At 44.1% G+C, this 131,561-nt stretch overlaps 76 non-coding genes and 10 pseudogenes across 76 annotated transcripts; 34 read left to right on the top strand and 52 right to left on the bottom strand.

Moving 5' to 3' along the window:
- Nucleotides 1-1,180: 1,180 nt before the first annotated feature.
- TRNAN-AUU (transfer RNA asparagine (anticodon AUU)) lies at nucleotides 1,181-1,254 on the bottom strand. Its single transcript has one exon. It is a non-coding gene; the product is annotated as a tRNA-Asn (tRNA).
- Nucleotides 1,255-2,557: 1,303 nt separating this feature from the next.
- Nucleotides 2,558-2,721, top strand: LOC134998761 (U1 spliceosomal RNA). The gene has a single exon (XR_010200930.1). It is a non-coding gene; the product is annotated as a U1 spliceosomal RNA (small nuclear RNA).
- A 152-nt stretch (nucleotides 2,722-2,873) lies between these two features.
- On the top strand, nucleotides 2,874-3,015 carry LOC134999223 (U1 spliceosomal RNA; annotated as a pseudogene).
- Nucleotides 3,016-3,706: 691 nt separating this feature from the next.
- Nucleotides 3,707-3,869, top strand: LOC134998417 (U1 spliceosomal RNA). The gene has a single exon (XR_010200681.1). It is a non-coding gene; the product is annotated as a U1 spliceosomal RNA (small nuclear RNA).
- A 674-nt stretch (nucleotides 3,870-4,543) lies between these two features.
- On the top strand, nucleotides 4,544-4,707 carry LOC134999005 (U1 spliceosomal RNA). The gene has a single exon (XR_010201166.1). It is a non-coding gene; the product is annotated as a U1 spliceosomal RNA (small nuclear RNA).
- A 152-nt stretch (nucleotides 4,708-4,859) lies between these two features.
- Nucleotides 4,860-5,022, top strand: LOC134999118 (U1 spliceosomal RNA). The gene has a single exon (XR_010201280.1). It is a non-coding gene; the product is annotated as a U1 spliceosomal RNA (small nuclear RNA).
- A 654-nt stretch (nucleotides 5,023-5,676) lies between these two features.
- LOC134998884 (U1 spliceosomal RNA) lies at nucleotides 5,677-5,840 on the top strand. Its single transcript, XR_010201048.1, has one exon. It is a non-coding gene; the product is annotated as a U1 spliceosomal RNA (small nuclear RNA).
- A 9,900-nt stretch (nucleotides 5,841-15,740) lies between these two features.
- On the bottom strand, nucleotides 15,741-15,903 carry LOC134998300 (U1 spliceosomal RNA). Its single transcript, XR_010200584.1, has one exon. It is a non-coding gene; the product is annotated as a U1 spliceosomal RNA (small nuclear RNA).
- A 152-nt stretch (nucleotides 15,904-16,055) lies between these two features.
- LOC134998629 (U1 spliceosomal RNA) lies at nucleotides 16,056-16,204 on the bottom strand (annotated as a pseudogene).
- A 5,872-nt stretch (nucleotides 16,205-22,076) lies between these two features.
- Nucleotides 22,077-22,150, bottom strand: TRNAN-AUU (transfer RNA asparagine (anticodon AUU)). The gene has a single exon. It is a non-coding gene; the product is annotated as a tRNA-Asn (tRNA).
- A 4,110-nt stretch (nucleotides 22,151-26,260) lies between these two features.
- Nucleotides 26,261-26,334, top strand: TRNAN-AUU (transfer RNA asparagine (anticodon AUU)). The gene has a single exon. It is a non-coding gene; the product is annotated as a tRNA-Asn (tRNA).
- A 5,382-nt stretch (nucleotides 26,335-31,716) lies between these two features.
- LOC134998740 (U5 spliceosomal RNA) lies at nucleotides 31,717-31,832 on the bottom strand. The gene has a single exon (XR_010200911.1). It is a non-coding gene; the product is annotated as a U5 spliceosomal RNA (small nuclear RNA).
- Nucleotides 31,833-32,107: 275 nt separating this feature from the next.
- Nucleotides 32,108-32,223, bottom strand: LOC134998691 (U5 spliceosomal RNA). The gene has a single exon (XR_010200861.1). It is a non-coding gene; the product is annotated as a U5 spliceosomal RNA (small nuclear RNA).
- A 274-nt stretch (nucleotides 32,224-32,497) lies between these two features.
- Nucleotides 32,498-32,614, bottom strand: LOC134998742 (U5 spliceosomal RNA). The gene has a single exon (XR_010200913.1). It is a non-coding gene; the product is annotated as a U5 spliceosomal RNA (small nuclear RNA).
- Nucleotides 32,615-32,673: 59 nt separating this feature from the next.
- Nucleotides 32,674-32,837, bottom strand: LOC134999064 (U1 spliceosomal RNA). Its single transcript, XR_010201224.1, has one exon. It is a non-coding gene; the product is annotated as a U1 spliceosomal RNA (small nuclear RNA).
- Nucleotides 32,838-62,108: 29,271 nt separating this feature from the next.
- Nucleotides 62,109-62,272, top strand: LOC134998816 (U1 spliceosomal RNA). The gene has a single exon (XR_010200984.1). It is a non-coding gene; the product is annotated as a U1 spliceosomal RNA (small nuclear RNA).
- A 152-nt stretch (nucleotides 62,273-62,424) lies between these two features.
- LOC134999117 (U1 spliceosomal RNA) lies at nucleotides 62,425-62,587 on the top strand. Its single transcript, XR_010201279.1, has one exon. It is a non-coding gene; the product is annotated as a U1 spliceosomal RNA (small nuclear RNA).
- Nucleotides 62,588-63,261: 674 nt separating this feature from the next.
- Nucleotides 63,262-63,425, top strand: LOC134998920 (U1 spliceosomal RNA). The gene has a single exon (XR_010201083.1). It is a non-coding gene; the product is annotated as a U1 spliceosomal RNA (small nuclear RNA).
- Nucleotides 63,426-63,577: 152 nt separating this feature from the next.
- LOC134999171 (U1 spliceosomal RNA) lies at nucleotides 63,578-63,740 on the top strand. Its single transcript, XR_010201332.1, has one exon. It is a non-coding gene; the product is annotated as a U1 spliceosomal RNA (small nuclear RNA).
- A 674-nt stretch (nucleotides 63,741-64,414) lies between these two features.
- LOC134998815 (U1 spliceosomal RNA) lies at nucleotides 64,415-64,578 on the top strand. The gene has a single exon (XR_010200983.1). It is a non-coding gene; the product is annotated as a U1 spliceosomal RNA (small nuclear RNA).
- Nucleotides 64,579-64,730: 152 nt separating this feature from the next.
- Nucleotides 64,731-64,893, top strand: LOC134999116 (U1 spliceosomal RNA). The gene has a single exon (XR_010201278.1). It is a non-coding gene; the product is annotated as a U1 spliceosomal RNA (small nuclear RNA).
- A 674-nt stretch (nucleotides 64,894-65,567) lies between these two features.
- LOC134998919 (U1 spliceosomal RNA) lies at nucleotides 65,568-65,731 on the top strand. Its single transcript, XR_010201082.1, has one exon. It is a non-coding gene; the product is annotated as a U1 spliceosomal RNA (small nuclear RNA).
- Nucleotides 65,732-65,883: 152 nt separating this feature from the next.
- LOC134999170 (U1 spliceosomal RNA) lies at nucleotides 65,884-66,046 on the top strand. Its single transcript, XR_010201331.1, has one exon. It is a non-coding gene; the product is annotated as a U1 spliceosomal RNA (small nuclear RNA).
- A 674-nt stretch (nucleotides 66,047-66,720) lies between these two features.
- LOC134998429 (U1 spliceosomal RNA) lies at nucleotides 66,721-66,884 on the top strand. The gene has a single exon (XR_010200692.1). It is a non-coding gene; the product is annotated as a U1 spliceosomal RNA (small nuclear RNA).
- Nucleotides 66,885-67,036: 152 nt separating this feature from the next.
- Nucleotides 67,037-67,172, top strand: LOC134998441 (U1 spliceosomal RNA; annotated as a pseudogene).
- An 835-nt stretch (nucleotides 67,173-68,007) lies between these two features.
- LOC134998427 (U1 spliceosomal RNA) lies at nucleotides 68,008-68,171 on the top strand. Its single transcript, XR_010200690.1, has one exon. It is a non-coding gene; the product is annotated as a U1 spliceosomal RNA (small nuclear RNA).
- A 670-nt stretch (nucleotides 68,172-68,841) lies between these two features.
- On the top strand, nucleotides 68,842-69,005 carry LOC134999041 (U1 spliceosomal RNA). Its single transcript, XR_010201200.1, has one exon. It is a non-coding gene; the product is annotated as a U1 spliceosomal RNA (small nuclear RNA).
- A 152-nt stretch (nucleotides 69,006-69,157) lies between these two features.
- LOC134998614 (U1 spliceosomal RNA) lies at nucleotides 69,158-69,321 on the top strand. Its single transcript, XR_010200795.1, has one exon. It is a non-coding gene; the product is annotated as a U1 spliceosomal RNA (small nuclear RNA).
- Nucleotides 69,322-71,745: 2,424 nt separating this feature from the next.
- On the top strand, nucleotides 71,746-71,909 carry LOC134998418 (U1 spliceosomal RNA). The gene has a single exon (XR_010200682.1). It is a non-coding gene; the product is annotated as a U1 spliceosomal RNA (small nuclear RNA).
- Nucleotides 71,910-72,061: 152 nt separating this feature from the next.
- LOC134999115 (U1 spliceosomal RNA) lies at nucleotides 72,062-72,224 on the top strand. Its single transcript, XR_010201277.1, has one exon. It is a non-coding gene; the product is annotated as a U1 spliceosomal RNA (small nuclear RNA).
- A 674-nt stretch (nucleotides 72,225-72,898) lies between these two features.
- On the top strand, nucleotides 72,899-73,062 carry LOC134998837 (U1 spliceosomal RNA). The gene has a single exon (XR_010201004.1). It is a non-coding gene; the product is annotated as a U1 spliceosomal RNA (small nuclear RNA).
- A 152-nt stretch (nucleotides 73,063-73,214) lies between these two features.
- Nucleotides 73,215-73,377, top strand: LOC134999114 (U1 spliceosomal RNA). The gene has a single exon (XR_010201276.1). It is a non-coding gene; the product is annotated as a U1 spliceosomal RNA (small nuclear RNA).
- A 674-nt stretch (nucleotides 73,378-74,051) lies between these two features.
- Nucleotides 74,052-74,215, top strand: LOC134998846 (U1 spliceosomal RNA). The gene has a single exon (XR_010201012.1). It is a non-coding gene; the product is annotated as a U1 spliceosomal RNA (small nuclear RNA).
- Nucleotides 74,216-74,367: 152 nt separating this feature from the next.
- On the top strand, nucleotides 74,368-74,503 carry LOC134998473 (U1 spliceosomal RNA; annotated as a pseudogene).
- Nucleotides 74,504-75,358: 855 nt separating this feature from the next.
- LOC134999077 (U1 spliceosomal RNA) lies at nucleotides 75,359-75,521 on the bottom strand. Its single transcript, XR_010201240.1, has one exon. It is a non-coding gene; the product is annotated as a U1 spliceosomal RNA (small nuclear RNA).
- Nucleotides 75,522-75,989: 468 nt separating this feature from the next.
- LOC134998307 (U1 spliceosomal RNA) lies at nucleotides 75,990-76,152 on the top strand. Its single transcript, XR_010200590.1, has one exon. It is a non-coding gene; the product is annotated as a U1 spliceosomal RNA (small nuclear RNA).
- Nucleotides 76,153-76,980: 828 nt separating this feature from the next.
- LOC134999204 (U1 spliceosomal RNA) lies at nucleotides 76,981-77,143 on the bottom strand. Its single transcript, XR_010201364.1, has one exon. It is a non-coding gene; the product is annotated as a U1 spliceosomal RNA (small nuclear RNA).
- A 152-nt stretch (nucleotides 77,144-77,295) lies between these two features.
- On the bottom strand, nucleotides 77,296-77,459 carry LOC134998834 (U1 spliceosomal RNA). Its single transcript, XR_010201001.1, has one exon. It is a non-coding gene; the product is annotated as a U1 spliceosomal RNA (small nuclear RNA).
- A 674-nt stretch (nucleotides 77,460-78,133) lies between these two features.
- LOC134999113 (U1 spliceosomal RNA) lies at nucleotides 78,134-78,296 on the bottom strand. Its single transcript, XR_010201275.1, has one exon. It is a non-coding gene; the product is annotated as a U1 spliceosomal RNA (small nuclear RNA).
- Nucleotides 78,297-78,438: 142 nt separating this feature from the next.
- On the bottom strand, nucleotides 78,439-78,602 carry LOC134998976 (U1 spliceosomal RNA). The gene has a single exon (XR_010201137.1). It is a non-coding gene; the product is annotated as a U1 spliceosomal RNA (small nuclear RNA).
- A 674-nt stretch (nucleotides 78,603-79,276) lies between these two features.
- Nucleotides 79,277-79,439, bottom strand: LOC134998317 (U1 spliceosomal RNA). Its single transcript, XR_010200601.1, has one exon. It is a non-coding gene; the product is annotated as a U1 spliceosomal RNA (small nuclear RNA).
- Nucleotides 79,440-79,591: 152 nt separating this feature from the next.
- On the bottom strand, nucleotides 79,592-79,755 carry LOC134999026 (U1 spliceosomal RNA). Its single transcript, XR_010201186.1, has one exon. It is a non-coding gene; the product is annotated as a U1 spliceosomal RNA (small nuclear RNA).
- Nucleotides 79,756-80,429: 674 nt separating this feature from the next.
- LOC134999111 (U1 spliceosomal RNA) lies at nucleotides 80,430-80,592 on the bottom strand. Its single transcript, XR_010201274.1, has one exon. It is a non-coding gene; the product is annotated as a U1 spliceosomal RNA (small nuclear RNA).
- A 152-nt stretch (nucleotides 80,593-80,744) lies between these two features.
- Nucleotides 80,745-80,908, bottom strand: LOC134998993 (U1 spliceosomal RNA). The gene has a single exon (XR_010201154.1). It is a non-coding gene; the product is annotated as a U1 spliceosomal RNA (small nuclear RNA).
- Nucleotides 80,909-81,928: 1,020 nt separating this feature from the next.
- Nucleotides 81,929-82,064, bottom strand: LOC134998547 (U1 spliceosomal RNA; annotated as a pseudogene).
- A 152-nt stretch (nucleotides 82,065-82,216) lies between these two features.
- LOC134999025 (U1 spliceosomal RNA) lies at nucleotides 82,217-82,380 on the bottom strand. Its single transcript, XR_010201185.1, has one exon. It is a non-coding gene; the product is annotated as a U1 spliceosomal RNA (small nuclear RNA).
- Nucleotides 82,381-83,054: 674 nt separating this feature from the next.
- LOC134998411 (U1 spliceosomal RNA) lies at nucleotides 83,055-83,217 on the bottom strand. The gene has a single exon (XR_010200675.1). It is a non-coding gene; the product is annotated as a U1 spliceosomal RNA (small nuclear RNA).
- Nucleotides 83,218-83,369: 152 nt separating this feature from the next.
- Nucleotides 83,370-83,533, bottom strand: LOC134998681 (U1 spliceosomal RNA). The gene has a single exon (XR_010200851.1). It is a non-coding gene; the product is annotated as a U1 spliceosomal RNA (small nuclear RNA).
- A 674-nt stretch (nucleotides 83,534-84,207) lies between these two features.
- Nucleotides 84,208-84,370, bottom strand: LOC134999210 (U1 spliceosomal RNA). The gene has a single exon (XR_010201370.1). It is a non-coding gene; the product is annotated as a U1 spliceosomal RNA (small nuclear RNA).
- A 152-nt stretch (nucleotides 84,371-84,522) lies between these two features.
- LOC134998883 (U1 spliceosomal RNA) lies at nucleotides 84,523-84,686 on the bottom strand. The gene has a single exon (XR_010201047.1). It is a non-coding gene; the product is annotated as a U1 spliceosomal RNA (small nuclear RNA).
- Nucleotides 84,687-85,384: 698 nt separating this feature from the next.
- On the bottom strand, nucleotides 85,385-85,520 carry LOC134998439 (U1 spliceosomal RNA; annotated as a pseudogene).
- Nucleotides 85,521-85,672: 152 nt separating this feature from the next.
- Nucleotides 85,673-85,836, bottom strand: LOC134998355 (U1 spliceosomal RNA). The gene has a single exon (XR_010200637.1). It is a non-coding gene; the product is annotated as a U1 spliceosomal RNA (small nuclear RNA).
- A 670-nt stretch (nucleotides 85,837-86,506) lies between these two features.
- On the bottom strand, nucleotides 86,507-86,669 carry LOC134999109 (U1 spliceosomal RNA). The gene has a single exon (XR_010201272.1). It is a non-coding gene; the product is annotated as a U1 spliceosomal RNA (small nuclear RNA).
- Nucleotides 86,670-86,811: 142 nt separating this feature from the next.
- Nucleotides 86,812-86,975, bottom strand: LOC134998975 (U1 spliceosomal RNA). Its single transcript, XR_010201136.1, has one exon. It is a non-coding gene; the product is annotated as a U1 spliceosomal RNA (small nuclear RNA).
- Nucleotides 86,976-87,649: 674 nt separating this feature from the next.
- Nucleotides 87,650-87,812, bottom strand: LOC134998316 (U1 spliceosomal RNA). Its single transcript, XR_010200600.1, has one exon. It is a non-coding gene; the product is annotated as a U1 spliceosomal RNA (small nuclear RNA).
- A 152-nt stretch (nucleotides 87,813-87,964) lies between these two features.
- LOC134999024 (U1 spliceosomal RNA) lies at nucleotides 87,965-88,128 on the bottom strand. Its single transcript, XR_010201184.1, has one exon. It is a non-coding gene; the product is annotated as a U1 spliceosomal RNA (small nuclear RNA).
- Nucleotides 88,129-88,802: 674 nt separating this feature from the next.
- Nucleotides 88,803-88,965, bottom strand: LOC134998354 (U1 spliceosomal RNA). Its single transcript, XR_010200636.1, has one exon. It is a non-coding gene; the product is annotated as a U1 spliceosomal RNA (small nuclear RNA).
- A 152-nt stretch (nucleotides 88,966-89,117) lies between these two features.
- On the bottom strand, nucleotides 89,118-89,281 carry LOC134999060 (U1 spliceosomal RNA). The gene has a single exon (XR_010201220.1). It is a non-coding gene; the product is annotated as a U1 spliceosomal RNA (small nuclear RNA).
- Nucleotides 89,282-89,979: 698 nt separating this feature from the next.
- On the bottom strand, nucleotides 89,980-90,116 carry LOC134998511 (U1 spliceosomal RNA; annotated as a pseudogene).
- A 152-nt stretch (nucleotides 90,117-90,268) lies between these two features.
- On the bottom strand, nucleotides 90,269-90,432 carry LOC134999023 (U1 spliceosomal RNA). The gene has a single exon (XR_010201183.1). It is a non-coding gene; the product is annotated as a U1 spliceosomal RNA (small nuclear RNA).
- Nucleotides 90,433-91,106: 674 nt separating this feature from the next.
- Nucleotides 91,107-91,269, bottom strand: LOC134998410 (U1 spliceosomal RNA). The gene has a single exon (XR_010200674.1). It is a non-coding gene; the product is annotated as a U1 spliceosomal RNA (small nuclear RNA).
- A 152-nt stretch (nucleotides 91,270-91,421) lies between these two features.
- Nucleotides 91,422-91,585, bottom strand: LOC134998811 (U1 spliceosomal RNA). The gene has a single exon (XR_010200979.1). It is a non-coding gene; the product is annotated as a U1 spliceosomal RNA (small nuclear RNA).
- Nucleotides 91,586-92,259: 674 nt separating this feature from the next.
- On the bottom strand, nucleotides 92,260-92,422 carry LOC134999209 (U1 spliceosomal RNA). Its single transcript, XR_010201368.1, has one exon. It is a non-coding gene; the product is annotated as a U1 spliceosomal RNA (small nuclear RNA).
- A 152-nt stretch (nucleotides 92,423-92,574) lies between these two features.
- LOC134998882 (U1 spliceosomal RNA) lies at nucleotides 92,575-92,738 on the bottom strand. Its single transcript, XR_010201046.1, has one exon. It is a non-coding gene; the product is annotated as a U1 spliceosomal RNA (small nuclear RNA).
- Nucleotides 92,739-93,437: 699 nt separating this feature from the next.
- Nucleotides 93,438-93,572, bottom strand: LOC134998518 (U1 spliceosomal RNA; annotated as a pseudogene).
- A 152-nt stretch (nucleotides 93,573-93,724) lies between these two features.
- On the bottom strand, nucleotides 93,725-93,888 carry LOC134998407 (U1 spliceosomal RNA). The gene has a single exon (XR_010200671.1). It is a non-coding gene; the product is annotated as a U1 spliceosomal RNA (small nuclear RNA).
- Nucleotides 93,889-97,128: 3,240 nt separating this feature from the next.
- Nucleotides 97,129-97,292, bottom strand: LOC134999173 (U1 spliceosomal RNA). Its single transcript, XR_010201334.1, has one exon. It is a non-coding gene; the product is annotated as a U1 spliceosomal RNA (small nuclear RNA).
- A 671-nt stretch (nucleotides 97,293-97,963) lies between these two features.
- On the bottom strand, nucleotides 97,964-98,126 carry LOC134998534 (U1 spliceosomal RNA). Its single transcript, XR_010200748.1, has one exon. It is a non-coding gene; the product is annotated as a U1 spliceosomal RNA (small nuclear RNA).
- A 152-nt stretch (nucleotides 98,127-98,278) lies between these two features.
- On the bottom strand, nucleotides 98,279-98,442 carry LOC134998789 (U1 spliceosomal RNA). Its single transcript, XR_010200958.1, has one exon. It is a non-coding gene; the product is annotated as a U1 spliceosomal RNA (small nuclear RNA).
- Nucleotides 98,443-99,113: 671 nt separating this feature from the next.
- Nucleotides 99,114-99,276, bottom strand: LOC134998494 (U1 spliceosomal RNA). Its single transcript, XR_010200727.1, has one exon. It is a non-coding gene; the product is annotated as a U1 spliceosomal RNA (small nuclear RNA).
- Nucleotides 99,277-99,428: 152 nt separating this feature from the next.
- LOC134998880 (U1 spliceosomal RNA) lies at nucleotides 99,429-99,592 on the bottom strand. The gene has a single exon (XR_010201044.1). It is a non-coding gene; the product is annotated as a U1 spliceosomal RNA (small nuclear RNA).
- A 671-nt stretch (nucleotides 99,593-100,263) lies between these two features.
- LOC134998335 (U1 spliceosomal RNA) lies at nucleotides 100,264-100,426 on the bottom strand. Its single transcript, XR_010200619.1, has one exon. It is a non-coding gene; the product is annotated as a U1 spliceosomal RNA (small nuclear RNA).
- A 144-nt stretch (nucleotides 100,427-100,570) lies between these two features.
- LOC134998652 (U5 spliceosomal RNA) lies at nucleotides 100,571-100,686 on the top strand. The gene has a single exon (XR_010200822.1). It is a non-coding gene; the product is annotated as a U5 spliceosomal RNA (small nuclear RNA).
- Nucleotides 100,687-100,956: 270 nt separating this feature from the next.
- Nucleotides 100,957-101,072, top strand: LOC134998677 (U5 spliceosomal RNA). The gene has a single exon (XR_010200847.1). It is a non-coding gene; the product is annotated as a U5 spliceosomal RNA (small nuclear RNA).
- A 286-nt stretch (nucleotides 101,073-101,358) lies between these two features.
- LOC134998671 (U5 spliceosomal RNA) lies at nucleotides 101,359-101,474 on the top strand. The gene has a single exon (XR_010200840.1). It is a non-coding gene; the product is annotated as a U5 spliceosomal RNA (small nuclear RNA).
- A 274-nt stretch (nucleotides 101,475-101,748) lies between these two features.
- LOC134998690 (U5 spliceosomal RNA) lies at nucleotides 101,749-101,864 on the top strand. The gene has a single exon (XR_010200860.1). It is a non-coding gene; the product is annotated as a U5 spliceosomal RNA (small nuclear RNA).
- Nucleotides 101,865-102,139: 275 nt separating this feature from the next.
- LOC134998713 (U5 spliceosomal RNA) lies at nucleotides 102,140-102,255 on the top strand. The gene has a single exon (XR_010200884.1). It is a non-coding gene; the product is annotated as a U5 spliceosomal RNA (small nuclear RNA).
- A 4,977-nt stretch (nucleotides 102,256-107,232) lies between these two features.
- On the bottom strand, nucleotides 107,233-107,396 carry LOC134998538 (U1 spliceosomal RNA). Its single transcript, XR_010200752.1, has one exon. It is a non-coding gene; the product is annotated as a U1 spliceosomal RNA (small nuclear RNA).
- Nucleotides 107,397-107,547: 151 nt separating this feature from the next.
- LOC134998962 (U1 spliceosomal RNA) lies at nucleotides 107,548-107,711 on the bottom strand. The gene has a single exon (XR_010201123.1). It is a non-coding gene; the product is annotated as a U1 spliceosomal RNA (small nuclear RNA).
- Nucleotides 107,712-108,375: 664 nt separating this feature from the next.
- LOC134998399 (U1 spliceosomal RNA) lies at nucleotides 108,376-108,539 on the bottom strand. Its single transcript, XR_010200663.1, has one exon. It is a non-coding gene; the product is annotated as a U1 spliceosomal RNA (small nuclear RNA).
- A 152-nt stretch (nucleotides 108,540-108,691) lies between these two features.
- Nucleotides 108,692-108,855, bottom strand: LOC134998959 (U1 spliceosomal RNA). The gene has a single exon (XR_010201120.1). It is a non-coding gene; the product is annotated as a U1 spliceosomal RNA (small nuclear RNA).
- Nucleotides 108,856-109,526: 671 nt separating this feature from the next.
- Nucleotides 109,527-109,689, bottom strand: LOC134998364 (U1 spliceosomal RNA). The gene has a single exon (XR_010200645.1). It is a non-coding gene; the product is annotated as a U1 spliceosomal RNA (small nuclear RNA).
- Nucleotides 109,690-109,841: 152 nt separating this feature from the next.
- LOC134998928 (U1 spliceosomal RNA) lies at nucleotides 109,842-110,005 on the bottom strand. The gene has a single exon (XR_010201090.1). It is a non-coding gene; the product is annotated as a U1 spliceosomal RNA (small nuclear RNA).
- A 3,761-nt stretch (nucleotides 110,006-113,766) lies between these two features.
- Nucleotides 113,767-113,945, top strand: LOC134998599 (U1 spliceosomal RNA; annotated as a pseudogene).
- A 10,563-nt stretch (nucleotides 113,946-124,508) lies between these two features.
- Nucleotides 124,509-124,671, top strand: LOC134999182 (U1 spliceosomal RNA). Its single transcript, XR_010201343.1, has one exon. It is a non-coding gene; the product is annotated as a U1 spliceosomal RNA (small nuclear RNA).
- Nucleotides 124,672-126,754: 2,083 nt separating this feature from the next.
- LOC134998582 (U1 spliceosomal RNA) lies at nucleotides 126,755-126,933 on the bottom strand (annotated as a pseudogene).
- Nucleotides 126,934-131,561: the final 4,628 nt, after the last annotated feature.

Genomic DNA, 131,561 nt, shown 5'->3' with positions numbered 1-131,561 from the left:
ATCCTGATTGCCCTAACAGTGAAGAAACCTTTCCTCCATTGCGTTCTGAACTTTCCTCCAGTCGCAGCGAGTGACCACGTGTTCTTTTAATAAATAATTCCTCTGATAACTCTTTGTTATGTATCTTTACATATTTGAAGATATTAATAATATCTCCTCTTAGGCACCTCTTTTCTAGTGTATAAATATTCAGCCTAGTAAGTCTTTCCTTATAGTCCAGTACTTTTAGGCCTTTAATCAATTTAGTCTTCAGGATCTCTTACACTTCCATGAGCAGCAGAGTAGTGCAATGGAAGCATGCTGGGCCCATAACCCAGAGGTCGATTGATCGAAACTATCCACTGCTATGTGCATTTTTTTTTTTATAATTAAAGTAATCAAAAACTGGGATTGATATTTTGGCTATTTTATTTTTACTTAAAGTACAATAACTTTTATCATTTTAATTTGTTTTAATAGTATATTGACAGCATTGTTTTCTTTAAAAAATCCACTTAATTTTCTTTACCCTATTACTGAAATGGTAATTGACAAAAACAAACTACATTGTCACCAGAAGAGCAATGCAAAATGTACAAGTGATATATGAAAATCATCTTCCATCTTGAATTTCAATGATGCATTGGGACAACAATTTGTGAGAAACATCTTCACCCATAAAGAAAGATTTTCTTAATTCCTTACCTGTGTGCTGATTAGATATCACCTTGTTTTCACATTAAACAGACTTCCCCGTGAGGAAGCAGCAAGGATGCAGTGACGTTTCCTGGTGTCAACCTGTATTATTTCAGTAGACATTGAAATGAGGATGCATCTTTGATGCCTTTCCAATGAAGCAAGTTTATTTCAGTAATAGGTGAAAAACCATTCCTACAAAGGTGTTAATCAGAGACTTGGCTTTGTGGACACTTTTCAGAGAGCAAATTTGTTAGCATAAACATAAAATCAGAAAATGAAGAGCTGTTTAATCACTCAATTGGACTTTTCTGCCAGCATATTTTTTTTTCTCTGCAACCCACTGCTAAATTGTGCTTCCTAGCTGTTTTTTTATAAAATCACTTAATCAAATCTAACTCTGATTACATCAGAGAAGGCCAGGTACCCTACACCATAAGGGGGGTTTTTGAAATTTTGACTTGTCTACTTAAAGATCACCAAAATCTGATTACAAGGTCAATTACATCCCTGGGTGGGATTGAACCACCAACCTTTTGGTTAATAGCCAAACATGCTAACCGATTGCGCCACAGAGACACCTTGCAAAAGTCAATACTGACAAAGGCTAATAATCATTCATCTAGAACGTTTCCTAGAAAAACTTTAAAAAGTCAATAATCTGGAGAATTTTTGTAAGAAACACATTGGTACTTTCCCATGATGAGTGAGTGCTTCAGGATTTCTTGCACTTACATGGGCTATTAACCAAAAGGTTGGTGGTTCAATCCCACCCAGGGATGTAATTGACCTTGTCATCAGATTTTGGTGATCTTTAAGTAGACAAGTCAAAATTTCAAACCCCCTCTTATGGTGTAGGGTACCTGGCCTTCTCTGACGTAATCAGAGTTAGATTTAATTAAGTGATTTTATAAAAAACAGCTAGGAAGCACAATTTAGCAGTGGGTTGCAGAGAAAAAAATAACATTTTAAACCTACCGGTAATTTTTTTTTCTCGTAGTCCGTAGAGGATGATGGGGACTCCGTAAGGACCATGGGGGATAGACGGGCTCCGCAGCAGACATGGGCACTTTAAGAAAGACTTTAGATCTGGGTGTGCACTGGCTCCTCCCTCTATGCCCCTCCTCCATACCTCAGTTAGAGAAACTGTGCCCAGAGGAGACGGACAGTACGAGGAAAGGATTTTTGTTAATCCAAGGTCAAGATTCATACCAGCCACACCAATCACACCGTATAACTTGTGATATACTACCCAGTTAACAGTATGAAAACAACATAGCATCAGTCCAAGACCGATGAAAACTAACATATAACCCTTATGTAAGCAATAACTATATACAAGTCTTGCAGAAGTAGACCGCACTTGGGACGGGCACCCAGCATCCTCTACGGACTACGAGAAAAAGATTTACCGGTAGGTTTAAAATCTTATCTTCTCTTACGTCCTAGAGGATGCTGGGGACTCCGTAAGGACCATGGGGATTATACCAAAGCTCCCAAACGGGCAGGAGAGTGCGGATGACTCTGCAGCACCGATTGAGCAAACAGGAGGTCCTCCTCAGCCAGGGTATCAAACTTATAGAACTTTGCAAAGGTGTTTGAACCAACTTTGACCCACTGCTTGGATGACATCACCATATGCAAATCCATCTGCGGCAGGCCTTCCCCCAGGAATGCTTGCACTAGTTGTTGCATTTGGTTTGTTGTTTGGGGGTGCTTCAGTATTAGGCAGCCTTCTGCCCTCCCATGTTCATCTGAAAATATGTGTTCTCCCTGCAGTTGTTGTCCCCAGATGAGAGATCCTTGTGCTGCCTCAGTTGAATCTCCTTTACTTGACAGAGATGTGCCTGAGCAGCGGCCCTCCCCAGCCCTATCCCAAATCATACTTATTTTGCATAGGAGATACCATGGTCATGAAGATTGTTCTCCCAGGGTTAGGTTCATTCATTGCATTCTGGGTATGCTGACCCCTGTGATTTCCCCAAATGTGGGAAACTCAACTGCATTATTTGTGGTAGTGGGGGACTGTGTTTGTGCTTTCCTCTGGTCAGCTCTGGTAAAAGTCAGATTTCTTTGTCTCAGATCTTCCTCTAGCCTTGTTCTTCTTTCGAGAGTTCCCTTGTGCTGCCTCAGTTGGATCTCCTTCACTTGACAGGGGGGTGCCCGAGCAGCGACCCTCCCCAGCTCTAGCCCAACTCCTACTTACCTGCCAGGTGAGATACTATGATCATGAAGATGCTTCTCCCAGGGCAAGGCTCACCCATTGCACTCTGGGTGTGCTGCCCCTGCGATTTCCCCAAATGTGGGAAACTTGACTGCATAATTTGTGTTTCCCCTGGTCGGCTCTCATATAATTCAGATCTCTTTGTCTCAGGTCGCTCTCCAGCCTAGTTTGCTGTCTGTTTCCACTACTTTTTCTTGAGCCCCTCCCTTCTATACCCTTGTGCACTATCCTGACTTCTCCCGTCTGCTTACTTTGTGCCTTCCAACGCACAATGCAAACTACAGGTAGTGCTGCAGGGCCCACACCCTTTTACTTGCTTTACAGAGCAGCTCTGGAGCTGTTACAGTGCCCAGCTGCTGCAAGAAATCAGCTTGAATGCTCCAGGGGCTGGGGCATAGCCAACATGAGCCCCACACCGAAGGAGGGTGGAGGTGTTTAATGCGAACTAGGGGTCATCCAAGCGCCGCAAAAGGCCGCCATGCCCTGCACACCCCTTTATTCTTTTCATATGCAGACGAGGGTTGAAGCCAACTTTGACCCACTGCTTGGATGACATCACCATATTCAAATCCATCTGCTGCAGGCCTTCCCCCAGGAATGCTTGCACTAGTTGTTGCATTTGGTTTGTTGTTTGGGGGTGCTTCAGTATTAGGCAGCCTTCTGCCCTCCCATGTTCATCTGAAAATATGTGTTCTCCCTGCAGTTGTTGTCCCCAGATGAGAGTTCCCTTGTGCTGCCTCAGTTGAATCTCCTTTACTTGACAGGGGGATGCTCGAGCAGCGACCCTCCCCAGCTCTAGCCCAACTCCTACTTACCTGCCAGGTGAGATACTATGATCATGAAGGTGCTTTTCCCAGGGCAAGGCTCACCCATTGCACTCTGGGTGTGCTGCTCCTGCGATTTCCCCAAATGTGGGAAACTTGACTGCAGAATTTGTGTTTCCCCTGGTCGGCTCTCGTATAATTCAGATCTCTTTGTCTCAGGTCTCTCTACAGCCTAGTTTGCTGTCTGTTTCCACTTCTTTTTTCTTGAGCCCCTCCCTTTTATACCCTTGTGCACTATCCTGACTTCTCCTCCTCTCTGCTTACTTTGTGCCTTCCAATGCACAATGCAAACTACAGGTAGTGCTGCAGGGCCCACACCCTTTTACTTGCCTTACAGAGCAGCTCTGGAGCTGTTACAGTGCCAAGCTGCTGCAAGAAATCAGCTTGAATGCTTCAGGGGCTGGGGCATGGCCAACATGAGACCAACACCGAAGGAGGGTGGGGGTGTTTAATGCAAACTAAGGGTCATCCAAGCGCCGCAAAAGGCCGCCATGCCCTGCACGCCCCTTTTCTCTTTTCATATCCAGACGAGGGTTGAAGCCAACTTTGACCCACTGCTTGGATGACATCACCATATGCAAATCCATCTGCGGCAGGCCTTCCCCCAGGAATGCTTGCACTAGTTGTTGCATTTGGTTTGTTGTTTGGGGGTGCTTCAGTATTAGGCAGCCTTCTGCCCTCCCATGTTCATCTGAAAATATGTGTTCTCCCTGCAGTTGTTGTCCCCAGATGAGAGTTCCCTTGTGCTGCCTCAGTTGAATCTCCTTTACTTGACAGAGATGTGCCTGAGCAGCGGCCCTCCCCAGCCCTATCCCAAATCATATTTATTTTGCATAGGAGATACCATGGTCATGAAGATTATTCTCCCAGGGTGAGGTTCATTCATTGCATTCTGGGTATGCTGACCCCTGCGATTTCCCCAAATGTGGGTAACTCGACTGCATTATTTGTGGTAGTGGGGGACTGTGTTTGTGTTTTCCTCTGGTCAGCTCTGGTAAAAGTCAGATTTCTTTGTTTCAGATCTTCCTCTAGCCTTGTTCTTCTTTCGAGAGTTCCCTTGTGCTGCCTCAGTTGGATCTCCTTCACTTGACAGGGGGGTGCCCGAGCAGCGACCCTCCCCAGCTCAAGCCCAACACCTACTTACCTGCCAGGTGAGATACTATGATCATGAAGGTGCTTCTCCCAGGGCAAGGCTCACCCATTGCACTCTGGGTGTGCTGCCCCTGCGATTTCCCCAAATGTGGGAAACTTGACTGCATAATTTGTGTTTCCCCTGGTCGGCTCTCGTATAATTCAGATCTCTTTGTCTCAGGTCTCTCTCCAGCCTAGTTTGCTGTCTGTTTCCACTTCTTTTTTCTTGAGCCCCTCCCTTTTATACCCTTGTGTACTATCCTGACTTCTCCTCCTGTCTGCTTACTTTGTGCCTTCCAATGCACAATGCAAACTACACACCCTTTTACTTGCCTTACAGAGCAGCTCTGGAGCTGTTACAGTGCCAAGCTGCTGTAAGAAATCAGCTTGAATGCTTCAGGGGCTGGGGCATTGTCAACATGAGCCCCACACCGTAGGAGGGTGGGGGTGTTTAATGCGAACTAAGGGTCATCCAAGCGCCGCAAAAGGCCGCCATGCCCTGCATACCCCTTTTCTCTTTTCATATGCAGATGAGGGTTCCAGCCAACTTTGGCCCACTGCTTGGATGACATCACCGTATGCAAATCCGTCTTCTGCAGAACTTCCCCCAGGAATGCTTGTACTAGTTGTTGCATTTGGTTTGTTGTTTGGGGTGCTTCAGTATTAGGCAGCCTTCTGCCCTCCCATGTTCATCTGAAAATATGTGTTCTCCCTGCAGTTGTTGTCCCCAGATGAGAGTTCCCTTGTGCTGCCTCAGTTGAATCTCCTATACTTGACAGAGATGTGCCTGAGCAGCTGCCCTCCCCAGCCCTATCCCAAATCATACTTATTTTGCATAGGCGATACCATGGTCATGAAGATTGTTCTCCCAGGGTGAGGTTCATTCATTGCATTCTGGGTATGCTGACCCCTGTGATTTCCCCAAATGTGGGAAACTCGACTGCATTATTTGTGGTAGTGGGGGACTGTGTTTGTGCTTTCCTCTGGTCAGCTCTGGTAAAAGTCAGATTTCTTTGTCTCAGATCTTCCTCTAGCCTTGTTCTTCTTTCGAGAGTTCCCTTGTGCTGCCTCAGTTGGATCTCCTTCACTTGACAGGGGGTGCCCGAGCAGCAATCCTCCACAGCTCTGGCCCAACTCCTACTTACCTGCCAGGTGAGATACTATGATCTTCACTGTTAGGGCAATCAGGATGTGGAATTCCCTGCCAGGGAAGGTGGTAATGGCGGACTCTGTAATTGGATTTAAAAAAGGAATGGATACATTTCTGAATGAAAAAGCTATCCAAGGTTATAATACTTAAAATATCAACATGGTTAATCCGGGGGTAACATGAGTTGTAGTAGCTAACTTGTCATAAAACATTATTCAGCAAGTATGTAGAATCATCACAACTTAAAACAGGTTGAACACGATGGGCAATTTGCCTCTATTCAACCTCAAAAACTATGTTACTATATGTTACTATATTACTATGTTACTGTAGTATACAGAACACCACAATGCAATGAGCAGTGATAGTGAGCACTGATGAGGATACTAGAACTGACACTGAGCAGCAAGATGCAGCACTGGACTATTAGTAATGTACTGTAGTATGCTGAGCACAACAATGCAGCACAAGACAATGAGCAGTGATACTGAGCACTGATGAGGATACTACTGAGAACTGACACTGAGCAGGAGAGACACACTACTAGTATTACTGAGCAGCAATAAGTATCCACTGATACTGAGCACTGATATTGAGATTTCCACTGAGAGAACATAGCCACGTCCTCTCCGCTCTCTCTTCAATGCACGAGTAAAAATGGCGGCAACGCGCAGCTCTTTATATGGAATCCGAATCTCGCGAGAATCCGACAGCGGGATGATGACATTTTCCCTTGTTCAGGTTTTCCGAGTCAGACGGGAACAACCGAGCCTGCCTCGGACCAGTGTAAACCACGTGGAGTTCGTGGGGAATTCGGTTCTCGGAGAACCGAACCCGCTCCTCTCTACCTTATACCCATCAATTTTTTTTATTTTCAATCTAAGCCCCTGCAGTTTTCTGTAAGCATCTGCTTTGCTATGATGATCAACAAGTCACAAGGGCAAACACTCAGGGCTTGAGGCGTAGATCTTAGGACCAGCTGCTACAAGCATGGCAGAGGTGTCACTATCACTGGTGACACCCAGAGAGGTGGCGAGGGAGATTGTAATGCAGTGCGCGCAGATAAGCAGCGCAATGGTAAAAAGGAGGCATGGTTTCATAGGTAGGGGCGTGGCCTGGTGGCCTGAATCTACATTTTGTTGCTCCGGGTGTCCCGGGGGTTGGGGGCTGCACCGGGGACTAGTGTGTGAGCGGTGCTGGCTCCTGCACAGTGACAGGGCATGGCCACTAGAGATGTGCACCAGAAATTTTTCGGGTTTTGTGTTTTGGTTTTGGGTTCGGTTCCGCGGCCGTGTTTTGGGTTCGAACGCGTTTTGGCTAAACCTCACCGAATTTTTATTGTCGGATTCGGGTGTGTTTTGGATTCGGGTGTTTTTTTCAAAAAAACCCTAAAAAACAGCTTAAATCATAGAATTTGGGAGTCATTTTGATCCCAAAGTATTATTAACCTCAATAACCATAATTTCCACTCATTTTCAGTCTATTCTTAACACCTCACACCTCACAATATTATTTTTAGTCCTAAAATTTGCACCGAGGTCGCTGGATGACTAAGCTCAGCGACCCAAGTGGTCGATACAAACACCTGGCCCATCTAGGAGTGGCACTGCAGTGTCACGCAGGATGGCCCTTCCAAAAAACACTCCCCAAACAGCACATGACGCAAAGAAAAAAAGAGGCGCAATGAGGTAGCTGTGTGACTAAGCTCAGCGACCCAAGTGGCCAACACAAACACCTGGCCCATCTAGGAGTGGCACTGCAGTGTCACGCAGGATGGCCCTTCCAAAAACACTCCCCAAACAGCACATGACGCAAAGAAAAAAAGAGGCGCAATGAGGTAGCTGTGTGACTAAGCTCAGCGACCCAAGTGGCCGACACAAACACCTTGCCCATCTAGGAGTGGCACTGCAGTGTCACGCAGGATGGCCCTTCCAAAAAACACTCCCCAAACAGCACATGACGCAAAGAAAAAAAGAGGCGCAATGAGGTAGCTGTGTGACTAAGCTCAGCGACCCAAGTGGCCGACACAAACACCTGGCCCATCTAGGAGTGTCACTGCAGTGTCACGCAGGATGGCCCTTCCAAAAAACACTCCCCAAACAGCACATGACGCAAAGAAAAAAAGAGGCGCAATGAGGTAGCTGCGTGACTAAGCTCAGCGACCCAAGTGGCCGACACAAACACCTGGCCCATCTAGGAGTGGCACTGCAGTGTCACGCAGGATGGCCCTTCCAAAAAACACTCCCCAAACAGCACATGACGCAAAGAAAAATGAAAGAAAAAAGAGGTGCAAGATGGAATTGTCCTTGGGCCCTCCCACCCACCCTTATGTTGTATAAACAGGACATGCACACTTTAACCAACCCATCATTTCAGTGACAGGGTCTGCCACACGACTGTGACTGATATGACGGGTTGGTTTGGACCCCCACCAAAAAAGAAGCAATTAATCTCTCCTTGCACAAACTGGCTCTACAGAGGCAAGATGTCCACCTCATCATCATCCTCCGATTCATCACCGTGTACATCCCCCTCCTCACAGATTATCAATTCGTCCCCACTGGAATCCACCATCTCAGCTCCCTGTGTACTTTGTGGAGGCAATTGCTGCTGGTCAATGTCTCCACGGAGCAATTGATTATAATTCATTTTAATGAACATCATCTTCTCCACATTTTCTGGAAGTAACCTCGTACGCCGATTGCTGACAAGGTGAGCGGCGGCACTAAACACTCTTTCGGAGTACACACTTGTGGGAGGGCAATTTAGGTAGAATAAAGCCAGTTTGTGCAAGGGCCTCCAAATTGCCTCTTTTTCCTGCCAGTATACGTACTGACTGTCTGACGTGCCTACTTGGATGCGGTCACTCATATAATCCTCCACCATTCTTTCAATGGTGAGAGAATCATATGCAGTGACAGTAGACGACATGTCCGTAATCGTTGGCAGGTCCTTCAGTCCGGACCAGATGTCAGCATCAGCAGTCGCTCCAGACTGCCCTGCATCACCGCCAGCGGGTGGGCTCGGAATTCTGAGCCTTTTCCTCGCACCCCCAATTGCGGGAGAATGTGAAGGAGGAGCTGTTGACCGATCAAGTTCCACTTGACTTGATAATTTTCTCACCAGCAGGTCTTTGAACCCCTGCAGACTTGTGTCTGCCGGAAAGAGAGATACAACGTAGGTTTTAAATCTAGGATCGAGCACGGTGGCCAAAATGTAGTGCTCTGATTTCAACAGATTGACCACCCGTGAATCCTGGTTAAGCGAATGAAGGGCTCCATCCACAAGTCCCACATGCCTAGCGGAATCGCTCTGTCTTAGCTCCTCCTTCAATGTCTCCAGCTTCTTCTGCAAAAGCCTGATGACGGGAATGACCTGACTCAGGCTGGCAGTGTCTGAACTGACTTCACGTGTGGCAAGTTCAAAAGGTTTCAGAACCTTGCACAACGTTGAAATCATTCTCCACTGCGCTTGAGACAGGTGCATTCTACCTCCTATATCGTGGTCAGATGTATAGGCTTGAATGGCCTTTTGCTGCTCCTCCATCCTCTGAAGCATATAGAGGGTTGAATTCCACCTCGTTACCACTTCTTGCTTCAGATGATGGCAGGGCAGGTTCAGGCGTTTTTGGTGTTGCTCCAGTCTTCTGTACGTGGTGCCTGTACGCAGAAAGTGTCCCGCAATTCTTCTGGCCACCGACAGCATCTCTTGCACGCCCCTGTCATTTTTTAAATAATTCTGCACCACCAAATTCAAGGTATGTGCAAAACATGGGACGTGCTGGAATTTGCCCAGATATAATGCACGCACAATATTGCTGGCGTTGTCCGATGCCACAAATCCACAGGAGAGTCCAATTGGGGTAAGCCATTCTGCGATGATCTTCCTCAGTTGCCGTAAGAGGTTTTCAGCTGTGTGCGTATTCTGGAAAGCGGTGATACAAAGCGTAGCCTGCCTAGGAAAGAGTTGGCGTTTGCGAGATGCTGCTACTGGTGCCGCCGCTGCTGTTCTTGCGGCGGGAGTCAATACATCTACCCAGTGGGCTGTCACAGTCATATAGTCCTGAGTCTGCCCTGCCCCACTTGTCCACATGTCCGTGGTTAAGTGGACATTGGGTACAACTGCATTTTTTAGGACACTGGTGAGTCTTTTTCTGAGGTCTGTGTACATTTTCGGTATCGCCTGCCTAGAGAAATGGAACCTAGATGGTATTTGGTACCGGGGACACAGTACCTCAATCAAGTCTATAGTTGGCTCTGAAGTAATGATGGATACCGGAACCACGTTTCTCACCGCCCAGGATGCCAAGGCCTCAGTTATCTGGGATGACCATCGACTCCCAGCAGCAACAACAGCAGCGCCAGCTGCAGTAGGCGTTACACTCAAGGATGCATCGGAGGAATCCCAGGCAGGAGAGAACTCGTCAGAATTGCCAGTGACATGGCCTGCAGGACTATTGGCATTCCTGGGGAAGGAGGAAATTGACACTGAGGGAGTTGGTGGGGTGGTTTGCGTGAGCTTGGTTACAAGAGGAAGGGATTTACTGGTTAGTGGACTGCTTCCGCTGTCACCCAAAGTTTTTGAACTTGTCACTGACTTATGATGAATGCGCTGCAGGTGACGTATAAGGGAGGATGTTCCCGAGGTGGTTAACGTCCTTACCCCTACTTATTACAGCTTGACAAAGGCAACACACGGCTTGACACCTGTTGTTCGCATTTCTGTTGAAATACTTCCACACCGAAGAGCTGATTTTTTTGGTATTTTCACCAGGCATGTCAATGGCCATATTCCTCCCACGGACAACAGGTGTCTCTCCGGGTGCCTGACTTAAACAAACCACCTCACCATCAGAATCCTCCTTGTCAATTTCCTCCCCAGCGCCAGCAACACCCATATCCTCCTCATCCTGGTGTACTTCAACACTGACATCTTCAATCTGACTATCAGGAACTGGACTGTGGGTGCTCCTTCCAGCACTTGCAGGGGGTGTGCAAATGGTGGAAGGTGCATGCTCTTCACGTCCAGTGTTGGGAAGGTCAGGCATCGCAACCGACACAATTGGACTCTCCTTGTGGATTTGTGATTTTGAAGAACGCACAGTTCTTTGCTGTGCTTTTGCCAGCTTAAGTCTTTTAATTTTTCTAGCGAGAGGCTGAGTGCTTCCATCCTCATGTGAAGCTGAACCACTAGCCATGAACATAGGCCAGGGCCTCAGCCGTTCCTTGCCACTCCGTGTGGTAAACGGCATATTGGCAAGTTTACGCTTCTCCTCCGACGATTTTTATTTAGATTTTTGAGTCCTTTTTTTACTGATCTTTTGTGTTTTGGATTTTACATGCTCTGTACTATGACATTGGGCATCGGCCTTGGCAGACGACGTTGATGGAATTTCATCTTCTCGGCCATGACTAGTGGCAGCAGCTTCAGCACGAGGTGGAAGTGGATCTTGATCTTTCCCTATTTTTGGAACCTCAACATTTTTGTTCTCCATATTTTAATAGGCACAACTAAAAGGCACCTCAGGTAAACAATGGAGATGGATGGATACTAGTATACTTATGGATGACGAGTGACTGACGACACAGAGGTAGCTACAGCCGTGGACTACCGTACTGCGTCTGCTAGTATAGAGATGATAATTAATGATATAAAAAAAAAATATATATAACTACTGTAGGTATATATAATATAATGACGGACCTGGTGGACACTGTCAGCAGACTGCTAAACTACTAGTATGAAGAAGATAGAAAAAAACCCCACCACAGGTAGGTAGGTATACAATTATGGACGAGCACTGACGACACAGAGATAGCCACAGCCGTGGCCTACCATACTGCGTCTGCTAGTATAGAGATGATAATTAATGATATAAAAAAAAATATATAACTACTGTAGGTATATATAATATAATGACGGACCTGGTGGACACTGTCAGCAGACTGCTAAACTACTAGTATGAAGAAGATAGAAAAAAAACTCCACCACAGGTAGGTATACAATTATGGACGAGTGACGACACAGAGGTAGGTACAGCCGTGGACTACCGTACTGCGTCTGCTAGTATAGATAATATACTAAATATATTACTACTGTAGGTATATAATATAATGACGGACCTGGTGGACACTGTCAGCAGACTCCTAAACTACTAGTATGAAGAAGATAGAAAAAAAAACCCCACCACAGGTAGGTAGGTATACAATTATGGACGAGCACTGACGACACAGAGATAGCCACAGCCGTGGCCTACCGTACTGCGTCTGCTAGCATAGATAATATACTAAATATATTACTACTGTAGGTATATAATATAATGACGGACCTGGTGGACACTGTCAGCAGACTCCTAAACTACTAGTATGAAGAAGATAGAAAAAAAAAACCCCACCACAGGTTGGTATACAATTATGGACGAGTGACGACACAGAGGTAGGTACAGCCGTGGACTACCGTACTGCGTCTGCTAGTATAGATAATATACTAAATATATTACTACTGTAGGTATATAATATAATTACGGACCTGGTGGACACTGTCAGCAGACTCCTAAACTACTAGTATGAAGAAGATAGAAAAAAAAACCCACCACAGTTAGGTATACAATTATGGACGAGTGACGACACAGAGGTAGGTACAGCCATGGACTACCGTACTGCGTCTGCTAGTATAGATAATATACTAAATATATTACTACTGTAGGTATATAATATAATGACGGACCTGGTGGACACTGTCAGCAGACTCCTAAACTACTAGTATGAAGAAGATAGAAAAAAAAACCCACCACAGGTAGGTATACAATTATGGACGAGCACTGACGACACAGAGATAGCCACAGCCGTGGACTACCGTACTGCGTCTGCTAGTATAGATAATATAATAAATATATTACTACTGTAGGTATATAATATAATGATGGACCTGGTGGACACTGTCAGCAGACTCCTAAACTACTAGTATGAAGAAGATAGAAAAAAAAAACCCACCACAGGTAGGTAGGTATACAATTATGGACGAGCACTGACGACACAGAGATAGCCACAGCCGTGGACTACCGTACTGCGTCTGCTAATATAGAGATGATAAAGATGATAGAGATGAAAAAAAAAATATAACACTACTGCAGGTAAATATTTATATAATATAATGTATGACGGACCTGCTGGACACTGTCAGCAGAATGCGTTTATAGAATAAAAAAAAAAACACCACAGGAGTGTTTAACTTTTTCAGGCAGACAATATACTGGTGGTCACACTGGCAGCAAAAGTGTGCACTGTACTCCTGCTATAACTGCTCCCCAGTCTCCCCCACAATTAAGCTGTGTGAGCAGTGAGCACTCAGCACAGTCAGATATACATAGATGATATATCATGCAGCACACTGAGGCTGAGCACAGATATGGTATGTGTATCGTTTTTTTTCAGGCAGAGAACGGATTATAAATAATAAAACTGGTGGTCACTATCAGCAAAACTCTGCACTACTGAGTACTCCTGACAAGTTCAACTGCTCCCCAAATTAGTAGTAAATCAAATGTCACTCGTCTCTATCTTCTAATCTAAACGGAGAGGACCCCAGCCACGTCCTCTCCCTATCAATCTCAATGCACGTGTGAAAATGGCGGCAACGCGCGGCTCCTTATATAGAATCCGAGTCTCGTGAGAATCCGACAGCGGGATGATGACGTTCGGGCGCGCTCGGGTTAACCGAGCAAGGCGGGAGGATCCGAGTCTGCTCGGACCCGTGCAAAAAAGGGTGAAGTTCGGGCGGGTTCGGATTCCGAGGAACCGAACCCGCTCATCTCTAATGGCCACCCAGCATGACGCCTCCCTTCTTGACCATGCTGTAATTGCAGTCGCACTGCAGTTCAGCGTGATCATAAAAAATGGTGTAGCCTCCTGCTGGTACAGACTGTATGTGCGCGCAGGAAGCCGCCACCATTTTTGTGATCACAGCGGCTGAATGTGATGTCATACAGCTGCTGTGACCACGCCCCCTGTGTCTCCTCCATTGCAGACCCCATTTTGAAGCCTTGCCCCCGCACCGCTCCATCCCTGACTTGGAAATGGAGTGTTGCTGACCCCCCTCTCCCCCCCCCCTGCCCCGATTGACAGGCAGAGGCGATCGCATTCTCTGCGGGGTGCCGCAGAAAATGCAGGCACATGCGTATGCTCTTAGCAATTTTTGCAGTTGGATCGCTTATTGTGATTGCAATCCAAACTGAATCAGGCCCCATTACCTATCACAATGTGCTGCGGGCAGTACAAAATTGGTTTAATATAGGAGAAAAACCCCCAGACCTGTGCTCCTTAACTGTACCTGGTGGCTAGTGGAGCGGCTGCCCAGTAATCAGTGTCCACACCAGTGCGCACACGGTCCACCCCCTACGGCCATGCTCCCCTTCATCAGCGGCCTCGTGATCCGGAAGGGCGGTGTGTGTGTGACTGACCTTAGGAAGAAACCGGAGCCTCCGCTGCAGTGACCCAGCAACCAGGGCACGGGAGTATACAGCGCCGCTGGGAGTGATGAAGCTGCAGTAAAGATGTCTATTAGACCTAGCCTGCTGCAGCCCTTGTAGATTCTCATAAAACAAGTTCTTCTTTTCTTGTCAAAATTAATAGCTAAGAATAGGCTGCCTGAGGCAGGCCCCTGTTAAGAGGCCTGCTACTGAAGGCACCAACTACAAACTGAGCTCCCTGTTCATGGAAGCGGGGTTATAGAGGAGGATGCGCTGAGCATCTTGGGAACAGTCAAAAGCTTTGAGCCGGTTGGTGCCTCAGATCAAGATCCTACTCTACACCCCAATGTGAATCCTTGTGGGGTCCAGTGTACCCCACAGAAGAAATTAATGTGTCACACCCATTGGCAGCAACCTTAGAATAGCTGCTGACGGGCACAATTGAGAAAGGAAGGGGGGGGGACATTTGAATCCAGCACATAGATGCAATTCAAATATGTAATTTGTACCTTCCTATTTTAAAATATAATGGATGAACCTCACCCTGTGAGAACAATCTTCATGATCAAGAGATCTCATATGCAAAATAAGTATGAGTTGGGATAGGGCTGGGGAGGGTGGCTGCTCGGGCAGCCCCTCCCCCGTCAAGTTAAGGAGATTCAACTGAGGAAGCACAAGGGAACACTCGTCTGGGGACAACAACTGCAGGGAGACCACATCTTTTCAGATGAACATGGGAGGGCGGAAGGCTGCCTAATACTGAAGCACCATCAAATACCAAACCATATGCAACAACTAGTACAAGCATTCCTGGGGGAAGGTCTGCAGCAGACGGATTTGCATACGGTGATGTCATCCAAGCAGTGGGCCAAAGTTGGCTGGAACCCTCATCTGCATATGAAAAGAGAAAAGGGGCATGCAGGGCATGGCGACCTTTTGCGGTGCTTGGATGACCCCTAGTTCGCATTAAACAACCCCACCCTCCTTTGGTGTGGGGCTCATGTTGGCTATGCCCCAGCCCCTGAAGCATTCAAGCTGATTTCTTGCAGCAGCTGGGCACTGTAACAGCTCCAGAGCTGCTCTGTAAGGCAACTAAAAGGGTGTGGGCCCTGCAGCACTACCTGTAGTTCGCATTGTGCGTTGGAAGTCACAAAGTAAGCAGACGGGAGAAGTCAGGATAGTGCGCAAGGGCATAGAAGGGAGCGGCTCCAGAAAAGAGAAGTGGAAACAGACAGCAAACTAGGCTGGAGAGAGACCTGAGACAAAGAGATCTGAATTATACGAGAGCCGACCAGGGGAAACACAAATTATGCAATCAAGTTTCCCACATTTGGGGAAATTGCAGGAGCAGCACACCCAGAGTGCAATGGGTGAGCCTTGCCCTGGGAGAAGCACCTTCATGATCATAGTATCTCACCTGGCAGGTAAGTAGGAGTTGGGCTAGAGCTGGGGAGGGTCACTGCTCGGGCACCCCCCTGTCAAGTGAAGGAGATCCAACTGAGGCAGCACAAGGGAACTCTCGAAAGAAGAACAAGGCTAGAGGAATATCTGAGACAAAGAAATCTGACTTTTACCAGAGCTGACCAGAGGAAAGCACAGACAGTCCCCCACTACCACAAATAATGCAGTCGAGTTTCCCACATTTGGGGAAATCACAGGGGTCAGCATACCCAGAATGCAATGAATGAACCTCACCCTGGGAGAACAATCTTCATGACCATGGTAATAAGTATGATTTGGGAGAGGGCTGGGGAGGGCCGCTGCTCAGGCACATCTCTGTCAAGTAAAGGAGATTCAACTGAGGCAGCACAAGGGAACTCTCATCTGGGGACAACAACTGCAGGGAGAACACATATTTTCAGATGAACATGGGAGGGCAGAAGGCTGCCTAATACTGAAGCACCCCCAAACAACAAACCAAATGCAACAACTAGTAAAAGCATTCCTGGGTGAAGGTCTGCAGAAGACGGATTTGCATACGGTGATGTCATCCAAGCAGTGGGCCAAAGTTGGCTGGAACCCTCATCTGCATATGAAAAGAGAAAAGGGTTATGCAGGGCATGGCGGCCTTTTGCGGTGCTTGGATGACCCCTAGTTCACATTAAACACCTCCACCCTCCTTCGGTGTGGGGCTCATGTTGGCTATGCCCCAGCCCCTGAAGCATTCAAGCTGATTTCTTGCCGCAGCTGGGCACTGTAACAGCTCCAGAGTTGCTCTGTAAGGCATGTAAAACACAGTCCCCCACTACAACCAGGAAACATTAACGCCACTGCATCCTTGCTGCTTTCTCATGTGGAAGTCTATTTAATGTGAAAACAAGGTGATATCTAATTAGCACACAGAAAAGAAAATTAAGTGAATTTTTGAAAGAAAACAATACTGTTAATATACTATTAAAACAAATTAAAATGGTAAAAGTTATTGTACTTTAAGTAAAAATAAAAGAGCAAATATATCAATCCCAGTTTTGGATTACTTTAATTAACAAAAAAAATGCATATAGCAGAGGATAGTTTCAATCTGTCTACCTCTGGGTTATGGGCCCAGCATGCTTCCATTGCAGTACTCTGCTGCACATGTAAGTGCAAGAGATCCTGAAGCACTCACTCATCATGGGAAAGTACCAATGTGTTTCTTCATTGGTTGATGGCAGAAACATCTTACAAAAACACTCCAGATTATTGACTTTTTAAAGTTTTTCTAGGAAACGTTCTAGATGATTGTTTATTAGCCTTTGTCTGGATTTTTCTGCCAGCATATTTCTTTTTCTCTGCAACCCACTGCTAAATTGTGCTTCCTAGCTGTTTTTATAAAATCACTGAATCAAATTTAACTCTGATTACATCAGAGAAGGCCAGGTACCCTACACCATAACAGGGGGTTTGAAATTTTGACTTGTCTACTTAAAGATCACCAAAATCTGATAACAAGGTCAATTAAGTCCCTGGGTGGGATTGAACCACCAACCTTTTGGTTAATAGCCTTACACACTAACTGATTGCGCCACAGCGACACTTTGCAAAAGTACATACTGACAAAGGCTAATAAGCATTCATCTAGAACGATTCCTAGAAACATTTTAAAAAGTCAATAATGTGGAGAGTTTTTGTAAGATGTTTCTTCCATCAACCAATGAAGAAACACATTGGTACTTTCCCATGATGAGTGAGTGCTTCAGGATCTTTTGCACTTACATGTGCAGCAGAGTACTGTAATGGAAGCATGCTGGGTCCATAACCCAGAGGTAGGCAGATTGAAACTATCCTCTGCTATATGCATTTTTTTTTTGTTAATTAAAGTAATCCAAAACTGGGATTGATATTTTTGCTCTTTTATTTTTACTTAAAGTACAATAACTTTTACCATTTTAATTTGTTTTAATAGTATATTGACAGTATTGTTTTCTTTCAAAAATCCAATTAATTTTCTTTACCCGATTATTAAAATGGTAATTGACAAAAACAAACTACATTGTCACCAGAAGAGCAATACAAAATGTACAAGTGATATATTAAAATCATCTTTCCAGCTTGAATTTCAATGATGCATTGGGGCAACGATTCACCCTTAAATAAAGATTTTCTTAATTCCTTACCTGTGTGCTAATTAGATATCACCTTGTTTTCACATTAAACAGACTTCCACATGAGAAAACAGCAAAGATGCAGTGGCGTTAATGTTTCCTGGTGTCAACCTGTATTATTTCCGTAGATAATGAAATGAGGATGCATCTTGCTGCCTTTCCAATGAAGCAAGTTTAATTTAGTAATAGGTGAAAAACCATCCCTACAAAGATGTTAATCAGATACTTGGCTTTGTGGACACTTTTCAGAGAACAAATTTGTAATCATAAAAATAAAGCCAGAAAATGAAGAGCTGTTTAATCACTCAATTGGATTTTTCTGCCAACATTTTTCTTTTTCTCTGCAACCCACTGCTAAATTGTGCTTCCAAGCTGTTTTTTTATAAAATCACTTAATCAAATCTAACTCTGATTACATCAGAGAAGGCCAGGTACCCTACACCATAAGAGGGGGTTTGCAATTTTGACTTGTCTACTTAAATATCACCAACATCTGATCACAAGGTCAATTACGTCCCTGGGTGGGATTGAACCACCAACCTTTTGATAAATAGCTGAACACACTAACCGATTGTGCCACAGAGACACTTTGCAAAAAGCACATACTGACAAAGACTAATAAGCATTCATCTAGAACGTTTCCTAGAAAAACTTTAAAAAGTCAATAATCTGGAGAGTTTATGTAAGATGTTTCTTCCAGCAACCAATGAAGAAACACATTGGTACTTTCGCATGATGAGTGAGTGCTTCAGGATCTCTTGCACTTACATGTGCAGCAGAGTACTGCAATGGAAGCATGCTGGGCCCATAACCCAGAGGTAGGCAGATTGAAACTATCCTTTGCTATATGAATTTTTTTTTTTGTTCATTAAAGTAATCCAAAACTGGGATTGATATTTTAGCTTTTATTTTTACTTAAAGTACAATAACTTTTACCATTTTAATTTGTTTTAATAGTATATTGACAGTATTGTTTTCTTTCAAAAATCCACTTAATTTTCTTTACCCTATTATTAAAATGGTAATTGACAAAAACAAACTACATTGTCACCATAAGAGCAATACAAAATGTACAAGTGATATATTAAAATCATCTTTCCAGCTTGAATTTCAATGATGCATTGGGGCAACGATTTTGTGAGAAACATCTTCACCCTTAAATAAAGATTTTCTTAATTCCTTACCTGTGTGCTAATTAGATATCACCTTGTTTTCACATTAAACAGACTTCCACATGAGAAAGCAGCAAGGATGCAGTGGCGTTAATGTTTCCTGGTGTCAACCTGTATTATTTCAGTAGATATTGAAATGAGGATGCATCTTGCTGCCTTTCCAATGAAGGAAGTTTAATTTAGTAATAGGTGAAAAACCATCCCTACAAATATGTTAATCAGATACTTGGCTTTGTGGACACTTTTCAGAGAACAAATTAGTTAGCATAAAAATAAAGCCAGAAAATGAACAGCTGTTTAATCACTCAATTGGATTTTTCTGCCAGCATATTTCTTTCTCTCTGCAACCCACTGCCAAATTGTGCTTCCTAGCTGTTTTTATAAAATAACTGAATCAAATCTAACTCTGATTACATCAGAGAAGGCCAGGTACCCTACACCATAACAGGGGGTTTGAAATTTTGACTTGTCTACTTAAAGATCACCAAAATCTGATAACAAGGTCAATTAAGTCCCTGGGTGGGATTGAACAACCAACCTTTTGGTTAATAGCCTTACACACTAACTGATTGCGCCACAGCTACACTTTGCAAAAGTACATACTGACAAAGGCTAATAAGCATTCATCTAGAACGATTCCTAGAAACATTTTAAAAAGTCAATAATGTGGAGAGTTTTTGTAAGATGTTTCTTCCATCAACCAATGAAGAAACACATTGGTACTTTCCCATGATAAGTGAGTGCTTCAGTACCTCTTGCACTTACATGTGCAGCAGAGTACTGTAATGGAAGCATGCTGGGTCCATAACCCAGAGGTAGGCAGATTGAAACTATCCTCTGCTATATGCATTTTTTTTTTTGTTAATTAAAGTAATCCAAAACTGGGATTGATATTTTTGCTCTTTTATTTTTACTTAAAGTACAATAACTTTTACCATTTTAATTTGTTTTAATAGTATATTGACAGTATTGTTTTCTTTCAAAAATCCACTTAATTTTCTTTACCCGATTATTAAAATGGTAATTGACAAAAACAAACTACATTGTCACCAGAAGAGCAATACAAAATGTACAAGTGATATATTAAAATCATCTTTCCAGCTTGAATTTCAATGATGCATTGGGGCAACGATTTTGTGAGAAACATCTTCACCCTTAAATAAAGATTTTCTTAATTCCTTACCTGTGTGCTAATTAGATATCACCTTGTTTTCACATTAAACAGACTTCCACATGCGAAAGCAGCAAGGATGCAGTGGCGTTAATGTTTCCTGGTGTCAACCTGTATTATTTCAGTAGACATTGAAATGAAGATGCATCTTGCTGCCTTTCCAATGAAGCAAGTTTAATTTAGTAATAGGTGAAAAACCATCCCTACAAAGGTGTTAATCAGAGACTTGGCTTTGTGGACACTTTTCAGAGAACAAATTTGTTAGTATAAAAGTAAAGCCAGAAAATGAAGAGCTGTTTAATCACTCAATTGGATTTTTCTGCCAGCATATTTCTTTTTCTCTGCAACCCACTGCTAAATTGTTCTTCCTAGCTGTTTTAATAAAATCACTGAATCAAATCTAACTCTGATTACATTAGAGAAGGCCAGGTACCCTACACCATAACAGGGGGTTTGAAATTTTGACTTGTCTACTTAAAGATCACCAAAATCTGATAACAAGGTCAATTAAGTCCCTGGGTGGGATTGAACCACCAACCTTTTGGTTAATAGCCTTACACACTAACTGATTGCGCCACAGCGACACTTTGCAAAAGTACTTACTGACAAAGGCTAATAAGCATTCATCTAGAATGATTCCTAGAAACATTTTAAAAAGTCAATAATGTGGAGAGTTTTTGTAAGATGTTTCTTCCATCAACCAATGAAGAAACACATTGGTACTTTCCCATGATGAGTGAGTGCTTCAGGATCTCTTGCACTTACATGTGCAGCAGAGTACTGTAATGGAAGCATGCTGGGTCCATAACCCAGAGGTAGGCAGATTGAAACTATCCTCTGCTATATGCATTTTTTTTGTTAATTAAAGTAATCCAAAACTGGGATTGATATTTTTGCTCTTTTATTTTTACTTAAAGTACAATAACTTTTACCATTTTAATTTGTTTTAATAGTATATTGACAGTATTGTTTTCTTTCAAAAATCCAATTAATTTTCTTTACCCGATTATTAAAATGGTAATTGACAAAAACAAACTACATTGTCACCAGAAGAGCAATACAAAATGTACAAGTGATATATTAAAATCATCTTTCCAGCTTGAATTTCAATGATGCATTGGGGCAACGATTTTGTGAGAAACATCTTCACCCTTAAATAAAGATTTTTTTAATTCCTTACCTGTGTGCTAATTAGATATCACCTTGTTTTCACATTAAACAGGCTTCCACATGAGAAAGCAGCAAGGATGCAGTGGCGTTAATGTTTCCTGGTGTCAACCTGTATTATTTCAGTAGATATTGAAATGAGGATGCATCTTGCTGCCTTTCCAATGAAGCAAGTTTAATTTAGTAATAGGTGAAAAACCATCCCTACAAATATGTTAATCAGATACTTGGCTTTGTGGACACTTTTCAGAGAACAAATTCGTTAGCATAAAAATAAAGCCAGAAAATGAAGAGCTGTTTAATCACTCAATTGGATTTTTCTGCCAGCATATTTCTTTTTCTCTGCAACCCACTGCTAAATTGTGCTTCCTAGCTGTTTTTATAAAATCACTGAATCAAATCTAACTCTGATTACATCAGAGAAGGCCAGGTACGCTACACCATAACAGGGGGTTTGAAATTTTGACTTGTCTACTTAAAGATCACCAAAATCTGATAACAAGGTCAATTATGTCCCTGGGTGGGATTGAACCACCAACCCTTTGGTTAATAACCAAACACACTAACCGATTGCGCCACAGAGACACTTTGCGAAAGTCCATACTGACAAAGGCTAATAAGCATTCATCTAGAACGTTTCCTAGAAAAACTTTAAAAAGTCAATAATCTGGAGAGTTTTTGTAAGATGTTTCTTCCATCAACCAACGAAGAAACACATTGGTACTTTCCCATGATGAGTGAGTGCTTCAGGATCTCTTGCACTTACATGTGCAGCAGAGTACTGTAATGAAAGCATGCTGGGTTCATAACCCAGAGGTAGGCAGATTGAAACTATCCTTTGCTATATGCATTTTTTTTTGTTAATTAAAGTAATCCAAAACTGGGATTGATATTTTTGCTCTTTTATTTTTACTTAAAGTACAATAACTTTTACCATTTTAATTTGTTTTAATAGTATATTGACAGTATTGTTTTCTTTCAAAAATCCACTTAATTTTCATTACCCTATTATTAAAATGGTAATTGACAAAAACAAACTACATTGTCACCAGAAGAGCAATACAAAATGTACAAGTGATATATTAAAATCATCTTTCCAGCTTGAATTTCAATGATGCATTGGGGCAACAATTTTGTGAGAAACATCTTCACCCTTAAATAAAGATTTTCTTAATTCCTTACCTGTGTGCTAATTAGATATCACCTTGTTTTCACATTAAACAGACTTCCACATGAGAAAGCAGCAAGGATGCAGTGGCGTTAATGTTTCCTGGTGTCAACCTGTATTATTTCAGTAGATATTGAAATGAGGATGCATCTTGCTGCCTTTCCAATGAAGCAAGTTTAATTTAGTAATAGGTGAAAAACCATCCCTACAAAGATGTTAATCAGATACTTGGCTTTGTGGACACTTTTCAGAGAACAAATTTGTTAGCATAAAAATAAAGCCAGAAAATGAAGAGCTGTTTAATCACTCAATTGGATTTTTTTGCCAGCATATTTCTTTTTCTCTGCAAACCACTGCTAAATTGTGCTTCCTAGCTGTTTTTATAAAATCACTGAATCAAATCTAACTCTGATTACATCAGAGAAGGCCAGGTACCCTACACCATAACAGGGGTTTTTGAAATTTTGACTTGTCTACTTAAAGATCACCAAAATCTGATAACAAGGTCAATTACGTCCCTGGGTGGGATTGAACCACTAACCTTTTGGTTAATAGCCATACACACTAACTGATTGCGCCACAGCGACACTTTGCAAAAGTATATACTGACAAAGGCTAATAAGCATTCATCTAGAACGTTTCCTAGAAAAACTTTAAATAGTCAATAATCTGGAGAGTTTTTGTAAGATGTTTCTTCCATCAACCAATGAAGAAACACATTGGTATTTTCCCATGATGAGTGAGTGCTTCAGGATCTCTTGCACTTACATGTGCAGCAGAGTACTGTAATGGAAGCATGCTGGGTCCATAACCCAGAGGTAGGCAGATTGAAACTATCCTCTGCTATATGCATTTTTTTGTTGTTAATTAAAGTAAACAAAAACTGGGATTGATATTTTTGCTCTTTTATTTTTACTTAAAGTACAATAACTTTTACCATTTTAATTTGTTTTAATAGTATATTGACAGTATTGTTTTCTTTCAAAAATCCACTTAATTTTCTTTACCCGATTATTAAAATGGTAATTGACAAAAACAAACTACATTGTCACCAGAAGAGCAATACAAAATGTACAAGTGATATATTAAAATCATCTTTCCAGCTTGAATTTCAATGATGCATTGGGGCAACGATTTTGTGAGAAACATCTTCACCCTTAAATAAAGATTTTCTTAATTCCTTACCTGTGTGCTAATTAGATATCACCTTGTTTTCACATTAAACAGACTTCCACATGAGAAAGCAGCAAGGATGCAGTGGCGTTAATGTTTCCTGGTGTCAACCTGTATTATTTCAGTAGATATTGAAATGAGGATGCATCTTGCTGCCTTTCCAATGAAGCAAGTTTAATTTAGTAATAGGTGAAAAACCATCCCTACAAAGATGTTAATCCGATACTTGGCTTTTTGGACACTTTTCAGAGAACACATTTGTTAGCATAAAAATAAAGCCAGAAAATGAAGAGCTGTTTAATCACTCAATTGGATTTTTCTGCCAGCATATTTCTTTTTCTCTGCAACCTGGGCGGAGAATCATGTAAGCGCACTGTCAGCAGTGTTCATTCCGGGAGTGGACAACTGGGAAGCAGACTTCCTCAGCAGACACGACCTACATCCAGGAGAGTGGGGACTCCATCAGGAAGTCTTCGCACAGATTGCAAGTCGGTGGGGACTGTTCCAGATAGACATGATGGCGTCCCGCCTCAACAAAAAGCTACAGAGGTATTGCACCAGGTCAAGAGACCCTCAGGCAGTAGCTGTTTAAACAGCTCTTCATTTTCTGATTTTATGTTTATGCTAACAAATTTGCTCTCTGAAAAGTGTCCACAAAGCCAAGTCTCTGATTAACATATTTGTAGGGATGGTTTTTCACCTATTACTAAATTAAACTTGCTTCATTGGAAAGGCAGCAAGATGCATCCTCATTTCAATATCTACTGAAATAATACAGGTTGACACCAGGAAACATTAACGCCACTGCATCCTTGCTGCTTTCTCATGTGGAAGTCTGTTTAATGTGAAAACAAGGTGATATCTAATTAGCACACAGGTAAGGAATAAAGAAAATCTTTATTTAAGGGTGAAGATGTTTCTCACAAAATCGTTGCCCCAATGCATCATTGAAATTCAAGCTGGAAAGATGATTTTAATATATCACTTGTACATTTTGTATTGCTCTTCTGGTGACAATGTAGTTTGTTTTTGTCAATTACCATTTTAATAATCGGGTAAAGAAAATTAATTGGATTTTTGAAAGAAAACAACACTGTCAATATACTATTAAAACAAATTAAAATGGTAAAAGTTATTGTACTTTAAGTAAAAATAAAAGCTAAAATATCAATCCCAGTTTTGGATTACTTTAATGAACAAAAAAAAAATGCATATAGCAAAGGATAGTTTCAATCTGCCTACCTCTGGGTTATGGGCCCAGCATGCTTCCATTGCAGTACTCTGCTGCACATGTAAGTGCAAGAGATCCTGAAGCACTCACTCATCATGGGAAAGTACCAATGTGTTTCTTCATTGATTGCTGGAAGAAACATCTTACAAAAACTCTCCAGATTATTGACTTTTTAAAGTTTTTCTAGGAATCGTTCTAGATGAATGCTTATTAGCCTTTGTCAGTATGTACTTTTGCAAAGTTTCGCTGTGGCGCAATCAGTTAGTGTGTACGGCTATTAACCAAAAGGTTGGTGGTTCAATCCCACCCAGGGACGTAATTGAACTTGTAATCAGATTTTGTTGATCTTTAAGTAGACAAGTCAAAATTTCGAAAACCCCTGTTATGGTGTAGGGTACCTGGCCTTCTCTGATGTAATCAGAGTTAGATTTGATTCATACTGTTAACTGGGTAGTATATCACAAGTTATACGGTGTGATTGGTGTGGCTGGTATGAATCTTGACCTTGGATTAACAAAAATCCTTTCCTCGAACTGTCTGTCTCCTCTGGGCACAGTTTCTCTAACTGAGGTATGGAGGAGGGGCATAGAGGGAGGAGCCAGTGCACACCCAGATCTAAAGTCTTTCTTAAAGTGCCCATGTCTGCTGCGGAGCCCGTCTATCCCCCATGGTCCTTACAGAGTCCCCATCATCCTCTACGGACTACGAGAAAAAAAAATTACCGGTAGGTTTAAAATGTTATTTTTTTCTCTGCAACCCACTGCTAAATTGTGCTTCCTAGCTGTTTTTTATAAAATCACTTAATTAAATCTAACTCTGATTACGTCAGAGAAGGCCAGGTACCCTACACCATAAGAGGGGGTTTGAAATTTTGACTTGTCTACTTAAAGATCACCAAAATCTGATGACAAGGTCAATTACATCCCTGGGTGGGATTGAACCACCAACCTTTTGGTTAATAGCCCATGTAAGTGCAAGAAATCCTGAAGCACTCACTCATCATGGGAAAGTACCAATGTGTTTCTTACAAAAATTCTCCAGATTATTGACTTTTTAAAGTTTTTCTAGGAAACGTTCTAGATGAATGATTATTAGCCTTTGTCAGTATTGACTTTTGCAAGGTGTCTCTGTGGCGCAATCGGTTAGCATGTTTGGCTATTAACCAAAAGGTTGGTGGTTCAATCCCACCCAGGGATGTAATTGACCTTGTAATCAGATTTTGGTGATCTTTAAGTAGACAAGTCAAAATTTCAAAAACCCCCCTTATGGTGTAGGGTACCTGGCCTTCTCTGATGTAATCAGAGTTAGATTTGATTAAGTGATTTTATAAAAAAACAGCTAGGAAGCACAATTTAGCAGTGGGTTGCAGAGAAAAAAAATATGCTGGCAGAAAAGTCCAATTGAGTGATTAAACAGCTCTTCATTTTCTGATTTTATGTTTATGCTAACAAATTTGCTCTCTGAAAAGTGTCCACAAAGCCAAGTCTCTGATTAACACCTTTGTAGGAATGGTTTTTCACCTATTACTGAAATAAACTTGCTTCATTGGAAAGGCATCAAAGATGCATCCTCATTTCAATGTCTACTGAAATAATACAGGTTGACACCAGGAAACGTCACTGCATCCTTGCTGCTTCCTCACGGGGAAGTCTGTTTAATGTGAAAACAAGGTGATATCTAATCAGCACACAGGTAAGGAATTAAGAAAATCTTTCTTTGTGGGTGAAGATGTTTCTCACAAATTGTTGTCCCAAGGCATCATTGAAATTCAAGATGGAAGATGATTTTCATATATCACTTGTACATTTTGCATTGCTCTTCTGGTGACAATGTAGTTTGTTTTTGTCAATTACCATTTCAGTAATAGGGTAAAGAAAATTAAGTGGATTTTTTAAAGAAAACAATGCTGTCAATATACTATTAAAACAAATTAAAATGATAAAAGTTATTGTACTTTAAGTAAAAATAAAAGAGCCAAAATATCAATCCCAGTTTTTGATTACTTTAATTATAAAAAAAAAATGCACATAGCAGAGGATAGTTTCGATCAATCGACCTCTGGGTTATGGGCCCAGCATGCTTCCATTGCACTACTCTGCTGCTCATGGAAGTGTAAGAGATCCTGAAGACTAAATTGATTAAAGGCCTAAAAGTACTGGACTATAAGGAAAGACTTACTAGGCTGAATATTTATACACTAGAAAAGAGGTGCCTAAGAGGAGATATTATTAATATCTTCAAATATGTAAAGATACATAACAAAGAGTTATCAGAGGAATTATTTATTAAAAGAACACGTGGTCACTCGCTGCGACTGGAGGAAAGTTCAGAACGCAATGGAGGAAAGGTTTCTTCACTGTTAGGGCAATCAGGATGTGGAATTCCCTGCCAGGGAAGGTGGTAATGGCGGACTCTGTAATTGGATTTAAAAAAGGAATGGATACATTTCTGAATGAAAAAGCTATCCAAGGTTATAATACTTAAAATATCAACATGGTTAATCCGGGGGTAACATGAGTTATAGTAGCTAACTAGTCATAAAACATTATTCAGCAAGTATGTAGAATCATCACAACTTAAAACAGGTTGAACACGATGGGCAATTTGCCTCTATTCAACCTCAAAAACTATGTTACTATATTACTATGTTATTGTAGTATACAGAACACCACAATGCAATGAGCAGTGATAGTGAGCACTGATGAGGATACTAGAACTGACACTGAGCAGCAAGATGCAGCACTGGACTATTAGTAATGTACTGTAGTATGCTGAGCACCACAATGCAGCACAAGACAATGAGCAGTGATACTGAGCACTGATGAGGATACTACTGAGAACTGACACTGAGCAGGAGAGACACACTACTAGTATTACTGAGCAGCAATAAGTAACCACTGATACTGAGCACTGATATTGAGATTTCCACTGAGAGAACATAGCCACGTCCTCTCCGCTCTCTCTTCAATGCACGAGTAAAAATGGCAGCAACGCGCAGCTCTTTATATGGAATCCGAATCTCGCGAGAATCCGACAGCGGGATGATGACATTTTCCCTTGTTCAGGTTTTCCGAGTCAGGCGGGAACAACCGAGCCTGCCTCGGACCAGTGTAAACCACGTGGAGTTCGTGGGGAATTCGGTTCTCGGAGAACCGAACCCGCTCCTCTCTACCTTATACCCATCAATTTTTTTATTTTCAATCTAAGCCCCTGCAGTTTTCTGTAAGCATCTGCTTCGCTATGATGATCAACAAGTCACAAGGGCAAACACTCAGGGTTTGAGGCGTAGATCTTAGGACCAGCTGCTACAAGCATGGCAGAGGTGTCACTATCACTGGTGACACACAGAGAGGTGGCGAGGGAGATTGTAATGCAGTGCGCGCAGATAAGCAGCGCAATGGTAAAAAGGAGGCATGGTTTCATAGGTAGGGGCGTGGCCTGGTGGCCTGAATCTACATTTTGTTGCTCCGGGTGTCCCGGGGGTTGGGGGCTGCACCCGGGGACTAGTGTGTGAGCTGTGCTGGCTCCTGCACAGTGACAGGGCATGGCCACCCAGCATGACGCCTCCCTTCTTGACCATGCTGTAATTGCAGTCGCACTGCAGTTCAGCGTGATCATAAAAAATGGTGTAGGCTCCTGCTGGTGCAGATTGTATGTGCGCGCAGGAAGCCGCCACCATTTTTGTGATCACAGCGGCTGAATGTGATGTCATACAGCCGCTGTGACCACGCCCCCTGTGTCTCCTCCGTTGCAGACCCCATTTTGAAGCCTTGCCCCCGCACCGCTCCATCCCTGACTTGGAAATGGAGTGTTGCTGACCCACCTCTCCCCCCCTTCCCCACCCCGATTGACAGGCAGAGGCGATCACATTCTCTGCGGGGTGCCGCAGAAAATGCAGGCACATGCGTATGCTCTTAGCAATTTTTGCAGTTGGATCGCTTATTGTGATTGCAATCCAACCTGAATCAGGCCCTATTACCTATCACAATGCGCTGCGGGCAGTACAAAATTGGGTTAATATAGGAGAAAAACCCCCAGACCTGTGCTCCTTAACTGTACCTGGTGGCTAGTGGAGCGGCTGCCCAGTAATCAGTGTCCACCGCAGTGCGCACACGGCCCACCCCCTACGGCCTCGCTCCCCTTCATCAGCGGCCTCGTGATCCGGAAGGGTGGTGTGTGTGTGACTGACCTTAGGATGAAACCGGAGCCTCCGCTGCAGTGACCCAGCAACCAGGGCACGGGAGTATATAGCGCCGCTGGGAGTGATGAAGCTGCAGTAAAGATGTCTATTAGACCTAGCCTGCTGCAGCCCTTGTAGATTCTCATAAAACAAGTTCTTCTTTTCTTGTCAAAATTAATAGCTAAGAATAGGCTGCCTGAGGCAGGCCCCTGTTAATTGGCCTGCTACTGAAGGCACCAACTACAAACTGAGCTCCCTGTTCATGGAAGCGGGGTTATAGAGGAGAATGCACTGAGCTTCTTGGGAACAGTCAAAAGCTTTGAGCCGGTTGGTGCCTCAGATCAAGATCCTACTCTACACCCCAATGTGAATCCTTGTGGAGTCCAGTGTACCCCACAGAAGAAATTAATGTGTCACACCCATTGGCAGCAACCTTAGAATAGCTGCTGACGGGCACAATTGAGAAAGGAAGGGGGGGGGGACATTTGAATCCAGCACATAGATGCAATTCAAATATGTAATTTGTACCTTCCTATTTTAAAATATAATGGATGAACCTCACCCTGTGAGAACAATCTTCATGATCAAGAGATCTAATATGTAAAATAAGTATGAGTTGGGATAGGGCTGGGGAGGGTGGCAGCTCGGGCAGCCCCTCCCCCGTCAAGTTAAGGAGATTCAACTGAGGAAGCACAAGGGAACTCTCGTCTGGGGACAACAACTGCAGGGAGACCACATCTTTTCAGATGAACATGGGATGGCGGAAGGCTGCCTAATACTGAAGCACCATCAAATATCAAACCATATCCAACAACTAGTAACAGCATTCCTGGGGGAAGGTCTGCAGCAGACGGATTTGCATACGGTGATGTCATCCAAGCAGTGGGCCAAAGTTGGCTGGAACCCTCATCTGCATATAAAAAGAGAAAAGGGGCATGCAGGGCATGGCGGCCTTTTGCAGTGCTTGGATGACCCCTAGTTCGCATTAAACACCCCCACCCTCCTTTGGTGTGGGGCTCATGTTGGCCATGCCCCATCCCCTGAAGCATTCATGCTGATTTCTTGCAGCAGCTGGGCACTGTAACAGCTCCAGAGCTGCTCTGTAAGGCAAGTAAAAGGGTGTGGGCCCTGCAGCACCACCTGTAGTTCGCATTGTGCGTTGGAAGGCACAAAGTAAGCAGACGGGAGGAGAAGTCAGGATAGTACACAAGGGCATCCTTTTCTCTTAGTCCGTAGAGGATGCTGGGGTCACATTAAGAACCATGGGGTATAGACGGGATCCGCAAGAGACATGGGCACTTTAAGACTTTCAAAGGGTGTGAACTGGCTCCTCCCTCTATGCCCCTCCTCCAGACTCCAGTTATAGGAACTGTGCCCAGGGAGACGGACATTTCGAGGAAAGGATTTATTGTTAAACTAAGGTGAGCATCTTACCAGCTCACACCTTAAGCATGCCGCAGAACGTGGCATTCAACAGAACACAAGCCAACGGCATGAACAATTGCAGCAAAAAGCTGACCAGAACCGTAACACAACATGTGTATAACCACAAGTAATAACTGCAGACACAGTATGGACTGGGACGGGTGCCCAGCATCCTCTACGTACTAAGAGAAAAGGATTTACCGGTAGGTATTAAAATCCTATTTTCTCATACGACCTAGAGGATGCTGGGGTCACATTAAGAACCATGGGGTTATACCAAAGCTCTTGAACGGGTGGGAGAGTGCGTACGACTCTGCAGCACCGAATGACCCAACTTGAGGTTATCATCAGCCAAGGTATCAAACTTGTAAAACTTAGCAAAAGTGTTTACTAAATAGCTGCTCGGCAAAGTTGCAATGCCGAGACTCCCCGACCAGCTGCCCAGGATGAACCCACCTTTCTAGTAGAATGGGTCTTCACCTAATTCAGTAACGGCAATCCTGCCGTGGAATGAGCATGCTGAATTTTACCACAGATCCAGCGCATAATGGTCTGCATGGAAGCAGGACACCCAATCATGTTGGGAGCATACAGGACAAACAGAGCCTCTGTTTTCCTAATCTGAACCGTTCTGGTGACATAAATTTTCAAAGTTCTGACCACAGCCAGAGACTTTGACTCAACGAAGGTGTCAGTGGCCAAAGGCACCATGTGGAAAGATGAACCACCTTCGGCAGAAATTGTTGACGTGTCCTCAATTCTGCTCTATCTTCATGAAAGATCAAATAAAGGCTCTTGTGATACTGCATGGTTTGTACTGTTTTCCATGTGCTCCCAGATCTTTCAAGCAAGTAGCATGGTCAAGAAAGTTCTGTTTGAAAAGAAACAAACATTTACTGTCATTGTTATGCAAATAAACTTACATTAAAGCTAACAAGAAAGCACACTCATTCTGTCTTTAAACTGATAAAAGAAACCCCAATAATATGGGGCATGCAAAAATTGAGATAAAACTCAGTTTTGCTCCTCTCCACGGAAATCTTTAATAAAAGGTGAAATATTTGTTAGTTCTGAAGAGAAACCAGAGCATGACCAAGATTCCACCTGTCGCCTGAGTGCCATGCCAGCAGTTCTCATTCAGCTCAAAGTGAGCACCCAATTTGAATGAAAGAAAGCAGATTTCTCACCAGGCTTCCCCTTGCTATAAACATGGTTTGTACTCTTTTCCATGTGCTCCCAGATCTTTCAAACAATTAGTGTGGTCAAGAAAGTTCTGTTTGAAAAGAAACAAACATTTACTGTCATTTCTATGCAAATGAGCTTACATTAAAGCACACTCGTTCTATCTTTAAACCAATAAAATAAAACCCCAATAAGATGGGGCATGCAAAAATTGAGATAAAACTCAGTTTTGCTCCTCTCCACGGAAATCTTTAGTAAAAGGCGAAAGATTTGTTCGTTCTGAAGAGAAACCACAGCATGACCAAGATTCTACCTGTCGCCTGAGTGCCATGCCAGCAGTCCTCATTCAGCTCAAAGTGAGCACCCAATTTGAAAGAAAGAAAGCAGATTTCTCACCAGGCTTCCCCTTGCTATAAACATGGTTTGTACTCTTTTCCATGTGCTCCCAGATCTTTCAAGCAATTAGTATAGTCAAGAAAGTTCTGTTTGAAAAGAAACAAACATTTACTGTCATTTCTACGCAAATGAGCTTACATTAAAGCACACTCGTTCTATCTTTAAACTGATAAAAGAAACCCCAATAAGACGGGGCATGCAAAAATTGAGATAAAACTCAGTTTTGCTCCTCTCCACGGAAATCTTTAGTAAAAGGCAAAAGATTTGTTCGTTCTGAAGAACTAGCACAAGGGAACTCTCAAAAGAAGAACAAGGCTCTGAAACAAAGAAATCTGACTTTTACCAGAGCTGACCAGAGGAAAACACAAACACAGTCCCCCACTACCACAAATAAAGCAGTCGAGTTTCCCACATTTGGGGAAATCACAGGGGTCAGCATACCCAGAATGCAATGAATGAACCTCACCCTGGGAGAATAATCCTTATGACCATGGTATCTCCTATGCAAAATAAGTATGATTTGGGATAGAGCTGGGGAGGGCCGCTGCTCAGGCACATCTCTGTCAAGTTAAGGAGATTCAACTGAGGCAGCACAAGGGAACTCTCATCTGGGGACAACAACTGCAGGGAGAACACATATTTTCAGATGAACATGGGAGGGCAGAAGGCTGCCTAATACTGAAGCACCCCCAAACAACAAACCAAATGCAACAACTAGTGCAAGCATTCCTGGGGGAAGGCCTGCCGCAGATGGATTTGCATATGGTGATGTCATCCAAGCAGTGGGTCAAAGTTGGCTTCAACCCTCGTCTGCATATGAAAACAGAAAAGGGGCGTGCAGGGCATGGTGGCCTTTTGCGGCGCTTGTCTGACCCCTAGTTTGCATTAAACACCTCCACCCTCCTTCGGTGTGGGGCTCATGTTGGCTATGCCCCAGCCCCTGAAGCATTCAAGCTGATTTTTCTCCCAAACGAAAGACACTAGAATGAAAATTTTAAAGCCTCCTGTTAGTGCTTCATCTACACGTTATAGCCCTGAATTTTCCAATGCCTATCTCTTTGCAAAAGAGAGATATCGGCAAGGAAAAGCTGTATTGTACCTTTGCATTTTTCTCCCAAACGAAAGACACTAGAATGAAAATTTTAAAGCCTCCTGTTAGTGCTTCATCTACACGTTATAGCCCTGAATTTTCCAATGCCTAGCTCTTTGCAAAAGAGAGATATTGGCAAGGAAAAGCTGTATTGTACCTTTGCATTTTTCTCCCAAACGAAAGACACTAGAATGAAAATTTTAAAGTCTACTGTTAGAGCTTCATCTACACGTTATAGCCCTGAATTTTCCAATGCCTAGCTCTTTGCAAAAGACAGATATCGGCAAGGAAAAGCTGTATTGTACCTTTGCATTTTTCTCCCAAACGAAAGACACTAGAATGAAAATTTTAAAGCCTCCTGTTAGTGCTTCATATACACGTTATAGCCCTGAATTTTCCAATGCCTATCTCTTTGCAAAAGAGAGATATCGACAAGGAAAAGCTGTATTGTACCTTTGCATTTTTCTCCCAAACGAAGGACATTAGAATGAAAATTTTAAAGCCTCCTATTAGTGCTTCATCTACACGTTATAGCCCTGAATTTTCCAATGCCTAGCTCTTTGCAAAAGAGAGATATCGGCAAGGAAAAGCTGTATTGTACCTTTGCATTTTTCTCCCAAACGAAAGACACTAGAATGAAAATTTTAAAGCCTCCTGTTAGTGCTTCATCTACACGTTATAGCCCTGAATTTTCCAATGCCTATCTCTTTGCAAAAGAGAGATATCGGCAAGGAAAAGCTGTATTGTACCTTTGCATTTTTCTCCCAAACGAAGGACACTAGAATGAAAATTTTAAAGCCTCCTATTAGTGCTTCATCTACACGTTATAGCCCTGAATTTTCCAATGCCTATCTCTTTGCAAAAGAGAGATATCGGCAAGGAAAAGCTGTATTGTACCTTTGCATTTTTCTCCCAAACGAAGGACACTAGAATGAAAATTTTAAAGCCTCCTGTTAGTGCTTCATCTATACGTTATAGCCCTGAATTTTCAAATGCCTATCTCTTTGCAAAAGAGAGATATCGGCAAGGAAAAGCTGTATTGTACCTTTGCATTTTTCTCCCAAACGAAAGACACTAGAATGAAAATTTTAAAGCCTCCTGTTAGTACTTCATCTACACGTTATAGCCCTGAATTTTCCAATGCCTATCTCTTTGCAAAAGAGAGATATCGGCAAGGAAAAGCTGTATTGTACCTTTGCATTTTTCTCCCAAACGAAGGACACTAGAATGAAAATGTAAAAGCCTCCTGTTAGTGCTTCATCTACACGGTATAGCCCTGAATTTTCCAATGCCTAGCTCTTTGCAAAAGAGAGATATTGGCAAGGAAAAGCTGTATTGTACCTTTGCATTTTTCTCCCAAACGAAGGACACTAGAATGAAAATTTTAAAGCCTCCTGTTAGTGCTTCATCTACACGTTATAGCCCTGAATTTTCCAATGCCTATCTCTTTGCAAAAGAGAGATATCGGCAAGGAAAAACTGTATTGTACCTTTGCATTTTTCTCCCAAACGAAAGACACTAGAATGAAAATTTTAAAGCCTCCTGTTAGTGCTTCATCTACACGTTATAGCCCTGAATTTTCCAATGCCTAGCTCTTTGCAAAAGAGAGATATCGGCAAGGAAAAGCTGTATTGTACCTTTGCATTTTTCTCCCAAACGAAGGACACTAGAATGAAAATGTAAAAGCCTCCTGTTAGTGCTTCATCTACACGGTATAGCCCTGAATTTTCCAATGCCTATCTCTTTGCAAAAGAGAGATATCGGCAAGGAAAAGCTGCATTGTACTTTTGCATTTTTCTCCCAAACGAAAGACACTAGAATGAAATTTTTAAAGCCTACTGTTAGTGCTTCATCTACACGTTATAGCCCTGCATTTTCCAATGCCTATCTCTTTGCAAAAGAGAGATATCGGCAAGGAAAAGCTGCATTGTACTTTTGCATTTTTCTCCCAAACGAAAGACACTAGAATGAAAATTTTAAAGCCTCCTGTTAGTGCTTCATCTACACGTTATAGCCCTGAATTTTCCAATGCCTAGCTCTTTGCAAAAGAGAGATATTGGCAAGGAAAAGCTGTATTGTACCTTTGCATTTTTCTCCCAAACGAAAGACACTAGAATGAAAATTTTAAAGCCTCCTGTTAGTGCTTCATCTACACGTTATAGCCCTGAATTTTCCAATGCCTAGCTCTTTGCAAAAGAGAGATATTGGCAAGGAAAAGCTGTATTGTACCTTTGCATTTTTCTCCCAAACGAAAGACACTAGAATGAAAATTTTAAAGCCTCCTGTTAGTGCTTCATCTACACGTTATAGCCCTGAATTTGTCCAATGCCTATCTCTTTGCAAAAGAGAGATATCGGCAAGGAAAAGCTGTATTGTACCTTTGCATTTTTCTCCCAAACGAAGGACACTAGAATGAAAATTTTAAAGCCTCCTGTTAGTGCTTCATCTACACGTTATAGCCCTGAATTTTCCAATGCCTATCTCTTTGCAAAAGAGAGATATCGGCAAGGAAAAGCTGTATTGTACCTTTGCATTTTTCTCCCAAACGAAAGACACTAGAATGAAAATTTTAAAGCCTCCTGTTAGTGCTTCATCTACATGTTATAGCCCTGAATTTTCCAATGCCTATCTCTTTGCAAAAGAGAGATATCGGCAAGGAAAAGCTGTATTGTACCTTTGCATTTTTCTCCCAAACGAAGGACATTAGAATGAAAATTTTAAAGCCTCCTATTAGTGCTTCATCTACACGTTATAGCCCTGAATTTTCCAATGCCTATCTCTTTGCAAAAGAGAGATATCGGCAAGGAAAAGCTGCATTGTACTTTTGCATTTTTCTCCCAAACGAAAGACACTAGAATGAAATTTTTAAAGCCTACTGTTAGTGCTTCATCTACACGTTATAGCCCTGCATTTTCCAATGCCTATCTCTTTGCAAAAGAGAGATATCGGCAAGGAAAAGCTGCATTGTACTTTTGCATTTTTCTCCCAAACGAAAGACACTAGAATGAAAATTTTAAAGCCTCCTGTTAGTGCTTCATCTACACGTTATAGCCCTGAATTTTCCAATGCCTAGCTCTTTGCAAAAGAGAGATATTGGCAAGGAAAAGCTGTATTGTACCTTTGCATTTTTCTCCCAAACGAAAGACACTAGAATGAAAATTTTAAAGCCTCCTGTTAGTGCTTCATCTACACGTTATAGCCCTGAATTTTCCAATGCCTATCTCTTTTCAAAAGAGAGATATCGGCAAGGAAAAACTGTATTGTACCTTTGCATTTTTCTCCCAAACGAAGGACACTAGAATGAAAATTTAAAAGCCTCCTGTTAGTGCTTCATCTACACGTTATAGCCCTGCATTTTCCAATGCCTATCTCTTTGCAAAAGAGAGATATCGGCAAGGAAAAGCAGCATTGTACCTTTGCATTTTTCTCCCAAACGAAAGACACTAGAATGAAAATTGTAAAGCCTCCTGTTAGTGCTTCATCTACACGTTATAGCCCTGCATTTTCCAATGCATAGCTCTTTGCAAAAGAGAGATATTGGCAAGGAAAAGCTGTATTGTACCTTTGCATTTTTCTCCCAAACGAAAGACACTAGAATGAAAATTTTAAAGCCTCCTGTTAGTGCTTCATCTACATGTTATAGCCCTGCATTTTCCAATGCCTATCTCTTTGCAAAAGAGAGATATCGGCAAGGAAAAGCAGCATTGTACTTTTGCATTTTTCTCCCAAACGAAAGACACTAGAATGAAAATTTTAAAGCCTCCTATTAGTGCTTCATCTACACGTTATAGCCCTGAATTTTCCAATGCCTAGCTCTTTGCAAAAGAGAGATATCGGCAAGGAAAAGCTGTATTGTACCTTTGCATTTTTCTCCCAAACGAAAGACACTAGAATGAAAATTTTAAAGCCTCCTGTTAGTGCTTCATCTACACGTTATAGCCCTGAATTTTCCAATGCCTATCTCTTTGCAAAAGAGAGATATCGGCAAGGAAAAGCTGTATTGTACCTTTGCATGTTTCTCCCAAACGAAGGACACTAGAATGAAAATTTTAAAGCCTCCTATTAGTGCTTCATCTACACGTTATAGCCCTGAATTTTCCAATGCCTATCTCTTTGCAAAAGAGAGATATCGGCAAGGAAAAGCTGTATTGTACCTTTGCATTTTTCTCCCAAACGAAGGACACTAGAATGAAAATTTTAAAGCCTCCTTTTAGTGCTTCATCTACACGTTATAGCCCTGAATTTTCCAATGCCTATCTCTTAGCAAAAGAGAGATATCGGCAAGGAAAAGCTGTATTGTACCTTTGCATTTTTCTCCCAAACGAAAGACACTAGAATGAAAATTTTAAAGCCTCCTGTTAGTGCTTCATCTACACGTTATAACCCTGAATTTTCCAATGCCTATCTCTTTGCAAAAGAGAGATATCGGCAAGGAAAAGCTGCATTGTACTTTTACATTTTTCTCCCAAACGAAAGACACTAGAATGAAAATTTTAAAGCCTCCTGTTAGTGCTTCATCTACACGTTATAGCCCTGAATTTTCCAATGCCTATCTCTTTGCAAAAGAGAGATATCGGCAAGGAAAAGCTGCATTGTACTTTTACATTTTTCTCCAAAACGAAAGACACTAGAATGAAAATTTTAAAGCCTCCTTTTAGTGCTTCATCTACACGTAATAGCCCTGAATTTTCCAATGCCTATCTCTTTGCAAAAGAGAGATATCGGCAAGGAAATGCTGTATTGTACCTTTGCATTTTTCTCCCAAACGAAAGACACTAGAATGAAAATTTTAAAGCCTCCTGTTAGTGCTTCATCTACACGTTATAGCCCTGAATTTTCCAATGCCTAGCTCTTTGCAAAAGAGAGATATTGGCAAGGAAAAGCTGTATTGTACCTTTGCATTTTTCTCCCAAACGAAGGACACTAGAATGAAAATTTTAAAGCCTCCTGTTAGTGCTTCATCTACACGTTATAGCCCTGAATTTTCCAATGCCTATCTCTTTGCAAAAGAGAGATATCGGCAAGGAAAAGCAGCATTGTACTTTTGCATTTTTCTCCCAAACGAAAGACACTAGAATGAAAATTTTAAAGCCTCCTGTTAGTGCTTTATCTACACGTTATAGCCCTGAATTTTCCAATGCCTAGCTCTTTGCAAAAGAGAGATATTGGCAAGGAAAAGCTGTATTGTACCTTTGCATTTTTCTCCCAAACGAAAGACACTAGAATGAAAATTTTAAAGTCTACTGTTAGTGCTTCATCTACACGTTATAGCCCTGAATTTTCCAATGCCTAGCTCTTTGCAAAAGAGAGATATCGGCAAGGAAAAGCTGTATTGTACCTTTGCATTTTTCTCCCAAACGAAAGACACTAGAATGAAAATTTTAAAGCCTCCTGTTAGTGCTTCATCTACACGTTATAGCCCTGAATTTTCCAATGCCTATTTCTTTGCAAAAGAGAGATATCGGCAAGGAAAAGCTGTATTGTACCTTTGCATTTTTCTCCCAAACGAAGGACACTAGAATGAAAATTTTAAAGCCTCCTATTAGTGCTTCATCTACACGTTATAGCCCTGAATTTTCCAATGCCTATCTCTTTGCAAAAGAGAGATATCGGCAAGGAAAAGCTGTATTGTACCTTTGCATTTTTCTCCCAAACGAAGGACACTAGAATGAAAATTTTAAAGCCTCCTTTTAGTGCTTCATCTACACGTTATAGCCCTGAATTTTCCAATGCCTATCTCTTAGCAAAAGAGAGATATCGGCAAGGAAAAGCTGTATTGTACCTTTGCATTTTTCTCCCAAACGAAAGACACTAGAATGAAAATTTTAAAGCCTCCTGTTAGTGCTTCATATACACGTTATAGCCCTGAATTTTCCAATGCCTATCTCTTTGCAAAAGAGAGATATCGGCAAGGAAAAGCTGCATTGTACTTTTACATTTTTCTCCCAAACGAAAGACACTAGAATGAAAATTTTAAAGCCTCCTGTTAGTGCTTCATCTACACGTTATAGCCCTGAATTTTCCAATGCCTATCTCTTTGCAAAAGAGAGATATCGGCAAGGAAAAGCTGCATTGTACTTTTACATTTTTCTCCCAAACGAAAGACACTAGAATGAAAATTTTAAAGCCTCCTTTTAGTGCTTCATCTACACGTAATAGCCCTGAATTTTCCAATGCCTATCTCTTTGCAAAAGAGAGATATCGGCAAGGAAATGCTGTATTGTACCTTTGCATTTTTCTCCCAAACGAAAGACACTAGAATGAAAATTTTAAAGCCTCCTGTTAGTGCTTCATCTACACGTTATAGCCCTGAATTTTCCAATGCCTAGCTCTTTGCAAAAGAGAGATATTGGCAAGGAAAAGCTGTATTGTACCTTTGCATTTTTCTCCCAAACGAAAGACACTAGAATGAAAATTTTAAAGCCTCCTGTTAGTGCTTCATCTACACGTTATAGCCCTGAATTTTCCAATGCCTATCTCTTTGCAAAAGAGAGATATCGGCAAGGAAAAGCTGCATTGTACTTTTACATTTTTCTCCCAAACGAAAGACACTAGAATGAAAATTTTAAAGCCTCCTTTTAGTGCTTCATCTACACGTAATAGCCCTGAATTTTCCAATGCCTATCTCTTTGCAAAAGAGAGATATCGGCAAGGAAATGCTGTATTGTACCTTTGCATTTTTCTCCCAAACGAAAGACACTAGAATGAAAATTTTAAAGCCTCCTGTTATTGCTTCATCTACACGTTATAGCCCTGAATTTTCCAATGCCTAGCTCTTTGCAAAAGAGAGATATTGGCAAGGAAAAGCTGTATTGTACCTTTGCATTTTTCTCCCAAACGAAAGACACTAGAATGAAAATTTTAAAGCCTCCTGTTAGTGCTTCATATACACGTTATAGCCCTGAATTTTCCAATGCCTATCTCTTTGCAAAAGAGAGATATCGGCAAGGAAAAGCTGCATTGTACTTTTACATTTTTCTCCCAAACGAAAGACACTAGAATGAAAATTTTAAAGCCTCCTGTTAGTGCTTCATCTACACGTTATAGCCCTGAATTTTCCAATGCATATCTCTTTGCAAAAGAGAGATATCGGCAAGGAAAAGCTGCATTGTACTTTTACATTTTTCTCCCAAACGAAAGACACTAGAATGAAAATTTTAAAGCCTCCTTTTAGTGCTTCATCTACACGTAATACCCCTGAATTTTCCAATGCCTATCTCTTTGCAAAAGAGAGATATCGGCAAGGAAATGCTGTATTGTACCTTTGCATTTTTCTCCCAAACGAAAGACACTAGAATGAAAATTTTAAAGCCTCCTGTTAGTGCTTCATCTACACGTTATAGCCCTGAATTTTCCAATGCCTATCTCTTTGCAAAAGAGAGATATCGGCAAGGAAAAGCTGTATTGTACCTTTGCATTTTTCTCCCAAACGAAGGACACTAGAATGAAAATTTTAAAGCCTCCTTTTAGTGCTTCATCTACACGTTATAGCCCTGAATTTTCCAATGCCTATCTCTTAGCAAAAGAGAGATATCGGCAAGGAAAAGCTGTATTGTACCTTTGCATTTTTCTCCCAAACGAAAGACACTAGAATGAAAATTTTAAAGCCTCCTGTTAGTGCTTCATATACACGTTATAGCCCTGAATTTTCCAATGCCTATCTCTTTGCAAAAGAGAGATATCGGCAAGGAAAAGCTGCATTGTACTTTTGCATTTTTCTCCCAAACGAAAGACACTAGAATGAAAATTTTAAAGCCTCCTGTTTGTGCTTCATCTACACGTTATAGCCCTGAATTTTCCAATGCCTATCTCTTTGCAAAAGAGAGATATCGGCAAGGAAAAGCTGCATTGTACTTTTACATTTTTCTCCCAAACGAAAGACACTAGAATGAAAATTTTAAAGCCTCCTTTTAGTGCTTCATCTACACGTAATAGCCCTGAATTTTCCAATGCCTATCTCTTTGCAAAAGAGAGATATCGGCAAGGAAATGCTGTATTGTACCTTTGCATTTTTCTCCCAAACGAAAGACACTAGAATGAAAATTTTAAAGCCTCCTGTTAGTGCTTCATCTACACGTTATAGCCCTGCATTTTCCAATGCCTATCTCTTTGCAAAAGAGAGATATCGGCAAGGAAAAGCTGTATTGTACCTTTGCATTTTTCTCCCAAACGAAAGACACTAGAATGAAATTTTTAAAGCCTACTGTTAGTGCTTCATCTACACGTTATAGCCCTGCATTTTCCAATGCCTATCTCTTTGCAAAAGAGAGATATCGGCAAGGAAAAGCTGCATTGTACTTTTGCATTTTTCTCCCAAACGAAAGACACTAGAATGAAAATTTTAAAGCCTCCTGTTAGTGCTTCATCTACACGTTATAGCCCTGAATTTTCCAATGCCTAGCTCTTTGCAAAAGAGAGATATTGGTAAGGAAAAGCTGTATTGTACCTTTGCATTTTTCTCCCAAACGAAAGACACTAGAATGAAAATTTTAAAGCCTCCTGTTAGTGCTTCATCTACACGTTATAGCCCTGAATTTTCCAATGCCTATCTCTTTTCAAAAGAGAGATATCGGCAAGGAAAAACTGTATTGTACCTTTGCATTTTTCTCCCAAACGAAGGACACTAGAATGAAAATTTAAAAGCCTCCTGTTAGTGCTTCATCTACACGTTATAGCCCTGCATTTTCCAATGCCTATCTCTTTGCAAAAGAGAGATAACGGCAAGGAAAAGCAGCATTGTACCTTTGCATTTTTCTCCCAAACGAAAGACACTAGAATGAAAATTGTAAAGCCTCCTGTTAGTGCTTCATCTACACGTTATAGCCCTGCATTTTCCAATGCCTAGCTCTTTGCAAAAGATAGATATTGGCAAGGAAAAGCTGTATTGTACCTTTGCATTTTTCTCCCAAAAGAAAGACACTAGAATGAAAATGTTAAAGCCTCCTGTTAGTGCTTCATCTGCACGTTATAGCCCTGCATTTTCCAATGCCTATCTCTTTGCAAAAGAGAGATATCGGCAAGGAAAAGCAGCATTGTACTTTTGCATTTTTCTCCCAAACGAAAGACACTAGAATGAAAATTTTAAAGCCTCCTGTTAGTGCTTCATCTACATGTTATAGCCCTGCATTTTCCAATGCCTATCTCTTTGCAAAAGAGAGATATCGGCAAGGAAAAGCAGCATTGTACTTTTGCATTTTTCTCCCAAACGAAAGACACTAGAATGAAAATTTTAAAGCCTCCTGTTAGTGCTTCATCTACACGTTATAGCCCTGAATTTTCCAATGCCTATCTCTTTGCAAAAGAGAGATATCGGCAAGGAAAAGCAGCATTGTACTTTTGCATTTTTCTCCCAAACGAAAGACACTAGAATGAAAATTTTAAAGCCTCCTGTTAGTGCTTCATCTACACGTTATAGCCCTGAATTTTCCAATGCCTAGCTCTTTGCAAAAGAGAGATATTGGCAAGGAAAAGCTGTATTGTACCTTTGCATTTTTCTCCCAAACGAAAGACACTAGAATGAAAATTTTAAAGCCTCCTGTTAGTGCTTCATCTACACGTTATAGCCCTGAATTTTCCAATGCCTATCTCTTTGCAAAAGAGAGATATCGGCAAGGAAAAGCTGTAATGTACCTTTGCATTTTTCTCCCAAACGAAGGACACTAGAATGAAAATTTTAAAGCCTCCTGTTAGTGCTTCATCTACACGTTATAGCCCTGAATTTTCCAATGCCTATCTCTTTGCAAAAGAGAGATATCGGCAAGGAAAAGCTGTATTGTACCTTTGCATTTTTCTCCCAAACGAAAGACACTAGAATGAAATTTTTAAAGCCTCCTGTTAGTGCTTCATCTAAACGTTATAGCCCTGAATTTTCCAATGCCTATCTCTTTGCAAAAGAGAGATATCGGCAAGGAAAAACTGTATTGTACCTTTGCATTTTTCTCCCAAACGAAAGACACTAGAATGAAAATTTTAAAGCCTCCTGTTAGTGCTTCATCTACACGTTATAGCCCTGAATTTTCCAATGCCTAGCTCTTTGCAAAAGAGAGATATTGGCAAGGAAAAGCTGTATTGTACCTTTGCAGTTTTCTCCCAAACGAAAGACACTAGAATGAAAATTTTAAAGTCTGCTGTTAGTGCTTCATCTACACGTTATAGCCCTGAATTTTCCAATGCCTAGCTCTTTGCAAAAGAGAGATATCGGCAAGGAAAAGCTGTATTGTACCTTTGCATTTTTCTCCCAAACGAAAGACACTAGAATGAAAATTTTAAAGCCTCCTGTTAGTGCTTCATCTACACGTTATAGCCCTGAATTTTCCAATGCCTATCTCTTTGCAAAAGAGAGATATCGGCAAGGAAAAGCTGTATTGTACCTTTGCATTTTTCTCCCAAACGAAGGACACTAGAATGAAAATTTTAAAGCCTCCTGTTAGTGCTTCATCTACACGTTATAGCCCTGAATTTTCCAATGCCTATCTCTTAGCAAAAGAGAGATATCGGCAAGGAAAATCTGTATTGTACCTTTGCATTTTTCTCCCAAACGAAAGACACTAGAATGAAAATTTTAAAGCCTCCTGTTAGTGCTTCATATACACGTTATAGCCCTGAATTTTCTCATGCCTATCTCTTTGCAAAAGAGAGATATCGGCAAGGAAATGCTGCATTGTACTTTTACATTTTTCTCCCAAACGAAAGACACTAGAATGAAAATTTTAAAGCCTCCTGTTAGTGCTTCATCTACACGTTATAGCCCTGAATTTTCCAATGCCTATCTCTTTGCAAAAGAGAGATATCGGCAAGGAAAAGCTGCATTGTACTTTTACATTTTTCTCCCAAACGAAAGACACTAGAATGAAAATTTTAAAGCCTCCTTTTAGTGCTTCATCTACACGTAATAGCCCTGAATTTTCCAAAGCCTATCTCTTTGCAAAAGAGAGATATCGGCAAGGAAATGCTGTATTGTACCTTTGCATTTTTCTCCCAAACGAAAGACACTAGAATGAAAATTTTAAAGCCTCCTGTTAGTGCTTCATCTACACGTTATAGCCCTGAATTTTCCAATGCCTAGCTCTTTGCAAAAGAGAGATATTGGCAAGGAAAAGCTGTATTGTACCTTTGCATTTTTCTCCCAAACGAAAGACACTAGAATGAAAATTTTAAAGCCTCCTGTTAGTGCTTCATCTACACGTTATAGCCCTGAATTTTCCAATGCCTATCTCTTTGCAAAAGAGAGATATCGGCAAGGAAAAGCTGTATTGTACCTTTGCATGTTTCTCCCAAACGAAGGACACTAGAATGAAAATTTTAAAGCCTCCTATTAGTGCTTCATCTACACGTTATAGCCCTGAATTTTCCAATGCCTATCTCTTTGCAAAAGAGAGATATCGGCAAGGAAAAGCTGTATTGTACCTTTGCATTTTTCTCCCAAACGAAGGACACTAGAATGAAAATTTTAAAGCCTTCTGTTAATGCTTCATCTACACGTTATAGCCCTGAATTTTCAAATGCCTATCTCTTTGCAAAAGAGAGATATCGGCAAGGAAAAGCTGTATTGTACCTTTGCATTTTTCTCCCAAACGAAAGACACTAGAATGAAAATTTTAAAGCCTCCTGTTAGTGCTTCATCTACACGTTATAGCCCTGAATTTTCCAATGCCTAGCTCTTTGCAAAAGAGAGATATTGGCAAGGAAAAGCTGTATTGTACCTTTGCATTTTTCTCCCAAACGAAGGACACTAGAATGAAAATTTTAAAGCCTCCTGTTAGTGCTTCATCTACACGTTATAGCCCTGAATTTTCCAATGCCTATCTCTTTGCAAAAGAGAGATATCGGCAAGGAAAAGCAGCATTGTACTTTTGCATTTTTCTCCCAAACGAAAGACACTAGAATGAAAATTTTAAAGCCTCCTATTAGTGCTTCATCTACACGTTATAGCCCTGAATTTTCCAATGCCTAGCTCTTTGCAAAAGAGAGATATCGGCAAGGAAAAGCTGTATTGTACCTTTGCATGTTTCTCCCAAACGAAGGACACTAGAATGAAAATTTTAAAGCCTCCTATTAGTGCTTCATCTACACGTTATAGCCCTGAATTTTCCAATGCCTATCTCTTTGCAAAAGAGAGATATCGGCAAGGAAAAGCTGTATTGTACCTTTGCATTTTTCTCCCAAACGAAGGACACTAGAATGAAAATTTTAAAGCCTTCTGTTAGTGCTTCATCTACACGTTATAGCCCTGAATTTTCAAATGCCTATCTCTTTGCAAAAGAGAGATATCGGCAAGGAAAAGCTGTATTGTACCTTTGCATTTTTCTCCCAAACGAAAGACACTAGAATGAAAATTTTAAAGCCTCCTGTTAGTGCTTCATCTACACGTTATAGCCCTGAATTTTCCAATGCCTATCTCTTTGCAAAAGAGAGATATCGGCAAGGAAAAGCTGTATTGTACCTTTGCATTTTTCTCCCAAACGAAGGACACTAGAATGAAAATTTTAAAGCCTTCTGTTAGTGCTTCATCTACACGTTATAGCTCTGAATTTTCAAATGCCTATCTCTTTGCAAAAGAGAGATATCGGCAAGGAAAAGCTGTATTGTACCTTTGCATTTTTCTCCCAAACGAAAGACACTAGAATGAAAATTTTAAAGCCTCCTGTTAGTGCTTCATCTACACGTTATAGCCCTGAATTTTCCAATGCCTAGCTCTTTGCAAAAGAGAGATATCGGCAAGGAAAAACTGTATTGTACCTTTGCATTTTTCTCCCAAACGAAAGACACTAGAATGAAAATTTTAAAGCCTCCTGTTAGTGCTTCATCTACACGTTATAGCCCTGAATTTTCCAATGCCTATCTCTTAGCAAAAGAGAGATATCGGCAAGGAAAAGCTGTATTGTACCTTTGCATTTTTCTCCCAAACGAAAGACACTAGAATGAAAATTTTAAAGCCTCCTGTTAGTGCTTCATATACACGTTATAGCCCTGAATTTTCCAATGCCTATCTCTTTGCAAAAGAGAGATATCGGCAAGGAAAAGCTGCATTGCACTTTTACATTTTTCTCCCAAACGAAAGACACTAGAATGAAAATTTTAAAGCCTCCTGTTAGTGCTTCATCTACACGTTATAGCCCTGAATTTTCCAATGCCTATCTCTTTGCAAAAGAGAGATATCGGCAAGGAAAAGCTGCATTGTACTTTTACATTTTTCTCCCAAACGAAAGACACTAGAATGAAAATTTTAAAGCCTCCTTTTAGTGCTTCATCTACACGTAATAGCCCTGAATTTTCCAATGCCTATCTCTTTGCAAAAGAGAGATATCGGCAAGGAAATGCTGTATTGTACCTTTGCATTTTTCTCCCAAACGAAAGACACTAGAATGAAAATTTTAAAGCCTCCTGTTAGTGCTTCATCTACACGTTATAGCCCTGAATTTTCCAATGCCTAGCTCTTTGCAACAGAGAGATATTGGCAAGGAAAAGCTGTATTGTACCTTTGCATTTTTCTCCCAAACGAAGGACACTAGAATGAAAATTTTAAAGCCTCCTGTTAGTGCTTCATCTACACGTTATAGCCCTGAATTTTCCAATGCCTATCTCTTTGCAAAAGAGAGATATCGGCAAGGAAAAGCTGTATTGTACCTTTGCATTTTTCTCCCAAACGAAGGACACTAGAATGAAAATTTTAAAGCCTCCTTTTAGTGCTTCATCTACACGTTATAGCCCTGAATTTTCCAATGCCTATCTCTTAGCAAAAGAGAGATATCGGCAAGGAAAAGCTGTATTGTACCTTTGCATTTTTCTCCCAAACGAAAGACACTAGAATGAAAATTTTAAAGTCTACTGTTAGTGCTTCATCTACACGTTATAGCCCTGAATTTTCAAATGCCTAGCTCTTTGCAAAAGAGAGATATCGGCAAGGAAAAGCTGTATTGTACCTTTGCATTTTTCTCCCAAACGAAAGACACTAGAATGAAAATTTTAAAGCCTCCTGTTAGTGCTTCATCTACACGTTATAGCCCTGAATTTTCCAATGCCTATCTCTTTGCAAAAGAGAGATATCGGCAAGGAAAAGCTGTATTGTACCTTTGCATTTTTCTCCCAAACGAAAGACACTAGAATGAAAAATTTTAAAGCCTCCTGTTAGTGCTTCATATACACGTTATAGCCCTGAATTTTCCAATGCCTATCTCTTTGCAAAAGAGAGATATCGGCAAGGAAAAGCTGCATTGTACTTTTACATTTTTCTCCCAAACGAAAGACACTAGAATGAAAATTTTAAAGCCTCCTGTTAGTGCTTCATATACACGTTATAGCCCTGAATTTTCCAATGCCTATCTCTTTGCAAAAGAGAGATATCGGCAAGGAAAAGCTGCATTGTACTTTTACATTTTTCTCCCAAACGAAAGACACTAGAATGAAAATTTTAAAGCCTCCTGTTAGTGCTTCATCTACACGTAATACCCCTGAATTTTCCAATGCCTATCTCTTTGCAAAAGAGAGATATCGGCAAGGAAATGCTGTATTGTACCTTTGCATTTTTCTCCCAAACGAAAGACACTAGAATGAAAATTTTAAAGCCTCCTGTTAGTGCTTCATCTACACGTTATAGCCCTGAATTTTCCAATGCCTATCTCTTTGCAAAAGAGAGATATCGGCAAGGAAATGCTGTATTGTACCTTTGCATTTTTCTCCCAAACGAAGGACACTAGAATGAAAATTTTAAAGCCTCCTTTTAGTGCTTCATCTACACGTTATAGCCCTGAATTTTCCAATGCCTATCTCTTAGCAAAAGAGAGATATCGGCAAGGAAAAGCTGTATTGTACCTTTGCATTTTTCTCCCAAACGAAAGACACTAGAATGAAAATTTTAAAGCCTCCTGTTAGTGCTTCATCTACACGTTATAGCCCTGAATTTTCCAATGCCTATCTCTTTGCAAAAGAGAGATATCGGCAAGGAAAAGCAGCATTGTACTTTTGCATTTTTCTCCCAGACGAAAGACACTAGAATGAAAATGTTAAAGCCTCCTGTTAGTGCTTCATCTACACGTTATAGCCCTGAATTTTCCAATGCCTAGCTCTTTGCAAAAGAGAGATATCGGCAAGGAAAAGCTGTATTGTACCTTTGCATTTTTCTCCCAAACGAAAGACACTAGAATGAAAATGTTAAAGCCTCCTGTTAGTGCTTCATCTACACGTTATAGCCCTGAATTTTCCAATGCCTAGCTCTTTGCAAAAGAGAGATATTGGCAAGGAAAAGCTGTATAGTACCTTTGCATTTTTCTCCCAAACGAAAGACACTAGAATGAAAATTTTAAAGCCTCCTGTTAGTGCTTCATCTACACGTTATAGCCCTGAATTTTCCAATGCCTATCTCTTTGCAAAAGAGAGATATCGGCAAGGAAAAGCTGTATTGTACCTTTGCATTTTTCTCCCAAACGAAGGACACTAGAATGAAAATTTTAAAGCCTCCTATTAGTGCTTCATCTACACGTTATAGCCCTGAATTTTCCAATGCCTATCTCTTTGCAAAAGAGAGATATCGGCAAGGAAAAGCTGTATTGTACCTTTGCATTTTTCTCCCAAACGAAGGACACTAGAATGAAAATTTTAAAGCCTCCTTTTAGTGCTTCATCTACACGTTATAGCCCTGAATTTTCCAATGCCTATCTCTTAGCAAAAGAGAGATATCGGCAAGGAAAAGCTGTATTGTACCTTTGCATTTTTCTCCCAAACGAAGGACACTAGAATGAAAATTTTAAAGCCTCCTGTTAGTGCTTCATCTACACGTTATAGCCCTGAATTTTCCAATGCCTATCTCTTAGCAAAAGAGAGATATCGGCAAGGAAATGCTGTATTGTACCTTTGCATTTTTCTCCCAAACGAAAGACACTAGAATGAAAATTTTAAAGCCTCCTGTTAGTGCTTCATCTACACGTTATAGCCCTGAATTTTCCAATGCCTAGCTCTTTGCAACAGAGAGATATTGGCAAGGAAAAGCTGTATTGTACCTTTGCATTTTTCTCCCAAACGAAGGACACTAGAATAAAAATTTTAAAGCCTCCTGTTAGTGCTTCATCTACACGTTATAGCCCTGAATTTTCCAATGCCTAGCTCTTTGCAACAGAGAGATATCGGCAAGGAAAAGCTGTATTGTACCTTTGCATTTTTCTCCCAAACGAAGGACACTAGAATAAAAATTTTAAAGCCTCCTTTTAGTGCTTCATCTACACGTTATAGCCCTGAATTTTCCAATGCCTATCTCTTAGCAAAAGAGAGATATCGGCAAGGAAAAGCTGTATTGTACCTTTGCATTTTTCTCCCAAACGAAAGACACTAGAATGAAAATTTTAAAGCTTCCTGTTAGTGCTTCATATACACGTTATAGCCCTGAATTTTCCAATGCCTATCTCTTTGCAAAAGAGAGATATCGGCAAGGAAAAGCTGCATTGTACTTTTGCATTTTTCTCCCAAACGAAAGACACTAGAATGAAAATTTTAAAGCCTCCTGTTAGTGCTTCATCTACACGTTATAGCCCTGAATTTTCCAATGCCTATCTCTTTGCAAAAGAGAGATATCGGCAAGGAAAAGCTGTATTGTACCTTTGCATTTTTCTCCCAAACGAAGGACACTAGAATGAAAATTTTAAAGCCTCCTTTTAGTGCTTCATCTACACGTTATAGCCCTGAATTTTCCAATGCCTATCTCTTTGCAAAAGAGAGATATCGGCAAGGAAAAGCTGTATTGTACCTTTGCATTTTTCTCCCAAACGAAGGACACTAGAATAAAAATTTTAAAGCCTCCTGTTAGTGCTTCATCTACACGTTATAGCCCTGAATTTTCCAATGCCTATCTCCTTGCAAAAGAGAGATATCGGCAAGGAAAAGCTGTATTGTACCTTTGCATTTTTCTCCCAAACGAAAGACACTAGAATGAAAATTTTAAAGCCTCCTGTTAGTGCTTCATCTACACGTTATAGCCCTGAATTTTCCAATGCCTATCTCCTTGCAAAAGAGAGATATCGGCAAGGAAAAGCTGTATTGTACCTTTGCATTTTTCTCCCAAACGAAGGACACTAGAATGAAAATTTTAAAGCCTCCTATTAGTGCTTCATCTACACGTTATAGCCCTGAATTTTCCAATGCCTATCTCTTTGCAAAAGAGAGATATCGGCAAGGAAAAACTGTATTGTACCTTTGCATTTTTCTCCCAAACGAAAGACACTAGAATGAAAATTTTAAAGCCTCCTGTTAGTGCTTCATCTACTCGTTATAGCCCTGAATTTTCCAATGCCTATCTCTTTGCAAAAGAGAGATATCGGCAAGGAAAAGCTGTATTGTACCTTTGCATTTTTCTCCCAAACGAAAGACACTAGAATGAAATTTTTAAAGCCTACTGTTAGTGCTTCATCTACACGTTATAGCCCTGCATTTTCCAATGCCTATCTCTTTGCAAAAGAGAGATATCGGCAAGGAAAAGCTGCATTGTACTTTTGCATTTTTCTCCCAAACGAAAGACACTAGAATGAAAATTTTAAAGCCTCCTGTTAGTGCTTCATCTACACGTTATAGCCCTGAATTTTCCAATGCCTAGCTCTTTGCAAAAGAGAGATATTGGCAAGGAAAAGCTGTATTGTACCTTTGCATTTTTCTCCCAAACGAAAGACACTAGAATGAAAATTTTAAAGCCTCCTGTTAGTGCTTCATCTACACGTTATAGCCCTGAATTTTCCAATGCCTATCTCTTTTCAAAAGAGAGATATCGGCAAGGAAAAACTGTATTGTACCTTTGCATTTTTCTCCCAAACGAAGGACACTAGAATGAAAATTTAAAAGCCTCCTGTTAGTGCTTCATCTACACGTTATAGCCCTGCATTTTCCAATGCCTATCTCTTTGCAAAAGAGAGATATCGGCAAGGAAAAGCAGCATTGTACCTTTGCATTTTTCTCCCAAACGAAAGACACTAGAATGAAAATTGTAAAGCCTCCTGTTAGTGCTTCATCTACACGTTATAGCCCTGCATTTTCCAATGCCTAGCTCTTTGCAAAAGAGAGATATTGGCAAGGAAAAGCTGTATTGTACCTTTGCATTTTTCTCCCAAACGAAAGACACTAGAATGAAAATTTTAAAGCCTCCTTTTAGTGCTTCATCTGCACGTTATAGCCCTGCATTTTCCAATGCCTATCTCTTTGCAAAAGAGAGATATCGGCAAGGAAAAGCAGCATTGTACTTTTGCATTTTTCTCCCAAACGAAAGACACTAGAATGAAAATTTTAAAGCCTCCTGTTAGTGCTTCATCTACATGTTATAGCCCTGCATTTTCCAATGCCTATCTCTTTGCAAAAGAGAGATATCGGCAAGGAAAAGCAGCATTGTACTTTTGCATTTTTCTCCCAAACGAAAGACACTAGAATGAAAATTTTAAAGCCTCCTGTTAGTGCTTCATCTACACGTTATAGCCCTGAATTTTCCAATGCCTATCTCTTTGCAAAAGAGAGATATCGGCAAGGAAAAGCTGTATTGTACCTTTGCATTTTTCTCCCAAACGAAAGACACTAGAATGAAAATTTTAAAGCCTCCTGTTAGTGCTTCATCTACACGTTATAGCCCTGAATTTCCCAATGCCTATCTCTTTGCAAAAGAGAGATATCGGCAAGGAAAAGCTGTATTGTACCTTTGCATTTTTCTCCCAAACGAAAGACACTAGAATGAAAATTTTAAAGCCTCCTGTTAGTGCTTCATCTACACGTTATAGCCCTGAATTTTCCAATGCCTATCTTTTTGCAAAAGAGAGATATCGGCAAGGAAAAGCTGTATTGTACCTTTGCATTTTTCTCCCAAACGAAGGACACTAGAATGAAAATTTTAAAGCCTCCTATTAGTGCTTCATCTACACGTTATAGCCCTGAATTTTCCAATGCCTATCTCTTTGCAAAAGAGAGATATCGGCAAGGAAAAACTGTATTGTACCTTTGCATTTTTCTCCCAAACGAAAGACACTAGAATGAAAATGTTAAAGCCTCCTGTTAGTGCTTCATCTACACGTTATAGCCCTGAATTTTCCAATGCCTATCTCTTTGCAAAAGAGAGATATCGGCAAGGAAAAGCTGCATTGTACTTTTACATTTTTCTCCCAAACGAAAGACACTAGAATGAAAATTTTAAAGCCTCCTTTTAGTGCTTCATCTACACGTAATAGCCCTGAATTTTCCAATGCCTATCTCTTTGCAAAAGAGAGATATCGGCAAGGAAATGCTGTGTTGTACCTTTGCATTTTTCTCCCAAACGAAAGACACTAGAATGAAAATTTTAAAGCCTCCTGTTAGTGCTTCATCTACACGTTATAGCCCTGAATTTTCCAATGCCTAGCTCTTTGCAAAAGAGAGATATTGGCAAGGAAAAGCTGTATTGTACCTTTGCATTTTTCTCCCAAACGAAAGACACTAGAATGAAAATTTTAAAGCCTCCTGTTAGTGCTTCATCTACACGTTATAGCCCTGAATTTTCCAATGCCTATCTCTTTGCAAAAGAGAGATATCGGCAAGGAAAAGCTGTAATGTACCTTTGCATTTTTCTCCCAAACGAAGGACACTAGAATGAAAATTTTAAAGCCTCCTGTTAGTGCTTCATCTACACGTTATAGCCCTGAATTTTCAAATGCCTATCTCTTTGCAAAAGAGAGATATCGGCAAGGAAAAGCTGTATTGTACCTTTGCATTTTTCTCCCAAACGAAAGACACTAGAATGAAAATTTTAAAGCCTCCTGTTAGTGCTTCATCTAAACGTTATAGCCCTGAATTTTCCAATGCCTATCTCTTTGCAAAAGAGAGATATCGGCAAGGAAAAACTGTATTGTACCTTTGCATTTTTCTCCCAAACGAAAGACACTAGAATGAAAATTTTAAAGCCTCCTGTTAGTGCTTCATCTACACGTTATAGCCCTGAATTTTCCAATGCCTAGCTCTTTGCAAAAGAGAGATATTGGCAAGGAAAAGCTGTATTGTACCTTTGCATTTTTCTCCCAAACGAAAGACACTAGAATGAAAATTTTAAAGTCTACTGTTAGTGCTTCATCTACACGTTATAGCCCTGAATTTTCCAATGCCTAGCTCTTTGCAAAAGAGAGATATCGGCAAGGAAAAGCTGTATTGTACCTTTGCATTTTTCTCCCAAACGAAAGACACTAGAATGAAAATTTTAAAGCCTCCTGTTAGTGCTTCATCTACACGTTATAGCCCTGAATTTTCCAATGCCTATCTCTTTGCAAAAGAGAGATATCGGCAAGGAAAAGCTGTATTGTACCTTTGCATTTTTCTCCCAAACGAAGGACACTAGAATGAAAATTTTAAAGCCTCCTATTAGTGCTTCATCTACACGTTATAGCCCTGAATTTTCCAATGCCTATCTCTTTGCAAAAGAGAGATATCGGCAAGGAAAAGCTGTATTGTACCTTTGCATTTTTCTCCCAAACGAAGGACACTAGAATGAAAATTTTAAAGCCTCCTGTTAGTGCTTCATCTACACGTTATAGCCCTGAATTTTCCAATGCCTCTCTTAGCAAAAGAGAGATATCGGCAAGGAAAAGCTGTATTGTACCTTTGCATTTTTCTCCCAAACGAAAGACACTAGAATGAAAATTTTAAAGCCTCCTGTTAGTGCTACATATACACGTTATAGCCCTGAATTTTCTCATGCCTATCTCTTTGCAAAAGAGAGATATCGGCAAGGAAAAGCTGTATTGTACCTTTGCATTTTTCTCCCAAACGAAAGACACTAGAATGAAAATTTTAAAGCCTCCTGTTAGTGCTTCATCTACACGTTATAGCCCTGAATTTTCCAATGCCTATCTCTTTGCAAAAGAGAGATATCGGCAAGGAAAAGCTGTATTGTACCTTTGCATTTTTCTCCCAAATGAAAGACACTAGAGTGAAAATTTTAAAGCCTCCTGTTAGTGCTTCATCTACACGTTATAGCCCTGAATTTTCCAATGCCTATCTTTTTGCAAAAGAGAGATATCGGCAAGGAAAAGCTGTATTGTACCTTTGCATTTTTCTCCCAAACGAAGGACACTAGAATGAAAATTTTAAAGCCTCCTATTAGTGCTTCATCTACACGTTATAGCCCTGATTTTCCAATGCCTATCTCTTTGCAAAAGAGAGATATCGGCAAGGAAAAACTGTATTGTACCTTTGCATTTTTCTCCCAAACGAAAGACACTAGAATGAAAATTTTAAAGCCTCCTGTTAGTGCTTCATCTACACGTTATAGCCCTGAATTTTCCAATGCCTATCTCTTTGCAAAAGAGAGATATCGGCAAGGAAAAGCTGCATTGTACTTTTACATTTTTCTCCCAAACGAAAGACACTAGAATGAAAATTTTAAAGCCTCCTTTTAGTGCTTCATCTACACGTAATAGCCCTGAATTTTCCAATGCCTATCTCTTTGCAAAAGAGAGATATCGGCAAGGAAATGCTGTATTGTACCTTTGCATTTTTCTCCCAAACGAAAGACACTAGAATGAAAATTTTAAAGCCTCCTGTTAGTGCTTCATCTACACGTTATAGCCCTGAATTTTCCAATGCCTATCTCTTTGCAAAAGAGAGATATCGGCAAGGAAAAGCTGTATTGTACCTTTGCATTTTTCTCCCAAACGAAAGACACTAGAATGAAAATTTTAAAGCCTCCTGTTAGTGCTTCATCTACACGTTATAGCCCTGAATTTTCCAATGCCTATCTTTTTGCAAAAGAGAGATATCGGCAAGGAAAAGCTGTATTGTACCTTTGCATTTTTCTCCCAAACGAAGGACACTAGAATGAAAATTTTAAAGCCTCCTATTAGTGCTTCATCTACACGTTATAGCCCTGAATTTTCCAATGCCTATCTCTTTGCAAAAGAGAGATATCGGCAAGGAAAAACTGTATTGTACCTTTGCATTTTTCTCCCAAACGAAAGACACTAGAATGAAAATTTTAAAGCCTCCTGTTAGTGCTTCATCTACACGTTATAGCCCTGAATTTTCCAATGCCTATCTCTTTGCAAAAGAGAGATATCGGCAAGGAAAAGCTGCATTGTACTTTTACATTTTTCTCCCAAACGAAAGACACTAGAATGAAAATTTTAAAGCCTCCTTTTAGTGCTTCATCTACACGTAATAGCCCTGAATTTTCCAATGCCTATCTCTTTGCAAAAGAGAGATATCGGCAAGGAAATGCTGTATTGTACCTTTGCATTTTTCTCCCAAACGAAAGACACTAGAATGAAAATTTTAAAGCCTCCTGTTAGTGCTTCATCTACACGTTATAGCCCTGAATTTTCCAATGCCTAGCTCTTTGCAAAAGAGAGATATTGGCAAGGAAAAGCTGTATTGTACCTTTGCATTTTTCTCCCAAACGAAAGACACTAGAATGAAAATTTTAAAGCCTCCTGTTAGTGCTTCATCTACACGTTATAGCCCTGAATTTTCCAATGCCTATCTCTTTGCAAAAGAGAGATATCGGCAAGGAAAAGCTGTAATGTACCTTTGCATTTTTCTCCCAAACGAAGGACACTAGAATGAAAATTTTAAAGCCTCCTGTTAGTGCTTCATCTACACGTTATAGCCCTGAATTTTCAAATGCCTATCTCTTTGCAAAAGAGAGATATCGGCAAGGAAAAGCTGTATTGTACCTTTGCATTTTTCTCCCAAACGAAAGACACTAGAATGAAAATTTTAAAGTCTACTGTTAGTGCTTCATCTACACGTTATAGCCCTGAATTTTCCAATGCCTATCTCTTTGCAAAAGAGAGATATCGGCAAGGAAAAGCTGTATTGTACCTTTGCATTTTTCTCCCAAACGAAAGACACTAGAATGAAAATTTTAAAGCCTCCTGTTAGTGCTTCATATACACGTTATAGCCCTGAATTTTCCAATGCCTATCTCTTTGCAAAAGAGAGATATCGGCAAGGAAAAGCTGTATTGTACCTTTGCATTTTTCTCCCAAACGAAAGACACTAGAATGAAAATTTTAAAGCCTCCTGTTAGTGCTTCATCTACACGTTATAGCCCTGAATTTTCCAATGCCTAGCTCTTTGCAAAAGAGAGATATCGGCAAGGAAAAGCTGTATTGTACCTTTGCATTTTTCTCCCAAACGAAAGACACTAGAATGAAAATTTTAAAGCCTCCTGTTAGTGCTTCATCTACACGTTATAGCCCTGAATTTTCCAATGCCTATCTCTTTGCAAAAGAGAGATATCGGCAAGGAAAAGCTGTATTGTACCTTTGCATTTTTCTCCCAAACGAAGGACACTAGAATGAAAATTTTAAAACCTCCTATTAGTGCTTCATCTACACGTTATAGCCCTGAATTTTCCAATGCCTATCTCTTTGCAAAAGAGAGATATCGGCAAGGAAAAGCTGTATTGTACCTTTGCATTTTTCTCCCAAACGAAGTACACTAGAATGAAAATGTTAAAGCCTCCTGTTAGTGCTTCATCTACACGTTATAGCCCTGAATTTTCCAATGCCTATCTCTTTGCAAAAGAGAGATATCGGCAAGGAAAAGCTGTATTGTACCTTTGCATTTTTCTCCCAAACGAAAGACACTAGAATGAAAATTTTAAAGCCTCCTGTTAGTGCTTCATCTACACGTTATAGCCCTGCATTTTCCAATGCCTATCTCTTTGCAAAAGAGAGATATCGGCAAGGAAAAGCTGCATTGTACTTTTGCATTTTTCTCCCAAACGAAAGACACTAGAATGAAAATTTTAAAGCCTCCTGTTAGTGCTTCATCTATACGTTATAGCCCTGAATTTTCCAATGCCTATCTCTTTGCAAAAGAGAGATATCGGCAAGGAAAAGCTGTATTGTACCTTTGCATTTTTCTCCCAAACGAAGGACACTAGAATGAAAAATTTAAAGCCTCCTGTTAGTGCTTCATCTACACGTTATAGCCCTGAATTTTCCAATGCCTATCTCTTTGCAAAAGAGAGATATCGGCAAGGAAAAGCTGTATTGTACCTTTGCATTTTTCTCCCAAACGAAAGACACTAGAATGAAAATTTTAAAGCCTACTGTTAGTGCTTCATCTACACGTTATAGCCCTGAATTTTCCAATGCCTAGCTCTTTGCAAAAGAGAGATATCGGCAAGGAAATGCTGTATTGTACCTTTGCATTTTTCTCCCAAACGAAAGACACTAGAATGAAAATGTTAAAGCCTACTGTTAGTGCTTCATCTACACGTTATAGCCCTGAATTTTCCAATGCCTAGCTCTTTGCAAAAGAGAGATATCGGCAAGGAAAAGCTGTATTGTACCTTTGCATTTTTCTCCCAAACGAAAGACACTAGAATGAAAATTTTAAAGCCTCCTGTTAGTGCTTCATCTACACGTTATAGCCCTGAATTTTCCAATGCCTATCTCTTTGCAAAAGAGAGATATCGGCAAGGAAATGCTGTATTGTACCTTTGCATTTTTCTCCCAAACGAAAGACACTAGAATGAAAATTTTAAAGCCTCCTGTTAGTGCTTCATCTACACGTTATAGCCCTGCATTTTCCAATGCCTATCTCTTTGCAAAAGAGAGATATCGGCAAGGAAAAGCTGCATTGTACTTTTGCATTTTTCTCCCAAACGAAAGACACTAGAATGAAAATTTTAAAGCCTCCTGTTAGTGCTTCATCTACACGTTATAGCCCTGAATTTTCCAATGCCTAGCTCTTTGCAAAAGAGAGATATTGGCAAGGAAAAGCTGTATTGTACCTTTGCATTTTTCTCCCAAACGAAAGACACTAGAATGAAAATTTTAAAGCCTCCTGTTAGTGCTTCATCTACACGATATAGCCCTGAATTTTCCAATGCCTATCTCTTTGCAAAAGAGAGATATCGGCAAGGAAAAGCTGTATTGTACCTTTGCATTTTTCTCCCAAACGAAGGACACTAGAATGAAAATTTTAAAGCCTCCTGTTAGTGCTTCATCTACACGTTATAGCCCTGAATTTTCCAATGCCTATTTCTTTGCAAAAGAGAGATATCGGCAAGGAAAAGCTGTATTGTACCTTTGCATTTTTCTCCCAAACGAAAGACACTAGAATGAAAATTTTAAAGCCTACTGTTAGTGCTTCATCTACACGTTATAGCCCTGAATTTTCCAATGCCTAGCTCTTTGCAAAAGAGAGATATCGGCAAGGAAAAGCTGTATTGTACCTTTGCATTTTTCTCCCAAACGAAAGACACTAGAATGAAAATTTTAAAGCCTCCTGTTAGTGCTTCATCTACACGTTATAGCCCTGAATTTTCCAATGCCTATCTCTTTGCAAAAGAGAGATATCGGCAAGGAAAAGCTGTATTGTACCTTTGCTTTTTTCTCCCAAACGAAAGACACTAGAATGAAAATTTTAAAGCCTCCTATTAGTGCTTCATCTACACGTTATAGCCCTGAATTTTCCAATGCCTATCTCTTTGCAAAAGAGAGATATCGGCAAGGAAAAGCTGCATTGTACTTTTGCATTTTTCTCCCAAACGAAAGACACTAGAATGAAAATTTTAAAGCCTCCTGTTAGTGCTTCATCTACACGTTATAGCCCTGAATTTTCCAATGCCTAGCTCTTTGCAAAAGAGAGATATTGGCAAGGAAAAGCTGTATTGTACCTTTGCATTTTTCTCCCAAACGAAAGACACTAGAATGAAAATTTAAAAGCCTCCTGTTAGTGCTTCATGTACGCGGTATAGCCCTGAATTTTCCAATGCCTAGCTCTTTGCAAAAGAGAGATATCGGCAAGGAAAAGCTGTATTGTACCTTTGCATTTTTCTCCCAAACGAAAGACACTAGAATGAAAATTTTAAAGCCTCCTGTTAGTGCTTCATCTAAACGTTATAGCCCTGAATTTTCCAATGCCTATCTCTTTGCAAAAGAGAGATATCGGCAAGGAAATGCTGTATTGTACCTTTGCATTTTTCTCCCAAACGAAAGACACTAGAATGAAAATTTTAAAGCCTCCTGTTAGTGCTTCATCTACACGTTATAGCCCTGCATTTTCCAATGCCTATCTCTTTGCAAAAGAGAGATATCGGCAAGGAAAAGCTGCATTGTACTTTTGCATTTTTCTCCCAAACGAAAGACACTAGAATGAAAATTTTAAAGCCTCCTGTTAGTGCTTCATCTACACGTTATTGCCCTGAATTTTCCAATGCCTAGCTCTTTGCAAAAGAGAGATATTGGCAAGGAAAAGCTGTATTGTACCTTTGCATTTTTCTCCCAAACGAAAGACACTAGAATGAAAATTTTAAAGCCTCCTGTTAGTGCTTCATCTACACGTTATAGCCCTGAATTTTCCAATGCCTAGCTCTTTGCAAAAGAGAGATATTGGCAAGGAAAAGCTGTATTGTACCTTTGCATTTTTCTCCCAAACGAAGGACACTAGAATGAAAATTTTAAAGCCTCCTATTAGTGCTTCATCTACACGTTATAGCCCTGAATTTTCTAATGCCTAGCTCTTTGCAAAAGAGAGATATCGGCAAGGAAAAGCTGCATTGTACTTTTACATTTTTCTCCCAAACGAAAGACACTAGAATGAAAATTTTAAAGCCTCCTGTTAGTGCTTCATCTACACGTTATAGCCCTGAATTTTCCAATGCCTATCTCTTTGCAAAAGAGAGATATCGGCAAGGAAAAGCTGCATTGTACTTTTACATTTTTCTCCCAAACGAAAGACACTAGAATGAAAATTTTAAAGCCTCCTTTTAGTGCTTCATCTACACGTTATAGCCCTGAATTTTCCAATGCCTATCTCTTTGCAAAAGAGAGATATCGGCAAGGAAAAGCTGTATTGTACCTTTGCATTTTTCTCCCAAACGAAGTACACTAGAATGAAAATGTTAAAGCCTCCTGTTAGTGCTTCATCTACACGTTATAGCCCTGAATTTTCCAATGCCTATCTCTTTGCAAAAGAGAGATATCGGCAAGGAAAAGCTGTATTGTACCTTTGCATTTTTCTCCCAAACGAAAGACACTAGAATGAAAATTTTAAAGCCTCCTGTTAGTGCTTCATCTACACGTTATAGCCCTGAATTTTCCAATGCCTATCTCTTTGCAAAAGAGAGATATCGGCAAGGAAATGCTGTATTGTACCTTTGCATTTTTCTCCCAAACGAAAGACACTAGAATGAAAATTTTAAAGCCTCCTGTTAGTGCTTCATCTACACGTTATAGCCCTGCATTTTCCAATGCCTATCTCTTTGCAAAAGAGAGATATCGGCAAGGAAAAGCTGCATTGTACTTTTGCATTTTTCTCCCAAACGAAAGACACTAGAATGAAAATTTTAAAGCCTCCTGTTAGTGCTTCATCTACACGTTATAGCCCTGAATTTTCCAATGCCTAGCTCTTTGCAAAAGAGAGATATTGGCAAGGAAAAGCTGTATTGTACCTTTGCATTTCTCTCCCAAACGAAATACACTAGAATGAAAATTTTAAAGCCTACTGTTAGTGCTTCATCTACACGTTATAGCCCTGAATTTTCCAATGCCTAGCTCTTTGCAAAAGAGAGATATCGGCAAGGAAAAGCTGTATTGTACCTTTGCATTTTTCTTCCAAACGAAAGACACTAGAATGAAAATTTTAAAGCCTCCTGTTAGTGCTTCATCTACACGTTATAGCCCTGAATTTTCCAATGCCTATCTCTTTGCAAAAGAGAGATATCGGCAAGGAAAAGCTGTATTGTACCTTTGCTTTTTTCTCCCAAACGAAAGACACTAGAATGAAAATTTTAAAGCCTCCTATTAGTGCTTCATCTACACGTTATAGCCCTGAATTTTCCAATGCCTATCTCTTTGCAAAAGAGAGATATCGGCAAGGAAAAGCTGCATTGTACTTTTGCATTTTTCTCCCAAACGAAAGACACTAGAATGAAAATTTTAAAGCCTCCTGTTAGTGCTTCATCTACACGTTATAGCCCTGAATTTTCCAATGCCTAGCTCTTTGCAAAAGAGAGATATTGGCAAGGAAAAGCTGTATTGTACCTTTGCATTTTTCTCCCAAACGAAAGACACTAGAATGAAAATTTAAAAGCCTCCTGTTAGTGCTTCATCTACACGGTATAGCCCTGAATTTTCCAATGCCTAGCTCTTTGCAAAAGAGAGATATCGGCAAGGAAAAGCTGTATTGTACCTTTGCATTTTTCTCCCAAACGAAAGACACTAGAATGCAAACTACAGGTAGTGCTGCAGGGCCCACACCCTTTTACTTGCCTTACAGAGCAGCTCTGGAGCTGTTACAGTGCCCAGCTGCTGCAAGAAATCAGCTTGAATGCTTCAGGGGATGGGGCATGGCCAACATGAGCCCCACACCAAAGGAGGGGGGAGGTGTTTAATGCGAACTAGGGGTCATCCAAGCACTGCAAAAGGCCGCCATGCCCTGCATGCCCCTTTTCTCTTTTCATATGCAGATGAGGGTTCCAGTCAACTTTGGCCCACTGCTTGGATAACATCACCGTATGCAAATCCGTCTGCTGCAGACCTTCCCCCAGGAGTGCTTGTACTAGTTGTTGCATATGGTTTGATATTTGATGGTGCTTCAGTATTAGGCAGCCTTCCGCCCTCCCATGTTCATCTGAAAAGATGTGGTCTCCCTGCAGTTGTTGTCCCCAGATGAGAGTTCACTTGTGCTGCCTCAGTTGAATCTCCTTTACTTGACAGAGATGTGCCTGAGCAGCTGCCCTCACCAGCCCTATCCCAAATCATACTTATTTTGCATAGGAGATACCATGGTCATGAAGATTGTTCTCCAAGGGTGAGGTTCATTCATTGCATTCTGGGTATGCTGACCCCTGTGATTTTCCCAAATGTGGGAAACTCGACTGCATTATTTGTGGTAGTGGGGGACTGTGTTTGTGCTTTCCTCTGGTCAGCTCTGGTAAAAGTCAGATTTCTTTGTCTCAGATCTTCCTCTAGCCTTGTTCTTCTTTCGAGAGTTCCCTTGTGCTGCCTCAGTTGGATCTCTTTCACTTGACAGGGGGGTGCCCGAACAGCGACCCTCCCCAGCTCTAGCCCAACTCCTACTTACCTGCCAGGTGAGATACTATGATCATGAAGGTGCTTCTCCCAGGGCAAGGCTCACCCATTGCACTCTGGGTGTGCTGCCCCTGCGATTTCCCCAAATGTGGGAAACTTGACTGCATAATTTGTGTTTCCCCTGGTCGGCTCTCGTATAATTCAGATCTCTTTGTCTCAGGTCTCTCTCCAGCCTAGTTTGCTGTCTGTTTCCACTTCTCTTTTCTTCAACCGCTCCCTTCTATACCCTTGTGCACTATCCTGACTTCTCCTCCCGTCTGCTTACTTTGTGCCTTCCAATGCACAATGCAAACTACAGGTAGTGCTGCAGGGCCCACACCCTTTTACTTGCCTTACAGAGCAGCTCTGGAGCTGTTACAGTGCCCAGCTGCTGCAAGAAATCAGCTTGAATGCTTCAGGGGATGGGGCATGGCCAACATGAGCCCCACACCAAAGGAGGGTGGAGGTGTTTAATGCGAACTAGGGGTCATCCAAGCACCGCAAAAGGCCGCCATGCCCTGCACGCCCCTTTTCTCTTTTCATATGCAGATGAGGGTTGAAGCCAACTTTGACCCACTGCTTGGATGACATCACCGTATGCAAATCCGTCTTCTGCAGAACTTCCCCCAGGAATGCTTGCACTAGTTGTTGCATTTGGTTTGTTGTTTGGGGGTGCTTCAGTATTAGGCAGCCTTCTGCCCTCCCATGTTCATCTGAAAATATGTGTTCTCCCTGCAGTTGTTGTCCCCAGATGAGAGTTCCCTTGTGCTGCCTCAGTTGAATCTCCTTTACTTGACAGAGATGTGCATGAGCAGCGGCCCTCCCCAGCCCTATTCCAAATCATACTTATTTTGCATAGGATATACCATGGTCATGAAGATTGTTCTCCCAGGGTGAGGTTCATTCATTGCATTTTGGGTATGCTGACCCCTGTGATTTCCCCAAATGTGGGAAACTTGACTGCATTATTTGTGGTAGTGGGGGACTGTGTTTGTGCTTTCCTCTGGTCAGCTCTGGTAAAAGTCAGATTTCTTTGTCTCAGATTTTCCTCTAGCCTTGTTCTTCTTTCGAGAGTTCCATTGTGCTGCCTCAGTTGGATCTCCTTCACTTGACAGGGGGGTACCCGAGCAGCGACCCTCCCCAGCTCTAGCCCAACTCCTACTTACCTGCCAGGTGAGATACTATGATCATGAAGGTGCTTCTCCCAGGGCAAGGCTCACCCATTGCACTCTGGGTGTGCTGCCCCTGCGATTTCCCCAAATGTGGGAAACTTGACTGCATAATTTGTGTTTCCCCTGGTCGGCTCTCGTATAATTCAGATCTATTTGTCTCAGGTCTCTCTCCAGCCTAGTTTGCTGTCTGTTTCCACTTCTCTTTTCTTCAGCCGCTCCCTTCTATACCCTTGTGCACTATCCTGACTTCTCCTCCCGTCTGCTTACTTTGTGCCTTCCAATGCACAATGCAAACTACAGGTAGTGCTGCAGGGCCCACACCCTTTTACTTGCCTTACAGAGCAGCTCTGGAGCTGTTACAGTGCCCAGCTGCTGCAAGAAATCAGCTTGAATGCTTCAGGGGATGGGGCATGGCCAACATGAGCCCCACACCAAAGGAGGGGGGAGGTGTTTAATGCGAACTAGGGGTCATCCAAGCACTGCAAAAGGCCGCCATGCCCTGCATGCCCCTTTTCTCTTTTCATATGCAGATGAGGGTTCCAGTCAACTTTGGCCCACTGCTTGGATAACATCACCGTATGCAAATCCGTCTGCTGCAGACCTTCCCCCAGGAGTGCTTGTACTAGTTGTTGCATATGGTTTGATATTTGATGGTGCTTCAGTATTAGGCAGCCTTCCGCCCTCCCATGTTCATCTGAAAAGATGTGGTCTCCCTGCAGTTGTTGTCCCCAGATGAGAGTTCACTTGTGCTGCCTCAGTTGAATCTCCTTTACTTGACAGAGATGTGCCTGAGCAGCTGCCCTCACCAGCCCTATCCCAAATCATACTTATTTTGCATAGGAGATACCATGGTCATGAAGATTGTTCTCCAAGGGTGAGGTTCATTCATTGCATTCTGGGTATGCTGACCCCTGTGATTTTCCCAAATGTGGGAAACTCGACTGCATTATTTGTGGTAGTGGGGGACTGTGTTTGTGCTTTCCTCTGGTCAGCTCTGGTAAAAGTCAGATTTCTTTGTCTCAGATCTTCCTCTAGCCTTGTTCTTCTTTCGAGAGTTCCCTTGTGCTGCCTCAGTTGGATCTCTTTCACTTGACAGGGGGGTGCCCGAACAGCGACCCTCCCCAGCTCTAGCCCAACTCCTACTTACCTGCCAGGTGAGATACTATGATCATGAAGGTGCTTCTCCCAGGGCAAGGCTCACCCATTGCACTCTGGGTGTGCTGCCCCTGCGATTTCCCCAAATGTGGGAAACTTGACTGCATAATTTGTGTTTCCCCTGGTCGGCTCTCGTATAATTCAGATCTCTTTGTCTCAGGTCTCTCTCCAGCCTAGTTTGCTGTCTGTTTCCACTTCTCTTTTCTTCAACCGCTCCCTTCTATACCCTTGTGCACTATCCTGACTTCTCCTCCCGTCTGCTTACTTTGTGCCTTCCAATGCACAATGCAAACTACAGGTAGTGCTGCAGGGCCCACACCCTTTTACTTGCCTTACAGAGCAGCTCTGGAGCTGTTACAGTGCCCAGCTGCTGCAAGAAATCAGCTTGAATGCTTCAGGGGATGGGGCATGGCCAACATGAGCCCCACACCAAAGGAGGGTGGAGGTGTTTAATGCGAACTAGGGGTCATCCAAGCACCGCAAAAGGCCGCCATGCCCTGCACGCCCCTTTTCTCTTTTCATATGCAGATGAGGGTTGAAGCCAACTTTGACCCACTGCTTGGATGACATCACCGTATGCAAATCCGTCTTCTGCAGAACTTCCCCCAGGAATGCTTGCACTAGTTGTTGCATTTGGTTTGTTGTTTGGGGGTGCTTCAGTATTAGGCAGCCTTCTGCCCTCCCATGTTCATCTGAAAATATGTGTTCTCCCTGCAGTTGTTGTCCCCAGATGAGAGTTCCCTTGTGCTGCCTCAGTTGAATCTCCTTTACTTGACAGAGATGTGCATGAGCAGCGGCCCTCCCCAGCCCTATTCCAAATCATACTTATTTTGCATAGGATATACCATGGTCATGAAGATTGTTCTCCCAGGGTGAGGTTCATTCATTGCATTTTGGGTATGCTGACCCCTGTGATTTCCCCAAATGTGGGAAACTTGACTGCATTATTTGTGGTAGTGGGGGACTGTGTTTGTGCTTTCCTCTGGTCAGCTCTGGTAAAAGTCAGATTTCTTTGTCTCAGATTTTCCTCTAGCCTTGTTCTTCTTTCGAGAGTTCCATTGTGCTGCCTCAGTTGGATCTCCTTCACTTGACAGGGGGGTACCCGAGCAGCGACCCTCCCCAGCTCTAGCCCAACTCCTACTTACCTGCCAGGTGAGATACTATGATCATGAAGGTGCTTCTCCCAGGGCAAGGCTCACCCATTGCACTCTGGGTGTGCTGCCCCTGCGATTTCCCCAAATGTGGGAAACTTGACTGCATAATTTGTGTTTCCCCTGGTCGGCTCTCGTATAATTCAGATCTATTTGTCTCAGGTCTCTCTCCAGCCTAGTTTGCTGTCTGTTTCCACTTCTCTTTTCTTCAGCCGCTCCCTTCTATACCCTTGTGCACTATCCTGACTTCTCCTCCCGTCTGCTTACTTTGTGCCTTCCAATGCACAATGCAAACTACAGGTAGTGCTGCAGGGCCCACACCCTTTTACTTGCCTTACAGAGCAGCTCTGGAGCTGTTACAGTGCCCAGCTGCTGCAAGAAATCAGCTTGAATGCTTCAGGGGATGGGGCATGGCCAACATGAGCCCCACACCAAAGGAGGGGGGAGGTGTTTAATGCGAACTAGGGGTCATCCAAGCACTGCAAAAGGCCGCCATGCCCTGCATGCCCCTTTTCTCTTTTCATATGCAGATGAGGGTTCCAGTCAACTTTGGCCCACTGCTTGGATAACATCACCGTATGCAAATCCGTCTGCTGCAGACCTTCCCCCAGGAGTGCTTGTACTAGTTGTTGCATATGGTTTGATATTTGATGGTGCTTCAGTATTAGGCAGCCTTCCGCCCTCCCATGTTCATCTGAAAAGATGTGGTCTCCCTGCAGTTGTTGTCCCCAGATGAGAGTTCACTTGTGCTGCCTCAGTTGAATCTCCTTTACTTGACAGAGATGTGCCTGAGCAGCTGCCCTCACCAGCCCTATCCCAAATCATACTTATTTTGCATAGGAGATACCATGGTCATGAAGATTGTTCTCCCAGGGTGAGGTTCATTCATTGCATTCTGGGTATGCTGACCCCTGTGATTTTCCCAAATGTGGGAAACTCGACTGCATTATTTGTGGTAGTGGGGGACTGTGTTTGTGCTTTCCTCTGGTCAGCTCTGGTAAAAGTCAGATTTCTTTGTCTCAGATCTTCCTCTAGCCTTGTTCTTCTTTCGAGAGTTCCCTGGTGCTGCCTCAGTTGGATCTCCTTCACTTCACAGGGGGGAACCCGAGCAGCGACCCTCCCCAGCTCTAGCCCAACTCCTACTTACCTGCCAGGTGAGATACTATGATCATGAAGGTGCTTCTCCCAGGGCAAGGCTCAACCATTGCACTCTGGGTGTGCTGCTCCTGCGATTTCCCCAAATGTGGGAAACTTGACTGCATAATTTGTGTTTCCCCTCGTCGGCTCTCGTATAATTCAGATCTCTTTGTCTCAGGTCTCTCTCCAGCCTAGTTTGCTGTCTGTTTCCACTTCTCTTTTCTTCAGCCGCTCCCTTCTATACCCTTGTGCACTATCCTGACTTCTCCTCCCGTCTGCTTACTTTGTGCCTTCCAATGCACAATGCAAACTACAGGTAGTGCTGCAGGGCCCACACCCTTTTACTTGCCTTACAGAGCAGCTCTGGAGCTGTTACAGTGCCCAGCTGCTGCAAGAAATCAGCTTGAATGCTTCAGGGGATGGGGCATAGCCAACATGAGCCCCACACCAAAGGAGGGTGGAGGTGTTTAATGCAAACTAGGGGTCAGCCAAGCGCCGCAAAAGGCCACCATGCCCTGCACGCCCCTTTTCTCTTTTCATATGCAGACGAGGGTTGAAGCCAACTTTGACCCACTGCTTGGATGACATCACCATATGCAAATCCATCTGCGGCAGGCCTTCCCCCAGGAATGCTTGCACTAGTTGTTGCATTTGGTTTGTTGTTTGGGGGTGCTTCAGTATTAGGCAGCCTTCTGCCCTCCCATGTTCATCTTCAGGGGATGGGGCATGGCCAACATGAGCCCCACACCAAAGGAGGGTGGAGGTGTTTAATGCGAACTAGGGGTCATCCAAGCACCGCAAAAGGCCGCCATGCCCTGCACGCCCCTTTTCTCTTTTCATATGCAGATGAGGGTTGAAGCCAACTTTGACCCACTGCTTGGATGACATCACCGTATGCAAATCCGTCTTCTGCAGAACTTCACTTGACAGGGGGGTGCCCGAGCAGCGACCCTCCCCATCTCTAGCCCAACTCCTACTTACCTGCCAGGTGAGATACTATGATCAGGAAGGTGCTTCTCCCAGGGCAAGGCTCACCCATTGCACTCTGGGTGTGCTGCTCCTACGATTTCCCCAAATGTGGGACACTTGACTGCATAATTTGTGTTTCCTCTAGTCGGCTACTCGTATAATTCAGATCTCTTTGTCTCAGGTCTCTCTCCAGCCTAGTTTGCTGTCTGTTTCCACTTCTCTTTTCTTGAGCCGCTGCCTTCTATGCCCTTGTGCACTCTCCTGACTTCTCCTGTCTGCTTACTTTGTGCCTTCCAACGCACAATGCAAACTACAGGTAGTGCTGCAGGGCCCACACCCTTTTACTTGCCTTTCAGAGCAGCTCTGGAGCTGTTACAGTGCCCAGCTGCTGCAAGAAATCAGCTTGAATGCTTCAGGGGCTGGGGCATAGCCAACATGAGCCCCACACCGACGGAGGGTGGAGGTGTTTAATGCGAACTAAGGGTCATCCAAGCGCCGCAAAAGGCCGCCATGCCCTGCATACCCCTTTTCTCTTTTCATATGCAGATGAGGGTTCCAGCCAACTTTGGCCCACTGCTTGGATGACATCACCGTATGCAAATCCGTCTTCTGCAGACCTTCCCCCAGGAATGCTTGTACTAGTTGTTGCATTTGGTTTGTTGTTTGGGGTGCTTCAGTATTAGGCAGCCTTCAGCTCTCCCATGTTCATCTGAAAATATGTGTTCTCCCTGCAGTTGTTGTCCCCAGATGAGAGTTCCCTTGTGCTGCCTCAGTTGAATCTCCTTTACTTGAAAGAGATGTGCCTGAGCAGCGGCCCTCCCCAGCCCTATCCCAAATCATACTTATTTTGCATAGGAGATACCATGGTCATGAAGATTGTTCTCCCAGGGTGAGGTTCATTCATTGCATTCTGGGTATGCTGACCCCTGTGATTTCCCCAAATGTGGGAAACTCGACTGCATTATTTGTGGTAGTGGGGGACTGTGTTTGTGCTTTCCTCTGGTCAGCTCTGGTAAAAGTCAGATTTCTTTGTCTCAGATCTTCCTCTAGCCTTGTTCTTTTTTTGAGAGTTTCCTTGTGCTGCCTCAGTTGGATCTCCTTCACTTGACAGGGGGGTGCCCGAGCAGCGACCCTCCCCAGCTCAAGCCCAACTCCTACTTACCTGCCAAGTGAGATACTATGATCAGGAAGGTGCTTCTACCAGGGCAAGGCTCACCCATTGCACTCTGGGTGTGCTGCTCCGACGATTTCCCCAAATGTGGGACACTTGACTGCATAATTTGTGTTTCCTCTGGTCGGCTACTCGTATAATTCAGATCTCTTTGTCTCAGGTCTCTCTCCAGCCTAGTTTGCTGTCTGTTTCCACTTCTCTTTTCTTGAGCCCCTGCCTTCTATGCCCTTGTGCACTCTCCTGACTTCTCCTGTCTGCTTACTTTGTGCCTTCCAACGCACAATGCAAACTACAGGTAGTGCTGCAGGGCCAACACCCTTTTACTTGCCTTACAGAGCAGCTCTGGAGCTGTTACAGTGCCCAGCTGCTGCAAGAAATCAGCTTGAATGCTTCAGGGGCTGGGGCATAGCCAACATGAGCAGCAAGATGCAGCACTGGACTATTAGTAATGTACTGTTGTATGCTGAGCACCACAATGCAGCACAAGACAATGAGCAGTGATACTGAGCACTGATGAGGATACTACTGAGAACTGACACTGAGCAGGAGAGACACACTACTAGTATTACTGAGCAGCAATAAGTAACCACTGATACTGGGCACTGATATTGAGATTTCCACTGAGAGAACATAGCCACGTCCTCTCCGCTCTCTCTTCAATGCACGAGTAAAAATGGCGGCAACGCGCAGCTCTTTATATGGAATCCGAATCTCGCGAGAATCCGACAGCGGGATGATGACATTTTCCCTTGTTCAGGTTTTCCGAGTCAGGCGGGAACAACCGAGCCTGCCACGGACCAGTGTAAACCACGTGGAGTTCGTCGGGAATTCGGTTCTCGGAGAACCGAACCCGCTCCTCTATATATACTATATTACTATGTTACTGTAGTATACAGAACACCACAATGCAATGAGCAGTGATAGTGAGCACTGATGAGGATACTAGAACTGACACTGAGCAGCAAGATGCAGCACTGGACTATTAGTAATGTACTGTAGTATGCTGAGCACCACAATGCAGCACAAGACAATGAGCAGTGATACTGAGCACTGATGAGGATACTACTGAGAACATACACTGAGCAGGAGAGACACACTACTAGTATTACTGAGCAGCAATAAGTAACCACTGATACTGAGCACTGATATTGAGATTTCCACTGAGAGAACATAGCCACGTCCTCTCCGCTCTCTCTTCAATGCACGAGTAAAAATGGCAGCAACGCGCAGCTCTTTATATGGAATCCGAATCTCGCAAGAATCCGACAGCGGGATGATGACATTTTCCCTTGTTCAGGTTTTCCGAGTCAGGCGGGAACAACCGAGCCTGCCTCGGACCAGTGTAAACCACGTGGAGTTCGTGGGGAATTCGGTTCTCGGAGAACCGAACCCGCTCCTCTCTACCTTATACCCATCAATTTTTTTATTTTCAATCTAAGCCCCTGCAGTTTTCTGTAAGCATCTGCTTCGCTATGATGATCAACAAGTCACAAGGGCAAACACTCAGGGCTTGAGGCGTAGATCTTAGGACCAGCTGCTACAAGCATGGCAGAGGTGTCACTATCACTGGTGACACCCAGAAAGGTGGCGAGGGAAATTGTAATGCAGTGCGCGCAGATAAACAGCGCAATGGTAAAAAGGAGGCATGGTTTCATAGGTAGGGGCGTGGCCTGGTGGCCTGAATCTACATTTTGTTGCTCCGGGTGTCCCGGGGGTTGGGGGCTGCACCCGGGGACTAGTGTGTGAGCTGTGCTGGCTCCTGCACAGTGACAGGGCATGGCCACCCAGCATGACGCCTCCCTTCTTGACCATGCTGTAATTGCAGTCGCACTGCAGTTCAGCGTGATCATAAAAAATGGTGTAGGCTCCTGCTGGTGCAGGCTGTAGAGAAAAGCTGCTGTGACCACGCCCCCTGTGTCTCCTCCGTTGCAGACCCCATTTTGAAGCCTTGCCCCCGGACTAAGAGAAAAGTATGCCCTTGCGCACTATCCTGACTTCTCCTCCCGTCTGCTTAATTTGTGCCTTCCAACGCACAATGCGAACAACAGGTGGTGCTGCAGGGCCCACACCCTTTTACTTGCCTTACAGAACAGCTCTGGAGCTGTTACAGTGCCCAGCTGCTGCAAGAAATCAGCTTGAATGCTTCAGGGGATGGGGCATGGCCAACATGAGCCCCACACCAAAGGAGGGTGGAGGTGTTTAATGCGAACTAGGGGTCATCCAAGCACTGCAAAAGGCCGCCATGCCCTGCATGCCCCTTTTCTCTTTTCATATGCAGATGAGGGTTCCAGTCAACTTTGGCCCACTGCTTGGATAACATCACCGTATGCAAATCCGTCTGCTGCAGACCTTCCCCAAGGAGTGCTTGTACTAGTTGTTGCATATGGTTTGATATTTGATGGTGCTTCAGTATTAGGCAGCCTTCCGCCCTCCCATGTTCATCTGAAAAGATGTGGTCTCCCTGCAGTTGTTGTCCCCAGATGAGAGTTCCCTTGTGCTGCCTCAGTTGAATCTCCTTTACTTGACAGAGATGTGCCTGAGCAGCGGCCCTCACCAGCCCTATCCCAAATCATACTTATTTTGCATAGGAGATACCATGGTCATGAAGATTGTTCTCCCAGGGTGAGGTTCATTCATTGCATTCTGGGTATGCTGACCCCTGTGATTTTCCCAAATGTGGGAAACTCGACTGCATTATTTGTGGTAGTGGGGGACTGTGTTTGTGCTTTCCTCTGGTCAGCTCTGGTAAAAGTCAGATTTCTTTGTCTCAGATCTTCCTCTAGCCTTGTTCTTCTTTCGAGAGTTCCCTTGTGCTGCCTCAGTTAGATCTCTTTCACTTGACAGGGGGGTGCCCGAACAGCGACCCTCCCCAGCTCTAGCCCAACTCCTACTTACCTGCCAGGTGAGATACTATGATCATGAAGGTGCTTCTCCCAGGGCAAGGCTCACCCATTGCACTCTGGGTGTGCTGCCCCTGCGATTTCCCCAAATGTGGGAAACTTGACTGCATAATTTGTGTTTCCCCTGGTCGGCTCTCGTATAATTCAGATCTCTTTGTCTCAGGTCTCTCTCCAGCCTAGTTTGCTGTCTGTTTCCACTTCTCTTTTCTTCAACCGCTCCCTTCTATACCCTTGTGCACTATCCTGACTTCTCCTCCCGTCTGCTTACTTTGTGCCTTCCAATGCACAATGCAAACTACAGGTAGTGCTGCAGGGCCCACACCCTTTTACTTGCCTTACAGAGCAGCTCTGGAGCTGTTACAGTGCCCAGCTGCTGCAAGAAATCAGCTTGAATGCTTCAGGGGATGGGGCATGGCCAACATGAGCCCCACACCAAAGGAGGGTGGAGGTGTTTAATGCGAACTAGGGGTCATCCAAGCACCGCAAAAGGCCGCCATGCCCTGCACGCCCCTTTTCTCTTTTCATATGCAGATGAGGGTTGAAGCCAACTTTGACCTACTGCTTGGATGACATCACCGTATGCAAATCCGTCTTCTGCAGAACTTCCCCCAGGAATGCTTGCACTAGTTGTTGCATTTGGTTTGTTGTTTGGGGGTGCTTCAGTATTAGGCAGCCTTCTGCCCTCCCATGTTCATCTGAAAATATGTGTTCTCCCTGCAGTTGTTGTCCCCAGATGAGAGTTCCCTTGTGCTGCCTCAGTTGAATCTCCTTTACTTGACAGAGATGTGCATGAGCAGCGGCCCTCCCCAGCCCTATTCCAAATCATACTTATTTTGCATAGGAGATACCATGGTCATGAAGATTGTTCTCCCAGGGTGAGGTTCATTCATTGCATTTTGGGTATGCTGACCCCTGTGATTTCCCCAAATGTGGGAAACTTGACTGCATTATTTGTGGTAGTGGGGGACTGTGTTTGTGCTTTCCTCTGGTCAGCTCTGGTAAAAGTCAGATTTCTTTGTCTCAGATTTTCCTCTAGCCTTGTTCTTCTTTCGAGAGTTCCATTGTGCTGCCTCAGTTGGATCTCCTTCACTTGACAGGGGGGTACCCGAGCAGCGACCCTCCCCAGCTCTAGCCCAACTCCTACTTACCTGCCAGGTGAGATACTATGATCATGAAGGTGCTTCTCCCAGGGCAAGGCTCACCCATTGCACTCTGGGTGTGCTGCCCCTGCGATTTCCCCAAATGTGGGAAACTTGACTGCATAATTTGTGTTTCCCCTGGTCGGCTCTCGTATAATTCAGATCTCTTTGTCTCAGGTCTCTCTCCAGCCTAGTTTGCTGTCTGTTTCCACTTCTCTTTTCTTCAGCCGCTCCCTTCTATACCCTTGTGCACTATCCTGACTTCTCCTCCCGTCTGCTTACTTTGTGCCTTCCAATGCACAATGCAAACTACAGGTAGTGCTGCAGGGCCCACACCCTTTTACTTGCCTTACAGAGCAGCTCTGGAGCTGTTACAGTGCCCAGCTGCTGCAAGAAATCAGCTTGAATGCTTCAGGGGATGGGGCATGGCCAACATGAGCCCCACACCAAAGGAGGGGGGAGGTGTTTAATGCGAACTAGGGGTCATCCAAGCACTGCAAAAGGCCGCCATGCCCTGCATGCCCCTTTTCTCTTTTCATATGCAGATGAGGGTTCCAGTCAACTTTGGCCCACTGCTTGGATAACATCACCGTATGCAAATCCGTCTGCTGCAGACCTTCCCCCAGGAGTGCTTGTACTAGTTGTTGCATATGGTTTGATATTTGATGGTGCTTCAGTATTAGGCAGCCTTCCGCCCTCCCATGTTCATCTGAAAATATATGTTCTCCCTGCAGTTGTTGTCCCCAGATGAGAGTTCACTTGTGCTGCCTCAGTTGAATCTCCTTTACTTGACAGAGATGTGCCTGAGCAGCTGCCCTCACCAGCCCTATCCCAAATCATACTTATTTTGCATAGGAGATACCATGGTCATGAAGATTGTTCTCCCAGGGTGAGGTTCATTCATTGCATTTTGGGTATGCTGACCCCTGTGATTTCCCCAAATGTGGGAAACTCAACTGCATTATTTGTGGTAGTGGGGGACTGTGTTTGTGCTTTCCTCTGGTCAGCTCTAGTAAAAGTCAGATTTCTTTGTCTCACATTTTCCTCTAGCCTTGTTCTTCTTTCGAGAGTTCCCTTGTGCTGCCTTTGTTGGATCTCCTTCACTTTACAGGGGGGTACCCGAGCAGCGACCCTCCCCAGCTCTAGCCCAACTCCTACTTACCTGCCAGGTGAGATACTATGATCATTAAGGTGCTTCTCCCAGGGCAAGGCTCACCCATTGTACTCTGGGTGTGCTGCTCCTGCGATTTCCCCAAATGTGGGAAACTTGACTGCATAATTTGTGTTTCCCCTCGTCGGCTCTCGTATAATTCAGATCTCTTTGTCTCAGGTCTCTCTCCAGCCTAGTTTGCTGTCTGTTTCCACTTCTCTTTTCTTCAGCCGCTCCCTTCTATACCCTTGTGCACTATCCTGACTTCTCCTCCCGTCTGCTTACTTTGTGCCTTCCAATGCACAATGCAAACTACAGGTAGTGCTGCAGGGCCCACACCCTTTTACTTGCCTTACAGAGCAGCTCTGGAGCTGTTACAGTGCCCAGCTGCTGCAAGAAATCAGCTTGAATGCTTCAGGGGCTGGGGCATAGCCAACATCAGCCCCACACCGAAGGAGGGTGGAGGTGTTTAATGCAAACTAGGGGTCAGTCAAGCGCCGCAAAAGGCCACCATGCCCTGCACGCCCCTTTTCTGTTTTCATATGCAGATGAGGGTTGAAGCCAACTTTGACCCACTGCTTGGATGACATCACCATATGCAAATCCATCTGCGGCAGGCCTTCCCCCAGGAATGCTTGCACTAGTTGTTGCATTTGGTTTGTTGTTTGGGGGTGCTTCAGTATTAGGCAGCCTTCTGCTGCACCCTGCTTTGGTGTGGGGCTCATGTTGGCCATGCCCCATCCCCTGAAGCTTTCAAGCAGATTTCTTGCAGCAGCTGGGCACTGTAACAGCTCAAGAGCTGCTCTGTAAGGCAAGTAAAAGGGTGTGGGCCCTGCAGCACTACCTGTAGTTTGCATTGTGCATTGGAAGGCACAAAGTAAGCAGACGGTAGGAGAAGTCTGGATAGTGCACAAGGGTATAGAAGGGAGCGGCTGAAGAAAAGAGAAGTGGAAACAGACAGCAAACTAGGCTGGAGAGAGATCTGAGACAAAGAGATCTGAATTATACGATAGCCGACCAGGGGAAACACAAATTATGCAGTCAAGTTTCCCACATTTGGGGAAATCGCAGGGGCAGCACACCCAGAGTGCAATGGGTGAGCCTTGCCCTGGGAGAAGCACCTTCATGATCATAGTATCTCACCTGGCAGGTAAGTATGAGTTGGGCTAGAGCTGGGGAGGGTCGCTGCTCGGGCACCCCCCTGTTAAGTGAAGGAGATCCAACTGAGGCAGCACAAGGGAACTCTCAAAAGAAGAACAAGGCTAGAGGAAGATCTGAAACAAAGAAATCTGACTTTTACCAGAGCTGACCAGAAGAAAACACAAACACAGTCCCCCACTACCACAAATAAAGCAGTCGAGGTGAGGTTCATTCATTGCATTTTGGGTATGCTGACCCCTGTGATTTCCCCAAATGTGGGAAACTCGACTGCTTTATTTGTGGTAGTGGGGGACTGTGTTTGTGTTTTCTTCTGGTCAGCTCTGGTAAAAGTCAGATTTCTTTGTTTCAGATCTTCCTCTAGCCTTGTTCTTCTTTTGAGAGTTCCCTTGTGCTGCCTCAGTTGGATCTCCTTCACTTAACAGGGGGGTGCCCGAGCAGCGACCCTCCCCAGCTCTAGCCCAACTCCTACTTACCTGCCAGGTGAGATACTATGATCATGAAGGTGCTTCTCCCAGGGCAAGGCTCACCCATTGCACTCTGGGTGTGCAGCCCCTGCGATTTCCCCAAATGTGGGAAACTTGACTGCATAATTTGTGTTTCCCCTGGTCGGCTCTCGTATAATTCAGATCTCTTTGTCTCAGATCTCTCTCCAGCCTAGTTTGCTGTCTGTTTCCACTTCTCTTTTCTTCAGCCGCTCCCTTCTATACCCTTGTGCACTATCCTGACTTCTCCTCCCGTCTGCTTACTTTGTGCCTTCCAATGCACAATGCAAACTACAGGTAGTGCTGCAGGGCCCACACCCTTTTACTTGCCTTACAGAGCAGCTCTGGAGCTGTTACAGTGCCCAGCTGCTGCAAGAAATCTGCTTGAATGCTTCAGGGGATGGGACATGGCCAACATGAGCCCCACACCAAAGGAGGGTGGAGCAGAAGGCTGACTAATACTGAAGCACCCCCAAACAACAAACCAAATGCAACAACTAGTGCAAGCATTCCTGGGGGAAGGCCTGCCGCAGATGGATTTGCATATGGTGATGTCATCCAAGCAGTGGGTCAAAGTTGGCTTCAACCCTCGTCTGCATATGAAAACAGAAAAGGGGCGTGCAGGGCATGGTGGCCTTTTGCGGCGCTTGACCGACCCCTAGTTTGCATTAAACACCTCCACCCTCCTTCGGTGTGGGGCTCATGTTGGCTATGCCCCAGCCCCTGAAGCATTCAAGCTGATTTCTTGCAGCAGCTGGGCACTTTAACAGCTCCAGAGCTGCTCTGTAAGGCAAGTAAAAGGGTGTGGGCCCTGCAGCACTACCTGTAGTTTGCATTGTGCATTGGAAGGCACAAAGTAAGCAGACGGGAGGAGAAGTCAGGATAGTGCACAAGGGTATAGAAGGGAGCGGCTGAAGAAAAGAGAAGTGGAAACAGACAGCAAACTAGGCTGGAGAGAGACCTGAGACAAAGAGATCTGAATTATACGAGAGCCGACCAGGGGAAACACAAATTATGCAGTCAAGTTTCCCACATTTGGGGAAATCGCAGGAGCAGCACACCCAGAGTGCAATGGGTGGGCCTTGCCCTGGGAGAAGCACCTTCATGATCATAGTATCTCACCTGGCAGGTAAGTAGGAGTTGGGCTAGAGCTGGGGAGGGTCGCTGCTCGGGTACCCCCCTGTCAAGTGAAGGAGATCCAACTGAGGCAGCACAAGGGAACTCTCGAAAGAAGAACAAGGCAAGAGGAAAATCTGAGACAAAGAAATCTGACTTTTACCAGAGCTGACCAGAGGAAAGCACAAACACAGTCCCCCACTACCACAAATAATGCAGTTGAGTTTCCCACATTTGGGGAAATCACAGGGGTCAGCATACCCAAAATGCAATGAATGAACCTCACCCTGGGAGAACAATCTTCATGACCATGGTATCTCCTATGCAAAATAAGTATGATTTGGAATAGGGCTGGGGAGGGCCGCTGCTCATGCACATCTCTGTCAAGTAAAGGAGATTCAACTGAGGCAGCACAAGGGAACTCTCATCTGGGGACAACAACTGCAGGGAGAACACATATTTTCAGATGAACATGGGAGGGCAGAAGGCTGCCTAATACTGAAGCACCCCCAAACAACAAACCAAATGCAACAACTAGTGCAAGCATTCCTGGGGGAAGTTCTGCAGAAGACGGATTTGCATACGGTGATGTCATACAAGCAGTGGGTCAAAGTTGGCTTCAACCCTCATCTGCATATGAAAAGAGAAAAGGGGCGTGCAGGGCATGGCGGCCTTTTGCGGTGCTTGGATGACCCCTAGTTCGCATTAAACACCTCCACCCTCCTTTGGTGTGGGGCTCATGTTGGCCATGCCCCATCCCCTGAAGCATTCAAGCAGATTTCTTGCAGCAGCTGGGCACTGTAACAGCTCCAGAGCTGCTCTGTAAGGCAAGTAAAAGGGTGTGGGCCCTGCAGCACTACCTGTAGTTTGCATTGTGCATTGGAAGGCACAAAGTAAGCAGACGGGAGGAGAAGTCAGGATAGTGCACAAGGGTATAGAAGGGAGCGGCTGAAGAAAAGAGAAGTGGAAACAGACAGCAAACTAGGCTGGAGAGAGACCTGAGACAAAGAGATCTGAATTATACGAGAGCCGACCAGGGGAAACACAAATTATGCAGTCAAGTTTCCCACATTTGGGGAAATCGCAGGGGCAGCACACCCAGAGTGCAATGGGTGAGCCTTGCCCTGGGAGAAGCACCTTCATGATCATAGTATCTCACCTGGCAGGTAAGTAGGAGTTGGGCTAGAGCTGGGGAGGGTCTCTGCTCGGGCACCCCCCTGTCAAGTGAAGGAGATCCAACTGAGGCAGCACAAGGGAACTCTCAAAAGAAGAACAAGGCTCTGAAACAAAGAAATCTGACTTTTACCAGAGCTGACCAGAGGAAAACACAAACACAGTCCCCCACTACCACAAATAAAGCAGTCGAGTTTCCCACATTTGGGGAAATCACAGGGGTCAGCATACCCAGAATGCAATGAATGAACCTCACCCTGGGAGAATAATCTTCATGACCATGGTATCTCCTATGCAAAATAAGTATGATTTGGGATAGAGCTGGGGAGGGCCGCTGCTCAGGCACATCTCTGTCAAGTTAAGGAGATTCAACTGAGGCAGCACAAGGGAACTCTCATCTAGGGACAACAACTGCAGGGAGAACACATATTTTCAGATGAACATGGGAGGGCAGACGGCTGCCTAATACTGAAGCACCCCCAAACAACAAACCAAATGCAACAACTAGTGCAAGCATTCCTGGGGGAAGGCCTGCCGCAGATGGATTTGCATATGGTGATGTCATCCAAGCAGTGGGTCAAAGTTGGCTTCAACCCTCGTCTGCATATGAAAACAGAAAAGGGGCGTGCAGGGCATGGTGGCCTTTTGCTGCGCTTGTCTGACCCCTAGTTTGCATTAAACACCTCCACCCTTCTTCGGTGTGGGGCTCATGTTGGCTATGCCCCAGCCCCTGAAGCATTCAAGCTGATTTCTTGCAGCAGCTTGGCACTGCAACAGCTCCAGAGCTGCTCTGTAAGGCAAGTAAAAGGGTGTGGGCCCTGCAGCACTACCTGTAGTTTGCATTGTGCATTGGAAGGCACAAAGTAAGCAGACGGGAGGAGAAGTCAGGATAGTGCACAAGGGTATAGAAGGGAGCGGCTGAAGAAAAGAGAAGTGGAAACAGACAGCAAACTAGGCTGGAGAGAGACCTGAGACAAAGAGATCTGAATTATACGAGAGCCGACCAGGGGAAACACAAATTATGCAGTCAAGTTTCCCACATTTGGGGAAATCGCAGGAGCAGCACACCCAGAGTACAATGGGTGAGCCTTGCCCTGGGAGAAGCACCTTCATGATCATAGTATCTCACCTGGCAGGTAAGTAGGAGTTGGGCTAGAGCTGGGGAGGGTCGCTGCTCGGGTACCCCCCTGTAAAGTGAAGGAGATCCAACTGAGGCAGCACAAGGGAACTCTCGAAAGAAGAACAAGGCTAAAGGAAAATCTGAGACAAAGAAATCTGACTTTTACCAGAGCTGACCAGAGGAAAGCACAAACACAGTCTCCCACTACCACAAATAATGCAGTCAAGTTTCCCACATTTGGGGAAATCACAGGGGTCAGCATACCCAAAATGCAATGAATGAACCTCACCCTGGGAGAAAAATCTTCATGACCATGGTATCTCCTATGCAAAATAAGTATGATTTGGAATAGGGCTGGGGAGGGCCGCTGCTCATGCACATCTCTGTCAAGTAAAGGAGATTCAACTGAGGCAGCACAAGGGAACTCTCATCTTGGGACAACAACTGCAGGGAGAACATATATTTTCAGATGAACATGGGAGGGCAGAAGGCTGCCTAATACTGAAGCACCCCCAAACAACAAACCAAATGCAACAACTAGTGCAAGCATTCCTGGGGGAAGGCCTGCCGCAGATGGATTTGCATATGGTGATGTCATCCAAGCAGTGGGTCAAAGTTGGCTTCAACCCTCGTCTGCATATGAAAAGAGAAAAGGGGCGTGCAGGGCATGGTGGCCTTTTGCGGCGCTTGGCTGACCCCTAGTTTGCATTAAACACCTCCACCCTCCTTTGGTGTGGGGCTCATGTTGGCTATGCCCCAGCCCCTGAAGCATTCAAGCTGATTTCTTGCAGCAGCTGGGCACTGTAACAGCTCCAGAGCTGCTCTGTAAGGCAAGTAAAAGGGTCTGGGCCCTGCAGCACTACCTGTAGATCGCATTGTGCGTTGGAAGGCACAAAGTAAGCAGACAGGAGGAGAAGTCAGGATAGTGCGCAAGGGCATAGAAGGGAGCGGCTCAAGAAAAGAGAAGTGGAAACAGACAGCAAACTAGGCTGGAGAGAGACCTGAGACAAAGAGATCTGAATTATACGAGAGCCGACCAGGGGAAACACAAATTATGCAGTCAAGTTTCCCACATTTGGGGAAATCGCAGGGGCAGCACACCCAGAGTGCAATGGGTGAGCCTTGCCCTGGGAGAAGCACCTTCATGATCATAGTATCTCACCTGGCAGGTAAGTAGGAGTTGGGCTAGAGCTGGGGAGGGTCGCTGTTCGGGCACCCCCCTGTCAAGTGAAAGAGATCCAACTGAGGCAGCACAAGGGAACTCTCGAAAGAAGAACAAGGCTAGAGGAAGATCTGAGACAAAGAAATCTGACTTTTTCCAGAGCTGACCAGAGGAAAGCACAAACACAGTCCCCCACTACCACAAATAATGCAGTCGAGTTTCCCACATTTGGGGAAATCACAGGGGTCAGCATACCCAGAATGCAATGAATGAACCTCACCTTGGGAGAACAATCTTCATGACCATGGTATCGCCTATGCAAAATAAGTATGATTTGGGATAGGGCTGGGGAGGGCCGCTGCTCAGGCACATCTCTGTCAAGTAAAGGAGATTCAACTGAGGCAGCACAAGGGAACTCTCATCTGGGGACAACAACTGCAGGGAGAACACATATTTTCAGATGAACATGTGAGGGCAGAAGGCTGCCTAATACTGAAGCACCCCCAAACAACAAACCAAATGCAACAACTAGTGCAAGCATTCCTGGGGGAAGGCCTGCAGCAGATGGATTTGCATATGGTGATGTCATCCAAGCAGTGGGTCAAAGTTGGCTTCAACCCTCGTCTGCATATGAAAAGAGAAAAGGGGCGTGCAGGGCATGGCGGCCTTTTGCAGCGCTTGGATGACCCCTAGTTCGCATTACACACCTCCACCCTCCTTCGGTGTGGGGCTCATGTTGGCTATGCCCCAGCCCCTGAAGCATTCAAGCTGATTTCTTGCAGCAGCTGGGCACTGTAACTGCTCCAGAGCTACTCTGAAGCACCCCCAAACAACAAACCAAATGCAACAACTAGTGCAAGCATTCCTGGGGGAAGGCCTGCAGCAGATGGATTTGCATATGGTGATGTCATCCAAGCAGTGGGTCAAAGTTGGCTTCAACCCTCGTCTGCATATGAAAAGAGAAAAGGGGCGTGCAGGGCATGGCGGCCTTTTGCAGCGCTTGGATGACCCCTAGTTCGCATTACACACCTCCACCCTCCTTCGGTGTGGGGCTCATGTTGGCTATGCCCCAGCCCCTGAAGCATTCAAGCTGATTTCTTGCAGCAGCTGGGCACTGTAACTGCTCCAGAGCTACTCTGTAAGGCAAGTAAAAGGGTGTGGGCCCTGCAGCACTACCTGTAGTTCGCATTGTGCGTTGGAAGGCACGAAGTAAGCAGACGGGAGAAGTCAGGATAGTGCGCAAGGGCATAGAAGGGAGCGGCTCAAGAAAAGAGAAGTGGAAACAGACAGCAAACTAGGCTGGAGAGAGACCTGAGACAAAGAGATCTGAATTATACGAGAGCCGACGAGGGGAAACACAAATTATGCAGTCACGTTTCCCACATTTGGGGAAATCGCAGGAGCAGCACACCCAGAGTGCAATGGTTGAGCCTTGCCCTGGGAGAAGCACCTTCATGATCATAGTATCTCACCTGGCAGGTAAGTAGGAGTTGGGCTAGAGCTGGGGAGGGTCGCTGCTCGGGTTCCCCCCTGTGAAGTGAAGGAGATCCAACTGAGGCAGCACCAGGGAACTCTCGAAAGAAGAACAAGGCTAGAGGAAGATCTGAGACAAAGAAATCTGACTTTTACCAGAGCTGACCAGAGGAAAGCACAAACACAGTCTCCCACTACCACAAATAATGCAGTCAAGTTTCCCACATTTGGGGAAATCACAGGGGTCAGCATACCCAAAATGCAATGAATGAACCTCACCCTGGGAGAAAAATCTTCATGACCATGGTATCTCCTATGCAAAATAAGTATGATTTGGAATAGGGCTGGGGAGGGCCGCTGCTCATGCACATCTCTGTCAAGTAAAGGAGATTCAACTGAGGCAGCACAAGGGAACTCTCATCTTGGGACAACAACTGCAGGGAGAACATATATTTTCAGATGAACATGGGAGGGCAGAGGACTGCCTAATACTGAAGCACCCCCAAACAACAAACCAAATGCAACAACTAGTGCAAGCATTCCTGGGGGAAGGCCTGCCGCAGATGGATTTGCATATGGTGATGTCATCCAAGCAGTGGGTCAAAGTTGGCTTCAACCCTCGTCTGCATATGAAAAGAGAAAAGGGGCGTGCAGGGCATGGTGGCCTTTTGCGGCGCTTGGCTGACCCCTAGTTTGCATTAAACACCTCCACCCTCCTTTGGTGTGGGGCTCATGTTGGCTATGCCCCAGCCCCTGAAGCATTCAAGCTGATTTCTTGCAGCAGCTGGGCACTGTAACAGCTCCAGAGCTGCTCTGTAAGGCAAGTAAAAGGGTGTGGTCCCTGCAGCACTACCTGTAGTTCGCATTGTGCGTTGGAAGGCACAAAGTAAGCAGACAGGAGGAGAAGTCAGGATAGTGCGCAAGGGCATAGAAGTAAGCGGCTCAAGAAAAGAGAAGTGGAAACAGACAGCAAACTAGGCTGGAGAGAGACCTGAGACAAAGAGATCTGAATTATACGAGAGCCGACCAGGGGAAACACAAATTATACAGTCAAGTTTCCCACATTTGGGGAAATCGCAGGAGCAGCACACCCAGAGTGCAATGGGTTAGCCTTGCCCTGGGAGAAGCACCTTCATGATCATAGTATCTCACCTGGCAGGTAAGTAGGAGTTGGGCTAGAGCTGGGGAGGGTCGCTGCTAGGGTACCCCCCTGTAAAGTGAAGGAGATCCAATTAAGGCAGCACAAGGGAACTCTCGAAAGAAGAACAAGGCTAGAGGAAAATCTGAGACAAAGAAATCTGACTTTTACCAGAGCTGACCAGAGGAAAGCACAAACACAGTCCCCCACTACCACAAATAATGCAGTTGAGTTTCCCACATTTGGGGAAATCACAGGGGTCAGCATACCCAAAATGCAATGAATGAACCTCACCCTGGGAGAAAAATCTTCATGACCATGGTATCTCCTATGCAAAATAAGTATGATTTGGAATAGGGCTGGGGAGGGCCGCTGCTCATGCACATCTCTGTCAAGTAAAGGAGATTTAACTGAGGCAGCACAAGGGAACTCTCATCTGGGGACAACAACTGCAGGGAGAACACATATTTTCAGATGAACATGGGAGGGCAGAAGGCTGCCTAATACTGAAGCACCCCCAAACAACAAACCAAATGCAACAACTAGTGCAAGCATTCCTGGGGGAAGTTCTGCAGAAGACGGATTTGCATACGGTGATGTCATCCAAGCAGTGGGTCAAAGTTGGCTTCAACCCTCATCTGCATATGAAAAGAGAAAAGGGGCGTGCAGGGCATGGCGGCCTTTTGCGGTGCTTGGATGACCCCTAGTTCGCATTAAACACCTCCACCCTCCTTTGGTGTGGGGCTCATGTTGGCCATGCCCCATCCCCTGGAGCATTCAAGCTGATTTCTTGCAGCAGCTGGGCACTGTAACAGCTCCAGAGCTGCTCTGTAAGGCAAGTAAAAGGGTGTGGGCCCTGCAGCACTACCTGTAGTTTGCATTGTGCATTGGAAGGCACAAAGTAAGCAGACGGGAGGAGAAGTCAGGATAGTGCACAAGGGTATAGAAGGGAGCGGCTGAAGAAAAGAGAAGTGGAAACAGACAGCAAACTAGGCTGGAGAGAGACCTGAGACAAAGAGATCTGAATTATACGAGAGCCGACCAAGGGAAACACAAATTATGCAGTCAAGTTTCCCACATTTGGGGAAATCGCAGGGGCAGCACACCCAGAGTGCAATGGGTGAGCCTTGCCCTGGGAGAAGCACCTTCATGATCATAGTATCTCACCTGGCAGGTAAGTAGGAGTTGGGCTAGAGCTGGGGAGGGTCGCTGTTCGGGCACCCCCCTGTCAAGTGAAAGAGATCCAACTGAGGCAGCACAAGGGAACTCTCGAAAGAAGAACAAGGCTAGAGGAAGATCTGAGACAAAGAAATCTGACTTTTTCCAGAGCTGGCCAGAGGAAAGCACAAACACAGTCCCCCACTACCACAAATAATGCAGTCGAGTTTCCCACATTTGGGGAAATCACAGGGGTCAGCATACCCAGAATGCAATGAATGAACCTCACCCTGGGAGAACAATCTTCATGACCATGGTATCGCCTATGCAAAATAAGTATGATTTGGGATAGGGCTGGGGAGGGCCGCTGCTCAGGCACATCTCTGTCAAGTAAAGGAGATTCAACTGAGGCAGCACAAGGGAACTCTCATCTGGGGACAACAACTGCAGGGAGAACACATATTTTCAGATGAACATGTGAGGGCAGAAGGCTGCCTAATACTGAAGCACCCCCAAACAACAAACCAAATGCAACAACTAGTGCAAGCATTCCTGGGGGAAGGCCTGCAGCAGATGGATTTGCATATGGTGATGTCATCCAAGCAGTGGGTCAAAGTTGGCTTCAACCCTCGTCTGCATATGAAAAGAGAAAAGGGGCGTGCAGGGCATGGCGGCCTTTTGCAGCGCTTGGATGACCCCTAGTTTGCATTACACACCTCCTCCCTCCTTCGGTGTGGGGCTCATGTTGGCTATGCCCCAGCCCCTGAAGCATTAAAGCTGATTTCTTGCAGCAGCTGGGCACTGTAACTGCTCCAGAGCTACTCTGTAAGGCAAGTAAAAGGGTGTGGGCCCTGCAGCACTACCTGTAGTTCGCATTGTGCGTTGGAAGGCACGAAGTAAGCAGACGGGAGAAGTCAGGATAGTGCGCAAGGGCATAGAAGGGAGCGGCTCAAGAAAAGAGAAGTGGAAACAGACAGCAAACTAGGCTGGAGAGAGACCTGAGACAAAGAGATCTGAATTATACGAGAGCCGACGAGGGGAAACACAAATTATGCAGTCAAGTTTCCCACATTTGGGGAAATCGCAGGAGCAGCACACCCAGAGTGCAATGGTTGAGCCTTGCCCTGGGAGAAGCACCTTCATGATCATAGTATCTCACCTGGCAGGTAAGTAGGAGTTGGGCTAGAGCTGGGGAGGGTCGCTGCTCGGGTTCCCCCCTGTGAAGTGAAGGAGATCCAACTGAAGCAGCACCAGGGAACTCTCGAAAGAAGAACAAGGCTAGAGGAAGATCTGAGACAAAGAAATCTGACTTTTACCAGAGCTGACCAGAGGAAAGCACAAACACAGTCCCCCACTACCACAAATAATGCAGTCGAGTTTCCCACATTTGGGGAAATCACAGGGGTCAGCATACCCAGAGTGCAATGAATGAACCTCACCCTGGGAGAACAATCTTCATGACCATGGTATCTCCTATGCAAAATAAGTATGATTTGGGATAGGGCTGGGGAGGGCCGCTGCTCAGGCACATCTCTGTCAAGTAAAGGAGATTCAACTGAGGCAGCACAAGGGAACTCTCATCTGGGGACAACAACTGCAGGGAGAACACATATTTTCAGATGAACATGGGAGGGCAGAAGGCTGCCTAATACTGAAGCACCCCCAAACAACAAACCAAATGCAACTACTAGTGCAAGCATTCCTGGGGGAAGGCCTGCAGCAGACGGATTTGCATATGGTGATGTCATCCAAGCAGTGGGTCAAAGTTGGCTTCAACCCTCGTCTGCATATGAAAATAAAAAAGGGGTGTGCAGGGCATGGCTGCCTTTTGCGGCGCTTGGATGACCCCTAGTTCGCATTAAACACCTCCACCCTCCTTCGGTGTGGGGCTCATGTTGGCTATGCCCCAGCCCCTGAAGCATTCAAGCTGATTTCTTGCAGCAGCTGGGCACTGTAACAGCTCCAGAGCTGCTCTGTAAAGCAAGTAAAAGGGTGTGGGCCCTGCAGCACTACCTGTAGTTTGCATTGTGCATTGGAAGGCACAAAGTAAGCAGACGGGGAAGTCAGGATAGTGCACAAGGGCATAGAAGGGAGCGGCTGAAGAAAAGAGAAGTGGAAACAGACAGCAAACTAGGCTGGAGAGAGACCTGAGACAAAGAGATCTGAATTATACGAGAGCCGACCAGGGGAAACACAAATTATGCAGTCAAGTTTCCCACATTTGGGGAAATCGCAGGGGCAGCACACCCAGAGTGCAATGGGTGAGCCTTGCCCTGGGAGAAGCACCTTCATGATCATAGTATCTCACCTGGCAGGTAAGTAGGAGTTGGGCTAGAGCTGGGGAGGGTCTCTGCTCGGGCACCCCCCTGTCAAGTGAAGGAGATCCAACTGAGGCAGCACAAGGGAACTCTCAAAAGAAGAACAAGGCTCTGAAACAAAGAAATCTGACCTTTACCAGAGCTGACCAGAGGAAAACACAAACACAGTCCCCCACTACCACAAATAAAGCAGTCGAGTTTCCCACATTTGGGGAAATCACAGGGGTCAGCATACCCAGAATGCAATGAATGAACCTCACCCTGGGAGAATAATCTTCATGACCATGGTATCTCCTATGCAAAATAAGTATGATTTGGGATAGAGCTGGGGAGGGCCGCTGCTCAGGCACATCTCTGTCAAGTTAAGGAGATTCAACTGAGGCAGCACAAGGGAACTCTCATCTAGGGACAACAACTGCAGGGAGAACACATATTTTCAGATGAACATGGGAGGGCAGAAGGCTGCCTAATACTGAAGCACCCCCAAACAACAAACCAAATGCAACAACTAGTGCAAGCATTCCTGGGGGAAGGCCTGCCGCAGATGGATTTGCATATGGTGATGTCATCCAAGCAGTGGGTCAAAGTTGGCTTCAACCCTCGTCTGCATATGAAAACAGAAAAGGGGCGCGCAGGGCATGGTGGTCTTTTGCTGCGCTTGTCTGACCCCTAGTTTGCATTAAACACCTCCACCCTCCTTCGGTGTGGGGCTCATGTTGGCTATGCCCCAGCCCCTGAAGCATTCAAGCTGATTTCTTGCAGCAGCTTGGCACTGCAACAGCTCCAGAGCTGCTCTGTAAGGCAAGTAAAAGGGTGTGGGCCCTGCAGCACTACCTGTAGTTTGCATTGTGCATTGGAAGGCACAAAGTAAGCAGACGGGAGGAGAAGTCAGGATAGTGCACAAGGGTATAGAAGGGAGCGGCTGAAGAAAAGAGAAGTGGAAACAGACAGCAAACTAGGCTGGAGAGAGACCTGAGACAAAGAGATCTGAATTATACGAGAGCCGACCAGGGGAAACACAAATTATGCAGTCAAGTTTCCCACATTTGGGGAAATCGCAGGAGCAGCACACCCAGAGTACAATGGGTGAGCCTTGCCCTGGGAGAAGCACCTTCATGATCATAGTATCTCACCTGGCAGGTAAGTAGGAGTTGGGCTAGAGCTGGGGAGGGTCGCTGCTCGGGCACCCCCCTGTAAAGTGAAGGAGATCCAACTGAGGCAGCACAAGGGAACTCTCGAAAGAAGAACAAGGCTAAAGGAAAATCTGAGACAAAGAAATCTGACTTTTACCAGAGCTGACCAGAGGAAAGCACAAACACAGTCTCCCACTACCACAAATAATGCAGTCAAGTTTCCCACATTTGGGGAAATCACAGGGGTCAGCATACCCAAAATGCAATGAATGAACCTCACCCTGGGAGAAAAATCTTCATGACCATGGTATCTCCTATGCAAAATAAGTATGATTTGGAATAGGGCTGGGGAGGGCCGCTGCTCATGCACATCTCTGTCAAGTAAAGGAGATTCAACTGAGGCAGCACAAGGGAACTCTCATCTTGGGACAACAACTGCAGGGAGAACATATATTTTCAGATGAACATGGGAGGGCAGAAGGCTGCCTAATACTGAAGCACCCCCAAACAACAAACCAAATGCAACAACTAGTGCAAGCATTCCTGGGGGAAGGCCTGCCGCAGAGGGATTTGCATATGGTGATGTCATCCAAGCAGTGGGTCAAAGTTGGCTTCAACCCTCGTCTGCATATGAAAAGAGAAAAGGGGCGTGCAGGGCATGGTGGCCTTTTGCGGCGCTTGGCTGACCCCTAGTTTGCATTAAACACCTCCACCCTCCTTTGGTGTGGGGCTCATGTTGGCTATGCCCCAGCCCCTGAAGCATTCAAGCTGATTTCTTGCAGCAGCTGGGCACTGTAACAGCTCCAGAGCTGCTCTGTAAGGCAAGTAAAAGGGTCTGGGCCCTGCAGCACTACCTGTAGATCGCATTGTGCGTTGGAAGGCACAAAGTAAGCAGACGGGAGGAGAAGTCAGGATAGTGCACAAGGGTATAGAAGGGAGCGGCTGAAGAAAAGAGAAGTGGAAACAGACAGCAAACTAGGCTGGAGAGAGACCTGAGACAAAGAGATCTGAATTATACGAGAGCCGACCAGGGGAAACACAAATTATGCAGTCAAGTTTCCCACATTTGGGGAAATCGCAGGGGCAGCACACCCAGAGTGCAATGGGTGAGCCTTGCCCTGGGAGAAGCACCTTCATAATCATAGTATCTCACCTGGCAGGTAAGTAGGAGTTGGGCTAGAGCTGGGGAGGGTCGCTGTTCGGGCACCCCCCTGTCAAGTGAAAGAGATCCAACTGAGGTAGCACAAGGGAACTCTCGAAAGAAGAACAAGGCTAGAGGAAGATCTGAGACAAAGAAATCTGACTTTTTCCAGAGCTGACCAGAGGAAAGCACAAACACAGTCCCCCACTACCACAAATAATGCTGTCGAGTTTCCCACATTTGGGGAAATCACAGGGGTCAGCATACCCAGAATGCAATGAATGAACCTCACCTTGGGAGAACAATCTTCATGACCATGGTATCGCCTATGCAAAATAAGTATGATTTGGGATAGGGCTGGGGAGGGCCGCTGCTCAGGCACATCTCTGTCAAGTAAAGGAGATTCAACTGAGGCAGCACAAGGGAACTCTCATCTGGGGACAACAACTGCAGGGAGAACACATATTTTCTGATGAACATGTGAGGGCAGAAGGCTGCCTAATACTGATGCACCCCCAAACAACAAACCAAATGCAACAACTAGTGCAAGCATTCCTGGGGGAAGGCCTGCAGCAGATGGATTTGCATATGGTGATGTCATCCAAGCAGTGGGTCAAAGTTGGCTTCAACCCTCGTCTGCATATGAAAAGAGAAAAGGGGCGTGCAGGGCATGGCGGCCTTTTGCAGCGCTTGGATGACCCCTAGTTCGCATTACACACCTCCACCCTCCTTCGGTGTGGGGCTCATGTTGGCTATGCCCCTGCCCCTGAAGCATTCAAGCTGATTTCTTGCAGCAGCTGGGCACTGTAACTGCTCCAGAGCTACTCTGTAAGGCAAGTAAAAGGGTGTGGACCCTGCAGCACTACCTGTAGTTCGCATTGTGCGTTGGAAGGCACGAAGTAAGCAGACGGGAGAAGTCAGGATAGTGCGCAAGGGCATAGAAGGGAGCGGCTCAAGAAAAGAGAAGTGGAAACAGACAGCAAACTAGGCTGGAGAGAGACCTGAGACAAAGAGATCTGAATTATACGAGAGCCGACGAGGGGAAACACAAATTATGCAGTCAAGTTTCCCACATTTTGGGGAAATCGCAGGAGCAGCACACCCAGAGTGCAATGGTTGAGCCTTGCCCTGGGAGAAGCACCTTCATGATCATAGTATCTCACCTGGCAGGTAAGTAGGAGTTGGGCTAGAGCTGGGGAGGGTCGCTGCTCGGGTTCCCCCCTGTGAAGTGAAGGAGATCCAACTGAGGCAGCACCAGGGAACTCTTGAAAGAAGAACAAGGCTAGAGGAAGATCTGAGACAAAGAAATCTGACTTTTACCAGAGCTGACCAGAGGAAAGCACAAACACAGTCTCCCACTACCACAAATAATGCAGTCAAGTTTCCCACATTTGGGGAAATCACAGGGGTCAGCATACCCAAAATGCAATGAATGAACCTCACCCTGGGAGAAAAATCTTCATGACCATGGTATCTCCTATGCAAAATAAGTATGATTTGGAATAGGGCTGGGGAGGGCCGCTGCTCATGCACATCTCTGTCAAGTAAAGGAGATTCAACTGAGGCAGCACAAGGGAACTCTCATCTTGGGACAACAACTGCAGGGAGAACATATATTTTCAGATGAACATGGGAGGGCAGAAGACTGCCTAATACTGAAGCACCCCCAAACAACAAACCAAATGCAACAACTAGTGCAAGCATTCCTGGGGGAAGGCCTGCCGCAGATGGATTTGCATATGGTGATGTCATCCAAGCAGTGGGTCAAAGTTGGCTTCAACCCTCGTCTGCATATGAAAAGAGAAAAGGGGCGTGCAGGGCATGGTGGCCTTTTGCGGCGCTTGGCTGACCCCTAGTTTGCATTAAACACCTCCACCCTCCTTTGGTGTGGGGCTCATGTTGGCTATGCCCCAGCCCCTGAAGCATTCAAGCTGATTTCTTGCAGCAGCTGGGCACTGTAACAGCTCCAGAGCTGCTCTGTAAGGCAAGTAAAAGGGTGTGGGCCCTGCAGCACTACCTGTAGTTCGCATTGTGCGTTGGAAGGCACAAAGTAAGCAGACAGGAGGAGAAGTCAGGATAGTGCGCAAGGGCATAGAAGGGAGCGGCTCAAGAAAAGAGAAGTGGAAACAGACAGCAAACTAGGCTGGAGAGAGACCTGAGACAAAGAGATCTGAATTATACGAGAGCCGACCAGGGGAAACACAAATTATACAGTCAAGTTTCCCACATTTGGGGAAATCGCAGGAGCAGCACACCCAGAGTGCAATGGGTTAGCCTTGCCCTGGGAGAAGCACCTTCATGATCATAGTATCTCACCTGGCAGGTAAGTAGGAGTTGGGCTAGAGCTGGGGAGGGTCGCTGCTCGGGTACCCCCCTGTAAAGTGAAGGAGATCCAACTAAGGCAGCACAAGGGAACTCTCGAAAGAAGAACAAGGCTAGAGGAAAATCTGAGACAAAGAAATCTGACTTTTACCAGAGCTGACCAGAGGAAAGCACAAACACAGTCCCCCACTACCACAAATAATGCAGCTGAGTTTCCCACATTTGGGGAAATCACAGGGGTCAGCATACCCAAAATGCAATGAATGAACCTCACCCTGGGAGAAAAATCTTCATGACCATGGTATCTCCTATGCAAAATAAGTATGATTTGGAATAGGGCTGGGGAGGGCCGCTGCTCATGCACATCTCTGTCAAGTAAAGGAGATTTAACTGAGGCAGCACAAGGGAACTCTCATCTGGGGACAACAACTGCAGGGAGAACACATATTTTCAGATGAACATGGGAGGGCAGAAGGCTGCCTAATACTGAAGCACCCCCAAACAACAAACCAAATGCAACAACTAGTGCAAGCATTCCTGGGGGAAGTTCTGCAGAAGACGGATTTGCATACGGTGATGTCATCCAAGCAGTGGGTCAAAGTTGGCTTCAACCCTCATCTGCATATGAAAAGAGAAAAGGGGCGTGCAGGGCATGGCGGCCTTTTGCGGTGCTTGGATGACCCCTAGTTCGCATTAAACACCTCCACCCTCCTTTGGTGTGGGGCTCATGTTGGCCATGCCCCATCCCCTGAAGCATTCAAGCTGATTTCTTGCAGCAGCTGGGCACTGTAACAGCTCCAGAGCTGCTCTGTAAGGCAAGTAAAAGGGTGTGGGCCCTGCAGCACTACCTGTAGTTTGCATTGTGCATTGGAAGGCACAAAGTAAGCAGACGGGAGGAGAAGTCAGGATAGTGCACAAGGGTATAGAAGGGAGCGGCTGAAGAAAAGAGAAGTGGAAACAGACAGCAAACTAGGCTGGAGAGAGACCTGAGACAAAGAGATCTGAATTATACGAGAGCCGACCAAGGGAAACACAAATTATGCAGTCAAGTTTCCCACATTTGGGGAAATCGCAGGGGCAGCACACCCAGAGTGCAATGGGTGAGCCTTGCCCTGGGAGAAGCACCTTCATGATCATAGTATCTCACCTGGCAGGTAAGTAGGAGTTGGGCTAGAGCTGGGGAGGGTCGCTGTTCGGGCACCCCCCTGTCAAGTGAAAGAGATCCAACTGAGGCAGCACAAGGGAACTCTCGAAAGAAGAACAAGGCTAGAGGAAGATCTGAGACAAAGAAATCTGACTTTTTCCAGAGCTGGCCAGAGGAAAGCACAAACACAGTCCCCCACTACCACAAATAATGCAGTCGAGTTTCCCACATTTGGGGAAATCACAGGGGTCAGCATACCCAGAATGCAATGAATGAACCTCACCCTGGGAGAACAATCTTCATGACCATGGTATCGCCTATGCAAAATAAGTATGATTTGGGATAGGGCTGGGGAGGGCCGCTTCTCAGGCACATCTCTGTCAAGTAAAGGAGATTCAACTGAGGCAGCACAAGGGAACTCTCATCTGGGGACAACAACTGCAGGGAGAACACATATTTTCAGATGAACATGTGAGGGCAGAAGGCTGCCTAATACTGAAGCACCCCCAAACAACAAACCAAATGCAACAACTAGTGCAAGCATTCCTGGGGGAAGGCCTGCAGCAGATGGATTTGCATATGGTGATGTCATCCAAGCAGTGGGTCAAAGTTGGCTTCAACCCTCGTCTGCATATGAAAAGAGAAAAGGGGCGTGCAGGGCATGGCGGCCTTTTGCAGCGCTTGGATGACCCCTAGTTTGCATTACACACCTCCTCCCTCCTTCGGTGTGGGGCTCATGTTGGCTATGCCCCAGCCCCTGAAGCATTCAAGCTGATTTCTTGCAGCAGCTGGGCACTGTAACTGCTCCAGAGCTACTCTGTAAGGCAAGTAAAAGGGTGTGGGCCCTGCAGCACTACCTGTAGTTCGCATTGTGCGTTGGAAGGCACGAAGTAAGCAGACGGGAGAAGTCAGGATAGTGCGCAAGGGCATAGAAGGGAGCGGCTCAAGAAAAGAGAAGTGGAAACAGACAGCAAACTAGGCTGGAGAGAGACCTGAGACAAAGAGATCTGAATTATACGAGAGCCGATGAGGGGAAACACAAATTATGCAGTCAAGTTTCCCACATTTGGGGAAATCGCAAGAGCAGCACACCCAGAGTGCAATGGTTGAGCCTTGCCCTGGGAGAAGCACCTTCATGATCATAGTATCTCACCTGGCAGGTAAGTAGGAGTTGGGCTAGAGCTGGGGAGGGTCGCTGCTCGGGTTCCCCCCTGTGAAGTGAAGGAGATCCAACTGAAGCAGCACCAGGGAACTCTCGAAAGAAGAACAAGGCTAGAGGAAGATCTGAGACAAAGAAATCTGACTTTTACCAGAGCTGACCAGAGGAAAGCACAAACACAGTCCCCCACTACCACAAATAATGCAGTCGAGTTTCCCACATTTGGGAAAATCACAGGGGTCAGCATACCCAGAATGCAATGAATGAACCTCACCCTGGGAGAACAATCTTCATGACCATGGTATCTCCTATGCAAAATAAGTATGATTTGGGATAGGGCTGGTGAGGGCCGCTGCTCAGGCACATCTCTGTCAAGTAAAGGAGATTCAACTGAGGCAGCACAAGGGAACTCTCATCTTGGGACAACAACTGCAGGGAGACCACATCTTTTCAGATGAACATGGGAGGGCGGAAGGCAGCCTAATACTGAAGCACCATCAAATATCAAACCATGGCCCTCATTCCGAGTTGATAGCTCGCAAGGCGATTTTAGCAGAGTTACACACGCTAAGCCGCCGCCTACTGGGAGTGAATCTTAGCTTCTTAAAATTGCGACCGATGTATTCGCAATATTGCGATTACAAACTACTTAGCAGTTTCAGAGTAGCTTCAGACTTACTCGGCATCTGCGATCAGTTCAGTGCTTGTCGTTCCTGGTTTGACGTCACAAACACTCCCAGAGTTCGCCCAGACACTCCCCCGTTTCTCCGGCCACTCCTGCGTTTTTTCCGGAAACTGTAGCGTTTTTTCCCACACGCCCATAAAACGGCCTGTTTCCGCCCAGTAACACCCATTTCCTGTCAATCACATTACGATCGCCGGAGCGAAGAAAAAGCCGTGAGTAAAAATACTTTCTTCATTGTAAAATTACTTGGCGCAGTCGCAGTGCGAATATTGCGCATGCGTACTAAGCAGAATTTCACTGCGATGCGATGAAATTTACAGAGCGAACGACTCGGAATGAGGGCCCATATGCAACAACTAGTACAAGCACTCCTGGGGGAAGGTCTGCAGCAGACGGATTTGCATACGGTGATGTAAATCCAAGCAGTGGGCCAAAGTTGACTGGAACCCTCATCTGCATATGAAAAGAGAAAAGGGGCATGCAGGGCATGGCGGCCTTTTGCAGTGCTTGGATGACCCCTAGTTCGCATTAAACACCTCCACCCTCCTTTGGTGTGGGGCTCATGTTGGCCATGCCCCATCCCCTGATGCATTCAAGCTGATTTCTTGCAGCAGCTGGGCACTGTAACAGCTCCAGAGCTGTTCTGTAAGGCAAGTAAAAGGGTGTGGGCCCTGCAGCACCACCTCTTGTTCGCATTGTGCGTTGGAAGGCACAAATTAAGCAGACGGGAGGAGAAGTCAGGATAGTGCGCAAGGGCATTCTTTTCTCTTAGTCCGGGGGCAAGGCTTCAAAATGGGGTCTGCAACGGAGGAGACACAGGGGGCGTGGTCACAGCAGCTTTTCTCTACAGTCTGCACCAGCAGGAGCCTACACCATTTTTTATGATCACGCTGAACTGCAGTGCGACTGCAATTACAGCATGGTCAAGAAGGGAGGCGTCATGCTGGGTGGCCATGCCCTGTCACTGTGCAGGAGCCAGCACCGCTCACACACTAGTCCCCGGGTGCAGCCCCCAACCCCCGGGACACCCGGAGCAACAAAATGTAGATTCAGGCCACCAGGCCACGCCCCTACCTATGAAACCATGCCTCCTTTTTACCATTGCGCTGTTTATCTGCGCGCACTGCATTACAATCTCCCTCGCCACCTCTCTGGGTGTCACCAGTGATAGTGACACCTCTGCCATGCTTGTAGCAGCTGGTCCTAAGATCTACGCCTCAAGCCCTGAGTGTTTGCCCTTGTGACTTGTTGATCATCATAGCGAAGCAGATGCTTACAGAAAACTGCAGGGGCTTAGATTGAAAATAAAAACAATTGATGGGTATAAGGTAGAGAGGAGTGGGTTCGGTTCTCCGAGAACCGAATTCCCCACGAACTCCACGTGGTTTACATTGGTCCGAGGCAGGCTCGGTTGTTCCTGCCTGACTCGGAAAACCTGAACAAGGGAAAATGTCATCATCCCGCTGTCAGATTCTCGTGAGATTCGGATTCCATATAAAGAGCTGCGCGTTGCTGCCATTTTTACTCGTGCATTGAAGAGAGAGCGGAGAGGACGTGGCTATGTTCTCTCAGTGGAAATCTCAATATCAGTGCTCAGTATCAGTGGTTACTTATTGCTGCTCAGTAATACTAGAAGTGTGTCTCTCCTGCTCAGTGTCAGTTCTCAGTAGTATCCTCATCAGTGCTCAGTATCACTGCTCATTGTCTTGTGCTGCATTGTGGTGCTCAGCATACTACAGTACATTACTAATAGTCCAGTGCTGCATCTTGCTGCTCAGTGTCAGTTCTAGTATCCTCATCAGTGCTCACTATCACTGCTCATTGCATTGTGGTGTTCTGTATACTACAGTAACATAGTAATATAGTATATATAGAGGAGCGGGTTCGGTTCTCCGAGAACTGAATTCCCGACGAACTCCACGTGGTTTACACTGGTCCGAGGCAGGCTCGGTTGTTCCCGCCTGACTCGGAAAACCTGAACAAGGGAAAATGTCATCATCCCGCTGTCGGATTCTCGCGAGATTCGGATTCCATATAAAGAGCTGCGCGTTGCCGCCATTTTTACTCGTGCATTGAAGAGAGAGCGGAGAGGACGTGGCTATGTTCTCTCAGTGGAAATCTCAATATCAGTGCTCAGTATCAGTGGTTACTTATTGCTGCTCAGTAATACTAGTAGTGTGTCTCTCCTGCTCAGTGTCAGTTCTCAGTAGTATCCTCATCAGTGCTCAGTATCACTGCTCATTGTCTTGTGCTGCATTGTGGTGCTCAGCATACTACAGTACATTACTAATAGTCCAGTGCTGCATCTTGCTGCTCAGTGTCAGTTCTAGTATCCTCATCAGTGCTCACTATCACTGCTCATTACATTGTGGTGTTCTGTATACTACAGTAACATAGTAATATAGTAACATATGGTAACATAGTTTTTGAGGTTGAATAGAGGCAAATTGCCCATCGTGTTCAACCTGTTTTAAGTTGTGATGATTCTACATACTTGCTGAATAATGTTTTATGACTAGTTAGCTACTATAACTCATGTTACCCCCGGATTAACCATGTTGATATTTTAAGTATTATAACCTTGGATAGCTTTTTCATTCAGAAATGTATCCATTCCTTTTTTAAATCCAATTACAGAGTCCGCCATTACCACCTTCCCTGGCAGGGAATTCCACATCCTGATTGCCCTAACAGTGAAGATCATAGTATCTCACCTGGCAGGTAAGTAGGAGTTGGGCTAGAGCTGTGGAGGATTGCTGCTCGGGCACCCCCTGTCAAGTGAAGGAGATCCAACTGAGGCAGCACAAGGGAACTCTCGAAAGAAGAACAAGGCTAGAGGAAGATCTGAGACAAAGAAATCTGACTTTTACCAGAGCTGACCAGAGGAAAGCACAAACACAGTCCCCCACTACCACAAATAATGCAGTCGAGTTTCCCACATTTGGGGAAATCACAGGGGTCAGCATACCCAGAGTGCAATGAATGAACCTCACCCTGGGAGAACAATCTTCATGACCATGGTATCTCCTATGCAAAATAAGTATGATTTGGGATAGGGCTGGGGAGGGCCGCTGCTCAGGCACATCTCTGTCAAGTAAAGGAGATTCAACTGAGGCAGCACAAGGGAACTCTCATCTGGGGACAACAACTGCAGGGAGAACACATATTTTCAGATGAACATGGGAGGGCAGAAGGCTGCCTAATACTGAAGCACCCCCAAACAACAAACCAAATGCAACTACTAGTGCAAGCATTCCTGGGGGAAGGCCTGCAGCAGACGGATTTGCATATGGTGATGTCATCCAAGCAGTGGGTCAAAGTTGGATTCAACCCTCGTCTGCATATGAAAATAAAAAAGGGGTGTGCAGGGCATGGCTGCCTTTTGCGGCGCTTGGATGACCCCTAGTTCGCATTAAACACCTCCACCCTCCTTCGGTGTGGGGCTCATGTTGGCTATGCCCCAGCCCCTGAAGCATTCAAGCTGATTTCTTGCAGCAGCTGGGCACTGTAACAGCTCCAGAGCTGCTCTGTAAAGCAAGTAAAAGGGTGTGGGCCCTGCAGCACTACCTGTAGTTTGCATTGTGCATTGGAAGGCACAAAGTAAGCAGACGGGAGAAGTAAGGATAGTGCGCAAGGCCATAGAATGGAGCGGCTTAAGAAAAGAGAAGTGGAAACAGACAGCAAACTAGGCTGGAGAGAGACCTGAGACAAAGAGATCTGAATTATACGAGAGCCGACCAGGGGAAACACAAATTATGCAGTCAAGTTTCCCACATTTGGGGAAATCGCAGGGGCAGCAAATCCAGAGTGCAATGGGTGAGCCTTGCCCTGGGAGAAGCACCTTCATGATTATAGTATCTCACCTGGCAGGTAAGTAGAAGTTGGGCTAGAGCTGGGGAGGGTCGCTGCTCGGGCACCCCCCTGTCAAGTGAAGGAGATCCAACTGAGGCAGCACAAGGGAACTCTCGAAAGAAGAACAAGGCTAGAGGAAGAACTGAAACAAAGAAATCTGACTTTTACCAGAGCTGACCAGAGGAAAGCACAAACACAGTCCCCCACTACCACAAATAATGCAGTTGAGTTTCCCACATTTGGGGAAATCACAGGGGTCAGCATACCCAGAATGCAATGAATGAACCTCACCCTGGGAGAACAATCTTCAAGACCATGGTCTCTCCTATGCAAAATAAGTATGATTTGGGATAGGGCTGGGGAGGGCCGCTGCTCAGGCACATCTCTGTCAAGTAAAGGAGATTCAACTGAGGCAGCACAAGGGAACTCTCATCTGGGGACAACAACTGCAGGGAGAACACATATTTTCAGATGAACATGGGAGGGCAGAAGGCTGCCTAATACTGAAGCACCCCCAAACAACAAACCAAATGCTACAACTAGTGCAAGCATTCCTGGGGGAAGGCCTGCAGCAGATGGATTTGCATATGGTGATGCCATCCAAGCAGTGGGTCAAAGTTGGCTTCAACCCTCGTCTGCATATGAAAAGAGAAAAGGGGCGTGCAGGGCATGGCGGCCTTTTGCGGCGCTTGGATGACCCCTAGTTAGCATTACACACCTCCACCCTCCTTCGGTGTGGGGCTCATGTTGGCTATGCCCCAGCCCCTGAAGCATTCAAGCTGATTTCTTGCAGCAGCTGGGCACTGTAACTGCTCCAGAGCTGCTCTGTAAGGCAAGTAAAAGGGTGTGGGCCCTGCAGCACTACCTGTAGTTTGCATTGTGCGTTGGAAGGCACGAAGTAAGCAGACGGGAGAAGTCAGGATAGTGCGCAAGGGCATAGAAGGGAGCGGCTCAAGAAAAGAGAAGTGGAAACAGACAGCAAACTAGGCTGGAGATAGACCTGAGACAAAGAGATCTGAATTATACGAGAGCCGACCAAGGGAAACACAAATTATGCAGTCAAGTTTCCCACATTTGGGGAAATCACAGGGGCAGCACAACCAGAGTGCAATGGGTGAGCCTTGCCCTGGGAGAAGCACCTTCATGATCATAGTATCTCACCTGGCAGGTAAGTAGGAGTTGGGCTAGAGCTGGGGAGGGTCGCTGCTCGGGCACCCCCCTGTCAAGTGAAAGAGATCCAACTGAGGCAGCACAAGGGAACTCTCGAAAGAAGAACAAGGCTAGAGGAAGATCTGAGATAAAGAAATCTGATTTTTACCAGAGCTGACCAGAGGAAAGCACAAACACAGTCCCCCACTACCACAAATAATGCAGTCGAGTTTCCCACATTTGGGGAAATCACAGGGGTCAGCATACCCAGAATGCAATGAATGAACCTCACCCTGGGAGAACAATCTTCATGACCATGGTATCGCCTATGCAAAATAAGTATGATTTGGGATAGGGCTGGGGAGGGCCGCTGCTCAGGCACATCTCTGTCAAGTAAAGGAGATTCAACTGAGGCAGCACAAGGGAACTCTCATCTGGGGACAACAACTGCAGGGAGAACATATATTTTCAGATGAACATGGGAGGGCAGAAGGCTGCCTAATACTGAAGCACCCCCAAACAACAAACCAAATGCAACAACTAGTGCAAGCATTCCTGGGGGAAGGCCTGCAGCAGATGGATTTGCATATGGTGATGTCATCCAAACAGTGGGTCAAAGTTGGCTTCAACCCTCGTCTGCATATGAAAAGAGACAAGGGGCGTGCAGGGCATGGCGGCCTTTTGCGGCGCTTGGATGACCCCTAGTTCGCATTACACACCTCCACCCTCCTTCGGTGTGGGGCTCATGTTGGCTATTCCCCAGCCCCTGAAGCATTCAAGCTGATTTCTTGCAGCAGCTGGGCACTGTAACTGCTCCAGAGACGCTCTGTAAGGCAAGTAAAAGGGTGTGGGTCCTGCAGCACTACCTGTAGTTTGCATTGTGCGTTGGAAGGCACAAAGTAAGCAGACGGGAGAAGTCAGGATAGTGCGCAAGGGCATAGAAGGGAGCGGCTCAAGAAAAGAGAAGTAGAAACAGACAGCAAACTAGGCTGGAGAGAGACCTGAGACAAAGAGATCTGAATTATACGAGAGCCGACCAGGGGAAACACAAATTATGCAGTCAAGTTTCCCACATTTGGGGAAATCGCAGAAGCAGCACACCCAGAGTGCAATGGGTGAGCCTTGCCCTGGGAGAAGCACCTTCATGATCATAGTATCTCACCTGGCAGGTAAGTAGGAGTTGGGCTAGAGCTGGGGAGGGTCGCTGCTCGAGCATCCCCCTGTCAAGTAAAGGAGATTCAACTGAGGCAGCACAAGGGAACTCTCATCTGGGGACAACAACTGCAGGGAGAACACATATTTTCAGATAAAAATCTTGGTCATGCTCTGGTTTCTCTTCAGAACGAACAAATCTTTCGCCTTTTACTAAAGATTTCCGTGGAGAGGAGCAAAACCGAGTTTTATCTCAATTTTTGCATGCCCCATCTTTTTGGGGTTTCTTTTATCGGTTTAAAGATAGAATGAGTGTGCTTTAATGTAAGCTCATTTGCATAGAAATGACAGTAAATGTTTGTTTCTTTTCAAACAGAACTTTCTTGACCATGCTACTTGCTTGAAAGATCTGGGAGCACATGGAATACAGTACAAACCATGCTTATAGCAAGGAGAAGACAGGTGAGAAATCTGCTTTCTTTCAAATTGGGCGCTCACTTTGATCTGAATGAGGACTGCTGGCACGGCACTCAGGCGACAGGTGGAATCTTGGTCATGCTCTGGTTTCTCTTCAGAACGAACAAATCTTTCGCCTTTTACTAAAGATTTCCGTGGAGAGGAGCAAAACTGAGTTTTATCTCAATTTTTGCATGTCCCATATTATTGGGGTTTCTTTTATCGGATTAAAGACAGAACGAGTGTGCTTTCTTGTTAGCTTTAATGTAAGTATATTTGCATAACAATGACAATAAATGTCTGTTTCTTTTCAAGCAGAACTTTCTTGACCATACTAATTGCTTGAAAGATCTGGGAGCACATGGAAAAGAGTACAAACCATGCTTATAGCAAGGGGAAGCCTGGTGAGAAATCTGCTTTCTTTCTTTCAAATTGGGTGCTCACTTTGAGCTGAATGAGGACTGCTGGCATGGCACTCAGGCGACAGGTGGAATCTTGGTCATGCTCTGGTTTCTCTTCAGAACGAACAAATCTTTCGCCTTTTACTAAAGATTTCCGTGGAGAGGAGCAAAACTGAGTTTTATCTCAATTTTTGCATGCCCCGTCTTATTGGGGTTTCTTTTATCAGTTTAAAGATAGAACGAGTGTGCTTTAATGTAAGCTCATTTGCGTAGAAATGACAGTAAATGTTTGTTTCTTTTCAAACAGAACTTTCTTGACTATACTAATTGCTTGAAAGATCTGGGAGCACATGGAAAAGAGTACAAACCATGTTTATAGCAAGGGGAAGCCTGGTGAGAAATCTGCTTTCTTTCTTTCAAATTGGGTGCTCACTTTGAGCTGAATGAGGACTGCTGGCATGGCACTCAGGCGACAGGTAGAATCTTGGTCATGCTGTGGTTTCTCTTCAGAACGAACAAATCTTTCGCCTTTTACTAAAGATTTCCGTGGAGAGGAGCAAAACTGAGTTTTATCTCAATTTTTGCATGCCCCATCTTATTGGGGTTTTATTTTATTGGTTTAAAGATAGAACGAGTGTGCTTTAATGTAAGCTCATTTGCATAGAAATTACAGTAAATGTTTGTTTCTTTTCAAACAGAACTTTCTTGACCACACTAATTGTTTGAAAGATCTGGGAGCACATGGAAAAGAGTACAAACCATGTTTATAGCAAGGGGAAGCCTGGTGAGAAATCTGCTTTCTTTCATTCAAATTGGGTGCTCACTTTGAGCTGAATGAGAACTGCTGGCATGGCACTCAGGCGACAGGTGGAATCTTGGTCATGCTCTGGTTTCTCTTCAGAACTAACAAATATTTCGCCTTTTATTAAAGATTTCCGTGGAGAGGAGCAAAACTGAGTTTTATCTCAATTTTTGCATGCCCCATATTATTGGGGTTTCTTTTATCAGTTTAAAGACAGAACGAGTGTGCTTTCTTGTTAGCTTTAATGTAAGTTTATTTGCATAACAATGACAGTAAATGTTTGTTTCTTTTCAAACAGAACTTTCTTGACCATGCTACTTGCTTGAAAGATCTGGGAGCACATGGAAAACAGTACAAACCATGCAGTATCACAAGAGCCTTTATTTGATCTTTCATGAAGATAGAGCAGAATTGAGGACACGTCAACAATTTCTGCCGAAGGTGGTTCATCTTTCCACATGGTGCCTTTGGCCACTGACACCTTCGTTGAGTCAAAGTCTCTGGCTGTGGTCAGAACTTTGAAAATTTATGTCACCAGAACGGTTCAGATTAGGAAAACAGAGGCTCTGTTTGTCCTGTATGCTCCCAACATGATTGGGTGTCCTGCTTCCATGCAGACCATTATGCGCTGGATCTGTGGTAAGATTCAGCATGCTCATTCCACGGCAGGATTGCCGTTACTGAATTAGGTGAAGACCCATTCTACTAGAAAGGTGGGTTCATCCTGGGCAGCTGGTCGGGGAGTCTCGGCATTGCAACTTTGCCGAGCAGCTATTTAGTAAACACTTTTGCTAAGTTTTACAAGTTTGATACCTTGGCTGATGATAACCTCAAGTTGGGTCATTCGGTGCTGCAGAGTCGTACGCACTCTCCCACCCGTTCAAGAGCTTTGGTATAACCCCATGGTTCTTAATGTGACCCCAGCATCCTCTAGGTCGTATGAGAAAATAGGATTTTAATACCTACCGGTAAATCCTTTTCTCTTAGTACGTAGAGGATGCTGGGCACCCGTCCCAGTCCATACTGTGTCTGCAGTTATTACTTGTGGTTATACACATGTTGTGTTACGGTTCTGGTCAGCTTTTTGCTGCAATTGTTCATGCCGTTGGCTTGTGTTCTGTTGAATGCCACGTTCTGCGGCATGCTTAAGGTGTGAGCTGGTAAGATGCTCACCTTAGTTTAACTATAAATCCTTTCCTCGAAATGTCCGTCTCCCTGGGCACAGTTCCTATAACTGGAGTCTGGAGGAGGGGCATAGAGGGAGGAGCCAGTTCACACCCTTTGAAAGTCTTAAAGTGCCCATGTCTCTTGCGGATCCCGTCTATACCCCATGGTTCTTAATGTGACCCCAGCATCCTCTACGGACTAAGAGAAAAGGATGCCCTTGTGTACTATCCTGACTTCTCCTCCCGTCTGCTTACTTTGTGCCTTCCAACGCACAATGCGAACTACAGGTGGTGCTGCAGGGCCCACACCCTTTTACTTGCCTTACAGAGCAGCTCTGGAGCTGTTACAGTGCCCAGCTGCTGCAAGAAATCAGCTTGAATGCTTCAGGGGATGGGGCATGGCCAACATGAGCCCCACACCAAAGGAGGGTGGGGGTGTTTAATGCGAACAAGGGGTCATCCAAGCACTGCAAAAGGCCGCCATGCCCTGCATGCCCCTTTTCTCTATGGAATCCGAATCTCGCAAGAATCCGACAGCGGGATGATGACATTTTCCCTTGTTCAGGTTTTCCGAGTCAGGCGGGAACAACTGAGCCTGCCTCGGACCAGTGTAAACCACGTGGAGTTCGTGGGGAATTCGGTTCTCGGAGAACCGAACCCGCTCCTCTCTACCTTATACCCATCAATTTTTTTTATTTTCAATCTAAGCCCCTGCAGTTTTCTGTAAGCATCTGCTTCGCTATGATGATCAACAAGTCACAAGGGCAAACACTCAGGGTGTGAGGCGTAGATCTTAGGACCAGCTGCTACAAGCATGGCAGAGGTGTCACTATCACTGGTGACACCCAGAGAGGTGGCGAGGGAGATTGTAATGCAGTGCGCGCAGATAAGCAGCGCAATGGTAAAAAGGAGGCATGGTTTCATAGGTAGGGGCGTGGCCTGGTGGCCTGAATCTACATTTTGTTGCTCCGGGTGTCCCGGGGGTTGGGGGCTGCACCCGGGGACTAGTGTGTGAGCGGTGCTGGCTCCTGCATAGTGACAGGGCATGGCCACCCAGCATGACGCCTCCCTTCTTGACCATGCTGTAATTGCAGTAACACTGCAGTTCAGCGTGATCATAAAAAATGGTGTAGGCTCCTGCTGGTGCAGACTGTATGTGCGCGCAGGAAGCCGCCACCATTTTTGTGATCACAGCGGCTGAATGTGATGTCATACAGCCGCTGTGACCACGCCCCCTGTGTCTCCTCCGTTGCAGACCCCATTTTGAAGCCTTGCCCCCGCACCGCTCCATCCCTGACTTGGAAATGGAGTGTTGCTGACCCACCTCTCCCCCCCTTCCCCGCCCCGATTGACAGGCAGAGGCGATCACATTCTCTGCGGGGTGCCGCAGAAAATGCAGGCACATGCGTATGCTCTTAGCAATTTTTGCAGTTGGATCGCTTATTGTGATTGCAATCCAACCTGAATCAGGCCCTATTACCTATCACAATGCGCTGCGGGCAGTACAAAATTGGGTTAATATAGGAGAAAAACCCCCAGACCTGTGCTCCTTAACTGTACCTGGTGGCTAGTGGAGCGGCTGCCCAGTAATCAGTGTCCACCGCAGTGCGCACACGGCCCACCCCCTACGGCCTCGCTCCCCTTCATCAGCGGCCTCGTGATCCGGAAGGGTGGTGTGTGTGTGACTGACCTTAGGATGAAACCGGAGCCTCCGCTGCAGTGACCCAGCAACCAGGGCACGGGAGTATACAGCGCCGCTGGGAGTGATGAAGCTGCAGTAAAGATGTCTATTAGACCTAGCCTGCTGCAGCCCTTGTAGATTCTCATAAAACAAGTTCTTCTTTTCTTGTCAAAATTAATAGCTAAGAATAGGCTGCCTGAGGCAGGCCCCTGTTAATTGGCCTGCTACTGAAGGCACCAACTACAAACTGAGCTCCCTGTTCATGGAAGCGGGGTTATAGAGGAGAATGCACTGAGCTTCTTGGGAACAGTCAAAAGCTTTGAGCCGGTTGGTGCCTCAGATCAAGATCCTACTCTACACCCCAATGTGAATCCTTGTGGAGTCCAGTGTACCCCACAGAAGAAATGAATGTGTCACACCCATTGGCAGCAACCTTAGAATAGCTGCTGACGGGCACAATTGAGAAAGGAAGGGGGGGGGACATTTGAATCCAGCACATAGATGCAATTCAAATATGTAATTTGTACCTTCCTATTTTAAAATATAATGGATGAACCTCACCCTGTGAGAACAATCTTCATGATCAAGAGATCTAATATGTAAAATAAGTATGAGTTGGGATAGGGCTGGGGAGGGTGGCAGCTCGGGCAGCCCCTCCCCCGTCAAGTTAAGGAGATTCAACTGAGGAAGCACAAGGGAACTCTCGTCTGGGGACAACAACTGCAGGGAGACCACATCTTTTCAGATGAACATGGGAGGGCGGAAGGCTGCCTAATACTGAAGCACCATCAAATATCAAACCATATCCAACAACTAGTACAAGCATTCCTGGGGGAAGGTCTGCAGCAGAAGGATTTGCATACGGTGATGTCATCCAAGCAGTGGGCCAAAGTTGGCTGGAACCCTCATCTGCATATAAAAAGAGAAAAGGGGCATGCAGGGCATGGCGGCCTTTTGCAGTGCTTGGATGACCCCTAGTTCGCATTAAACACCCCCACCCTCCTTTGGTGTGGGGCTCATGTTGGCCATGCCCCATCCCCTGAAGCATTCATGCTGATTCGGATTCCATAGAGAAAAGGGGCATGCAGGGCATGGCGGCCTTTTGCAGTGCTTGGATGACCCCTAGTTTGCATTAAACACCCCCACCCTCCTTTGGTGTGGGGCTCATGTTGGCCATGCCCCATCCCCTGAAGCATTCAAGCTGATTTCTTGCAGCAGCTGGGCACTGTAACATATAAAGAGCTGCGCGTTGCTGCCATTTTTACTCGTGCATTGAAGAGAGAGCGGAGAGGACGTGGCTATGTTCTCTCAGTGGAAATCTCAATATCAGTGCTCAGTATCAGTGGTTACTTATTGCTGCTCAGTAATACTAGTAGTGTGTCTCTCCTGCTCAGTGTCAGTTCTCAGTAGTATCCTCATCAGTGCTCAGTATCACTGCTCATTGTCTTGTGCTGCATTGTGGTGCTCAGCATACTACAGTACATTACTAATAGTCCAGTGCTGCATCTTGCTGCTCAGTGTCAGTTCTAGTATCCTCATCAGTGCTCACTATCACTGCTCATTGCATTGTGGTGTTCTGTATACTACAGTAACATAGTAATATAGTATATATAGAGGAGCGGGTTCGGTTCTCCGAGAACCGAATTCCCGACGAACTCCACGTGGTTTACACTGGTCCGAGGCAGGCTCGGTTGTTCCCGCCTGACTCGGAAAACCTGAACAAGGGAAAATGTCTTCATCCCGCTGTCGGATTCTCGCGAGATTCGGATTCCATATAAAGAGCTGCGCGTTGCCGCCATTTTTACTCGTGCATTGAAGAGAGAGCGGAGAGGACGTGGCTATGTTCTCTCAGTGGAAATCTCAATATCAGTGCCCAGTATCAGTGGTTACTTATTGCTGCTCAGTAATACTAGTAGTGTGTCTCTCCTGCTCAGTGTCAGTTCTCTGTAGTATCCTCATCAGTGCTCAGTATCACTGCTCATTGTCTTGTGCTGCATTGTGGTGCTCAGCATACAACAGTACATTACTATTAGTCCAGTGCTGCATCTTGCTGCTCATGTTGGCTATGCCCCAGCCCCTGAAGCATTCAAGCTGATTTCTTGCAGCAGCTGGGCACTGTAACAGCTCCAGAGCTGCTCTGTAAGGCAAGTAAAAGGGTGTTGGCCCTGCAGCACTACCTGTAGTTTGCATTGTGCGTTGGAAGGCACAAAGTAAGCAGACAGGAGAAGTCAGGAGAGTGCACAAGGGCATAGAAGGCAGGGGCTCAAGAAAAGAGAAGTGGAAACAGACAGCAAACTAGGCTGGAGAGAGACCTGAGACAAAGAGATCTGAATTATACGAGTAGCCGATCAGAGGAAACACAAATTATGCAGTCAAGTGTCCCACATTTGGGGAAATCGTAGGAGCAGCACACCCAGAGTGCAATGGGTGAGCCTTGCCCTGGTAGAAGCACCTTCCTGATCATAGTATCTCACTTGGCAGGTAAGTAGGAGTTGGGCTTGAGCTGGGGAGGGTCGCTGCTCGGATACCCCCCTGTCAAGTGAAGGAGATCCAACTGAGGCAGCACAAGGAAACTCTCGAAAAAAAACAAGGCTAGAGGAAGATCTGAGACACAGAAATCTGACTTTTACCAGAGCTGACCAGAGGAAAGTACAAACACAGTCCCCCACTACCACAAATAATGCAGTCGAGTTTCCCACATTTGGGGAAATCACAGGGGTCAGCATACCCAGAATGCAATGAATGAACCTCACCCTGGGAGAACAATCTTCATGACCATGGTATCTCCTATGCAAAATAAGTATGATTTGGGATAGGGCTGGGGAGGGCCGCTGCTCAGGCACATCTCTGTCAAGTAAAGGAGATTCAACTGAGGCAGCACAAGGGAACTCTCATCTGGGGACAACAACTGCAGGGAGAACACATATTTTCAGATGAACATGGGAGAGCAGAAGGCTGCCTAATGCACCCCAAACAACAAACCAAATGCAACAACTAGTACAAGCATTCCTGGGGGAAGGTCTGCAGAAGACGGATTTGCATACGGTGATGTCATCCAAGCAGTGGGCCAAAGTTGGCTGGAACCCTCATCTGCATATGAAAAGAGAAAAGGGGTATGCAGGGCATGGCGGCCTTTTGCGGCGCTTGGATGACCCTTAGTTCGCATTAAACACCTCCACCCTCCGTCGGTGTGGGGCTCATGTTGGCTATGCCCCAGCCCCTGAAGCATTCAAGCTGATTTCTTGCAGCAGCTGGGCACTGTAACAGCTCCAGAGCTGCTCTGAAAGGCAAGTAAAAGGGTGTGGGCCCTGCAGCACTACCTGTAGTTTGCATTGTGCGTTGGAAGGCACAAAGTAAGCAGACAGGAGAAGTCAGGAGAGTGCACAAGGGCATAGAAGGCAGCGGCTCAAGAAAAGAGAAGTGGAAACAGACAGCAAACTAGGCTGGAGAGAGACCTGAGACAAAGAGATCTGAATTATACGAGTAGCCGACTAGAGGAAACACAAATTATGCAGTCAAGTGTCCCACATTTGGGGAAATCGTAGGAGCAGCACACCCAGAGTGCAATGGGTGAGCCTTGCCCTGGGAGAAGCACCTTCATGATCATAGTATCTCACCTGGCAGGTAAGTAGGAGTTGGGCTAGAGATGGGGAGGGTCGCTGCTCGGGCACCCCCCTGTCAAGTGAAGGAGATCCAACTGAGGCAGCACAAGGAAACTCTCGAAAAAAGAACAAGGCTAGAGGAAGATCTGAGACAAAGAAATCTGTCTTTTACCAGAGCTGACCAGAGGAAAGCACAAACACAGTCCCCCACTACCACAATTAATGCAGTCGAGTTTCCCACATTTGGGGAAATCACAGGGGTCAGCATACCCAGAATGCAATGAATGAACCTCACCCTGGGAGAACAATCTTCATGACCATGGAAACTCCTATGCAAAATAAGTATGATTTGGGATAGGGCTGGGGAGGGCCGCTGCTCAGGCACATCTCTGTCAAGTAAAGGAGATTCAACTGAGGCAGCACAAGGGAACTCTCATCTGGGGACAACAACTGCAGGGAGAACACATATTTTCAGATGAACATGGGAGGGCAGAAGGCTGCCTAATACTGAAGCACCCCCAAACAACAAACCAAATGTAACAACTAGTAAAAGCATTCCTGGGAGAAGGTCTGCAGAAGACGGATTTGCATACGGTGATGTCATCCAAGCAGTGGGCCAAAGTTGGCTGGAACCCTCATCTGCATATGAAAAGAGAAAAGGGTTATGCAGGGCATGGCGGCCTTTTGCGGTGCTTGGATGACCCCTAGTTCGCATTAAATACCTCCACCCTCCTTCGGTGTGGGGCTCATGTTGGCTATGCCCCAGCCCCTGAAGCATTCAAGCTGATTTCTTGCAGCAGCTGGGCACTGTAACAGCTCCAGAGCTGCTCTGTACGGCAAGTAAAAGGGTGTGGGCCCTGCAGCACTACCTGTAGTTCGCATTGTGCGTTGGAAGGCACAAAGTAAGCAGACGGGAGAAGTCAGGATAGTGCGCAAGGGCATAGAAGGGAGCGGCTCAAGAAAACAGAAGTGGAAACAGACAGCAAACTAGGCTGGAGAGAGACCTGAGACAAAGAGATCTGAATTATACGAGAGCCGACCAGGGGAAACACAAATTATGCAGTCAAGTTTCCCACATTTGGGGAAATCGCAGGAGCAGCACACCCAGAGTGCAATGGGTGAGCCTTGCCCTGGGAGAAGCACCTTCATGATCATAGTATCTCACCTGGCAGGTATGTAGGAGTTGGGCTAGAGCTGGGGAGGGTCGCTGCTCGGGTACCCCCCTGTCAAGTGAAGGAGATCAAACTGAGGCAGCACAATGGAACTCTCGAAAGAAGAACAAGGCTAGAGGAAGATCTGAGACAAAGAAATCTGACTTTTACCAGAGCTGACAAGAGGAAAACACAAACACAGTGCCCCACTACCACAAATAATGCAGTTGAGTTTCCCACATTTGGGGAAATCACAGGGGTCAGCATACCCAGAATGCAATGAATGAACCTCACCCTGGGAGAACAATCTTTATGACCATGGTATCTCCTATGCAAAATAAGTATGATTTGAGATAGGGCTGGGGAGGGCCGCTGCTCAGGCACATCTCTGTCAAGTAAAGGAGATTCAACTGAGGCAGCACAAGGGAACTCTCATCTGGGGACAACAACTGCCGGGAGAACACATATTTTCAGATGAACATGGGAGGGCAGAAGGCTGCCTAATACTGAAGCACGCCCAAACAACAAACCAAATGCAACAACTAGTACAAGCATTCCTGGGAGAAGGTCTGCAGAAGACGGATTTACATACGGTGATGTCATCCAAGCAGTGGGCCAAAGTTGGCTGGAACCCTCATCTGCATATGTTGAAGATACAATTTGTGAATTGCATTTAATACTATCTCCCTTTCCTGGGGAGAAGATGGTAGGGCCGATTTGAAAAACCGGCGAGGAGGCACCTCTTCGAATTTCAGCTTGTAACCCTGAGAAACAATTTCTATTGCCTAGGGATCCACCTGCGAATGAACCCAGATGTGGCTGAAAACTCGAAGACGTGCCCTCAACTGGGCGGACTCCTTTAGCGGAGCCCCAGCGTCATGCGGTGGATTTTGTAGAGGCCGGGGAGGACTTCTGTTCCTGGGAACTAGCTGTGTTGTGCAGCTTCTTCCCTCTGCCCTTACCTCTGGCAAGAAAGGACGCACCTCGTACTTTCTTGTTTCTCTGTGATCGAAAGGACTGCATTTGATAATGTGGTGCTTTCTTAGGCTGTGAGGGAATATAAGGCAAAAAATTTGATTTACCAGCTGTAGCTGTGGAGACTAGGTCCGAGAGACCTTTCCCAAACAATTCCTCACCCCTGTAAGGTAAAACCTCCATATGCCTTTTTGAGTCGGCATCACCTGTCCATTGCCGGGTCCATAGGACTCGTCTAGCAGAAATCGACATAGCGTTTATTCTAGAACCCAGTAGACTAATGTCACTTTGAGCATCTCTCATATATAGGACAGCATCTTTTATATGCCCTATGGTCAATAACATAGCATCCTTATCTAGGGTCTCAATCTCTGCTGATAAGGTATCTGTCCATGCTGCCACCGCGCTACAACCCCGGCCGACGCAATTGCCGGTCTGAGTAAGGTACCAGAATGTGTGTAAATGGACTTTAGGGTAACCTCCTGCTTGCGGTCAGCAGGGTCCCTGATGGTAGCCGTATCCTGGGATGGCAGCGCTACCTTTTTGGATAAGCGTGTCAATGCTTTATCCACCCTAGGGGAGGATTCCCACCGTATCCTGTCCATTGGCGGGAAAGGATATGCCATAAGAATCCTTTTGGGAATCTGCAGCTTTTTGTCTGGAGATTCCCAAGCTTTTTCACATAATTCGTTCAACTCATGTGAGGGGGGAAAGGTTATCTCAGGTTTCTTTCCCTTATACATGTGTACCCTCGTGTCAGGGACAGGGGACTCTGTGATGTGCAAAACATCTTTTATTGCAATAATCATATATCGAATACATTTAGCCAATTTTGGCTGTAACTTTGCATCATCGTAGTCGACACTGGAGTCAGAATCTGTGTCGGTATCTGTGTCAACTATTTGGGATAGTGGGCGCTTTTGAGACCCCGAAGGTCCCTGCGACATAGGGACAGGCATGGGTTGACTCCCTGACTGTTCCCTAGCTTCAGCTTTGTCTAATCTCTTGTGTAATAAGTTTACATTAGCACTTAAAACATTCCACATATCCATCCAGTCAGGTGTCGGCGTTGTCGATGGAGACACCACATTAATTTGCTCCTGCTCCTCTCTAGGAGAGCCTTCTACCTCAGACATGTCGACACACGTGTACCGACACACCATACACTCAGGGAATCCTCTTATCTGAGGACAGTTCCCCAACAAGGCCCTTTGGAGAGACAGAGAGAGAGAGTATGCCAGCACACACCCCAGCGCTATATGACCCAGGAAAAAAACACAATAATTTTATGTTTACCCAGTAGCGCTGTATTTCCATATATATATGCGCCTAATTATGTGCCCCCCTCTTCTTTAAGACCCTCTTTCTACCGTGGTATAAGCAGGGGAGAGTCCGTGGAGCTTCCCCTCAGCGGTGCTGTGGAGAAAATGGCGCTGGTGAGTGCTGAGGGAGAAGCCCCACCCCCTCAGCGACGGGCTTCTGTCCCGCTCAAATATAGTAAAAAAATGGCGGGGGCTCTTATATATATATACAGTGCCTAGCTGCATATATATTTATTTTGCCATAGAGAGGTCTATATTGCTGCCCAGGGCGTCCCCCCTGCGCCCTTCACCCTTACACTGACTGCCGTGTGTGAGGTGTATTGGAGCAATGGAGCACAGCTTTACTGCTGTGCGTTACCTCAGTGAAGATCATGAAGTCTTCCGCCGCCTCTGAAGTCTTCTTTTCTTCTCATACTCACCCGGCTTCTATCTTCCGGCTCTGCGAGGGGGACGGCGGCGCGGCTCTGGGACGGACGGCGAGGGTGAGACCTGCGTACCGATCCCTCTGGAGCTAATGCTGTACAGTAGCCTAAGAAGCAGAGCCTATCAACTCACAGAAGTAGGTGTGCATCTCTCCCCTCCGCCCCTCGATGCAGGGAGTCTGTTGCCAGCAGGCTCCCTGAAAATAAAAAAATCTAACAAATATACTTTCTGTCAGGAAACTCAGGAGAGCTCCCTGAAAAGCACCCAGTCTCCTCTGGGCACAGTAGTAAACTGAGGTCTGGAGGAGGGGCATAGAGGGAGGAGCCAGTGCACACCCAGATCTAAAGTCTTTCTTAAAGTGCCCATGTCTCCTGCGGAGCCCGTCTATCCTTACGGAGTCCCCAGCATCCTCTAGGACGTAAGAGAAAAATTATGCTGGCAGAAAAATCCAATTGAGTGATTAAACAGCTCCAGAGCTGCTCTGTAAGGCAAGTAAAAGGGTGTGGGCCCTGCAGCACTACCTGTAGTTTGCATTGTGCATTGGAAGCCTAGTTTGCTGTCTGTTTCCACTTCTTTTTTCTTGAGCCCCTCCCGTCTATACCCTTGTGCACTATCCTGACTTCTCCTCCCGTCTGCTTACTTTGTGCCTTCCAATGCACAATGCAAACTACAGGTAGTGCTGCAGGGCCCACACCCTTTTACTTGCCTTATAGAGCAGCTCTTGAGCTGTTACAGTGCCCAGCTGCTGCAAGAAATCAGCGTGAATGCTTCAGGGGCTGGGGCATGGCCAACATGAGCCCCACACCGAAGGAGGGTGGGGGTGTTTAATGCGAACTAGGGGTCTCGCACAATGCGAACTACAGGTAGTGCTGCAGGGCCCACACCCTTTTACTTGCCTTACAGAGCAGCTCTGGAGCTGTTACAGTGCCCAGCTGCTGCAAGAAATCAGCTTGAATCCTTCAGGGGCTGGGGCATAGCCAACATGAGCCCCACACCGACGGAGGGTGGAGGTGTTTAATGCGAACTAGGGGTCATCCAAGTGCCGCAAAAGGCCGCCATGCCCTGCACGCCCCTTTTCTCTTTTCATATGCAGACGAGGGTTGAAGCCAACTTTGACCCACTGCTTGGATGACATCGCCATATGCAAATCCATCTGCTGCAGGCCTTCCCCCAGGAATGCTTGCACTAGTTGTTGCATTTGGTTTGTTGTTTGGGGGTGCTTCAGTATTAGGCAGCCTTCTGCCCTCCCATGTTCATCTGAAAATATGTGTTCTCCCTGCAGTTGTTGTCCCCAGATGAGAGTTCCCTTGTGCTGCCTCAGTTGAATCTCCTTTACTTGACAGAGATGTGCCTGAGCAGCGGCCCTCCCCAGCCCTATCCCAAATCATACTTATTTTGCATAGGAGATACCATGGTCATGAAGACTGTTCTCCCAGGGTGCGGTTCATTCATTGCATTCTGGGTATGCTCACCCCTGTGATTTCCCCAAATGTGGGAAACTCGACTGCATTATTTAATGCGAACTAGGGGTCATCCAAGCACCGCAAAAGGCCGCCATGCCCTGCATACCCCTTTTCTCTTTTCATAAGCAGACGAGGTTTGAAGCCAACTTTGACCCACTGCTTGGATGACATCACTTGCTGCCTTTCCAATGAAGCAAGTTTAATTTAATAATAGGTGAAAAACCATCCCTACAAAGGTGTTAATCAGATACTTGGCTTTGTGGACACTTTTCAGAGCACAAATTTGTTAGCATAAAAATAAAGCCAGAAAATGAAGAGCTGTTTAATCACTCAATTGGATTTTTCTGCCAGCATATTTCTTTTTCTCTGCAACCCACTGCTAAATTGTGCTTCCTAGCTGTTTTTATAAAATCACTGAATCAAATCTAACTCTGATTACATCAGAGAAGGCCAGGTACCCTACACCATAACAGGGGGTTTGAAATTTTGACTTGTCTACTTAAAGATCACCAAAATCTGATAACAAGGTCAATTACGTCCCTGGGTGGGATTGAACCACCAACCTTTTGATTAATAGCTGAACACACTAACCGATTGCGCCACAGAGACACTTTGCGAAAAGTCCATACTGACAAAGACTAATAAGCATTCATCTAGAACGTTTCCTAGAAAAACTTTAAAAAGTCAATAATCTGGAGAGTTTTTGTAAGATGTTTCTTCCAGCAACCAATGAAGAAACACATTGGTACTTTCGCATGATGAGTGAGTGCTTCAGGATCTCTTGCACTTACATGTGCAGCAGAGTACTGCAATGGAAGCATGCTGGGCACATAACCCAGAGGTAGGCAGATTGAAACTATCCTTTGCTATATGCATTTTTTTTTTTGTTCATTAAAGTAATCCAAAACTGGGATTGATATTTTAGCTTTTATTTTTACTTAAAGTACAATAACTTTTACCATTTTAATTTGTTTTAATAGTATATTGACAGTATTGTTTTCTTTCAAAAATCCAATTAATTTTCTTTACCCGATTATTAAAATGGTAATTGACAAAAACAAACTACATTGTCACCAGAAGAGCAATACAAAATGTACAAGGGATATATTAAAATCATCTTTCCAGCTTGAATTTCAATGATGCATTGGGGCAACGATTTTGTGAGAAACATCTTCACCCTTAAATAAAGATTTTCTTAATTCCTTACCTGTGTGCTAATTAGATATCACCTTGTTTTCACATTAAACAGACTTCCACATGAGAAAGCAGCAAGGATGCAGTGGCGTTAATGTTTCCTGGTGTCAACCTGTATTATTTCAGTAGATATTGAAATGAGGATGCATCTTGCTGCCTTTCCAATGAAGCAAGTTTAATTTAGTAATAGGTGAAAAACCATCCCTACAAATATGTTAATCAGATACTTGGCTTTGTGGACACTTTTCAGAGAACAAATTCGTTAGCATAAAAATAAAGCCAGAAAATGAAGAGCTGTTTAATCACTCAATTGGATTTTTCTGCCAGCATATTTCTTTTTCTCTGCAACCCACTGCTAAATTGTGCTTCCTAGCTGTTTTTTTTATAAAATCACTTATTCAAATCTAACTCTGATTACATCAGAGTAGGCCAGGTACCCTACACCATAAGAAGGGGGTTTGAAATTTTGACTTGTCTACTTAAAGATCACCAAAATCTGATAACAAGGTCAATTACATCCCTGTGTGGGATTGAACCACCAACCCTTTGATTAATAACCAAACACACTAACAGATTGCGCCACAGAGACACTTTACAAACGTACATACTGACAAAGGCTAATAAGCATTCATCTAGAACGTTTCCTAGAAAAACTTTAAAAAGTCAATAATCTGGAGAGTTTTTGTAAGATGTTTCTTCCATCAACCAACGAAGAAACACATTGGTACTTTCCCATGATGAGTGAGTGCTTCAGGAGCTCTTGCACTTACATGTGCAGCAGAGTACTGCAATGGAAAAATGCTGGGCCCATAACCCAGAGGTAGGCAGATTGAAACTATCCTCTGCTATATGCATTTTTTTTTGTTAATTAAAGTAATCCAAAACTGGGATTGATATTTTTGCTCTTTTATTTTTACTTAAAGTACAATAACTTTTACCATTTTAATTTGTTTTAATAGTATATTGACAGTATTGTTTTCTTTCAAAAATCCACTTAATTTTCTTTACCCTATTATTAAAATGGTAATTGACAAAAACAAACTACATTGTCACCAGAAGAGCAATACAAAATGTACAAGTGATATATTAAAATCATCTTTCCAGCTTGAATTTCAATGATGCATTGGGGCAACGATTTTGTGAGAAACACCTTCACCCTTAAATAAAGATTTTCTTAATTCCTTACCTGTGTGCTAATTAGATATCACCTTGTTTTCACATTAAACAGACTTTCACATGCGAAAACAGCAAATATGCAGTGGCGTTAATGTTTCCTGGTGTCAACCTGTATTATTTCCGTAGATATTGAAAAGAGGATGCATCTTGCTGCCTTTCCAATGAAGCAAGTTTAATTTAGTAATAGGTGAAAAACCATCCCTACAAAGATGTTAATCAGATACTTGGCTTTGTGGACACTTTTCAGAGAACAAATTTGTAATCATAAAAATAAAGCCAGAAAATGAAGAGCTGTTTAATCACTCAATTGGATTTTTCTGCCAGCATTTTTCTTTTTCTCTGCAACCCACTGCTAAATTGTGCTTCCTAGCTGTTTTTTTATAAAATCACTTAATCAAATCTAACTCTGATTACATCAGAGAAGGCCAGGTACCCTATACCATAAGAGGGGGTTTGCAATTTTGACTTGTCTACTTTAATATCACCAAAATCTGATCACAAGGTCAATTACGTCCCTGGGTGGGATTGAACCACCAACCTTTTGATAAATAGCTGAACACACTAACCGATTGCGCCACAGAGACACTTTGCAAAAAGCACATACTGACAAAGACTAATAAGCATTCATCTAGAACGTTTCCTAGAAAAACTTTAAAAAGTCAATAATCTGGAGAGTTTTTGTAAGATGTTTCTTCCAGCAACCAATGAAGAAACACATTGGTACTTTCGCATGATGAGTGAGTGCTTCAGGATCTCTTGCACTTACATGTGCAGCAGAGTACTGCAATGGAAGCATGCTGGGCCCATAACCCAGAGGTAGGCAGATTGAAACTATCCTTTGCTATATGAATTTTTTTTTTGTTCATTAAAGTAATCCAAAACTGGGATTGATATTTTAGCTTTTATTTTTACTTAAAGTACAATAACTTTTACCATTTTAATTTGTTTTAATAGTATATTGACAGTATTGTTTTCTTTCAAAAATCCACTTAATTTTCTTTACCTATTATTAAAATGGTAATTGACAAAAACAAACTACATTGTCACCATAAGAGCAATACAAAATGTACAAGTGATATATTAAAATCATCTTTCCAGCTTGAATTTCAATGATGCATTGGGGCAACGATTTTGTGAGAAACATCTTCACCCTTAAATAAAGATTTTCTTAATTCCTTACCTGTGTGCTAATTAGATATCACCTTGTTTTCACATTAAACAGACTTCCACATGCGAAAGCAGCAAGGATGCAGTGGCGTTAATGTTTCCTGGTGTCAACCTGTATTATTTCAGTAGATATTGAAATGAGGATGCATCTTGCTGCCTTTCCAATGAAGCAAGTTTAATTTAGTAATAGGTGAAAAACCATCCCTACAAATATGTTAATCAGATACTTGGCTTTGTGGACACTTTTCAGAGAACAAATTAGTTAGCATAAAAATAAAGCCAGAAAATGAAGAGCTGTTTAATCACTCAATTGGATTTTTCTGCCAGCATATTTCTTTTTCTCTGCAACCCACTGCCAAATTGTGCTTCCTAGCTGTTTTTATAAAATCACTGAATCAAATCTAACTCTGATTACATCAGAGAAGGCCAGGTACCCTACACCATAACAGGGGGTTTGAAATTTTGACTTGTCTACTTAAAGATCACCAAAATCTGATAACAAGGTCAATTAAGTCCCTGGGTGGGATTGAATAACCAACCTTTTGGTTAATAGCCTTACACACTAACTGATTGCGCCACAGCTACACTTTGCAAAAGTACATACTGACAAAGGCTAATAAGCATTCATCTAGAACGATTCCTAGAAACATTTTAAAAAGTCAATAATGTGGAGAGTTTTTGTAAGATGTTTCTTCCATCAACCAATGAAGAAACACATTGGTACTTTCCCATGATAAGTGAGTGCTTCAGGACCTCTTGCACTTACATGTGCAGCAGAGTACTGTAATGGAAGCATGCTGGGTCCATAACCCAGAGGTAGGCAGATTGAAACTATCCTCTGCTATATGCATTTTTTTTTGTTAATTAAAGTAATCCAAAACTGGGATTGATATTTTTGCTCTTTTATTTTTACTTAAAGTACAATAACTTTTACCATTTTAATTTGTTTTAATAGTATATTGACAGTATTGTTTTCTTTCAAAAATCCACTTAATTTTCTTTACCCGATTATTAAAATGGTAATTGACAAAAACAAACTACATTGTCACCAGAAGAGCAATACAAAATGTACAAGTGATATATTAAAATCATCTTTCCAGCTTGAATTTCAATGATGCATTGGGGCAACGATTTTGTGAGAAACATCTTCACCCTTAAATAAAGATTTTCTTAATTCCTTACCTGTGTGCTAATTAGATATCACCTTGTTTTCATATTAAACAGACTTCCACATGCGAAAGCAGCAAGGATGCAGTGGCGTTAATGTTTCCTGGTGTCAACCTGTATTATTTCAGTAGACATTGAAATGAAGATGCATCTTGCTGCCTTTCCAATGAAGCAAGTTTAATTTAGTAATAGGTGAAAAACCATCCCTACAAAGGTGTTAATCAGAGACTTGGCTTTGTGGACACTTTTCAGAGAACAAATTTGTTAGTATAAAAATAAAGCCAGAAAATGAAGAGCTGTTTAATCACTCAATTGGATTTTTCTGCCAGCATATTTCTTTTTCTCTGCAACCCACTGCTAAATTGTTCTTCCTAGCTGTTTTTATAAAATCACTGAATCAAATCTAACTCTGATTACATTAGAGAAGGCCAGGTACCCTACACCATAATAGGGGGTTTGAAATTTTGACTTGTCTACTTAAAGATCACCAAAATCTGATAACAAGGTCAATTAAGTCCCTTGGTGGGATTGAATCACCAACCTTTTGGTTAATAGCCTTACACACTAACTGATTGCGCCACAGCGACACTTTGCAAAAGAACATACTGACAAAGGCTAATAAGCATTCATCTAGAACGATTCCTAGAAACATTTTAAAAAGTCAATAATGTGGAGAGTTTTTGTAAGATGTTTCTTCCATCAACCAATGAAGAAACACATTGGTACTTTCCCATGATGAGTGAGTGCTTCAGGATCTCTTGCACTTACATGTGCAGCAGAGTACTGTAATGGAAGCATGCTGGGTCCATAACCCAGAGGTAGGCAGATTGAAACTATCCTCTGCTATATGCATTTTTTTTGTTAATTAAAGTAATCCAAAACTGGGATTGATATTTTTGCTCTTTTATTTTTACTTAAAGTACAATAACTTTTACCATTTTAATTTGTTTTAATAGTATATTGACAGTATTGTTTTCTTTCAAAAATCCTATTAATTTTCTTTACCCGATTATTAAAATGGTAATTGACAAAAACAAACTACATTGTCACCAGAAGAGCAATACAAAATGTACAAGTGATATATTAAAATCATCTTTCCAGCTTGAATTTCAATGATGCATTGGGGCAACGATTTTGTGAGAAACATCTTCACCCTTAAATAAAGATGTTCTTAATTCCTTACCTGTGTGCTAATTAGATATCACCTTGTTTTCACATTAAACAGACTTCCACATGAGAAAACAGCAAAGATGCAGTGGCGTTAATGTTTCCTGGTGTCAACCTGTATTATTTCCGTAGATATTGAAATGAGGATGCATCTTGCTGCCTTTCCAATGAAGCAAGTTTAATTTAGTAATAGGTGAAAAACCATCCCTACAAAGATGTTAATCAGATACTTGGCTTTGTGGACACTTTTCAGAGAACAAATTTGTTATAAAAATAAAGCCAGAAAATGAAGAGCTGTTTAATCACTCAATTGGATTTTTCTGCCAGCATTTTTCTTTTTCTCTGCAACCCACTGCTAAATTGTGCTTCCTAGCTGTTTTTTTATAAAATCACTTAATGAAATCTAACTCTGATTACATCAGAGAAGGCCAGGTACCCTACACCATAAGAGGGGGTTTGCAATTTTGACTTGTCTACTTAAATATTACCAAAATCTGATCACAAGGTCAATTACGTCCCTGGATGGGATTGAACCACCAACCTTTTGATTAATAGCTGAACACACTAACCGATTGCGCCACAGAGACACTTTGCGAAAAGTACATACTGACAAAGACTAATAAGCATTCATCTAGAACGTTTCCTAGAAAAACTTTAAAAAGTCAATAATCTGGAGAGTTTTTGTAAGATGTTTCTTCCAGCAACCAATGAAGAAACACATTGGTACTTTCGCATGATGAGTGAGTGCTTCAGGATCTCTTGCACTTACATGTGCAGCAGAGTACTGCAATGGAAGCATGCTGGGCCCATAACCCAGAGGTAGGCAGATTGATACTATCCTTTGCTATATGCATTTTTTTTTTGTTCATTAAAGTAATCCAAAACTGGGATTGATATTTTAGCTTTTATTTTTACTTAAAGTACAATAACTTTTACCATTTTAATTTGTTTTAATAGTATATTGACAGTATTGTTTTCTTTCAAAAATCCAATTAATTTTCTTTACCCGATTATTAAAATGGTAATTGACAAAAACAAACTACATTGTCACCAGAAGAGCAATACAAAATGTACAAGTGATATATTAAAATCATCTTTCCAGCTTGAATTTCAATGATGCATTGGGGCAACGATTTTGTGAGAAACATCTTCACCCTTAAATAAAGATTTTCTTAATTCCTTACCTGTGTGCTAATTAGATATCACCTTGTTTTCACATTAAACAGACTTCCACATGAGAAAGCAGCAATGATGCAGTGGCGTTAATGTTTCCTGGTGTCAACCTGTATTATTTCAGTAGATATTGAAATGAGGATGCATCTTGCTGCCTTTCCAATGAAGCAAGTTTAATTTAGTAATAGGTGAAAAACCATCCCTACAAATATGTTAATCAGATACTTGGCTTTGTGGACACTTTTCAGAGAACAAATTCGTTAGCATAAAAATAAAGCCAGAAAACGAAGAGCTGTTTAATCACTCAATTGGATTTTTCTGCCAGCATATTTCTTTTTCTCTGCAACCCACTGCTAAATTGTGCTTCCTAGCTGTTTTTTTTATAAAATCACTTATTCAAATCTAACTCTGATTACATCAGAGTAGGCCAGGTACCCTACACCATAAGAAGGGGGTTTGAAATTTTGACTTGTCTACTTAAAGATCACCAAAATCTGATAACAAGGTCAATTACATCCCTGGGTGGGATTGAACCACCAACCCTTTGATTAATAACCAAACACACTAACAGATTGCGCCACAGAGACACTTTACAAACGTACATACTGACAAAGGCTAATAAGCATTCATCTAGAACGTTTCCTAGAAAAACTTTAAAAAGTCAATAATCTGGAGAGTTTTTGTAAGATGTTTCTTCCATCAACCAACGAAGAAACACATTGGTACTTTCCCATGATGAGTGAGTGCTTCAGGATCTCTTGCACTTACATGTGCAGCAGAGTACTGCAATGGAAAAATGCTGGGCCCATAACCCAGAGGTAGGGAGATTGAAACTATCCTCTGCTATATGCATTTTTTTTTGTTAATTAAAGTAATCCAAAACTGGGATTGATATTTTTGCTCTTTTATTTTTACTTAAAGTACAATAACTTTTACCATTTTAATTTGTTTTAATAGTATATTGACAGTATTGTTTTCTTTCCAAAATCCACTTAATTTTCTTTACCCTATTATTAAAATGGTAATTGACAAAAACAAACGACATTGTCACCAGAAGAGCAATACAAAATGTACAAGTGACATATTAAAATCATCTTTCCAGCTTGAATTTCAATGATGCATTGGGGCAACGATTTTGTGAGAAACACCTTCACCCTTAAATAAAGATTTTCTTAATTCCTTACCTGTGTGCTAATTAGATATCACCTTGTTTTCACATTAAACAGACTTCCACATGCGAAAGCAGCAAGGATGCAGTGGCGTTAATGTTTCCTGGTGTCAACCTGTATTATTTCAGTAGACATTGAAATGAGGATGCATCTTGCTGCCTTTCCAATGAAGCAAGTTTAATTTAGTAATAGGTGAAAAACCATCCCTACAAAGGTGTTAATCAGAGACTTGGCTTTGTGGACACTTTTCAGAGAACAAATTTGTTAGCATAAAAATAAAGCCAGAAAATGAAGAGCTGTTTAATCACTCAATTGGATTTTTTTTGCCAGCATATTTCTTTTTCTCTGCAACCCACTGCTAAATTGTGCTTCCTAGCTGTTTTTATAAAATCACTGAATCAAATCTAACTCTGATTACAATCAGAGAAGGCCAGGTACCCTACACCATAACAGGGGGTTTGAAATTTTGACTTGTCTACTTAAAGATCACCAAAATCTGATAACAAGGTCAATTACGTCCCTGGGTGGGATTGAACCACCAACCTTTTGGTTAATAACCATACACACTAACTGATTGCGCCACAGCGACACTTTGCAAAAGTACATACTGACAAAGGCTAATAAGCATATATCTAGAACGTTTCCTAGAAACATTTTAAAAAGTCAATAATGTGGAGAGTTTTTGTAAGATGTTTCTTCCATCAACCAATGAAGAAACACATTGGTACTTTCCCATGATAAGTGAGTGCTTCAGGACCTCTTGCACTTACATGTGCAGCAGAGTACTGTAATGGAAGCATGCTGGGTCCATAACCCAGAGGTAGGCAGATTGAAACTATCCTTTGCTATATGCATTTTTTTTGTTAATTAAAGTAATCCAAAACTGGGATTGATATTTTTGCTCTTTTATTTTTACTTAAAGTACAATAACTTTTACCATTTTAATTTGTTTTAATAGTATATTGACAGTATTGTTTTCTTTCAAAAATCCAATTAATTTTCTTTACCCTATTATTAAAATGGTAATTGACAAAAACAAACTACATTGTCACCAGAAGAGCAATACAAAATGTACAAGTGATATATTAAAATCATCGTTCCAGCTTGAATTTCAATGATGCATTGGGGCAACGATTTTGTGAGAAACATCTTCACCCTTAAATAAAGATTTTCTTAATTCCTTACCTGTGTGCTAATTAGATATCACCTTGTTTTCACATTAAACAGACTTCCACATGAGAAAGCAGCAAGGATGCAGTGGCGTTAATGTTTCCTGGTGTCAACCTGTATTATTTCTGTAGATATTGAAATGAGGATGCATCTTGCTGCCTTTCCAATGAAGCAAGTTTAATTTAGTAATAGGTGAAAAACCATCCCTACAAAGGTGTTAATCAGAGACTTGGCTTTGTGGACACTTTTCAGAGAACAAATTTGTTAGCATAAAAATAAAGCCAGAAAATGAAGAGCTGTTTAATCACTCAATTGGATTTTTTTGCCAGCATATTTCTTTTTCTCTGCAACCCACTGCTAAATTGTGCTTCCTAGCTGTTTTTATAAAATCACTGAATCAAATCTAACTCTGATTACATCAGAGAAGGCCAGGTACCCTACACCATAAGAGGGGGTTTGAAATTTTGACTTGTCTACATAAAGATCACCAAAATCTGATAACAAGGTCAATTACGCCCCTGGGTGGGATTGAACCACCAACCTTTTGGTTAATAGCCTTACACACTAACTGATTGCGCCACAGCGACACTTTGCAAAAGCATATACTGAAAAAGGCTAATAAGCATTCATCTAGAACGTTTCCTAGAAACATTTTAAAAAGTCAATAATGTGGAGAGTTTTTGTAAGATGTTTCTTCCATCAACCAATGAAGAAACACATTGGTACTTTCCCATGATGAGTGAGTGCTTCAGGATCTCTTGCACATACATGTGCAGCAGAGTACTGTAATGGAAGCATGCTGGGTCCATAACCCAGAGGTAGGCAGATTGAAACTATCCTCTGCTATATGCATTTTTTTTGTTAATTAAAGTAATCCAAAACTGGGATTGACATTTTTGCTCTTTTATTTTTACTTAAAGTACAATAACTTTTACCATTTTAATTTGTTTTAATAGTATATTGACAGTATTGTTTTCTTTCAAAAATTCACTTAATTTTCTTTTCTGTGTGCTAATTAGATATCACCTTGTTTTCACATTAAATAGACTACCACATGAGAAAGCAGCAAGGATGCAGTGGCGTTAATGTTTCCTGGTGGTAGTGGGGGACTGTGTTTGTGCTTTCCTCTGGTCAGCTCTGGTAAAAGTCAGATTTCTTTGTCTCAGATCTTCCTCTAGCCTTGTTCTTCTTTCGAGAGTTCCCTTGTGCTGCCTCAGTTGGATCTCCTTCACTTGACAGGGGCGTACCCGAGCAGCGACCCTCCCCAGCACTAGCCCAACTCCTACTTACCTGCCAGGTGAGATACTATGATCATGAAGGTGCTTCTCCCAGGGCAAGGCTCACCCATTGCACTCTGGGTGTGCTGCTCCTGCGATTTCCCCAAATGTGGGAAACTTGACTGCATAATTTGTGTTTCCCCTGGTCGGCTCTCGTATAATTCAGATCTCTTTGTCTCAGGTCTCTCTCCAGCCTAGTTTGCTGTCTGTTTCCACTTCTCTTTTCTTAAACCGCTCCCTTCTATGCCCTTGCGCACCTTAATTAAATCTAACTCTGATTACGTCAGAGAAGGCCAGGTACCCTACACCATAAGAGGGGGTTTGAAATTTTGACTTGTCTACTTAAAGATCACCAAAATCTGATCACAAGGTCAATTACATCACTGGGTGGGAACCTTTTGGTTAATAGCCCATGTAAGTGCAAGAGATCCTGAAGCACTCACTCATCATGGGAAAGTACCAATGTGTTTCTTACAAAAATTCTCCAGATTATTGACTTTTTAAAGTTTTTCTAGGAAACGTTCTAGATGAATGCTTATTAGCCTTTGTCAGTATGTACTTTCGCAAAGTGTCGCTATGGCGCAATCAGTTAGTGTGTATGGCTATTAACCTAAAGGTTGGTGATTCAATCCCACCCAGGGACGTAATTGACCTTGTTATCAGATTTTGGTGATCTTTAAGTAGACAAGTCAAAATTTCAAACCCCCTCTTATGGTGTAGGGTACCCGGCCTTCTCTGATGTAATCAGAGTTAGATTTGATTAAGTGATTTTATAAAAAACAGCTAGGAAGCACAATTTAGCAGTGGGTTGCAGAGAAAAAAAATTATGCTGGCAGAAAAGTCCAATTGAGTGATTAAACAGCTCTTCATTTTCTGATTTTATGTTTATGCTAACAAATTTGCTCTCTGAAAAGTGTCCACAAAGCCAAGTCTCTGATTAACACCTTTAGTAGGAATGGTTTTTCACCTATTACTGAATTAAACTTGCTTCATTGGAAAGGCAGCAAGATGCATCCTCATTTCAATGTCTACTGAAATAATACAGGTTGACACCAGGAAACATAAACGTCACTGCATCCTTGCTGCTTCCTCAAGGGGAAGTCTGTTTAATGTGAAAACAAGGTGATATCTAATCAGCACACAGGTAAGGAATTAAGAAAATCTTTCTTTATGGGTGAAGATGTTTCTCACAAAATTGTTGCACCAAGGCATCATTGAAATTAAAGCTGGAAAGATGATTTTAATATATCACTTGTATATTTTGTACTGCTCTTCTGGTGACAATGTAGTTTGTTTTTGTCAATTACCATTTTAATAATAGGGTAAAGAAAATTAAGTGGATTTTTGAAAGAAAACAATACTGTCAATATACTATTAAAACAAATTAAAATGGTAAAAGTTATTGTACTTTAAGTAAAAATAAAAGAGCAAAAATATCAATCCCAGTTTTGGATTACTTTAATTAACAAAAAACAATGCATATAGCAGAGGATAGTTTCAATCTGCCTACCTCTGGGTTATGGACCCAGCATGCTTCCATTACAGTACTCTGCTGCACATGTAAGTGCAAGAGATCCTGAAGCACTCACTCATCATGGGAAAGTACCAATGTGTTTCTTCATTGGTTGATGGAAGAAACATCTTACAAAAACTCTCCAGATTATTGACTTTTTAAAGTTTTTCTAGGAAACGTTCTAGATGAATGCTTATTAGCCTTTGTCAGTATGTACTTTCGCAAAGTGTCTCTGAGGCACAAACAGTTAGCGTGTTCAGTTGTTAACCAAAAGGTTGGTGGTTCAATCCCACCTAGGGACGTAATTGACCTTGTTATCAGATTTTGGTGATCTTTAAGTAGACAAGTAAAAATTTCAAACCACCTCTTATGGTGTAGGGTACCTGGCCTTCTCTGATGTAATCAGAGTTAGATTTGATTAAGTGATTTTATAAAAAAAACAGCCACAAAGCACAATTTAGCAGTGGGTTGCAGAGAAAAAGAAATATGCTGGCAGAAAAATCCAATTGAGTGATTAAACAGCTCTTCATTTTCTGGCTTTATTTTTATGCTAACAAATTTGTGCTCTGAAAAGTGTCCACAAAGCCAAGTATCTGATTATCACCTTTGTAGGGATGGTTTTTCACCTATTATTAAATTAAACTTGCTTCATTGGAAAGGCAGCAAGTGATGTCATCCAAGCAGTGGGTCAAGGTTGGCTTCAAACCTCGTCTGCTTATGAAAAGAGAAAAGGGGTATGCAGGGCATGGCGGCCTTTTGCGGTGCTTGGATGACCCCTAGTTCGCATTAAATAATGCAGTCGAGTTTCCCACATTTGGGGAAATCACAGGGGTCAGCATACCCAGAATGCAATGAATGAACCGCACCCTGGGAGAACAGTCTTCATGACCATGGTATCTCCTATGCAAAATAAGTATGATTTGGGATAGGGCTGGGGAGGGCCGCTGCTCAGGCACATCTCTGTCAAGTAAAGGAGATTCAACTGAGGCAGCACAAGGGAACTCTCATCTGGGGACAACAACTGCAGGGAGAACACATATTTTCAGATGAACATGGGAGGGCAGAAGGCTGCCTAATACTGAAGCACCCCCAAACAACAAACCAAATGCAACAACTAGTGCAAGCATTCCTGGGGGAAGGCCTGCAGCAGATGGATTTGCATATGGCGATGTCATCCAAGCAGTGGGTCAAAGTTGGCTTCAACCCTCGTCTGCATATGAAAAGAGAAAAGGGGCGTGCAGGGCATGGCGGCCTTTTGCGGCACTTGGATGACCCCTAGTTCGCATTAAACACCTCCACCCTCCGTCGGTGTGGGGCTCATGTTGGCTATGCCCCAGCCCCTGAAGGATTCAAGCTGATTTCTTGCAGCAGCTGGGCACTGTAACAGCTCCAGAGCTGCTCTGTAATGCAAGTAAAAGGGTGTGGGCCCTGCAGCACTACCTGTAGTTCGCATTGTGCGAGACCCCTAGTTCGCATTAAACACCCCCACCCTCCTTCGGTGTGGGGCTCATGTTGGCCATGCCCCAGCCCCTGAAGCATTCACGCTGATTTCTTGCAGCAGCTGGGCACTGTAACAGCTCAAGAGCTGCTCTGTAAGGCAAGTAAAAGGGTGTGGGCCCTGCAGCACTACCTGTAGTTTGCATTGTGCATTGGAAGGCACAAAGTAAGCAGACGGGAGGAGAAGTCAGGATAGTGCACAAGGGTATAGACGGGAGGGGCTCAAGAAAAAAGAAGTGGAAACAGACAGCAAACTAGGCTTCCAATGCACAATGCAAACTACAGGTAGTGCTGCAGGGCCCACACCCTTTTACTTGCCTTACAGAGCAGCTCTGGAGCTGTTTAATCACTCAATTGGATTTTTCTGCCAGCATAATTTTTCTCTTACGTCCTAGAGGATGCTGGGGACTCCGTAAGGACCATGGGGGATAGACGGGCTCCGCAGGAGACATGGGCACTTTAAGAAAGACTTTAGATCTGGGTGTGCACTGGCTCCTCCCTCTATGCCCCTCCTCCAGACCTCAGTTTACTACTGTGCCCAGAGGAGACTGGGTGCTTTTCAGGAAGCTCTCCTGAGTTTCCTGACAGAAAGTATATTTGTTAGATTTTTTTATTTTCAGGGAGCCTGCTGGCAACAGACTCCCTGCATCGAGGGGCGGAGGGGAGAGATGCACACCTACTTCTGTGAGTTGATAGGCTCTGCTTCTTAGGCTACTGTACAGCATTAGCTCCAGAGGGATCGGTACGCAGGTCTCACCCTCGCCGTCCGTCCCAGAGCCGTGCCGCCGTCCCCCTCGCAGAGCCGGAAGATAGAAGCCGGGTGAGTATGAGAAGAAAAGAAGACTTCAGAGGCGGCGGAAGACTTCATGATCTTCACTGAGGTAACGCACAGCAGTAAAGCTGTGCTCCATTGCTCCCATACACCTCACACACGGCAGTCAGTGTAAGGGTGAAGGGCGCAGGGGGGACGCCCTGGGCAGCAATATAGACCTCTCTTTGGCAAAATAAATATATATGCAGCTAGGCACTGTATATATATATAAGAGCCCCCGCCATTTTTTTACTATATTTGAGCGGGACAGAAGCCCGTCGCTGAGGGGGTGGGGCTTCTCCCTCAGCACTCACCAGCGCCATTTTCTCCACAGCACCGCTGAGGGGAAGCTCCATGGACTCTCCCCTGCTTATACCACGGTAGAAAGAGGGTCTTAAAGAAGAGAGGGCACATAATTAGGCGCATATATATATGGAATCACAGCGCTACTGGGTAAACATAAAATGATTGTGTTTTTTTCCTGGGTCATATAGCGCTGGGGTGTGTGCTGGCATACTTTCTCTCTCTGTCTCTCCAAAGGGCCTTGTTGGGGAACTGTCCTCAGATAAGAGGATTCCCTGAGTGTATGGTGTGTCGGTACACGTGTGTCGACATGTCTGAGGTAGAAGGCTCTCCTAGAGAGGAGCAGGAGCAAATTAATGTGGTGTCTCCATCGACAACGCCGACACCTGACTGGATGGATATGTGGAATGTTTTAAGTGCTAATGTAAACTTATTACACAAGAGATTAGACAAAGCTGAAGCTAGGGAACAGTCAGGGAGTCAACCCATGCCTGTCCCTATGTCGCAGGGACCTTCGGGGTCTCAAAAGCGCCCACTATCCCAAATAGTTGACACAGATACCGACACGGATTCTGACTCCAGTGTCGACTACGATGATGCAAAGTTACAACCAAAATTGGCTAAATGTATTCGATATATGATTATTGCAATAAAAGATGTTTTGCACATCACAGAGTCCCCTGTCCCTGACACGAGGGTACACATGTATAAGGGAAAGAAACCTGAGATAACCTTTCCCCCCTCACATGAGTTGAACGAATTATGTGAAAAAGCTTGGGAATCTCCAGACAAAAAGCTGCAGATTCCCAAAAGGATTCTTATGGCGTATCCTTTCCCGCCAATGGACAGGATACGGTGGGAATCCTCCCCTAGGGTGGATAAAGCATTGACACGCTTATCCAAAAAGGTAGCGCTGCCATCCCAGGATACGGCTACCATCAGGGACCCTGCTGACCGCAAGCAGGAGGTTACCCTAAAGTCCATTTACACACATTCTGGTACCTTACTCAGACCGGCAATTGCGTCGGCCGAGGTTGTAGCGCGGTGGCAGCATGGACAGATACCTTATCAGCAGAGATTGAGACCCTAGATAAGGATGCTATGTTATTGACCATAGGGCATATAAAAGATGCTGTCCTATATATGAGAGATGCTCAAAGTGACATTAGTCTACTGGGTTCTAGAATAAACGCTATGTCGATTTCTGCTAGACGAGTCCTATGGACCCGGCAATGGACAGGTGATGCCGACTCAAAAAGGCATATGGAGGTTTTACCTTACAGGGGTGAGGAATTGTTTGGGGAAGGTCTCTCGGACCTTGTCTCCACAGCTACAGCTGGTAAATCAAATTTTTTGCCTTATATTCCCTCACAGCCTAAGAAAGCACCACATTATCAAATGCAGTCCTTTCGATCACAGAGAAACAAGAAAGTACGAGGTGCGTCCTTTCTTGCCAGAGGTAAGGGCAGAGGGAAGAAGCTGCACAACACAGCTAGTTCCCAGGAACAGAAGTCCTCCCCGGCCTCTACAAAATCCACCGCATGACGCTGGGGCTCCGCTAAAGGAGTCCGCCCAGTTGGGGGCACGTCTTCGAGTTTTCAGCCACATCTGGGTTCATTCGCAGGTGGATCCCTAGGCAATAGAAATTGTTTCTCAGGGTTGCAAGCTGAAATTCGAAGAGGTGCCTCCTCGCCGGTTTTTCAAATCGGCCCTACCATCTTCTCCCCAGGAAAGGGAGATAGTGTTAAATGCAATTCACAAATTGTATCTTCAACAGGTGGTGGTCAAGGTTCCCCTGCTTCAACAAGGAAAGGGAAATTATTCGACCCTGTTTGTAGTCCCAAAACCGGACGGTTTGGTCAGACCCATATTAAATTTAAAATCCCTGAACCTATACTTGAAAAGGTTCAAGTTCAAGATGGAATCGCTAAGAGCGGTCATCGCCAGCCTAGAAGGGGGGGATTTTATGATATCTCTGGACATAAAGGATGCATACCTTCATGTACTCATTTATCCACCTCATCAGGCGTACCTAAGATTTGCGGTACAGTATTGTCATTACCAATTTCAGACGTTGCCGTTTGGTCTCTCCAGAATTTTCTCCGAGAATTTTCACCAAGGTAATGACAGAAATTATGGTGCTCCTGCGAAAGCAAGGTGTCACAATTATCCCGTACTTGAACGATCTCCTCATAAAAGCGAGATCAAGAGAGCAGTTGCTGAACAGCGTATAACTTTCATTGAAGGTGTTACAGCAAAACGGCTGGATTCTCAATATCCCGAAGTCGCAGTTGGTTCCTACGACTCGTCTGACTTTGCTTGGGCATTATTCTGGATACGGACCAGAAAAGGGTTTATCTTCCGATAGAAAAGGCCCAGGAACTCATGACTCTGGTCAGGAACCTATTGAAACCAAAACAGGTGTCAGTGCATCACTGCACTCGAGTCCTGGGAATGATGGTGGCATCATACGAGGCCATTCCCTTCGGCAGGTTCCATGCGAGGATCTTGCAATGGGACCTACTGGACAAGTGGTCCGGGTCACATCTACAGATTCATCAGTTGATCACCCTGTCCCCCAGGGCCAGGGTATCTCTCCTGTGGTGGCTGCAGAGTGCTCACCTTCTAGAGGGCCGCAGGTTCGGCATTCAGGACTGGATCCTGGTGACCACGAACGCGAGCCTCCGAGGTTGGGGAGCAGCCACACAGGGAAGAAATTTCCAAGGTCTTTGGTCAAGTCAGGAGACTTGTCTTCACATCAACATCCTGGAGCTAAGGGCCATATACAACGCCCTATGTCAAGCGGAGACCTTACTTCGCGACCAACCAGTTCTGATCCAGTCAGACAACGTCACCGCAGTAGTTCATGTAAACCGCCAAGGCGGCACAAGGAGCAGAGTGGCGATGGCGGAAGCCACCAGAATTCTTCGCTGG

Source organism: Pseudophryne corroboree, unplaced genomic scaffold (assembly GCF_028390025.1).
Source record: "Pseudophryne corroboree isolate aPseCor3 unplaced genomic scaffold, aPseCor3.hap2 scaffold_149, whole genome shotgun sequence".
Lineage (NCBI taxonomy): Eukaryota > Metazoa > Chordata > Amphibia > Anura > Myobatrachidae > Pseudophryne > Pseudophryne corroboree.
The sequence above is the reverse complement of the archived record's forward strand: the minus strand, read 5'-3'. Positions and strand labels throughout refer to the sequence as shown.